At 39.6% G+C, this 102,807-nt stretch overlaps 2 protein-coding genes across 3 annotated transcripts; both read left to right on the top strand.

The window, feature by feature from the left end:
* The first annotated feature begins 13,358 nt into the window (after positions 1-13,358).
* LOC134216483 (probable serine/threonine-protein kinase DDB_G0268078) lies at positions 13,359-66,264 on the top strand. 2 transcript variants are annotated; one of them, XM_062695355.1, is made up of 9 exons: positions 13,359-13,465; positions 13,534-13,663; positions 41,333-41,915; positions 52,963-53,297; positions 53,697-53,868; positions 53,930-55,086; positions 55,148-55,396; positions 65,722-65,834; positions 65,901-66,264. In XM_062695355.1, the coding sequence occupies exons 3-9, from the start codon at positions 41,760-41,762 to the stop codon at positions 65,975-65,977; spliced, it is 2,259 nt and encodes a 752-aa protein (XP_062551339.1). In that variant the 5' UTR covers positions 13,359-13,465; positions 13,534-13,663; positions 41,333-41,759; the 3' UTR covers positions 65,978-66,264. The 2 variants fall into 2 exon arrangements, with proteins under 2 accessions (XP_062551339.1, XP_062551338.1); XM_062695354.1 differs by lacking the exons at positions 13,359-13,465; positions 13,534-13,663 and adding an exon at positions 25,181-25,747.
* A 610-nt stretch (positions 66,265-66,874) lies between these two features.
* Positions 66,875-67,654, top strand: LOC134212346 (cuticle protein 8-like). The gene is made up of 2 exons (XM_062690107.1): positions 66,875-66,917; positions 66,975-67,654. The coding sequence occupies exons 1-2, from the start codon at positions 66,906-66,908 to the stop codon at positions 67,560-67,562; spliced, it is 600 nt and encodes a 199-aa protein (XP_062546091.1). The 5' UTR covers positions 66,875-66,905; the 3' UTR covers positions 67,563-67,654.
* The last annotated feature ends 35,153 nt before the right edge of the window (positions 67,655-102,807 follow it).

Raw genomic sequence — 102,807 nt, 5'->3', positions numbered from 1 at the left:
CTAGAAGTTACGCATTGCTGAGGCAGACCTTTTTTCACTTCGCGTTCTCCCGGACTAGTTGCCAGCAGTAACACGATCGATTCCACAATAACATTGTGCAAATAGTCAAAAAATATCACAAAATATACATTTTCTTGTGGGCTGTATATATATTTCAACGATTCGCCGAATATATGTGTGTGGATCTTCAATCCTCTGAACTTTTATTCTTACTTTAGGTAAGATCAAATTGTTGTTTGAACCAAATGCTTATTTTGTTTTCCTTAGGGCCTTCTTTACTCTTAAGCGGTGCTTACCCATGCGCTTAAACCTGGTTTGAGAATCTACTTTCAATAAGAAAGAAGCGCTCTAAAAGACTTCACAAGGCCAAGGATTCTAGGACTCCATGCCACAGCTTTGTCTGTTTGACAAAGTTATACTGATCTGATTAATATCTAATTACATTTACACACTAAGTATGTCGCCTTAAACATTGAGTCAGATCACTTTTTGAAAAATAGATAGTGAAATAGTAGAAAGATCACTTTTCATTTCGTTAGACAACATGAAGACGTTTTATAGAAGAAAACTTATAAGTATTATTGACTCCAGAACGATTATGTAGTAGTGTTACTAGAAAAAAAATGCATAACATTAAATTTTGAAAACAGCTTATGATTTTGTTAGAGAGGGCACAAATTTTTTGATAATTTTCGTACATATACATGATATGGTTTCAAGTTAAATTTGTTTGAAATCTATGGCGAATTCGTTAAATTTCGTTAAAAGTTAGTTTTTTCAGCGAAATTTTGTAATTAACGAACGAAACGAAATCAAGAAATCAGATTTCGCCATGTTCAAATTCCCATGAATTTCGCAATTTCGTTTCGAACCACCTGAAAGAAATTCTTTCGAATAACTGTAGTGCCATTCATCACAATGAAATAGAGCAAATTTCTGTCCGTCCGCATGTATGTGTTATAAGTGAGTTTCTGAATCAAAGATCACTGCTCGCGCTCGTATTTAGAAGGCACCACCCTCCCTATTTTAGTGTACTAGAGTCTGGGACTCGTCGTGCGACAGAAAAATCCTCCAGGAAATACCCACTAAAGAAACACCTTGGCTTCAACAGGTCCTCTCGAAACCTTTTGGTATCACTTCGAAGTAGACTCTTCGCATTCAGCACCTTCCCAAGTTGGCGCCTCTTTAGTTCTGGCTAGTCTCGCAATGTTTGAGCTCTTTAGGTCCTGAGATTCACTTGAATTTTGGATCTTGTGGCCCAAAATGCGAGGAAATGGGATGACACAGTCTCGGATGCTCACGATTGACATGCTGAGAAGAATGTACATCACACGCTGCTGGTAAATTACTAAACCCACATTCTTCTTCTATCACAAAATAGCCAAAAAAAAATCTCTTGCATAGGACGCAATGACTATTTTTAAAGTTATTTGCGCAAGACGAAAATGAACATTGAACAGAGGCTTATGCAAATGTTTCTGGGGATAGTTTTCATCAGCGGTTTTGCTTTGCTAGAAAATTCCTTCATATCAGATATTTTTTATGTTAAATGGTGGCCCTAAAAACAATCGTATTTAATAACGCGTCTTTACATTTAAGCTTCCAGTCACCAAACAATGGTTCAACTCTTGCAAGGAATTTCACTTGCTGCCGACATGGTTCGTAGACACCTGACACCAATGACAACAACAAGAACTACTTGGAATGCAACATACATACAAGAAGTCACACAACTGAATTCTTCTAACTGTCTCCATTACGGATCCGTAGTCCTTGACTCTATGAGTTCGTAGACATCCTGGAGCTCACAACAAAAAGAACTACATGAAATACAAACATGTACCAAGAAAGCTCACAAAACTTGTTTATTCTCCAGTAACAGCCTCCATTACGGAGGTTGACCACGACCTTGAATCTATGGAGTTCAGACTACATGTATCATTACAACAAGAAGAACTACTTAGAAATACGAACGTATACCAAGAAGGGTCACACAACTTGTTTATTCTTCAATAACTGCTTCCATAACGGAGGTTGATCCGCAGCCCTTGACCCTATGGAGTTTGTAGACTACCTAACCAATGATACAACCAGAACTCTTGGAATAAACGTATACCAGGTCACACAACTTGTTTATTCTTCGATAACTGCTCCATTACGGAGATTGACCCACAGACCTTGACTCTATGGAGTTCGTAGAATACCTGAGCTCACGACAACAACAAAACCACTTGGAATATAAACATACCAAGAAGGGGTTATACATCTTACGGAGGTTGATTCACAGACCTTGACTCTATGGAATTCGTAGACTTCCTGGAGCCCGACAAAATCAAGAACTACTTAGGATGACACGGGAAGCACAAACAATCAAATCGTCATCATTTCACTTGAATGCTTAATTATTTTCTACAACAAATATGATTTTGAAAAAGTATCACGGCGCGTGCTTATTCGCAATCTACATGCTGATACACAGTTAAATCAAACAACTGAAACCGAAATACGCCGCTTCAAAATTACGAGGTGGCATGCTAGAAAAAGAAAGATAGGAAAAATAACACGGTGTGTAGTGTTCACCGAGTCACCTTAAATGCAAACATATAAGAAGTCGTCACACAACTTGTTTATTCTTCAATGACTGCATCCATAACGGGATTGATCCACAGACCTTGACTCTACGGAGTTCGTAGACTACCTGAGGCCACGACAACAACAAGAACAACGGAATACAAACATACCAAGAAGGGTCACGCACCTTGTTTATTCTTCAATGATTTCCGTAATATGGAGTTTGATCCACGATCTTGGCTCTATAGAGTTCTAGACTACTGAAAGCCACGACAACTATAAGAACTACTTGGAATACAAACATATAGCAAGAGGGTACACAACTTGTATTCTTCAATAACTGCTTTCACTAAGGATTGATCCACAGACCCATATGTGAGTTCGGACTACCTGGGACCAATGATCACGACCAGAACTATGAATGCAAACATGTTTTAAGAAGACGACAACTTGTTTATTCTTCAAAATCTGCCTCCATTACGAGATTGATCCGAAGACCTTTACTGTATGGAGTTCGTAGGCTACCTACAACCCATGACAACAGGTAATACCACTTCGCATGAGCATAAGTTCTGTTCTAGAACATCCAGCAGTCTTAGATCATCTAAAACAACTTTCGAAACTAATTCAAATTTGCCTCATACAAATGTTGAAACATTTTTACGCTGCTAGAGGCGAAAAGAGAAATTTTTGAATTTGGAGCGTAAAAGAGGAGCGTAAAACAGGATTTACAGTAATTGGATTCGATTGAAACTTGTCACATATTTTCGGTGTAGAGATAGCTAGGAATGGGCGATATCGATACGATATATCGGAATCGATATTTTCCTCCGATAATCAATATTGTATTGATTTTTTTATTGCGATATTTGACCGTATCGATTTTTGAAGCTGATGTCGGAGTTCGATGTTTTTAATTTACGAGACATAATCCGTAATACAAAAGGTGGAAAATACAGGCAAACATTAGATACATCGATGATCTGAAAAGCTATAGTTTAATTTTTTTGCTCGTGCTTAGTTTTCGGACGTATCGATATATCGAAATATCGATGTTTCAGCGCCGATATTTTTCGACAATCAAAACATCGATCCGGCAGTATCGATATTTTTCCGAAAACGCCCATTCCTGATAGACCATTTCCACTAATTTAAAAAAAATGACCCTCGAATCATTTATAAAAGGTCGAATGTGTTTTCGAGCAAATTAATTTAAAATACAACTCGGAAAACGAAAAACTGTCTGAGAATGAATTGTAGGTGTCTAAAAGGGTTTTACACAGATAAAATCGATAATTAATGTAAAAAATCAATATTTAAAAATCTCATATTTTAAATATTTCATTTCGTTAATTTTTCACCAGATTTTAAATTTTCCATTTTACCAGAGGAACTAAACTAAACAGTTCTCCGACAGTGATCATGTAACCAGGGCTATACTATAAGTTACGGACGTAAATGCAACCAGAGTCAAATTGCTGGAACGGCAACTGTTAGCGTCAACTCTAAGCCTAGCCATTGGACCGACGTACCGAGACCAACACCTTGCACATTCCGCACCGGTGTTATTGAGCCGAACGACGCCCATGATTGATGGTTCTTGCCAGTATCAGCATAAAGTATTCCCCACAGGTTCCATAATTAGTTAACAACAAAATTATTCGTATTTCTTCACTGAGCAGACAGGTCGATTGTTTAGTTTTTTAAAACGCATTCTCGAACGACCAAAAACATAAGTGGCGCAGTTGGATCCGGTAGTTTTCGGTTGTGATAAGTAAAGCGAAATCGCCCGCCAACTGAAGAACGTGGGAATAACGTCACCGAAAGGACATCTTTTTTTTTATCTTTCGTTTATTTGAAAGGCCTATTTGCCGTGAAGGTTACGGAGCCGAACTCAAGCTTAAATAATACATTTCTTTTGATTCTATATAGTGTTAGTTTTGGGGAACCGAAAGACGCGGTTTAGTCATAGGTTACAATACAGTAGGGAAAGGAAAGGATTTTAGGTGCTTAAGACACATGTTGGATGTTCTCAAAGTTGACATTCCACTCATTTTACATCTGTAATGGACAAACAAACTTTTTTGAGACAACGACGAGAGGAAGACATACGGAAGGATTAACGACAGACATGGAAATGTACAACAAGAGGAAGACTCGATATGGGGTACGACAGACAAGGGAATGGGCAGACAATGATTACAGTTTTACATCAGCAACTTTCAAAATTGTGGACCAGGACATGTACTCGAGATCAAGGCCCTGACAACACTTCCCAATAGGCTTTGGTTGTTTTCCTTGACCTGAGATGTTCAGTTAGCGCAGATTCAGCCACGATTCCTCGCACGCCCATAATGACATGATCGAGTCCGATAACTCGCCGCAAACACAGAGATTTCCTTCCGAGACCCCACCCTGAAAGATGTGCATTTAAAGGTAGTGGTTGACATTAGAACATGGTTCGTCAATGAAGCTCTCGTCCCATATTCAATTTTTTGAACTATGGACGTTTGACACCTGCGGCGAATTGAACACAGCCATCTACCAACTCCCATTTGTCCATTTCTTGCCAGCCGTTCAAGTTTCTGACGAACTAATGTGAAAAATTCATCGAAGGTGATTTTGATCGTAACATATCACTCTCCATAGCGCCCACCTTGCCAAAGAGTCCGCTTTTCATTTCCGGATCGAGCAATAGAAGGGACCCAAGCCATGTGATTGTGAGGACGTCTGTGATAAGGCACTCAAAGCTTTCTGTATCCCATTGTAGGATACGCTGAGTGCTTAACTGGTATTCATTGACCGAACAGCCTCCAAGGAACTGGACTGTCGGGTGAAGATGAAAAAGTGGTCAGAGGTAGGGATGCGATTTGCTGAGTGAAAGGTGTATGAGCTGCTAGCTCCAGCAGTATACACGGAACAAGGCTCTTTGAGCTTAAAGTAGGCGCTATGAAAACGTTGAAAACACCAGAAACCAGTGAGCTCACACCTTGACCCGTCTGTAAAAAGCTTCTCTCTTCACTGGCGTGCCCGTATTTGCTTGGTAAATATGGAGTATGACCTGCACAGAAAGTCTGGTATTCCATGAACCTCCTGCTCTATGGACAGATCAAAGTAATAGAGGAACTGTAAGAGTCCTAAGAAGTTAGCACGATTGGTATCTAAAAGGGAGGCATCTTCGACGGATTATTGAAGATTCAGACGATATCCAGCACTCCTCAGCGAAAGCCTGCGGATCAACTTAATCAACCTATCCCCTTGCGACGGTTCATCGCGGAAAACTAACTGTAAGTAAATCAATCTATCAACAACATTATCGATTAATAGTGATAATAAGTGAAACAGTGAAAGTGAATTAACAATAAATCCTTTAAATCGTTAGATAAAAATTTGTGAATATTAAGTGAATGATTACAAGGAGAATGTCTGAGGAAATTACACAACAAATTGAGGCTCTATTCAGCAAATTGAGCAACAGAGACTACAAATTAGCTCATCATCCTGTCCCCTGTTCAAATTATGAAAGTGAGTAGAGTCTAGAGTAAGATTGCTCCAATCTACTTCCTCATTTAACCCATCTAGAGTGCCAGATGCAATCACCAATTGTCCCTATAAAGGAGATAAAAAATCATTAGCCCTGGATCGTCGTGAAGAAAACTCGATCACGCAAAGCAATTATGTCCATCAGCAGAGATGTCACTATGGTGTTACCTCTTGGACAAGCATATTAGGGACAAGATAAGAGGAGGCTGAAGCTCTTGAAGGCGACAACCCTTGCGATTGAATATTATCAAAAAGTACTTATCGAGTACTTTGGTGATAAACGAGATCTTTCTAGCCTTGTAACCCAGATTTGCTATTTAAAACAAGGCAACAGAATATAACGACCTTTTTATAACGAAAGCCGTGAATTATTATCGGATATTGCTGCAAAGCTAGCCTTAGATCCTGACTTGAACAGAAATATTCAAACCCTTTCGCAAGAGAAGAGACATGATCCTCAATTCATTTATTGATGGCCTCGTCGAGCCATACCCACCTCGTTAGAACTACATGCCCTACTACTCTTCTGTTAGTTATCAACGTGCGCTTGATCAATTTAACGCTGCTCAGCGCAAGAGAGAAAATCCAAAACTTCAGTTTCTTCCGAATAACACTAACAGAGCCCGCCTCACAAAGTGGAAATTTCAATAGATACAAAATAATTTAGGGCTCAACCAAATTACAACCCGAATTATCGCCCATACTATCAAAATAATTTCAAACCTCAAAATCAGAACCAGCATAACGGTCAATTGCAGAACGTCTAAATTCGAACCCCAATCTTCCTCAAACTTCAGACAGAACAACCCACCCCAAGGCAACATGAGAATTAATTGTCACGAAGATCAACATGAGTCCGACAAACTTCTCCATATTGCACTAATTGATCAGTTACACAGATGAGCCATATGAAGATCCTGTTGAATATCATGACGACTCAAATTTTCAACCAGGCCAGATGTGGAAACCAAACGTAAATAATTTTTCTTCCCTACATCCGTGCAAGTAAAAGAAGCAGCTAAATTCCTTATTGCACAGGTGCCAACAGGAATTATATTGATCCAGCCAAAGTTTGCCAAATGAAATTTTTGAGTGTAAACCTACATGTGTGAACAATATTATGGTTCATAGAAATTAATCAAAAAGTAAGGTTGACCATTTTCCAAAATAAACCTGCATTAGATTTCCAATTATTCAAATTCCACTCCTTTTCGATGGCCTTATAGGATATAGTCCTTAAGAGTCTCGGAGTAGAAATATTGACTTCCACTAATACATTTATCCCGAATATTCCATTCAAATGTTACGAAAATATCCTGACTCTTTTCGATATCTCTCAATGCTCACGAAGAAGTCCCTGCTAGTTTTGAATACAAAAGTTAGTCATGTAGATTTTACATCGAATACCCTCTTCCCTAACACAAGATGTGATGATTGTACAGGTTCATAGGGCTGACCTAATAAACACATTTTATTGAAAAGTTGTAATTTCACCGTGAAATGCAACCAAACTGTTAATTCCTCTGAATTGAATAATTTTGAAGAACGTAAATTGAACACAACGTCTAAAATGAATCCGCTTGATTCCGCTCCAATTAACCGAATTGAGAAATCAACTCTGTATCGATCATCTTAATGAGAAGAAAGGATAAACTTCTAAAACTTATTTCTAAATATCAGACGTTTTCTTCATTAAAGGCAATGACTTGACCTTCACTAACGCAACTGCAAATTGAAACCAGGGATGAAATCCCTACCCATGCGAAGAGCTATCGGTACCCCTATTGCCAAAGCAAGAGGTACAAGATCAAATAAACCGAAATGTTAGCTCAAGGCATTATACGGCCTAGCACATCCCCTTGGTGCTCACCAACTTGTGTCCAAAAAGGCGGATGCCTCTGGCAAACAAAATATTGAAGTTGTCAGATTATCGTAAACTAAACGATAAGACAATAGACACAGATACCCGCTACCAAATATCACTGAGATTTTGGACAACGAGGTGTCAGTACTACGACGCTGGACCTCACCTCGGGTTTCCACAGAAGTTCATCCTGATGATGGTCAAAAACGGCGTACGTTGAACATGGATTATACGAATACCTTCGCATGCTGTTTAAAGAACGCGCCTAACATTTCAGCGCGTTATGATAATGTTTTACGAAATTTATTAGGCAAATGTTGTCTTGTGTACATGGACGACATAATTGTCTTTCAACTTCTCAAGAGCACATTGGAAACTTAAATAAAGTTTTCCTAGTCTCAAGAATGTTAACTTGAAAATTCAACTCGATAAGAGTGAATTCTAAAGAAAGAGAGTAGCATTTCGTCACATTGTCAAGACCAAGGTGTGAACCAAATCCTGATAAAATCAATGCCATTCTTAAATGGCCTATTCAAAATCAAACCGAATCTAAAGGGTTTTAGTGAATTTCACTTACAGGCGGTTTGTCCCATTTCGCCAAAATCACGAAACCATTAACCGCCCAACTACGCAAAGGAGAATCCGTAGAGCACACGCCTTTGTTTATGAAACCTTTGAAACCTGCAAAAGTCCTTGACCATAGTAACATTTTGCAGTATCCGACTTCGATAAGCCATTCGTTTTAACCTGGATGCGAGTAATTTCGCCCCAGGAGGGTGCTTGCGGACCTATGAGCGGAGAGACCATAGCTTACGCCTCGAGAACATTGACCAAGTCCAGAGAATTATTCGGCCATTGAAAAGGAATTGTTGACATTGTATGGGCAACTCGATACTTCCGCCTGTATCTCTTTGGAAGAAGTTCACACTCTATACTGACCACCAGCCTTTAACATATGCCCTAAACTAAAAACCCCAAACACAAAACTCGTAAAATGGAGACTTCAGTTATCCGAATACGATTTTGAAATAAAACACCGGCCAGGAGACAAAATGTCGTGGCAGATGCTTTGTCTAGAATACCTGAAATAAAACGAAGAACATCCGATTCAAGTTCAATTCATTCGGCAGATACTGATGTCAGAATTCATCGAATGCACCGAACGTTCCATTAACTTCTTTCGCAATCAGATTATTTTGAAAATCGACTGAAGATTCTGAAACCTATGAGAAATCTTTCGAGAGTTCATAGACGAATCATTACCAAACCAAATTTTGGAGTTCCATTAATGATCTGAATCTTCCAAATGTATGGACCATCAAACAAAATTGCATACTTGCCCTGAAAGCTTGATTCCAACTATCCAAATTGTCTATAAAAATTACTTTAGGAATAAAATCTTCAAGATCAAGATATCGCAGAAAATGTTAACAGATGTAACTAATATTCAAGAGGATCTGCTTCAGAACAAAACCTACAGAAACCTCACATCGAGGCATCAAAGAAAATTACGAAATGATTAGATTGATTATTTCCCCAACCTTAAGACTAAGATTAGAAATTATCTTATGCCAAATTTGCAAGGCCAAGTACGAGAGGAAACTCATAAGATAAAACATGGCGAAACTCCCATCCCTAAAAACCATTGATATCATCCATATCGATGTTTTCATTTCGCAACCCTACTTATTTTTGGTAGTCGACAAATTAACTAGATTGAAGCCTCATCCCATAAAATCTAGAGCTATTCCGGATATCAGAAAAGCTATACTGAAACATTTTGCCTTGTATGGAACTCCCAGCTAATAGTTTCAGATAACGAACCGGCTATAAAGTCCATTGAACTAAGAGGCATACTCGCAGATTTGAACGTCAAAAATTTTACCCGTTGATCGTAGTGAAACAATGGCATCAGAACGCTTCCCATTCTACAATAGCCGAAATATTTAAATGTAATAAACATAGTACCGAATGTCACTGTCAAAGAAATGTTTTATTTCGTACCTTTACAACAATAGCTACATTCAGCTACCAACATGAAACCAAGAGATATTCTACGGGATAAAAGAGAGAAGAAAGGCCATTGGATCGCAGAGAATGTTAGAAGCTCGGAATAAACTCCAGAAGCTACCAAACTCAAATCACAAATCCAACGTAACCAAAATGCCCAAAGAAACCAAATTCGGAAAAACCCCACCTCTGGATGTCAACTGGCGTTCACCAAACGACACGGAGTAAAAAACAAGAGACAGGATAACTTCACTCGTCACACGTTCGAGGACGGGAAAAGACGTTCCTGATGAAAACTCGAAGTTACATAAAGAAGCCTCTGTCGAATCAGAGAATAGAATACTTCAAGTGAAAGGCTAACTATATACAATACTGTAAGAATATTCCTTTACGCAGAACGTACTGCTTGACATATCCAGCACTTGCTCAACTTTTCCAAGCTAATTACAAATCGCAATAACTCCTAAACCAGATAGTCGACCTGCTGACTAATCCAATTAAACCCTATCACTATACAATTCCATTCTAAATAATCCATCTTTGCTTTAAGCTATCGTACTAAACCAGAATAAATTTAGTTATTTTCACTAATAAAAGTTTTTCTAATTTTAGGACAACAATATGAAGGCTACCACGCTCATCATTTTCGCCGTGATCATCTCTTCATCTACAGCAAGATCCTCCCTAGCATCCAAATAACCGATCTCCAACGAATCTGGTTTATTAACATCAGACATTGGGAAAACCTTTTAAAATTGAAGCATCTACCACACAATTGATAAACGATACGAACCAATTTTGCAAAGCTCGAAATTATCTTTCAAGGAATCAAAAGTTTTGAAAATTATACAGATATAACCAAAATGTTGAGTCAAAATTTAGCAATACTCAAACTTGTTTCACAACTAATGCCAAGACATAGAAACAGAGAGATTGTTCAATTTTCTCGGTTCTACTTAAAACAAATTTACAGGCAATCTGGACGATAATGATCTAATAAAATTTCGGAGAATATCAGAAAGTTAGAGTCCAATAACGAAATTTTGATAAACGAAAATAACGAACAAGTCCAAATCAATAGCCAACTTCAAGATAGGATGAATAGAATTATCAGACAGTTAGAAAGGACCATGATCAAATCAAACGAAGTCTAATAGATTCACGAACTAGTTCAGTGTAGAAAAATTTGATAATTCTACAAGAATTCTAAAACCAATATTTTAATTGATAATGTAAATGATCACTTTAGAACCATTTTTGAAATAGTACAGCTAGCCAAATTAAGAGTTATTTCAAAGATATTTTGACTCCTGATGAATTAAAATTATAATACAACAATTTGAACCCAAAAGCTTAACGAGAAACCGTAGATCAAATGTACGAATTCCTTGAAATAAGCAGCTCATAATGAAACTAAGATTATTTTGTAATTGAAATTCCTCGCTCGAAACTCTGCCTATAAACTCTCTTACTAGAACCTTTGATAATTAAAGATAGGACGCTGAAGGTACCGCAACCATAGCAACTATCAACGATTTCAATCTCTACTTCATCAACAAACCCTGCCAGGAAATAGGACGCAACCATCTGTAGCTTGGAAAACCTTCAAAACTCGACAAACGAGGCTGTTTCTCAATGCTTCTCAACGGAAAACCAGCAAACTGCTCATTTAAAGTAATAAGTATCGGTGGTAAACCATTAACCCCAAATCATTGGTCGTCACAAATCAAAAACCAAGAGATCATTACTCTTGTGGAGCGTACGACCAGATTATTCAGTTTTCTTTTCATGGTAGAGCTTGTGTGGCTTGTGTGGCAAGTACAATGGATACTAGGGCAGTTCACATTTCAAAAATGTTTATTTGGATTTGGATGTTTATTTGAATTCAACACAATTAGACAGTTGTAGAAAGACTTGAATAAATTTAAAGTTTTTCCCATACAAATTTCCATATAAACATAAATTGACTTCGCGCCACCCCTAAATGGCCACCGAATAGCCTGAAATTTTGCCAGGACTCCTATATTATCAAAATGATGCTAATAGACATATGGGAGTTGGAATTTTCAAACATTTTTGAAATTTGAACTGCCCTAATGCACAGCAAAAAAATATTTATATACGGTGACGTAACTTGCTGAAACGTACCTTAAAAATTGACGTACTAAGTGATTTTACGTAATTTTACGTCACATTGACTCTTTATTACATTTTTCACTGTATTACTGGATCGAGAAAAATATTTTTTCAGTTACATGTATTCAACATAAAATTACCTACCTAATAACGTATTTCAATACATCTTAAACGATGCACATAATGCTCTCCCAAAATAAAATTTAATGTTACACCCAAAATAGGTAAAAACAAGTAATCAGCGTAATATTACACCATAATTAGTGATATCACTTCATTAAACATGGAACAGCATGTCAACAAAGCAAGCTACCCGCTAACTGTCAGTCCAAGTTTTTCTCCTTTCCTCTCGCATCGAGAAATTGTTTTCGTGAAATATCATTTGTTTAATTCAGCAATTAAATTACTTTTTCGGTGTTTAATTTAATTTGAAAACAGTGTCCATCCCGAATTGAACAAATCTCGCGTAACACATGATTACGGCTTATAAACCAAAACCATGATTTTTGTTTTTCTGGCATGAACGATTGCTTTGTAAATTATTCTTCATGCTAGTTAAAACTCCGTACTTGATATCTCTTAAGAAATACATTGATTGCTATTTTGAGTGAACGTCTCATGAACCATTTGCACCGTTGTGGTTTTTAAGTCCTTTGTTGGCGCCCTTAACTACCATGCGGAATGTTTGCTTTGGTTTTTAGGCCGTTCACTTTATATTGTTTATTTAGAAAAACTTGCTTCAAGTTATTTCAAAATGTATATTCTTACTAGGGTTTCGATATATCGCATAGCAGAAGTGCTCTGGCTAATAAATCTAAACAAATCCGATGGTGTTAGTAGCTTTGAGCAAACGGCTTAAAAACCAGACGTGTTGCCGGTGATGCGAGTAAACGGCGCGATTTTTGTTTTAGCTGAAATTTTGTAGATTTCGAATGGTTTTTCAATTAATCTTGATCTGCTGTTATAATATAACCATTTACGTATAGTATTGACATGGTTTTGGCAATGAAATGAGTTTCTACTTCAATAAATGAATTAAATTAGTCATAGAAAATTTGAACCTCATTTTTCTCGGTTCAGCTTTGTTGGTTTTTCGGCCCTAATCATATGTTGCTCGAGAAATCTTTCACTGGGTGAGTTTTGCTTGACGTTTAATGCCTACTCTCGGTAAACATTTTCACAACATTTTTCAGCAGTCCTTTTTGAATGTGAACGGCAAACAAAGAATGCATAGTGAAGCGATGAAAAAGCACATAACGGAGAGGATGCGAAGATTCTGTAGATTCGTTCCTACCCATGGTGAATCCTACCCGGCCGGGATTTGAAAATGAAATTGGGCAGGTAAGTTGCTGATCAATAATGTTTCTGATCACCAGACGGATATTTGTACGGGATATTATTATTGGCAGAAACAAAATTGTGGGCTTTTCGCGGAAGTGGAAACTGTCGGGATCATGTCCCCTTTTCTCGAAAGCATGCTGGATGATCGAGGAAGATGCCGGTTGAGGTCCCATCCAAGATGAAGCTGATAGAACACAGGTGAGGCTTTCTAGCTCCAAGGGATGGAAAAAACTATCTCCGTCGATACTGACCAGTTTATGATAAATTAACAGAAGAATAAAGAGAATGAATAGTGCGGCAACTGCAGTGGTGGAGTGGGTGCCAAAAGGCTTGTAAAATAATACAGTGATAAAATTAGGAAAAATATTATAAATCAAAAATAAATATTCGAAATTTAATACAAGAAATTTTAAATCGAACGTTATAAATTAAACATGAAAACTAAAATTCAGAGCCAAAAAAACAAAAATTGAAGATTCTTTTTAAATTTATAGAATTTCAAGTTTAGTAGTTTGACAATTTAAAACAAATAATTGTCCAATTTAAACATTTGAGAATTAAATAAATTTAGAAAATTTCTTATTTCAATTCGAAAAAAATTTAAAGATTTAGAAATGTAGAAATTATTAATTTGAAAATTTAATAATAAATTTTAAATTTCAAAAGTTGAAAATTCAAAAATTTAAAGATTTAAAAAAAATATTTTATACTAATTGATATCAAAAAATGAAGATTTGAAAATTTAAAATTTAAAATTTGATAATTAAAAAATTTCAAAATTTCGAATTAAAATATTTAAAAATTTCAAAATTGAAATTATAAAAATTTAAAGATTCAACAATTTAAAAATTTAAAGATTCGAAAATTTAAAATTTATAGATTTATTTTTTAATTGAAAAAATAATTGAAAAAATAATTCAAGATTTAAAATTTTAAATTTAAAATTTAAAACCTAAAAGATTTAAATTTAAAAATTTTGAAATGCTAAAATTTTAAAGAAAATTGGATTTTTTCTAGAGAAAAGCAGGAGAAATTACTGGAAAAACTTTCAGATGAATTTCTGGATGAACTTTCGGAAAAATCTAAAAAATTCAAAAATTCAAAAATTTTAGGAAATTTTAATTTTAAAATTTAAAGATTTAAAAATTTAAAAACCCAAAGAATTATACTTATTTTAAATTTAAAAATTTTGATGGTTCCTCCAAGAATTTCTTCGGAAGTTTCTCCAGCAATTTCTGCGGAAGTTCCCGCGAAAGGTCCTTCAGGAATTGCTCCGGAAGTTTCTCCAGGTTTTTTTGAGGAAGTTCCTATATGAATTCCTCCGTATGTTCCTTCCAGAGTTCCTCCAGAAGTTCCTCCATGAATCCCTCTTGAGGTTTCTCCAAGAATCCTTCCGGAAGTTCCTCCAGCAAATTCCTCCTGAAGATCCTTCAGGGATTCCTGCGGAAGTTTCTCAAAGAAATCGTGTGAAAGTTCCTCATTGAATTCCTGCGGAAGCTCCTCCAGGAATTCCAGAAGAAGTTTCACCAGGAATTCCTGCGGAACTTGCTCCCAAAGTTACTAAAAGATTTAATCTCGAAGTTCCTCCAGGAAGTCCTCCGGAAGTTCTTTCAAGAAATGCTCCAGAAGTTCCTCCAGGAATTGCTCCGGAACTTCCTCTAGGAAATACTCCAGAAGTTCCTCCAGGAATTTCTCCGGAAGTTTCTCCAGGAATTCCTACGTTTAATCCTCCAAGAATTCCTTAGGAGGTTCCTCGAGGAATTTTGCGAAAGGTCCTCCAGGTATTCCTGCGGTAGTTCCATGAGGAATTCCTGTGAAAGTTCCTCCAGAGATTTCTGTGGTAGCTCCTCCAGGAATTCCTGCAGGAACTTCTTCCAGGAGTGGCTCCGGAAGTTCGCTCAGGAATTTTTCAGGAAGTTCTTCTAGGATTTTCCGTATGTTCCTCCAGGAGTTCCTTCGGAAGTTCCTCCAGAAATTCCCGTGAAAGATTCTCCAGGAGTTCCAGTGAAAGATCCTTATGGAATTGAAGTTCTTATGAAGTTCTTCCAGGAATTCTTAAGGTAGTTCCTACAGTAATTTCTGCGGAAGTTCATCCAGGAATTGCTCCCGAAGGTCCTTCTAGAATTCCTCAGGAACTTCCTCCAGTAATTTCTGCGTAAGTTTCTCCAGAAATTCTTGCAGAAGTTCATCCGGAAATTCCTGTTCTTCCAGGAATTCGTCCAGAAGCTCCTTCAGGAATTCCTACCGAAGTTCATTTTGGAATTTTTTGCGGAAGTTCCTCCCTCCAGGAATTCCTCCGGTAATTCCTCCAGTAATTCCACTGCAAATTCCTCCTAAAATTCTTCAGAAAGGTCCTGCAATAATTTTTGCGGAAGTTTCTCCAGGAATTGCTCCCGAAGGTCCTCCAGGAATTTCTCCTGAAGTTCCAACAAATTCTTCCAGGATTTCATCGCTCCCGAAGGTCCTCCAGGAATTTCTCCTGAAGTTCCAACAAATTCTTCCAGAATTTCATCCGTTTCTTTAGTCATCGGTATGTTCTTCCAAGATTTTTTCTGAAATTTCCTCGAAGGTCCAGAATTTTCTTTAGGTACTCTTAATAAATTACCTCGTGTACTCTATAGAAACACATTGGAAAGTTATATGGAATTCCTATAAATCCACCTCCCACTAAACTCAGGGAATTATTCCATAGATTCTTTAGATAATCGTTTAGGAATCCTTCAGGAATTCCTCTAAATATTCCTAAAGAAATTCCTCTAGAAATTTATTTGGTTATTCCTCTAGAAAGTTTGTATCCACGGATTTTTTTTAAATTCCACAAGACATTTTTCTAGGAATAAGTTTTATTTTTTTTTAATTTTTAAATTTTAAAATTTCAAAATTTCTAAACTTAAAAATTTTTAAATTTAAAATGTTTTAAGTTTAAATTTTAAAATTTTTGATTTTGAAATCTTAAAATTTTTAAATTTTTAAACAATTAAATTTTTAAATTTTCAAATCTTTAAATTTTAAAAGAATCTATAGAAGAATTTCCGGAGTTGTAAGGGAGGTGGATTTAAAGGAATTCCATATAACTTTCCAAAGTGTTTCTATAGAGTACACGAGGTAATTTATTAAGAGTACTTAAAGAAAATTGTGGACCCTAGAGGATTTTCTGAACTACAAATAAATTTCCGAGGAAATTCCAGAAAAAAATCCTGGAAGAATATCCCGATGAATTCCTGACAAAAGAAACGGATGAAATCCTGGAAGAACTTGTTGGAACTTCAGAAGGAATTCCTGGAGGAACTTCCGCAGAAATTCCTGGAGGAACTTCCGAATTCCTGGAGGAACTTCCGAAGGCATTCCTGGATGAACAACTGGAAAAATTGCTGGAGGTATTTCAGAAGGAATTCCTGGAGGAACATCTGGAGCAATTCCTAGTGGAACTTCCGAGGTAATTGCTGGTGGAACTGCCACAAAAAATCCAGAAGAAAGTTCCGCAAGTATTTCTGGAGGAATTTCCGAAGGAGGAACTATCGGAGGAATTTTCTGAAGGACTTCTGGAGGTATTCTTGGAGGAACTTCTGCAACAAATCCTAGAGGAAGTTCTACAGGAATTCCATGGAATTCCGCTGAAACTCCTGGAGGACCTTTCACAGGAATTCCTGGAGGAACTTCCGAAGGAACTCCTGGGGGAACATACAGATGAAATCCTAGGGAAACTTCCAGAAAAATTCCTGAGCTATCTTCCGGAGCAACTCCTGGAAGAAAATCCTGCAGGAGCTACCGCTGGAATTTTTGGAGGAACTTTCACAGGAATTCCTCAAGGAACTTCCGCAGGAATTCCTGAAGGACCTTTCGCAGAAATTACTCTAGGATCTTCCTAAGGAATTCTTGGAGGATTAACCGAAGGAATTCCAGGAGAAACTTCCGGAAAAACTCCTGGAGGAACTACCAGAGCAATTCTTGGAGAAACTCCTGAAGGAACTCCTGGAGCAATTCCTGGAGGAACTTCCGGAGGAAATCATTGAGAAACTTCGGGAGCAATTCTTGGAGGAAATTCCGCAGGAATTCCTGGAGGAACTTCTACAGAAATATCTGGGGGAACTTCCTCTGGAATTCCTGGAGGAGCTTTCGCAGGAATTCTTTGATGATCTCTCACACGATTTCTTTGAGGAACTTCCACAGGAATTGTTGAAGGATCTGCCGGAAAAATTTCCGGAGAAATTTTCTGGAGGAACTTCCGGAGGGATTCTTGGAGAAAACTCCGGAGGAATTCATGGATGAACATGCGGAGGAACTTTCGCAGAAACATACGGAGGAATTCCTAGGAATTTCTGGGGGAACTTCCTCTGGAATTCCTGGAGGAGCTTTCGCAGGAATTCTTTGAGGAATTTTCACACGATGTCTTCGAAGAACTTCCACAGGAATTGTTGAAGGATCTTCCGGAAAAATTTCCGGAGGAATTTTCTGGAGGAACTTCCGAAGGGATTCTTGGAAGAACATACGGAGGAATTCCTGTACGAACTTCTAAAAAAACCTGGAGCAACTTCCGGAGCAATTTCAGAAAGATTATCCGCAGGAATTCCTGGAGCAACTTTGAGAGGAAAGATTGGAGGAACTCTCGCGGTAATTTCTGGAAGAACTGCAGCATGAATTTTTCCGAAGGAATTTCTGGAAGACTTTCCGCAGGAATTTCAGCAGGAATTTCTGGAGGAATTCTTAAAGGAACTTCCAGAAGACTCCTGGAGAACTGAAAGAACTCTTTGAGAAATTTCTCTAGGATATATTGGAGGAATTTCTGTAGAAGTTTGATAGTTTTGTGGGCGTTTCCGGAGTAATTCTTTAAGGCATTTTCAGAGAAATTGGTAGAAGTATTTTTGTACAGTTTTGGAGTACAGTTATTGGAGTATTTTCCAGAGGAACTCCTGAAGGATTGCCGGGAGTATTTTTGGAAGAAATTCCTAAGGGTCTTTCCTTCAGTACTCTTGGAAGAATTTCGGAAAAAAACTCCTGGAGAACTTTTCAGAGTAACTCATGGATGAGTTTCAGGAGGAATTTTTGGTAGACTTTCCAAAGTGAAGGAATTACCGAAGATATTCTCAAAGAAATTTATGAAGGAACTCCTGGAGGAATTTACGAAGGATTTCCTGTAGAAATTTTCGAAGGAACTTCTGAAAGAATTTCCGGAAGAACTTTTGGAGAGATTTCCGGAGGAACTCTTGGAGGGATTCCAAGACTGCTCCTGGAGGTATATGAGAAGCAGTTTTGGTGTAATTTCCAGTGGAATTTCCAAAGGAACTCCTGGGGGAGTGTCCTCAAAGACTTGAGAAGTTTCCGGAAGATCTTTTGGAGAAATTTTGGGAACTCCTGAAAGCACTCCCGGAGAAATTCTTGGAAGAGGTTCCAAAGGAACTGCTGAAGGAATACTTGATGAAACTCTTGAAGGAATTTTCTGATGAACTCTTGGCGGATTTTTCGTAAGAACTCCTATAGACATTTCCAGGAAGAATTTCGGAAGGAAGCCCTGCTTAGAGGAATTATCGGATGAACTTCTGGATGACTTTCCGACTCGTGAACTCGTGAAAGAATTTTGGGAGACGAGACGAGCCAGCTTCGGGCTGAAGGTCTCACTAATAAAGAAAAAAGAAAACAATTTTAGGAGGAACTGCAGGAGAAATTTCCGGAGGAATTCCTGAAGAAATTTTTGCGGAATTTATGGTGTTTCAGGAGAAATTTGTGGAGACACTGCTCAAGAAATTTCCGAAGGAATTCTCAAGTGAAATAAATCAAACACTGACAAAAAATTGTATTAAATAAATCCACACCAACCCACGCCGTCACCGTCGGCTTTAAATATTCTATCACGCCGCTGCCGACAATATTTCTATCGGCGCACAGGTCTACTAAAAATCCAAAAATCTTAAAATACTATTGAAATCTTAAAATACTTTGATCATGAAAACTGAAAATCTAAGATTTTTTTTTAAACCTAAACCGAAAATATACCGGAAAGGCAATATTTATAGAGTACTTTTACTGCTTCCAAAAATTCTTTATTATATTGATACAAATTCAATTATTTATTTTGTTATATTGACGAGCAAAATTATAAAAAATAAAATAAAGTTTAACTTTTCAAAAAAGGATTTTGGAATCATGAAAGAAAACTCCCGAACATCCCTAATCCAGCCGCCGAATGCGAGGTTTCTGCTGGCTGGTTATTACGTCGTTTTCTCAATACGTCGAATATATTACGTCTTACATCGTTTCATTTTGGCTTCAAAATACCAATTACGTCATTTTTTGTTACACCAAATAGATGTAATAATGCACGCGATTTACGACGGCGATGATGTGCATCAAATCTGATGTAATATTACAAATTTTTTTTTGCTGTGTGGATACACTATGCCCAGGGTGTCGAGAAAGTTTCCAACTCGAAAACTTCCTAGACCGGACCGAGAATCGAACTCGCTATCTACGGATTGGCAACGCAAGACTATTGGAGACCCCACGGAAGGAATTTATATTGTCTGAATCACGAACATCTGTGTAGCGCCCATTGATGCAAGTGATTTTCAGATAGGGTCGTAGCTTTAACTGACCCCATTCAGATAGTCGCTGATGTGATGCATTTGGATGCATTTTATCTCCACTGTTACTTCTCAAAGTAATCGATAAGATCTTGGTGGGTGCAATTGACCATGTACCATACCTTGAGCTGTTTTGACAGTTTATTGCTTTGAAATACCTTGACGACTCTAATTTGGCAAATGATGACGAAACGCTATATTAGTACTGCGACGCGGAGTAGGCTCAACGAGCTTACCGTAACGTCTCACTATCAACGTAAGCATGAGTGAGGACAGCCCCTCAAACTTTGCAGTAGCCGGACGATCGAAGGATTTCAATATCTTGACAGTCTGATATCATCAGATTGCAAATTGGAATGTCAGTGGAAGCACTAGTCAGAAAGGCTGTGGCTACCATCACGAGTTTCCGAAATAAAAATTATATATATTTTTGAAGACCCAACTGGATTGGATTGATCCACGCACCAAACTTTGAATGTTCTACTCTGTCGTGAAACATGTTGTGTAAAGGTAAAGATAAAGCAAATGATGTCTAAAATTTATATATCGGATGATAGTAGTTGGATATCGTGTGCCGAGCAATAAATACCAAATATCGATAACAATAGATGTTCGAAATCGTGGATGGAAATAGGTCGGCCACATATTGCAATGGAGCTTAGAAGAAATCTGTAAGCAAGAGTTACCTTTATATTCATGACCTGATAGGATATAGAATATTTATGTTAATAGAGATATATGCTCAAATTTTCACTTCGAATACTCTTGAAGACAAATGTCTGGTCTGTAAATGATATACCTCGTGCCATGATAAAAACAGTCCAAAATGTTCAAAATTTAAAATTTAAATTTTATGCTTGTTCAGCACCCATCTAGACTTAACGAATCTGGCTGAAATTTTTTCAGTAGCTTCAGGGAGCAAAACACTTTATTTTTAGGGCGTCTCGAAATAATGATTAAGAATTTTTCATGTAATGGAGAAGTTAAAAATAAAAAAGTTTTATACCTAGTCATCCTCCATGAGTCAATGTTATATGACTCAATATCGACTCATGGAAGCAAATTATGAAACATTAAAAAATATTTTCTGGGTTTCTGAGATGGTCCCTACAGTTTTTTGCTATTTCTCATCTCGATATTACCATGAGTCGATGGTCCCTTCAATATCGACGCATGGAGATTTGACTGTAGAAGAAGCCGTTTTTGGCTCATTTTTAAACATAGACTATTTCCAAACAGCACTTGTATTTGACGTCGATTCTGGTACAATTTCGAACAAAAAGCTGGTATGTATTTGCTTCCTTAGTATTACTGTTTCCGCCTTCAAAACTTACTCGCAATTTTCCATCACCCAACACAGGGTTCCCGAACTAGTACATGGAATTGCCAAAATTTGTACATAAACATCAGGACAGTTGATCTTGAAAAAACAAACTTCAGATTCAAAACGTTTGGATCAGCTTAAATGAGTTATCCTTTTCTATGATTGTATATAGTATAGCCCTGGTTACATGATCACTGTCGGAGAACTGTTGTATATAGTTCTTTACCTCTGGTGAAAATTAGGCTTTAAAAATCTGGTGAAAAAATTAACGAAATGAAATATTTAAAATATGAGATTTTTAAATATTGATTTTTTTACATTAATTATCGATTTTTATCTGTGTAAAACCCTTTTAGACACCTACAATTCATTCTCAGACAGTTTTTTCGTTTTCCGAGTTGTATTTTAAAAAAATTAATTTGCTCGAAAACACATTCGACCTTTTTATAAATGATTCGAGGGTCATTTTTTTTTTAAATTAGTGGAAAATGGTCTATCTGAGGAATGTGCGTTTTTGCGGAAAAATATCGATACTGCCGGATCGATGTTTTTTGTCGAAAAATATCGGCGTTGAAACATCGATATTTCGATATATCGATACGTCCGAAAAGCTAAAGCACGAGCAAAAAAAATTAAACTATAGCTTTTTCAGATCATCGATGTATCTAATGTTTGCCTGTATTTTCCACCTTTTTTGTATTACGGATTATGTCTCGTAGATTAAAAACATCGAAATCCGATATCAGCTCCAAAAAATCGATACGGTCAAATATCGCACATAAAAAAATCAATACAAAATATTGATTAATCGGAGGGAAAATATCGATTCCCGATATATCGTATCGATATCGCCCATTCCTAGCTATCTCCTACACCGAAAATATGTGACAAGTTTCAATCGAATCAATTACTGTAAATCCTGTTTTTACGCTCCCTCTTTTTACGCTCCAAATTCGAAATAATGTTCCCTCTTTTTACGCCCTCTAGCAGCGTAAAAAAAGTTTCAAGCATTTGTATGAGGCAAATTTGGATTAGTTTCGGAGGTTGTTTTTAGATGATCTAAGTACTGCGGATGTTCTAGGAACAGAATTTATGCTTGCATGCGAAGTGGTATTACCTGTTGTCATGGGTTGTAGGTAGTCTACGAACTCCATACAGTCAAGGTCTTCGGATCAATCTCCGTAATGGAGGCAGTTATCGAAGAATAAACAAGTTGTGTGACCTCTTCTTAAAACATGTTTGCATTCCATGTAGTTCTGGTTGTAGTAATTGGTTCCAGGTAGTCTACGATCTACATATAGTCAAGGTCTGTGGATCAACCTCCGTCATGGAAGCAGTTATTGAAGAATAAACAAGTTATGTGACCCCTTCTTGGTATATGTTTGTATTCCAAGTAGTTCTTATAGTTGTGATGGCTTTCAAGTAGTCTAGGAACTCTATAGAGTCAAGATCTGTGGATCAAACTCCGTAATTACGGAAATCATTGAAGAATAAACAAGGTGCGTGACCCCTTCTTGGTATGTTTGTATTCCAAGTTGTTCTTGTTGTTGTCGTGGCCTCCAGGTAGTCTACGAACTCCGTAGAGTCAAGGTCTGTGGATCAATCCCCGTTATGGATGCAGTCATTGAAGAATAAACAAGTTGTGTGACGACTTCTTGGTATATGTTTGCATTTTAAGGTGACTCGGGTAGACACTACACACCGTGTTATTTTTCCTATCGTTTGTCTTTTTCTAGCATTGCCACCTCGTAATTTTGGAGCGGCGTATTTCGGTTTTCAGTTGTTTGATTTAACTGTAAATGTATCAGCATGTAGATTGCGAATAAGCACGCGCCGGTGATACTTTTTCAAAATCATATTTGTTGTAGAAAATAAATTAAGCATTCAATGATGAAATGATGACAATTTGATGATTGTTTGTGCTTCCCGTGTCACCTTAAGTAGTTCTTGATTTTGTCGTGGGCTCCAGGAAGTCTACGAATTCCATAGAGTCAAGGTCTGTGGATCAACCTCCGTAAGATGTATAACCCCTTCTTGGTATATGTTTATATTCCAAGTGGTTTTTGTTGTTGTCGTGAGCTCCAGGTATTCTACGAACTCCATAGAGTCAAGGTCTGTGGGTCAATCTCCGTAATGGAGGCAGTTATCGAAGAATAAACAAGTTGTGTGACTTCTTCTTGGTATACGTTTGTATTCCAAGTAGTTCTGGTTGTAGTCATTGGTTCCAGGTAGTCTACAAACTCCATAGGGCCAAGATCTGTGGATCAACCTCCGTTATGGAAGCAGTTATTGAAGAATAAACAAGTTGTGTGACCCCTTCTTGGTATACGTTCGTATTCTAAGTAGTTCTTCTTGTTGTAATGGGCTACATGTAGTCTACGAACTCCATAGATTCAAGGTCTGTGGGTCAACCTCCGTAATGGAGGCTGTTACTGGAGAATAAACAAGTTTTGTGAGCTTTTCTTGGTACATGTTTGTATTTCATGTAGTTCTTTTTGTTGTCGTGAGCTCCAGGATGTCTACGAACTCCATAGAGTCAAGGACTACGGATATACCTCCGTAATGGAGACAGTTATTGAAGAATTCACAAGTTGTGTGACTTCTTCTTGGTATATGTTTGCATTCCAAGTAGTTCTTGTTGTTGTCATTGGTGTCAGGTAGTCTACGAACCATGTCGGCAGCAAGTAAAATTTCCTCGCAAGAGTTGAACCATTGTTTGGTGACTGGAAGCTTAAATGTAAAGACGCTTTATTAAAATAAGATTGTTTTTAGGGCCACCATTTAACCTTAAAAAATTTCTAGGAATTTTCTAGTAAAGCAAAACCGCTGATGAAAACTATCCCCAGAAACATTTGCATAAGCCTCGGGCTGAAAATCTCTTTAATCGGTTTCTCGAATGGAACATGTTCAATGTTCATTTTCGTCTTGCGCAAATAACTTTAAAAATAGTCATTGCGTACTATGGAAGGGATTTTTTTTTGCTATATTGTGAAAGAAGTAGGAGAATGTGGGTTTTGAGTAAGTTACCATCACCGTGTGATTATACATTAACACCTCAGCATGTCAATCGGTGAACACACGCACCAACCGAGAGCTGCTGTCATCCCATTTCGCTCCGGCCATTTTGGGGCCACACAAGATCCACAAAGTTCAAGAAGTGGTCCTCGAGAGACCTAACGAGCTCAAACATAGCGACGCTAGCCAAAACTGAGGAGACGCCAACTTAGGAAGGGTGCTGAATGCACGAAGAGTCTACTTCCGAAGTGATACCAAAAAAGGTTTCGAGAGGACCTAGGTTGAAGCCCAAGGTGTTTCTTTGGTGGGTATTTCCTGGTAGGATTTTTACGTCACGACGAGTCCCACACTCTAGTACACAAAAATTAGGGAGGGGTGGTGCCCTTCTAAATACGAGCGCGTGGCATGTGCGTATTTGTGAAACGCACATTACACGGACAGAAATTTGCTCATTTCATTGTGATGAGTCGATAAGTATATGAAACTATAAGTCACTGAGCCTCTCTTTGAAAGCTCACTATTGGACTGAAATGATAGCCTTTCGGTACATCTTTGTTGTATAACGGTAAAGGTAAATTTTAGAACAAGTTTTGCGACCGGGATATTTTGCAACGGTCTGTTCAAACTTAGTGTTATTTTTTAACAATTCATTGTAGGTGATTTTATTAGAATGTCAATTTCTTCTCAACAGTGATCTGCACTCAAAAACAAATTGTACGCGCATGTCTGATATTTCTACTAATATTCAAAGTTCATTTGTGGTAATGTTACCGTTTGAAGAGGACGTACAATTTCCGCGTATCGAATAAAAATCAGATTGGAGATTTTGGTTTCAATAAATTTAATGTCTATTCAAAAAATATTTCAATTTCTAAAGCTATGCTCCTCGATCCTAGAAAGAAAGATATTTGAAACCAGTGGTGCAGAACGAGCAAGACAGTGTTAAAAATATCGGTTACCGAGGCAACCGGTAAACATAACATGCCCCAGGACACGAAAGAAGTGCGTTTCAAATTTTTCACCTTGTTTGCCCTGCTCGGTGGTGCGGAACAGTACCTATCTTCTCGTGATAGTACTGTAGTTCTGATAATTGCATATCACTAACAAATGAAATAAAATTAGTGAATTTAGTGAAATAAAATGTTTCGTAGTGCGATTTTGAGAACGATAATTATCGTTTATTGTGAGATGTGAAGTGTTCGTTTATGCAAGTTGGATACCACTTATGCCAGCATAACTATGTCGTTCTCCGTGGGTTGGCCTCAATTTGAATGGGCATAATTGACCCCTGAGTTGCGAATTGAACCGTCGAATGAGAAACGCAGTTAATGAACGCCGTGGAGAATCGATGGACTGTGTTGAAAAGTATGTACATGAAACAGTGTTAACCAATATTCGAATGGATATATCTTAATTTAGATCTACCTAGACACAGTACAGAGCCCGTAGCGCCCATGGCAAGTTTTCATCATTATATTGATTGCATGCGTGATTACGTTCAATGATGCACTAAATCGCTTTTCGTGATTTCCGTTCGCCAGCAAGGACGTTTTTAGCAATTTAAACGATTCCAGTACAAAGCAGCTCGCAGAAGAAAGTGTTTATTGCCGCTTCATTGTATGTTCCACGCACTAAGTTGAGTTGTATTTTATTCTAGGGTTTCTCAATGTTTAAGCAATCATGCTGCTTAGGGCTGGATAAAAAAATCCACGGTGATTTCAAAAAAATATTTCGAATCAAGCTGTAACTAACATATAAAAAAGCAACAAAGTTGGCTAGCAAATGTGAAATTGGCCTCACATGAAGAAGATAATATTGGGTTTATTTTTGTCTGCAACAAATATAGGTAGTGCTTCGTAATTAATTGACAACTTTTGTGATCGTTTCTCACAGAAGGGCATCATTTATCCATAGTCTTGTCCTTAGTACAAGAAGTACGTGTTATCAAAGCATTTACCTACACCAAGTAACGACCAAATTAAAAAAAAATATTATAGTAGTGGAAGCTTGTTTTCTCTTACGCTTCGTTAATTTTTGCTACCGCTGCAAGTATGACTTTCTCATGTTTGCTTGATTTTTGCATGGGACAGTCATGCTTTTATGGGCAATTTTACTTTTGATGTAATTTTCTCAAGTTGAGATTTTACGAATTATTTGATACTAAACAATGTTATCTGGAGATTGTTTTTTCATGAATATCTATTAACTACCAACCTATATAGATTTGGTGACAGTGAAAATCGAAAGCGTCACGATAATTAGTTTCTTCACTAAATAATACAAGATAAACGAGATTCGGGGTTTTGAATTCTCCAAGAAGCTTTCAATTTGTACATAATATAATACCGACAGCGCAATAATTCTGTCAAAAACTTCGAATGATCTCAGATTACCGTTGTAATGCCTTTCCACCCCTGTATATATGTATTAGAAACCCTGACTGTTAAATTACCTCCAAAAGAAGTACAATGCTAGCCCGAGCAAATCGAATCGTAAAAAACATAAGAGTCAACGGAAAATATATGCTGCACATCAGAGCGAGCATAAATTGTGTAGAATGAGGCAGCGAAAAGAAACAGTAGGAAAAACATGATTCCTTGCACAACGAGGTCATAGAACGTTTTGCGCGCGCTGGCGCTGCCGTGAAATAGAACCAAAGCATACGGGACGGGACATCCATGGCCGACACGCAAACTGGCAGCTAGACGACGACAACGATTTAACCGATTTCAGAAAAGGAAGTCATTCGCGCGAATGATGGTTTACAACCGAAGGGTGAACCACCACTAGGTGAAACATGTTGAGCTGAAAAGTGCTCCTCAATGCACAATGGGTGGCGAGCCCAAGTAGCATTTTTGGTTTTATAATGGTTTCAAAACCATAATTAACTTATCATGAAACCGGCATAAAACTAAAATTCTACTGGGGAAGATATGATTCGTGAGAAATAAACAACCAATGTAATTTAGAAACCAAACTGATTTAAACTTTGGATGAAATACCGGATATTGAGCAGAGTGCGGTTCACAAATATGAACCATATTCAACACGAATCCACACTACAATGAAGCTTAATTTGCTTTACGTGTTGCTACGTGGCAAATTAAAGGAAAAATCATGTATAGAGGGGGTGGTTTGTGGGTTGTAGATGTGACTTATGAAACAAAAAGATGACCTACTGAAGCATGATTTCTTCGTGAAAATTTGTTGCGTTGTTGACAAAAGACACATTTGACAACGAATAGGGAGATAATCAAACATTTATTACTTACTAACCGAATTACTTGGTTGGTATCTGTAACCTATAGATTCGGTCAGAACGAAATAACCCAAGCAGTTTCACTACTGAACATTTTCTTGCGTTGCAACTATTCGGAAAGAAACAATTTGCGTGTGCCATCAAATATAACTCTCTTGCAATTTAAAAAGCGCAAGAGGTGGAGCCTGCGGTAACATCCTTCGATTGCAATAAAATTGCAATAATGTTGCAAAATACTACAGCGGAAATAAAATAAAAATATAAAACAGGATTTGATTTACGGATCTTTTTATTGATTATTTATTGATTTATTGATAATAATTTTTAACAATAAACTTTCAAACTTCATTGTCGCGTCTACTCTGGCTTCCTCCATAGCTTTCTGGATGGATTCTTCAGTAATGTATCACAAGGGGTTTGGAATGACCTAGTGAGGGTGGTTAGTCTCTGTTCCAGTTTACGTCGGTGATGGTTGCAGCGGTACACTATCAGCCAGGGTTGTGCTGAATCATTCTCATACGATAATGATTGGAATTATCATTTGATAATTTCTCAGATGTGAAAAGTAGGCAAGTTTTCATCGGCGATAACTTTTCAAATCTTGCAGTCTATTGATAACACAAAATAATAATTTTAATGTAAACCTAACTAATACCAATTTAATTTACAATGTTATGAAAACTCATATGTGATTATGTACGTTATGTGGAAGATATTGATTTGGAAAATGTATTGGAGGTAACCACTTTCCCTTCGATGGGACTCGAACCCATAACCCTACAGTACGCTAGACTGGTGCTTTAACCAACTAAGCTACGAAGGACCTCCGTCTGCCTTCGCAACCCAGCGGCTACTGAACGAGCTCGAGATTCCCCAAATAGACTTATGCAGGGGTTCATTAAATTCACTCACCCGATGGATTTTGACATTTGAGCGGGTCGTCTTCTCGAACAAAAGTTCATTTTGCGTTCATTATGCGACCCGCTCAAACGTCATAATTTCTTGGGGGAGTTCATTTTGCGTTAGTCTATTGGACGCATAGTCAAATCACTCGCAATCCATTTCTCAAGCCAACACTTCCACATGTGTATAGTAGGGGAGATACGTATGAAATGCGCCGGTCGGGTAAAATGCGCCACCACGTTTTCTTGGTTATTAACCCAAATTTTGTCTCAAAATCGTGAGCGGCTGAAGCCAAAAAACATTTGTAAGCCGTTACGCAAAAAAACTTTGTCAAAAACTCTGCGTTTAAATTTTTAAAAATAAAATGTTTTTTTGGCTCTTTCCGATGCAATTTCGGTGTTTACGTCAACAATGCTTTTTCTTCAAATACAAAAAATATTTTCTTCTCTTTTTTATTAATCTAAAATATTGACTACCTTAAAGTATGAGACTGACACTTATCTTTTGCAAAATAGTGTGACTATTTCAGTGAAAAATATTGGAATATTTTGATTATCATTTTTGGGTGGCGCATATTGCCCAGCGTCGTCCATTTTAAATGAATATGCAGTATTTTGGAATAAAATCGTTTTCTTGTAATAATGTTGGTTTTTCTTGAAAATGGTTGGACCATATAATGACTGATATGCTAGATTATTGATGAACACTTCGAAATTACACTATTTCGGATGAAATCACCATTAAATTAAGAGATTAGCTTAGGGGGCGTATATTGACCGCATCTCCCCTACACTGTCACATCAGAGTGAGCGTGAGTATTTAGAATGTCTGGCGGCTATACACATTCTTCATCAGCAACTGTACTGATCAAGTGAGGTTGTGTAAGCTATTTACCAGTCGGTCGTCAAACTCAGACCCGACCGCATTGCGTAGGCAAGAGCACGCAACTCAGGTTCAGTTCAATCAAAGTTATTTGCCTATTTCCGGGGATTAAACCACCCGACTCGGACGTTAATTTACAATTTAATGTCAACAAAGAAGTTCAATCGGATGTTTGGTATTGTGTTTTGGTGTTATGTAGGAAAATAAGTTCAAAAGTAGCATTAACCAATGCTTCGAATCGAGATAAAGTTATCGAAAGATTCTTACTCTCTAGCGAGTCTTTATCAATTGATAATTTGGATATGTTATCGCTTGAGAGTGTTGTTCACCCTCGATTATTTGAAAAATTTATTTTCATCATCATTTTCAAATAATATACATCACTAAGGTTCGTAATGCTAACTCAATCTCAGGAGCACAGGATAAACAACGAAAACCGATTCACTTTGGGCTTGAAAAACGCTTGCTTTGGTCGCATCGAAAAGAAAAGTATAAAACAAAAACATGTATATTATATACAGCTACTTAATTCTACGTCACCTTTGCGTACAACCCGATTGGGCTGCACCTTAGAGTTTTTTAAGCAGAGGTGAACCTCCTTGCTGTATTACACGTCCCAAAACATTTTGGAGAAGTTGTTCCTTGTCATAAATATCAGTTGAATAATGCAGTCGTATGCATGTTAGGCCGGGAATGGGATAAGAAACCCTATATTTCCTAATACGAACCAAGTAAACTGGGGGTACAAAAGCCACAGAAAAGCGCTACTTTTAGGAAAATGAATATAGCAAAATTGACCTTCCCGTCAAAAATTGTATCTTGTTTTATTGTCTCAGTCGATTCTTTGACTTATTTAAAAAGAAATCACATTACCGTACAAAGCACTTGTTTCATGTTTTTTTTTTGTCAGAATACGTAGGGGAAGAGGTTCGGTTGTTGGCACCGTTCGGTTACGAACACTCCCACGTATCTTTTGATTGATAACAGGTGCTGTCACTCTGACAATCGCCATTCGTTTGTTTTTTGGGTGTTTTTTAAACCTTGAAATTAAGTTCAACACCGATAGTGACACGCTGTTTTGTGCTCAATATCAAACCAAATCGGCATCTCTACTTTAAACTAAGAATAAATAAAAAAGCATAAACAAGAAAAACAACAAGTTTTTTTTACCTTTTTAAAAGTTTCATAAATTAAAGTGATTTCCAATGCGTATTTATACATTAAATTTAATCTATTTTGAGCTTAAAAAACTATTGCCATCAACATTTTAGCCAGAAATTGTTTTTGTCACGTTCCAAAAAGGCTGCGAAATTCAGTGGTGGGCGTCCTCATATAGCGTTTTTATGCAGTTTTCAAAATCGTTTATTTTTTAATATTATTTAGATTGATAGAAAAGAAGAATTAAATTAATATTTTTGATTTTTAGGCATGTCTAGTAGGGTGGTTCAAAAAATCGATTTTGCTCCACAGCGCTCATCTGCCTCTTTAGCATGTTCTGAGTGTCCTCTGAAAATTTGAGTTCATTTCGATTATAACTGATTTAGCACAATCCGATTCAAGTTTTGCAAATTAGTATGGGGAAATTTCCCCAATCAAGCGCAGGTTAAAAGAAAACCTACATAGCTAAAAGGAATACTGGGTGAAGAGCTTTCACCCAACATAAATCGCATGTTGATTAATCGCCCCAATAATTAGTAATCGATTTTAATACAGGTTGCGAATCTTTAGTCATGATCGTTAAACTTCTTTGAGGGCATCACTGAAATGTGCAGTGCGTCATAGTAGCCTGAATTTGTGTGTGCTATCTTTAGCGCCACGAGCAGCAATGTTGCCTGTTGAGGAGTTATGCAATTAGCTCCAGAAAACCATGGTATAGATTTTATTCAATTACTAATTAATGGAACGATTAATTAAGATGCGGTTTTTGCTGAGTGAAAGCTCTTGAGTATTTCATTTAGCTATGTAGGTTTTCTTTTATCCTGCGCTTAATGGGGAAGTGTCATTAACAGTATATTGAAAAAATACACTAGATTCTGTTTTTACATTTTCTCAGTTTTCCACTCATCCTAAATGTTAAACGTATATTAAATTATCATGTGATTTTTCTTTGATTTATTCTGGATTTTTTGAAACATGTTGCGAAGAGTTTGGTTGCAAATTGAAGTCACACGATCAAAAATATGAGCGAAAAAAAAAATCGTGTAAAAACAAAATCCTGTGTAAATGTCCCCATACTAATTTGCATGCAAACTTGAAACGGCTTGTGCTAAATCAGTTTTATTCAGAATGAGCTCAAACTTCCAGAGGACACTCAGAACATGATCAAGAATCAGATGAGCACTGTGGAGCAAAATCAATTTTTTGAACCACCCTAGTCTAGTTATTGTACGCACACTTTTTGAACCGTTTGTTTGAGATACTGCATATGTAACATTTTTGGATAAAATGAGATATTTATATATTCTGAATCCTTATCCAAAAATACGTATTCTGGCAATAAAAACGAAAAACAGGAATGTATGATTTTTCTTCGTTTGTTTGAGAAACTACATATCTATGTGCATGCACTTTGAAGTGCAATTATGGAGCACTGCTTACAGTTTTCGCACTGGAAGTACCCCAGGGTGTTGAGTATTGCCAAAAACTATTGATCTGTATTAAAGAAATCGATAGTTTCGTTGCCAATTTGTTCAAAAACAGTTTTTTGTTGTTTTATTGAAATTGTGTAAAATGGAGATATGCAGTTTCTCAAACAAATGATTCTTTTGGATCTAAACGTTGACCGATTTACTTGTAATAAGTTGCATTCGACGGTCCCATTATTTTCAATTTAAAGTTGGTCACATCGGACTATGGGATCAGCATTTATGGCCAAAATATGATTTTTTCTGTATAGAACGAGAAAGAAGCACCATCATTGCTAGGGTGGGTAATCATGTTTTTTTACTGTGCTGCAAATAAATGAATGCAATGAAAAAAATGAAATCCATTTACCTAAAGTGCAATTTTAAATCCTATTTTTCTGCAATATCCTGCCAAATGTAAGAGAAAGACATCATCAAACGAGTCCTGTTTAGAATTCAATAGTGTTTGATTACATTTTTGTTAATGAAGTTCTGTGACCTTGAGCTTGATCATTACTGAAATCATATCAAGTGTTCGAACGAGATTGGATCTACTTGACGGACAATGGAAGTGTATTTCATGCGATTAATATTGCAACAATCTATATAGTGAACGAATACTCTTTTGTATTGATTGTTGTCATCGCTTAAATTATGGATCGAGGATGCGATTCGATGCTTATCTTGATTTATTTGTAACTAAAAAGCCTAGAAAAAAGACCTGTCATACCTAAATATTTGTTTTCTACTGCGTACTGCATATGCTCTCAATCAAATAATAATGTATAGGATGATTCAAGGGTGATTATCGGTATGACGAGCATACCGTTTGTTGTTCTCCAGTGCTACTGGTACACTGAATCAATAAGGAATCCTTATTTTGACTGTAACAACATTTGCTCGACTGGATAACACTCTCCATCCTTTCTTGTTTGTTTAATTGCCTCATCTGCTGAATCCATGTTCTTTCGGGTGGAATTCGGCTTTGAATTAGGAAATGTTTAGGATTTTCAGTCTCAAAGGTAATCCATTGGAAAATTGTAAGTAAAGTAAGTAAACGTTGATAAAAAGCATGGTTGTTGTGATTTTAGCAAGATTTTTTCGGAAAATTGTTTCTATTTTATTACTATTTCTAATCAAACAAAACAAAGGGGGGAGGGGGGTGGCTGAAATCGATAGGAAGATGGGAGAGCAAAGTCTTTTCGATGTTAGGATCAGTAAACAGGGAACACTGAAAAGTAGATAGTGGTATTTCCAACAGTACAAAAGATATATAAATGTAGGATCAATCATGTATTTTGGACATCTGAATATATTTTGGACTTTTGGCTATATTTTGCGTGTTTTTCTAGTTAGCTTTCTTTAAATAAATAGGAATCATGTGTCCGTTTTGTCTCGTTAATAATCACATTTCAAACCATATTTATGTAACAGAAAACACATAATATAGCCAAAAGTCCAAAATATATTCAGATGTCCAAAATACCATCGTTACCCTACTGCAAATACGTGGGCTTTGTGGCTGTGCTGTTAGCGACGTCAGTCGTTTAGACGCATGTACTGTGGAGTGTGGGTACGATTCCCTCCCTGGTAAGGTGAAAACTTTTCGCAAAGCGGACAGTTCTCCACTGGTCTACTGGGTGTTGTGTCTTGTCCATTGTATAATGCTATATGTTAAGTGTTCAATTGGTACGACCTTTGGTTGAACACGGTGATTCTGTCTTTTTATAATTTATCACCTTTGTGGGCCACATTCGAAATTATTCGTTTTGTTTTATTGTTTATTTGTTTATTTTTGTTTTTAAAATAATATCACATTATTATTACTAATAAAATTCTAAACAGTCGATTATCGAGTGCCCTCTATATGTTTACTATCATTTATCTTTCGACTGCACATCGTTTGAGATCATATGGCGAATCAGAAATCACTCGAAGCAAGAATGATGTTTTGGCTTAGTGTAGGCCAGCCATTTTTCGTTCATGTCTCCATGTCACCTCCCTATGTTTGATATAAAATATGCAATAGGTTTGTCGGAAAGTAATATCATTACTGATTCTACACGAACATGTCCTGTGTGGAGACATCTGTTTAATAAGTTGGGAATTCACGGTCGAATGGCTCGTGTATTGATGAATGGCTAGTGTAATTCTTTTCAAGAATCGATTCAATCTAGCCTGTGAATAACCATTGCGAGCATTCCGAATGATAACACGTTCGATCTCACACTATACACTAAATTATAGTTTCTAACAATGGAAACGCACAGAAAAAATACAATGCACTTGGGTCGCTTTTACGCGGATAAATTCAATCAATTTCTCGGTCTACGATAATTTTCACAACTTTTTAATTACCACCCTTTTTCTTGCATTTTTTGTGGGGTAAACTCAATGCTTCATAGAATTCGAAGGTGATAATCAACGAAAAAAAAACTGCATGAAAAGTGACCCCAGTGTAGTTTGAACGTCACACTCCATATCATTCTGGTGTAGGTCATCGAATACCAAGAACCTGTTTTCGTCTCAAATCATTCCAGTAGCTCCGGGAGAGCAACGCATTGAATCCTAGTTTCGTTTTACGGCCATCATCGGACATCCGGAATTCTACCCAACTATTGGTCTCCCAATCTTGATATTCGATGGACTACAGCTCCTCCTCGATGAACCTACGAAAAATGGAGTATTCTTTTCTTTAACAGGATTCAATCACCGCTTACTTAATCTTGCGAACTTGAATTGGTTTTTCTCGGTGAAAAATTCTTTTTCTCTGAACTCGATTCTGAACCAATTGCTTTCAGTAGAACTAAACGTTTAGTCTGTTTCCTCAGGTCCTCTTCACCTGCGAAAAGCCATCGTGTATGCGGCTTCCCACAAAGTCTACGGCCTTTCCGGGTTCTCTACTGAACATCTGGGAGCTGCGGATAGAGTCGAAACGAGTGTCAAAGAATCTCCAAAGAAAGCTGTCAAAAAGTATCCATCGGATCGAGAGAGGTTTTGTGCATTTTGAGCATAGGCGAGAGAGTGCACGTATAAATCAACTCATACTAAATATAGCTCATTTTCAACAAATTTCAATTTACTGGCGTCATTTTGAATATATCGACGGATTCAACATAACTGGAGGGTATGAATTAATTTAACATTCGACACGTTAATATATACGATGCGGTAAATTGACGAATAATCTTTGTAATTAATTTTATAAAGATAAACATAATGATAATTCAATGTGATAAAATCGTAACGTGTACAGTAAACACTGGGAGGAAATTGGCGAGTTTCAAGCAAAATATCTTGAAAATTTAATTCGATCGAGTCCGCAGCTCCCAGCTGAACATTATCGTTGCTTGATGGTCTTCCGGCATCAGGGTGGAACACAGAGCAAATTTTGTCTTCGTTCGAACACTTCTTCTTCTTCTTATTGGCATTACATCCCCACACTGGGACAGAGCCGCCTCGCAGCTTATTAACTGGTTTCTAAGGTTTCTAAGCCAAGTTACCATTTTTGCATTCGTATATCATGAGACTAACACGATGATACTTTTATGCCCAGGGAAGTCGAGACAATTTCCAATCCAAAAATTGCCTAGACCGGCACCGGGAATCGAACCCAGCCACCCTCAGCATGGTCTTGCTTTGTAGCCGCGCGTCTTACCGGGCCCCGTTCGGACACTACGGGACTTTAACTTGTTACAAAGTCCGTTATAAGCTTTATACGTACATGCAATACACCTTTCACCTTGCGGTTAACAGCATAATCGCACTCACAAGAGTTCCAAGGTATACAAATTCTTCTACAACTTAAAACTTTCCACTGTTCAGCACCACTTCACTACCATCACCACTAATGAACCTACGTTGATTGCCAGCAACCATGCACTTCGTTTTGCTGGTATTGATAGTAAGTTCAATCATCGCAGTATTCCTATTAAAAGGCATAAAAGCCTCTTCCACGGCACGGTGGTCAATCCCGATGATATCAATATCGTCCCCTTTTGTGATAATCAGCCATAACCATGATGGGGCCTTTTTTCGTCTTGCGGTAAGATGCGCGGCTACAAAGAAAGACCATGTTAAGGGGGCGTGGTGCGATTCCCGGTCCGGTCTAGGACACTTTCGGGTTGGAAATTTTATCCAGAGTATAAAAGTATCATCGTGCTAGTCTTATGATATACGAATGCAAAAATGGTAGTTTGGTTAAGAAACCTTGCTGTTAATAACTGTGGAATTGCTTAATGCTGCTGAAGTTGCGAGGCAACAATGTCCCAGTGGGGGATGTAATGCCAATAAGAACTAGAAGAAGAAGAAGATGTTCTAGCATAATTTACTGTAATTCATTTCGTTTCACTTAATTGACGGTTGTTTGAAATTACCAAACAAATAATAAGCTTTTAAGATGCATTAAGTTTCGTGTAGTTCTTTCGTTAGTACAAACATCAACCCTTTTAAAGTGTAAGTTGGATATTCCCGGAATATATCAAGCAAGGATTTGTCTCTGGGCCAACAAAGGTCTTTTCAAGTGGTCTCAATATGTTGAGTAGAAAACAGAACATAATTTTGAACGACGAATTAAATGGGGTTGTTCCTCGGTAATCGACGCATTCCAGTTTGTACTTTTTCAGAGAGGGCGTATGAGGCCGTCCTCGTAGGCAATTCTCGTTTTCCCATATTTTCATCGTTATATGGGGCAGGGCTTCAAAAAGCTGCTCATTGCCACGTTTGAGAAGTTCAGCCGGGGGCGGGTTCTTCCCCGCAGCCTTGTTGTTTTTCTAACTTAGTGCTCTTGGTTAATTACGACAAGTGAACATTTTTTCCTCTAAAAAAATCAGAAGGGTTGTGTACAAGACACGACCGCAAGGTAGACATTGGACAACGTAAGGAAATTATTTATGCGATCAGGCGCTTCCAATTCTTGCGAAATGAGTGGTCGTATGCCGGAAAAGCGCAAGGAGCTAGTAACAGTTTTGGAGAACAGCAAGCGGAAGCACTAGTGGAGGAAATCAAAGTACGTCTACCTATGCAGATCTTCTCAGGTCTTCTCACAGGGCAACAGCATTCGAGTTACATTAAGCTAGGTGCCGTTGAGAAAATGAAGCGGATTAACTGTCTAATAAACCAAAAGGCCCTTTTCAGGGCCACAATAATCACTGGAAGGGGGTAATTACCGATTTGAACTTCATTCATTGTTCGAATTTATTGCACCATTTCGTTAGCAGCATTCGGACTATCTGTTGCTTATTCCGCTGGCGTTAGTGGCAGCAAATCGGTGAAGTACATTTATGCATGTGAATACATTTTCGCAGTCTCTCCCTCTGACGCACGCTTGTGATTCTGCTACAGACGGAAATTTTCTGTCATCACAAATCGATCATGATCTGCACTTTGCAGACAAATTTTCTCGGCTCAACCTCCTCTTTTGTAAAATTGTAAAAAGAACCGAATTATTAACCAAAAAGCGCCTTTCCGAACACTAATAGCAACAGAACCAACAGAACCAACAGCAACAGAATCATTATCTTGAAATAAAATTTCACATTACTGATACTGATGTCATCCAGTATCGGATGGACGGAAACTTTCTGCGATTGCCAACCAATAAATTTTCACTTTGAACCAAATTCTTCCTTAACCTTCCATTTTAAAGAATGTTGGGTCCTGAGAAGAACCGAATAATATAAATAATGCGCCTTCCAATTCAGTAACAGCAACCACTCAATAGTCCGACGCACGCTTGTGATTCTGCTGCCGAAATCAATTTCCGCTGTCGCCAAGCGATGATGATTTGTCCTTGATGAAAACGTATTCTGCTCAAACTCTGCTTTTGGAAAATTGAGGTTCTGAAAAGAACCGATTGATGTAGAATAATGCGCCTTCCCAATAAACTGCAACAAATCCAAATCCAGATGCTGGGACCGCTTGCCGCTTTCCACGACATTTCGAACGAAATGGCTCGCGCGCGGGAAAGCAACTTTCTTGTAATCAAGTAAGACGGCGCATTAGTCCCGCCTCTTTGTTAATCGGTATGAGTGCGAACACTCACCAAAGGGGCGGGGCTAGAGGGTTTACGTTATTGACTACAAGAAAGCTGTTTCTACGCGCGCGCGAGCCATTTCGTTCGCGACTTGTTTGTTCAGCTGGAGTTTGTGAATATCGTGGAAGCAGCGCGGTGGAGTACATTTCTGCATGCGAATACATTTTTACAGTCTCTCCCTCTGACGCATGCTTGTGATTCTTTTACAGACGGAAATTTTGTGTCATCACAAATCGATCATGATATGCACTTTGAAGACAAATTTTCTACACTACAAATTGTAGTTCTGAAAAGAATCGAATTATTCTCCATAAAGCGCCTTTCTGAACACTAATATAGCAACAAAACCAAACCAGTATATTGAAATAAAATTTCACATTACTGATACTGATGTCATCCATGCGGCAGCATCTCCCTCCGACGCGTGCTACGGACGGAAACTTTCTGCGATTGACAAGCAATTAATTTTCACTTTGAACCAAATTCTTCATTAACCTTCCCTTTTATAGAATGTTTGGTCCTGAGAAGAGCCGAATAATATCAATAATGCGCCTTCCGCATCACTAACAGCAACCACTCAATAGTCCAACGCGCGTTTGTGATTCTGCTCTCGAAGTCAACTTCTGCTGTGGCCAAGCGATGATGATTTGTCTTTGATGAAAATGTTTTCTGCTCAATTTTTTCTTTTGGAAAATTGAGGTTCTGAAAAGAACCGATTAATTTCGAATAATGCGCCTTCCAAATTAACTGCAACAAATCCAGATCCCGAACCACACGAGAAATTTTCACTGGAGTGCCGATGACGCCGACGATAGTCTGTTTGCCGCTGAGCCGCTACAGATGCAGCAAACACCGCCTTCACTGCCATCGTTCTGTCCGCTCTCCGTGGATCCTCGAACCGAAATGACGCGCGGGCGCGAAACACGAGTCTATTTATACCCAGAGAAAATGAAACGGTGGGTCAAAAGGCCCGTGACTTATATCATTCTGATGTCTGTGTTGGGAATGCATGAACGGGATTGGTTGATTCTGATATTTTTACTGGGTAGGACAAGAATTGAAACTTCTAATAGCTTATCATCAATAATCAAAAGTTTCAATGAAATTGACAAATTGCTGGGAAGTTTCCGAGTCGATTGATATAAAAATATCAAAAATCCATCGAAAGATAAAGGCTGTATTATCGTTCAAAATCTTACATGATTTCGTGACGGTCTCCAATTTTAGATTCTGATTTGACACCCAGTACCTTCGGGTAAGACGTTGTCCAACGTCAAAATTTCGTCTCTTGAGGGGGGGGGGGTTAAGTCCAACCCCCACCCCCGCCCCCCGAGGCTACGCCACTGAGTTGCATAATAGTAAATAGTTTGTGCAACTTGTTGCAAAAAGATGATTTTTTCAGCACGAGTTGTACGTTATAAATACTACGAGTGCTGAAAAGTCGAGTTTTGCAACGAGTTGCACACGCTATTTTTTGCTATTACGAAAAATGAGCTTCAATATGGTAAATCTGTAGCAAAACGTTACAAACAGACTTACTTCACATGGTTATTTTTACCAATAAGTCATGTTGCTTCAGAGAACAATCAGATTCCATGTTATCGTGACACATTGCATTGCTCGACAAGTCTTGGAGTGATAGATGAATTTGCCTTTGAAAATTCTGATATCATTACCATCAAACTATTTCATTTATTACGCAGCGTAGAGAATACAGTATTTGAACACTCACCCAAGTGAGCTCAGCAGAATATAGTCATGTACCTATAGTTTTGATGTTGGTTTTTCATTACAGCACCCAAATGAGTACTATAATGAATATTATGCAACCCATTTGAGTTGCATAATGTTCATTAAGGTCACTCCTGACGGAATCCAAGTTTTAAAGTGCTCGCGTTTTGGGGGCACACCACTCGATACGGAGGCGGTGGACAACTGTCATTTTTGTTGATTCAGCTTTGCTGCGTCGCAGCATGCGTGAAAAAATAAAAATGACAGTTGTGCGTTGCTTCCGTATCGAGTGGTGTGCCCCCGAAAACGCGAGCACTTTGAAACTTGGATTCCGTCAGGAGTGACCTTAAAGCACCCATTTCGTTGGTATGGAAAAGTAGGCCGTTTTATGATTCAAAGACGAACTGTAAACCAGATATTATGATCAGGAATTGCAAAAAATCTATTATAGCACTCATTTGGGTGCTGTAATGAAAAACCAACATCAAAACTATAGTTACATGACCACATTTAGCTCAATTAGCTTGGGCGAGTGTTCAAATAGTGTATTCTCTACGTCGCGTAATAAATAAAATAGTTTGATGGTCATGATATCAGAATTTTCCAAAGGCAAGTTTATCTATTGCATTATGTACTGTCGAGCATACAATGTGGCACGATAACATGGAATATGTTCGTTTCCTGTAGCAGCATGATATTTCGCCAAGATTGATAATGTGAAGTAAATAAAATTGTACCATTTTGGTACAGATTTATCATATCAAAGCCCGTTTTTCGTCATTTCAAAAAATAGCGTGTGCAAATCGTACCGTTATAATATTTATGGTTTCCAGGCAAAAAAAATACTTAGGGAGAACGATTCACAATGATTTTTTTTGGCGCGAGTTAATTAATGCTTCACACCTACATGCGATACGCCATAATTAGGAACAGTAGATTAGATGAGTCATTGCGACTTCGAAATGTGGGTAACTAGCTCAGTCAGGTCAGGTCAGTATTCGTGATGAAGTATGTTGGTTTTGTATTACCTTTAACTCGTATACAACTTGATTTTATTAGCAGGGAACAAAATAGTATAATCATTATTATTTGGGGTTTGGTTCATTCCTTCTGAATCAGGTAATAACAATACAATTTCATCACACAGAAAGTATATTTTGGAAGCAAAGAAATTTAATATAATATCGGAAGGAATATGACAATGGAAAGTTATTGAAGCATATTGTATCCACCTGTTGGTGAAGAATTCGTTCTATTTATTCTCTAGAAACACATTCCTCTGTCACTTAATAATTATTCCCAATCAAATGCAACCATTTCTTTCCCAAGTCACAAGGTGGTTCCACGTAACCTAAGGCCACCAAGTCATAAGTCGTCGCAATAAGGAAGAACTCCTTCTTCGTCTAACCTCGTTTGAGGACACACGTCAGTCACCCGAATAATGTAAATTATAGAACGATTTTCTTTTTCCTTCGTCCACATTAAAAAGTTTTCCTATTTTCTTCCGTTGCTTTCAGTGTGATCGAAACCGGCGACTTCTAACCACCAGGAGACGAGAAACAGGCGATGAATATTAATGAGCCTCACAACAGTTGGGGCCTCAGTGATATTGAACCTATGGTAGAACTGGAGAAGACTACGACACCGAATAAAGTTACTGTCAGGGCGCGGTAAAATATTATTATCCTTACACATGGAAACAAACCGTAGCCGGGGGTTACGATCCGTGGCACAGGTGAACTCTAGGGTGAAGTGTTGAATTTATGCCTAATGTGATGCAAAACGGTGAAGGGGAAAAACTAGCAAGTTTGTGACATGGGACAAGGAAATGTGTTTGTTTGTTTAGTGCCCTATTGCGGCACGGGGAATGCAGTGCTCGAAGAAAGTCCTTAGCCAGTGAATTTAAGGAGACACGCCAGCTGCAGCGAAACCGCAACCACAACCATGAATCGATACCTGACGTTGAGCCAACTGGGGGACGGTACATACGGTACCGTCGTCCTTGGTCAACGCAAAGACACCGGCGAGAAGGTCGCCATCAAGCGCATGAAACGGAAGTACTACTCCTGGGAGGAAGCCATGAATCTTCGGGAGGTTAAGGTAAACTGATGATGATTATTGATATTTATTTGCGTTCAATTTGGATTGGCTTTGCATATGTACAGAGCATCAGAAATGTAAAACGTCTGTTTGGGATTAATTTAAAACAAAATCATTGAAATCATTGCTGCACTAATGTTATTTTTATTTCAATTTTTATTTATAAAAGGTGGTTTTTGATTTATAACTAGTTCGCCAAGTACAAATATTGTTTTCAACAAAGCGGCCACATGTTATGAACATCTAAATATACTTTTCTTTTCAGTTAGTATTTTCATGCTATTTTTAATACTACAAATTGGCAAGGTTGATTATAATCCTGGTTCCAAATATCAACTTCACGAAAAATTTAAAAAATCATTGCCCCAAAAATCATATTAATGCATTTTCTATGTTCTGAAAGAAAACTAAGAGTCCGCAACTCAAGTTCAGTTCAATCTATCTTTTTTCCGGGTATTGGACCGCCCGACTTGGATATTAATTACAATGTTCTGAAAACTGAGATGTGATTATGTACATTGTGTGGAAGATTATGATTTGAAAAATATATTGGGGACAACTACTTTCCTTCAATGGGACTCGAACCCACGACCCTCAGTACGCTAGATTGGTGCTTTTAACCAACTAAGCTACGAAGGACCTCCTTCGGCCTTCGCAATTTAGCGGCTACTGAATAAGCCGAAGCAATATTTCATATGACATAGTCAGTAGGCGCTGGAGTGAAATATCAAACTCGCAGGATTACGACGCTAGCGCCTCTAGTTGTGAAACGCGCAATCAATCAAATTCAAAATGATCGTTGAAGTCATGGTCGATGATATTTTCACTAGTGTTACGTCTGATTGTCTGTGCTGCTATCATATCCAGACAATAAACCACTGCAGACCGGACAAGGATCCGAGTTTGTGAAAGCACTAGTCTCGTAATTCTTGCCAGTATATCTAGTCTCACTCACAAGTTACCCCGGCTATGCTTCGACGAGACTGATTGGATGACAGTAATCAACATCAGCAAGAGCAAAAAATCGGTGAAGCTCGACTGTGACGGATGGTTTGGATGCCTTAATTAGGTTGTTTTGTGCACGTTCCACTGATGATGATCACGAACGATGGAGTTGATACCTCTTCCAACCACCAGGGCAATATTTATTGTTTGGAAAGCTGTTCATGACATGATACTAACCTACGCAAGCAAGCTGGAAATTCCCTCTCTAATACTGAATAAGCATAATAAGCATAAACACTAATAAGGATAAATGGAGTGATTTTGTGGTCAAAATAATTTATTGCTTCTAATGACGTTATTTGCTCTGATATCGGATTCAACAACGAATTAACCTGGGAGGGTGGGGTAAGATAGATACATTTTTTTTCCATATTTCGGACATCTCCATACTCGCGATATCATTATTGTTGACGTTCCCATGTGCCCACTGTCCATACATAATCTCATATTGAGGGGAACAGACCGAGTTTAAAGATACACTAGAAACTTGCAATCCATCAATGTCTTTCAATGGGTAAAACTTGTCTGATATTTAAGAACCTTTAAATTGTTGAGGAAATTAATGAGTTGAACCAGTTTTCAAAGCAACAAAATCTTCTTTAATATAAAGGTTCCCCCAAACACACCTGATGCGACGATCGCGACGTGATTCTGTCGCTTGGAGACTGCGATTCTGCCGCTGTTAGTATGAAAGCGTAAATGGAACATAGCCTGCAGCAAACCAACGATAGAATCGCGACGACTAGTTGTCCCCGTCGCGTTGAAGAAATCGCCTAGGTCTGGGGGAGCCTTAAACTGAACATTTTTTTTTATTAGAGAATCAATTTTTATTGGATGCGCATGCGAAACAAGCGACAAAAGAGAACCAAAGCTTTGTTTTTGTCGGAGAGAATAATGACAAAGATCCGAAAATTTTGATGAATGATTCTTATTTAATCATCGCCGACGTTTCGGTGTTTGGCTCACACCTTCTTCTCAAGAATCATTCAGTTCATCTAAAAGACTGCAAGCCGAAAATAAACCTTTCCAGTTAATTACAAATTAGTCGTTTACAACCATGAAGACAATTTTGTTGCTAACTTCATCCCGTTATTTTGCATTATCTGTACAGCAAATTTCGGTTTGTCCCCGGTTTGTGTGCTATCAATAGTTTTTGCTCTCCTTAGCTTAGCGGTAAGATGCCCGGCTATAAAGCAAGACCATGCTGAGGGTAGATGGGTTTGATTCCCGGTGTCGGTCTAGGCAATTTTCGGTTTGGAAATGGTCTCGACTTCCTTGGGCATAAAAATATCATCGTGATAGCCTCATGTTCGCTCAACACTCATCGTCACCGTCGTCGTTCCTGCTGTTTGTTGTGATAGAAGAAGGACCGCACAAGACAGAGCAGCGTGTGATTCGTTTTATTCCCTCCTCGCGCCAAGAGCACTGTCGCGTTATATAGGTACGTAAGAATTGGCGCGCAGGAATCTAATTAGACTTTAAATTTGAATGTTTGTGCGCACGTCCCCAATAATTTGTATTGTATCCGTAACTAAGAGTCGCCTATGAAAAGCGACTCTGAAATCATGTTCTGTACAGCAGGCACGCTGCCTCTCGGAGGCAATAAATCAACCGTCCAGTTCAATCAGTTGTTCTTTATTCGTCGCCCGGAGAATCACCAAAAAACACAACGTAGGGTCGTCCCACCATGGACGAAACACCTCATTATATACGAATGCAATAATGGTAAATTGGCTTAGGAGCCTCGCGATTATTAACTGTAGAAGTGCTGAATGAACACTAAGAAGCGAGGTGCCAATGTCCCAGTGGGGGATGTAATGCCAATAAGAAAAAAAAGAAGTTTTTGCTTTTATGGAAATATTCGAGGATCTAACTATGATTACAAAATTTGCATCGTATTCTCGAAAATATCAGAGCTTGCAAGGCAAATGATTCTTGTCATATTGTGTATGAGTTCCATTAATGGTTTGTACCTCACAACAAACTCTGTTGACAACAAAGGGCATATTTTTGGGCGTATCTCAAATATTAATTCCCTGTTTTTTATCCATAATTTTTGCCTGTGTGTCTGTATGTGTACAAATATTGTACACACTTTTTGAAACTTAGCCTCACCTGATTTATTTGCAACTAGAGGTGTGCGCCGCCACGACACGCCGCCGCCGCCGACAGTTTTTGGCATGCCGTCGCCGCCGACAATTTTGCATCGGCGCGCCGCCTTTTAAAATTGGTCACGCCGCTGAACTATGATTTTTCACGCCGATTGTAATTCGAAGAAGTCGGCAGAATTTTCCGATGGATATCTCCAACTCATTACTCATGAAACTTCGAGTGCAAATTCTAAAGGATTACTTTTTAAAACTTTTTTATCCTTGTTTTAGGATTACCGTTGAAATCCAAAGAATTTCTCGTTGAAATAGAACTTTTGCACGGTCGACATTTGGCCGAAAGCTAAATATTGTTTGGCCAAATATAGCATTTGGTCGAACAAACCATTTAACCGTATGTCATTTAGCCTAAAGTTGTTTCGCCGAAAATGTCATTTGGTAGAAAGGTACATACTGGCGAAAATGTCGTTCGGCCGAACAGTTCCTTTGGCTGAAAAAATCCGTTGGCCGAAATGGTCGTTTGATGGAAAGGGCCATTTGGCCGGAACGTACATCTTGCCTAAACTGTTGGAGTGTTTTGCAGAAAGGTCATTTCGACTAAATAATCTATTCGGCAAAACGACATTTTCGGCCGACCGATTATTTCGACCAAACGACAGTTTCAGTCTAAAGGGTTGCTAGGTTAAACAACTTTGTTGACCAAATTACATTTTCGGTCAAATCACTTCCGACCAACCGTTGGGTTAGGTTAGCCTACAGTGTTATTCGGTCAAGCGACATCCGAACAAATGGTTTTTCGATCGAACGACAGGCCATCTGGCCGAAAATGTCATTTAACGTAATGGATATACGATCGAAAAAGTCGTTTTGCCAAATAGGTCATCTGACCGAAAATACCGGTGGGTTTGGTCGAAAAGGTCATTTGGCCGGAATGGTCGTCTAGCTGAAAGGCCATTGAGTCGTGTCAAACGACCATTACGACCGAACGGCATTTTCGGCCTGTAGACTCATTCGGCCAAACGACAATTTCGGCCAACAACCTGTTAGAGACAACAATTTTTTTCGGCCGATTGTCGCTTTGGCCAAATGATATTTTTGGTCAAACCGTTAACCATGTATAATCGTTTCGCACGAAATGTATTTCCGTCGAATGATTTTCGGCCAAACGACCCTTTCCAATTTTTTAGTAATTTTCTGAAGAATGGAGATTAGTGTTTGACTGTGAAATTTTCAAAAGTATTCTATACATGCGGAGGAATCTTGTACGTTTGGAACTGCTTCGTTTATTGCATCAAACAACGATCATATTTTCGATTGGAACTGTTTCGTTTGTTGCATCAAACAACGATCATATTTTCGATAAAGTAGTTTGGCAGAAATTTCGAAAGTAAAAACAACCATGATTTTTGGGCAGAAGGAGAATCTTTTTTGGTAGTCTGTGGCGAGAAACATCTTTCACTCACATTTTTCGCTAGAGCAGGCTTGAAAAATAAACGAAAATGTGCCTACTTGATGAAATTCTTTTTCCATTTCATCATTCTTACGCCTCATTGATTTACCGCGAAAATTTTCAGTATGCGTTTTAAAAAAAAAATAAGACTGCAATGGGATTCGAACCTGGAACACCAACAAAAATAGCACTGGGTTGCGCACACTTTAGCCATTCCTCCACGTTGACTGCTTGTTGGGATAGGTATTTGTTCCATAAAGGCTACTCTTGTTTGCATTGGTGAAGGCACCGAAAAGAAAAAAGTCGTGAGAAAACAAGCAAATCAACTTTTCGCAGCTCAAACAGTAAGGGACAAATAGCTATCTCTCATCACGCCTTTTTTCTTTCCCGCAAAATGGTTTCTCGGTATAATTCTGCGTGAGTGAGCATCAGCTTTACTGCCGTGAATCGCATATTTGTCCCATATGAATAGGAAATCCAGCAAAGATGGGACAGATATGCGATTCACGGCAGTTTACGATCCCGAAGTATTTGACAGTGATAGCTGGAAAGCATGGTTTAAATCTATACGAGAGTTGAATCAAATAGACTGTGTTTAGTCTGTAAATGTAATTCAAGAAACAAATTAGTGAATTACATATCGCGTATGAACCGTATGGTTGATTCAACCCTATTTGTGAATGTTTCAACAATAAACATTGTTATTGTTGCAGAATCCGTATGGTTGATTCTAACAAATTTTTCTCCATGTAAAACTTAAAAAAAACACGCAAATTCCATTTAATTTCCTATAGAATTTTCGAACAGTTTTTCAGCGGAAACTCTGAAGAATTTTCCGTGAAATCTCTGCAGCATCTCGTAAAAATTCCAGAGATTTTTGCATAGAAATTATTAAACAGAAATTCCGAAAAACTTTCCGTGGATATTCTGAACATTCCCTGTAGAAATTTTGATTAATATCTCGTAGAATTTCTGAAGTTTTTTTTTAATAATTTTCCTTGCGAGTTCTAAAGAGCTTTCTTTCAAAAGTCTAAAGAATTCTCGAAACTTCAAAATAGTTTCCGTGAAAAATTCGAAAATAATTTCCGAATTAATATTTTGGAAAAACTTTGTAAATTTTGTGGGGAAGTACCTCAGACTTTTCCCGTGAAATTCGAAACATTCTTCCGTTAAAGTCTTGAAAAAAAGGAAAAAAAAATGAAAAAATATGAACGTTACAAAAAATTGCCACGCTGATTCACGCCGACGCCACCGCCTGCTTAAGGTCACTTCTGACAGAATCCAAGTTTCAAAGTGCTCGCGTTTTCGGGGCACACCACTCGATACGGAAGCAACGCACAACTGTCATTTTTATTTTTTCATGCATGCTGCAACGCAGCAAAGCTGAATCAACAAAAATGACAGTTGTCCGCCGCCTCCGTATCGAGTGGTGTGCCTCCGAAAACGCGAGCACTTTGAAACTTGGATTCTGTCAGGAGTAACCTTAAATGGCTTTCGGCGTGACGCCGAAAACTCCCCCGCCGCCAGCCATTTACTTGCAACAAGTTGCAATCGACATTATTTGCTATTGAAAACTGGCCTGATCGATTGCATTTTCCAATTATTAAAAAATCATTGGTTTTTTCAACGGTGTTCCATTGAAAAAAAAAATCAAAATAGAGTAAAAAACCCAGAATTAAAAATGTATTGAAAAACGCACATTAGAAAAGTACAAAAAAGCGCAGGCCCAATAAGCCGCCTTTAAAACAACCATTACGAACGACATAGAAGATAATCCAGCTTTTTACGCTAGCCATAAATCAACAAGGGGTGAATCGAATTTGACATGTGCTGTGAACTTGATTTAAAATAATATCTTGGTAGCCATGATTTAGAGTCAACTTACTGATCTGCCAAATTTGATAAAACATCAACATATGGTCTGAGAAACAAGTGCAAGGATTAATTCGTATTTCTTTTACTTTTTAGTGACGAAAAATAATAAAATGGTTTTTTCTAGGATTTTTGTTGAACGCCTAGAACTTAAATTTAAACACAACGGATTGGAAAATCCTTTGAGATACCTATGATTTCAGGAAAAGCGGAACAAAGCCTCATATGCATTCGATCGGCCCAGGGGAAATCTTAAACTGATCACATATTGTACGATCTGAATGACCACTTTTTCATAGGTTACCGGAAGGCTGTAAAACCTAATCTGTGTTATTGGCATGAGCCAGCTACAAGTTGGTCAGCGATTGCGCGATCGTTTTGCAATGTTTCCGCGCTTTGTAATACTATGAAAGCATGAAACTTTCCCTTTTCGATGTGAAAGTGGACTATGCGGAAATGGGATGTTTATATGTCGGAATCACGAATTCTTTTAATTTATATTGAATTGACCTTTCCCGTCAAAAATTGTATCGCGTTTCATTGTCTCAGTCGATTTTTTGGCATATTTCCCAAAGAACCCATATTTTTCAAGCCTCGTGGCTTATAGATGATCATTAAGAAGACTATTGGCTTGTATCCTTGTTTTTATGACATCACCCACATCACTCTGTAATCACGAGCCCATAAGGATTTTACATTAAAATTACTTTTGGAAAGAATTTACAAGAAAACCGTCTCACTCCCATGGTGTGGCTTGTTCATATACACTTATACAATCCTTTTGAGTGGAACTTGAGATAATCTCAGACTGCTCTACTTCCCCCTTCGCCCTTCGTAATCAATGGAGAATTAAAAAAAATCCTTGTCCGACATCAGTTCAACTGCCGACCACCTTTCTGAATAATTTTACCTATGCAGTAAGATATCATAGTGAAAACTGATGCCGGTGGATGGGCAATAACTAAAAACAGTGGAAAAAATATCGAGATCCGTGCCTCCAAGAGCATGCCGATGTTGTCTTTTATGAACACCTAAAATGAGTAAAAGAAATAAGAATGTTTTTAAAGAAACAATTGATTGGAATATGAAAACCATTTTTAGAAACTTTTTCAATTTCCAAAATATGACAGTTTAATGTTTTCATTGAAAATTTCAACTAGTCACAGATTGCTAAGATTCATTTTTTCAAATTATAGTGGAAAATTATAGTGGACACAGCAAGTGTCAAAAGGGGTGAATCAAAGCATTATGGCACTGTCGTGTAAAAAGCTGGATACGACTCGATATAATCGGAAAAGACCTAGGTGACGAATAAATGATTGAAGCTTGGAATATAGAACTGCAAGTCGCTAGGCTTCGCTTGTGACAGGTAATTTACGATGATTTACATCCCCGCAATTTCGACGTCGCAGCTCTGTAGGAAATCTGCTAGACAGTACAGAAAGCGTGGAAAATCGAGGATCGAGCGGCTACCTTCTACCAAAGCTATGGCACCACCAATGAGCTGGGAACCGGCTTCATAGTGTTGGGCAAGATGCGCTAACGCGTGATTGGGTGGCAGCTAATCAACGTCAGGATGTGCAAGCTGAGGATTAAATGCCGTTTCTTCAACTATAGCATCATCAACGTGCACTGCCCACACGAAGGGAGACCCGACGACGAGAATGAAGCGTTCTACGCACAGCTGGAGCAGCCATACGATGGATGCCCACTGCGGGACGTTAAAATCATCGGTGACATATGAAAGCTCAGATAGGAAGGAAGGAAATGTATAGACCGGTCATAGGACCGGATAGTCTGCATACCGTATCTAACGACAACGGCCAACGATGCATCAACTTTGCAGCCTCCCGCGAAATGGTAGTGCAAAGCAGTTTCTTCCCCCGCAAGAATATCCACAAGTCCACATGGAAACCACCTAATCCAGAAACGGAAAACCAAATCGACGGTGAATTCTTCTCCGTCATCACGTACGTACGCACTTACCGCAGTGCGAATATTGAATTCGACCACTACTACAAGACGATAGACTAGCCCAAGACTAAACGCAGCAGCTGGAAGTGGCAGTCCCAACGGAAAAGCAACTAGGCGCAGCGTCTTTTGAAGATGGTTGGAGAGATATTCGTCCCGCCATACTAGGTACGATGCCCCCGGATCAAAGAAACTACTGGTATGATGGCGAATGTGAGCAGTTAGTGGAAGAGAAGAATGCAGCAAAATCGCCAACAGGAAGATCGAGACCGTGAAGAGACGGAGCAATTGTACCGTGCTAATAACGTACGAAAGTACTTTAAGAAGTTCCCTTCACGTAACGGCCACATGCCACAGCTCGATATGTATAAGGACATAAACGGGAACCTTCTCACGAACGAGCGTGAAGTGATCCAAAGGTGGCGGCAGCACTACGAAGAGTACCAGAATGGCGATGTGGCAGACAACGGTGACGGTATGATAATGAACCTAGGAGCACGCGCGCAGGACATATCACTTCCAGTTCCGAATGTCCAGGAAATCCTGGAGGAGATCGGCCGGCTGAAAAACAACGAAGCCTCTGGAGTTGACCAACTACAAGGAGAGCTATTTAAACACGGTGGTGAGGCACTGGCTAGAGTGCTGCACTGGGTAATTACCAAGGTTTGGATGAGGTTCTGACGCAGGAGTGGATGGAAGGTGTCGTGTGTCCCATATACAAAAAGGAGGATAAGCTGGATTGTAGCAACTACCGCGCAATCACATTGCTGAACACCACCTACAAGGTACTCTCCCAAATTTTATGCCGCCGACTAACACAAATCGTAAAAGAATTCGTGGGGCAGTACCAGGCGAGATTTATGGGTGAACGCTACATCACGGACAAGGTGTTCGCCGTACGCCAGGTATTGCAGAAATGCCGCGAATACAACGTGCCTGGACATCATCTATTCATCGACTTCAAAGCCGCATATGATACAATCGATCGGAACCAGCTATGGCAACTAATGCACGAACACGGATTTCCCGATAAACTGCTACGGTTGGTCAAGGCAACGATGGATCGGGTGATGTGCGTAGTTCGACTTTCAGGGGCATACTCGAGTCCCTTCGAAACGCGCAGAGTGTTACGGCAAGGTGATGGCCTTTCATTGATATTATGGCACGTAACTTTGGGAAGATCGAGGAAATCTACATCAGACTGAAAAGCGAAGCTAAACGGGTTGGACTAGGATGAGCCTCAAGAGAGGACAAGCTTAGCCAACCCCCAAGAGTTTGTATTGGTGGTAATGAAATCGAGGTGGTTGAAGAATTCGTGTACTTAGGCTCACTGGCGACATCCGATAACGATACTATCAGAGAAATTCGGAGACGCATCATGGCAGGAAATCGTACATACTTTGGACTCCGAAAAACGCTCCGATCGAATAAAGTTCGCCGCCGTACCAAACTAAATATCTACAAAATGCTCATTAAACCGGTAGTTCTCTACGGTCACGAGCTCTGGATGATGCTCGTGGAGGACCAACGCGCACTGGGAGTTTTCGAAAGGAAAGTGCTGCTTACCATCTATGGTGGGGTACAGATGGCAGACGGTATGTGGAGGAGGCGGATAATAATTTTTGCTTGAGTAGCGCTAAGGCAGGCATTTTCGCCTTTTTGTCGTAGTCTCGAAAACCAATAAAAGAGACGTTTTTTGCCAAACTGATCTGTACCAAAACGTAAGCTCATGAGAAATGTTCTGCTATAGTGGAGATCTAGCCAATTACCGTTGTTTTCGTTGGTTTTAGCCCCTACGACGATGGACGGAAATACTTTCAAAAATAGTTAGTTAATCCAATGAATCGTTGAACATCCTCCCTCTTTCATTATGAGTTTAATTCGGTGTTTTACCTTTTTCATTTAATGTATATCCCAAATTATCTATTTCTTGAAATAAAAATTAGCATTTATCTAAATTAAGTTCCAAAAGCTTTTCACCCAAAATTTCAAACACTTCTTTTAATATTTCCAAAAGCTTTTCAAAGCTTTCACTTGAAATCGTAATATCATCGTCTCCTCAGATTTTCAAACAAATCATCAATAAGGTAATGGATAATTTCTCGTAAGGGAATTGGCCTGGTTGTGGGCACAGTTAGTTATTTTTGCCATAACTTCGTTGAATTCAATATTTATACACAGATATACACAGAGTCGATTGGTATATAAATTATGGGTCTCGACCCGTTTATCAAAAGTTTGGTTCTGGAGTGATTCTATAGCCTTTACGTATACTTAGTAGTATACTCAGGTTTACTTGCGTTTTTCAAACTTCGTTTCCGTAGTAGCATGTTCCAGGTCGGTTGCCGTAACTGATATTCGACGGAATTTGGTCACAATCAAGTTGCTGTAACCAGATTCGATAGAAATGTGCTACTTGGGTTTGGATCTGTGTGTCTCATCAAAACTATGATAGTACATGAAGAACTTGGTTTTGAATTATTGTAAAGGTTTATCTATAGTATCCAATTTATTTCAAAGCTACAACGACAACAACTTGACATTTAGTTATTTCCTTCATAATTCCAATAATAATATACCGCACTATTCTCATAAATTTCATTACCGTCCCACTAATCGCTTTCCCTAAAATATTCCACAGTCGCTGAAGAAACTTTCCCATGCCAACGTGGTCAAGCTGAAGGAGGTCATCCGCGAGAACGATGTGCTCTACTTTGTGTTCGAGTACATGCAGGAGAACCTCTACCAGCTAATCAAAGATCGCGAAACTCACTTCCCCGAGGCAACGATAAGACTGATCCTGCAGCAAATCCTCACCGGGCTGGCGTTCATGCATCGGCACGGCTTTTTCCACCGGGATCTCAAGCCGGAGAATGTGCTCTGCTGTGGGCCGGAGCTGGTAAAAATAGCCGACTTTGGTTTGGCGCGGGAAATCAGATCGCGTCCGCCGTACACCGATTATGTTTCGACGCGATGGTAAGTATACCTAGAAGCATTTATTGTTCGACATCTCCACAGTAGCAGTTTAATAGTTGGGAGTTTTGTTTTATATGCATAGCGTTACCGAACGGTATGATAAGAGAGGTGCTCTATCATCTTTGTTAAAAACACATTACGGAGCTAAAAGCTGTTTTCACATATTCAATACTTTTTCCATGCACTGTGTTATATTTTTTTGATTATAATCTTGTAATAGCGTCAAACTCGTATGATAATTGTGTTTTTTTCAATACAACGTAAAAATACAGTATGCAGACTAACGATAGAAAGAAACACCAATTAGTGTCACGAAGTTTAGTGTCTACCATTTAAAAGTGATTTCGTTTCCCATTTGCTTTAGGAGTCTAATTATTTTTTCCTCAATCATCTGCGTAGGTATCGTGCTCCAGAAGTTTTACTGCACTCAACACGCTATGGCAGCGCGATTGATCTGTGGGCGGTGGGGTGTATTATGGCGGAGCTGTACACATTCCGGCCGTTGTTTCCTGGTTCGAGTGAGGTGGATCAGCTGTTCAAAATATGTTCGGTTTTGGGAACTCCGGATAAGGTATTTTATTTATTACTTTGAATATTTAGAAATCAAATCGTTACTCTATGCGTTAACACAGAATGACTGGCCTGATGGACACAAGCTGGCCACCACAATCCAGTTCCGCTTTCCTGAGTGTCCAAAAATACCACTGGAATCCCTGGTGACACGAGCCAGCTCATCGGGGATTCAGTTGCTAGAAGACTTCCTCCAATGGGAACCGGAGAAGCGCCCGACTGCCCAGCAATCTCTCAAATATCCATACTATGCCGCAGTAAAGCAGAGAACTTCTGCGACCATTGTGAACAATGGCAACATACAGCTGCCGCAGATACAACAAAATGGAAACAGCATCCCCAGCGCAAGGATATCAATCGTAGATGCAACGCAACTGGATAATGGTGGTATTACGAGCCGGTTCAGTGTGAATCCTAATAATGCTTCTATCACTAACGGAAACATCAATGGAAGTATCTACAAATCAATCAGTAACAGTGATCTTAATGATATCAACTCTTTGCTGAGTCTCTCAAGAATATCCAAGAATCCGGCGGTGTTGGAAAAACGTCCATCGCTAGATAATGGGAAACTCAACGACAGCGCTAAAAGTAATAGCAAGTTCAAAAGTGGAATAAATTATAGTGTGCTCAACGAAATGCTAAACAACTACAATTTGGGGATGAATGGTACTCACAACCATGATAACCCCCACCAAGGTCGGCTTAATCGGAACAATAGCATTACGAAATCGATTACCGATCGAAGCGATAGTGGAGTGAACGATAATAGTAGCTCGGTAACGAGTTATTCAATCATTAAGCCAGCCGTAGTGAAAATCGATGAAAAGCCTACGGAAGTTTACGTGGGGGGTCGCATAGGCGGCGAAAAAGTGAACGATATTTACGTGACGAGAAACTCGGGGCAAGGAGGGAAAATTGTGGCAAACAGGGCGGCGGATAGTGATGATTCAAGTTACTTCAATAATGGATTCTACCTACACAAACGAAATAGCAATTCAAAAAATGACTTATTCAACGAAAGTTTTCTCAGCGATGCGAAGGTGTACAACGCATTTTCCAAGCAGCCTGTTCTACTGACAAGAAAAACTGACGAAGAGATAAAAGTGAAAAATACAAAGAATCCACCCCTGAATCGAGGGATTCAGAGCCATTTTAGTAGAAGTTGGGAGCCCGTGAAGAGCAGTAGTTTTGATGATGATTTGGAAGAAATTCTAGGGTGAGTTACAGATTTTTATAGCACGTCGATTATGAAAATTTCATGTGATTAATATTTACAGAAGTCGGATAAAGTCAACAAAGAAATCCGGCACCGAATTCAAGTTGGAAGATCTGTTCGGTACGGTTTCGTTCGGAAAAGATGCCAAGAACTCCAAATACCCGAACACGGTACCCTTTGCCAAAGGTACGATGAAGAATGGAGATGCGTTGACGGACATTTTTGACAATTCGAGCTCGAAACCGTCGCACTCTAGCGCGAATATAGTTCCTCGGCGAAAAAATCAACAGGTGTTCGTTTCAAACGGAAGGTATGAATAGATGTTTATATATTCTAAGTGCTATGAAAATGTATTTAAGAAAGTGTTATGGCTATACAAATGACTGTCAAAATATAGATACATAGATAGTTCCCAACGCTCAAAATCCATTGCATGTAAACCTGTCCAGTGTGCTATGTTTGTGTCCAACAATTTGGTTTTATTAACGTTGTTGCTGATAAGCCCTGCATGCAAATACCCACCCAGAGCGCTTATCTTATCGTGGGAAGTGATTTGATGGTGTTAAAATACTATAAAACGATCAATTTTAGTATTAGTGCTGAAGGAAGATTTTTTTATTGGTGGCGCTCAAGTTGAAAGAGATCTAGAAGAATAAGATGATAAAAAATAACACTATGCTGTGGAACGTTTTGCTTTTAGTATTTCAGTCATATCGTTATTTTTACTATTGATATCCTTATATTTTTATTACATTTTATTTGTGTTAAAAAAGTACTGCACACGTAGAGGATTGCGCCGATTTGGAAATCGAGGTTCTACTGAGGGTCATGGGTTCGAGTCCCATCAAAGGAAAGTGGTTACCTCCAATACATCAAAATAAATTCTTCCACATAATGTGCAATGTACATATTCACAACGGAGTTATTCAGAACATTGTAAATTAATGATCGGAGCGGAATACGACGGAGTAATTTTACTTTTTTTGCCTTTCTCATATACTAAGTATACGTAAAGGCTATATGATCGCTCCAGAAATAAACTTTTTATAGAAGGCCCGGAGACCAATTCCCCATCGTTTTTCACTACGTCTTCCTACAGAAACCTCATATGGACCGAAGAAGTCGAGACCTGTATGTGTGAACGGTGGAGAATACACTGCAAGCCGTGCTGGAGAAAGGTCAGCCATAATTGGTGGGCGAGGTTCGGCGTGATCATTTTTGCATCGTTGGCAGCTCTTCCTCACTTTATCGTAAATGGGCCGTAATGTGGAATATTGAACTTTTGTCGTAGTTCATTAACCACTGACTCGTGGTTTTGGTGATGGTAGTGCACGATATTGGCAAGCGGCATCTCTCGTTCGCATTCGCGTTAAGGTTCCCCCAAACACACGCGACGCGACAATCGAATCGCTTCTATCGCTTGGCAATTGCGAATCTGTCGCCGTTGATATGGAAGGGTAGATAGAACATTGCCTGCAGCGATATAATCGTGGCGACTAGTTGTCGCCGTCGCGGCGATGGAATCGCTTGGGTCTGGGGGAGCCTTTATTCCTCTGCTGTCTAACCACGGCGATAACTGAAACAGACTGCTTTGCTTCGGTATGGTTATCAAGCTATTGGATTTTTGTTGTGCTTTGGCCAGAACAGCTGTCTCGTCCGGATAACCATCGCGTTGGGCGGACCGTAAGAGATACGATTCAGCTAATATAAGTTCATCAGTTGTTGGCACTCCTGTTGTAATCGATTCTCTGCGTAGTCTCCTGCGGCAATTATCAGGGAAGCGAATCACGAAAGCAGTGGTATAGAGTAGACGCTTCCAAGAAGAGAATTTGCTGGTATCAATAATAGGCTCAAAGCAAACATGATGCCCAAGCAGATTGGAACGCAGCTCGTTTTCCGTTGAACTACTTTTCGAAGGTTGCTGTGGCCAATCTTCTTCCCGTAGCGATAAACAATCTGCTCCTATGAACCATCGACTTGTGGGTGTAAGATCGGGAATTGTGGTCCATTTGGTCCCATCGTCTGCAACATTCTTCTTCGAAGGAACCCAGCGCCACTCGTTAACTTCGCTAAGGTCCAAGATTTCGCTAACACGGAACGCGACAAACTGCGTGTACCGACGGTGGTCGGAGTTTAACCAACAAAGCACGTCACGAGAGTCTGTCCAGAAGAACTTCCTGGATATATTGTAGGACTAGCTAACCTAGCTCCGACTACGGCAGCCTGTAGTTCTAGACGTGAGATTGATACGAATTTAAGGGGTGACACTCTAATTTTGGCAGCGACGATTGAGCAATGGACGTTTACGTTTTTGATGACCCGCAGGAACGCGACAGCAGCCATTCCACCTTCGCTGGCATCGGTGAATATGTGTAGCTCTATTTCTTCTTCTGGTGCTTGGGAAACTATCCGGTAGCATCTAGGAACCTGAATTTGCTCGACGAGGGGTAAAAACTTTAATCACTGCTGCCATTTTCTGAATGGGCTGTCGGATATTTCTTCGTCCCACTGTACGCCGGAACGCCATTCATTTCATTTTTCAACGCCATACCTCCTGCAATAGCGCCTTCAGGAACATAAGGTAGTGAGAGATAAGCCCGAGAGGGTTAAATATCGACATCAATACGCGAAGAGCTTCTCGCTTGGTGGGACGTTGGTTCTATCCAACCTTGTCAGATGTGGTACACCAGCACATGCCCAAAACTTTCTCGGTGTTGAATTCTGGTGATAAATGAATCATTTGTTTGAGAAACTGCATAAGTCCATTTTACACAATTTCGAGAAAACAACAAAAAACTGTGTTTGGACAAATTGGCACCGAACCTTCCGATTTCTTCGATATAGATCAATAGTTTTTGGCAAAACTCAACACCCTGAGGCACTTCCAGTGCAAAAACTGTATACAGTACTCCATAATTGCTCTTCAAAGTGCGTGGACTTATGTAGTTTCTCAAACAAACGAAAAAAAAAATCATACATTCCCGAACAAAATTTTTTTTCGTATTTTTTGCCAGAATACGTATTTTTGGAAGAGGATTCAGAATATATAAAAATCTCATTTTGGCCAAAAATGTTACATATGCAGTTTCTCAAACAAACGGTTCAAATCTAGGTCTTTCTCATTCGCTCCTTGTTCATTGAGTACTCTCGTACTCTCAGGACTTCCTGTGAATTACAAACCCAATTACGGATGTACCTCTTTCGCTGTACGCACTGCTTCCTCTTCAGATTCCAGACTAACGAGCATATCATCCGCGTAGTGTTTTTTTTTTCGGATTACCACAGCGGCTTTTGAATACTCTCCTGCATGTCGCTCTGCATTTTTTTTTATGTACTGGGCGCAGCAAGGCGAGCAGCACGCACCAAAGGTCATGACTTGCAGTACGTAGTCCTGCTTCATCATTCTCCCACAGGAAGCGCTGGCATTGCTGGTCCACATCTCGAATTCGTACTTGGTGGAACATTTCGCGTATGTCTCCAGTAAGCCCCACTCGATGTTCACGGAACTGTAGTAGAATGGACAGCAATGAATTAAGCTGATCGGGGCCCTTGAGGAGGGCGGAGTTCAGCGAGGCACTAAACAAACAGGCGGCACAGTCCCAAACCATCTTCACCTTTCCCGGCTTATTCGGATTAACAACTGGAAACACTGGAAGGTAGCACACTTCTGGATAGGTTTGCTTGAGCTCTTTTTTGAGAGTCACCGGGCATATCCTTTACAAACATAGTCTGCTATCGTGCGGTTCAACGTTTCCGCTAGTCTCGGGTCTTTATCGAGACGTTTCTGTAGACATTGGTGTCTTCGGATGACCATGTCGTAGTTGTCTGGCAGGCAGACACTGTCGTAACGCCAGAGAAATCCCGTTGTGTATCCTTTTCCAGGAGGTGAGCTACTTAAAAAGATCATGTGCGCACTGATCAGCGACCAAAAGAAGAAGTGTTTCAGGTTTCATAATCTCAAGACTTTCTAAAGCAAAATGCTTTTTTACGGTCTGATGAAGCTCATCATCGATATTTCGCTCGCAAGAGCATACATGGAATATGTAGTGGACAAGATTGTTTCCGTTGTCTCTCTCTGCGTCGTCTCCACCACAAACTGTCCACTCTAAACGAGTTTTGACCGCAACAGGCTCCTCTACTTTTCCTTCTCTGCTTTTTAGTACGAGGCTGACTTGCACGTTCTTCATACCAATAAGGATCCGTGGGCGAGCATCATAATACGAGTCGATGGGAAGACCAAGATGAATACACAGCTAGGTGTTGCAATGTGCTTAGTTTGTGGAAGAGAGGAAGGCGGGGGTGAAAAATTCATTTTCAGTGCAAAACGACAACAAACCGGCTGGCTCTCCCATACTAAAATCCAAGATGGCTGAATCGTGAATTTGGCAGATTGGAACACCTAGTGGTATATTCATCTTGGGGAAGACCATTGAGATGCGGATATTGATTTTTGATATCCTCAGCCTTTAGAGTTTGATGTGGAAGCAGTAACACTTCGACGATTCGCACACCAGCCAATCGGAATTTCTTGGCTATTCTGCTCGTCCCTGAAATCTGCAAAGTAACGGATTGCGAATATTTTTCACACAGTTGCATACCTCCCTTCCAGCGGGGGCATAGTGGAATTGTTGAACCTTTAAGTTTCATCTGGTCTGCCAGTTCTTGGTCTGTTAGGCTCAAATGTGAACTTTCATCTAGGAACGCATATGTCTGAATGGAACCCTGGGGTCCACTAAGAACGACCGGAAGCTAGCGAAAAAGCACCGCACTTGATTTTGCTTGATGGGTGTTGCACTGTTGCAGTCATGTATTTGAGATCTTCCGGAAGAAGATGACGGTAATGGAACAGGAGCACATGATACCGATCCCTAGCAACACACATAGTCCACATAGGTTACTGCAACTCTTTAGTGACCAGATTTGGTCAAAATCAAGTTGCTGCTACCATTTTTGTCTGACTAGTGCTGCTCGGGATGTAGGTGCTGCCGTTTGATTAGAAGATTGCTGGGCTTTCTGATCATTATGCAGTAACTCATGGTTTTTATAGCTTCATTAATTTCTTCCGCATGGTTTGTCATCGCAACCTCTATTATGTCGCCGCAGACAGCTTCGACAGAGCCTGAACTCTCTCACGATGGCCCATCTCGACTCTCGAGAAAGCTCCAGGAACTGTTTGCATTTTGACGAAACTTTGCATCGAACCTTACATATTACGCAACCTTCAGCAACGTGCTCCGGATGTTTAGATACTGAAATACTATTACCTTCTTTGGAACGGGGAGTGTGATCAAAAGACTTCAGGTGATGGGCATTGGGCTCGGAAAACGTCTCAGAATGGGCGTTCAGATATACATTGGATTTCTTGTGTTCCCTCACTTCACTACGCGTTGGTTTCATTTCGTTGGATTCAATCGGGATCACAACAGTGCTAGCTGCTTCAGCTAACGAATACACCCAATTGCCAAAGGTCGCCAGGTTGACCCTCTGAAGTGTCTGCCGATGTCTAGCTTGAGCGATGACGGAAGCTTGTGTGCAGAAGGGAGACATTGTACATATAGTCGTCCAGCTCATACGCATCCACTGTTGCGCAGAAGTTTTGCACGTTGATTGCGAACTCCACCAACGTTTCCAGCCAGTGACGGGAAATGTCATATCGATGTCATGGGACTAATTTGTTAATAACTTTTTTCACAAGTAATTTACAATCGTATGTTTTATATGAATATAAAGCCTTCAAAGGATACTAAAACTTTTTCTAATAGGTCATTACTCTAAAACTTAAATTGGCGCCGTGAGAGCCGAATTAGTGTCAAATGACATTAATGTCATGACATTCCGTGACATTTTTTTAAATTCGTTATCGTGCCTCATACTGTGTATTTAGAACAATGACCTGTTTGGCAAACTTGTAGGATCCTTTGAGCATTACATGTTAATAAAAAAATCCGAATTGTACATAACTTTTGAAAAAAGTTATTAGCAAATTAGTAATAGCAACCCCATGACATTTTTTTTGACATTTCCCATCACTGTTTCCAGCTTGTCTTCTCGTATCGCCGGCAGGGCGTTGATCTTCTGGATTCGCGCCGTGTCATTCGCCTTTCCTTCCAATGATTTTAGAAGCCTGATAAGGTTTTCTTCGTTGGTGAAACCACACATGTTTGTGGTACTGTTGAATATGAACATGAAAACCGAACACTCTTCAAACTTGTCGAAGAATGGAACTGCTGCCGAGAAAAGGAACACGGTTCAAAATCATCTTCTTGTCGTTCTGAGCGAAAGCTTGGCTCTCTAAAGGATCTTCTTTGCTGCTGTTGTGTACTCGGTGCCAGAGCCACACCTCTTCTGGCTGAGTGAACGGAGTGCTCGTGTTATTTTACTGACTCCTCATTCCTCTGATGCGTTGGAAGAGAATATCTTGCCGGCGAAGCAGAACCGATTTGAACCTGTGCCGAATAGTTCTGCTTTGAATGTCTCTGTGGGTCAAACATTTCTGCCATCCGCGGGTCTATCGCTGCATCTGCACGGATCTCGTTTGCGCCTTGAACCCACTGCCTGACTCGGTTATGGGAACCGCTGTATTCCGATCCGGACCGATTGTGGAACTGCTGTAGTAGTTCATACTTTTGCTCCAAGTAGGCACGGTGCTTTGCAGCTTGCTGTTCGAGCGCGTGTTACCGCGAACAAATTGTCCAACTCCAAGTGATGCTTTAGAGATGAGGTGTTTTTCCACTTCAGGTAGCTCCTGTCGTGGTCCACGATAATTCGATCCAGAGGGCGGTAAATCCCCCGGACAAAAGGCGTTGGTTGCTGGACCCCGGTTGTAACTGCCCATTTGGGACAACTCCAGCTTTCGTTCGCAATTTCCTCAGTGACCCCGACGCACTCAAAGTGGAAGTCACATTTGTCACATTGGACCATCTGATCATTATCCAAATGCTGACAGAATGTGCAACTTTGCACCTGCTGATTTTCCTTCGGATTCTGCTCTTCCTCCGTGACCACAACTACCACACCATTATTGTCATCACTTCTTTCAACCACTTCTAACAGTCGGTCTTTCGACCGCGCACCTTTTGAGTCGCTCTTGCCATCTTCCCCACTTTTCCGATCGTTTGCGATAAACGAATTTTATAAATCTCGCTTAACTTTTCAAAAGGACCTAAGTAACATTTTTTCATGAATTAATTTGAGTAAGGTACACTGGGGGAAGTGGAAAAGGAAAAATCAATAGTGCATGTTTGAATTAGTGTAAAACCAGTTTAAATGATCTAAATGCGTTCAATCAAAATGGGCTATCAAAAACAGTCAATTTTGCACCAACTGTGCGGTAATTCATACCATTTTAGTCGCTTGAAATTTATGGAAATAGATTTTAAAATGAGGAGTTGTTTTTCCACTTACCCTAGTGGGATGGGGTAAGTGGAAAACCCATGTTACTTTGACCTTCAATAGTGATGAGTAGTTACATATAACTAAAATCAAAACGGTAATTGCTCTAAGCATCTTTGGTTGAATAATTTTATTACCTTAACGGAATATATCCTCAAGGAATTCTCGTAATAGCAAGGGGAGGGCTGGTTTTACCTTCTCGAACACTAAGTGTACGTAAAGTCTATATGTTCGCCCCAAAGATGAACTTTTTGAAGGAAAAATGGGACTTACAGGATTATAAACTAATGAACTAAGTTTAACGAATTGAGATGATGTCTGTATGTGCGTATTTGTATGTATGTGTGTGCGCAAAGCACGTACAAAATTATCAGCTATTCTTAAGCACTTGTCTTTAACCAATTTGTTCGCAAACAAAATTGCATTCAACGGCAAAACTTGTTATGAATAAAAATTAATGTGAATTATACAATATATTTACCTATCAGTGCTATTTTTAACTTTCTTATACATTTTTTCATATGTAAAACATGTGAAAGGCATCAATACCGATAGGTGGATTAATCAGTCATTTTCTCATTTATATGAGTCCAATCACCACTGAAATCACAATAATAACAAAGAAGGAACATATTAAGATTCACAGCTATCGAAATAAACCCTGGAGGGAAGAAAAAATTGCGTAATTAGAACATTATCCACTTCCCCCGCAGTGTTTTATACCTGGGGTAAGTGTAAAATCTTTGAATTATTTGCTTTCTTGGTACAAACCACTACCAATTGAATGGGATTAGTTTAATTGTATTATAATGGTCACCTGTGATATAAATTCACTTGAAAAAAGAACAATTGGTGCAAATAAGAATTGATTTTATGAATGCAAAAATCAACTTTTCGCGAAACCTAAAATTACAGTTCAAGCGTTAACCGTGTTAGTGTATGTATTATACAAATTTCAACATAGTATTAGTGTGAGCATCAAAGTATATTCTTGCATAATGTTACGATGTGGTAAAAACTGTAAAGTATGTACAATTCCAATTTTTCGAGTCGATTTTTACACTTACCCCCTTTTTCCACTTCCCCCAGTGTACCTTACTGCAATCAAAAGCTTTCATGTTTTTCTGTTGATTGCGCTATTCAAATTAATTTATGAAAAAAATGTTACTTAGGTCCTTTTGAAAAGTTAAGCGAGAAATAGTCGATTAACGCTTCGACTGGACTGACAGGGGATTCTCCCGTATAATTTTTTTCACACGGCTCTTTATTTGGGAGATTATAAAATTCCTGTGTAGAATAGGAGTTTGCGACAGCAATGGGGTATATATTTTAGATTTCATTGTAGTAATATAGATGATACACTGCCCGAGCAAAGCTTGAGAGCAAATCGATAACTGATTTTGTTGTTGTGACATCGCCTAATTATGATAACTCAGGTTGATATCCTTTTGGTCGTTTTAACGGTTAAATCTACAGCAGAAAAATCTTACTGTGACATCAAATCGAAAACTATTCCTGATATCGATGAGAGCAAATCGAAAACTAATTTTGATATTGGTTCTGATAACAAAATTAGTACACAGTTTGCTGTCATATCATACAATTTAGAAATCTACAGCAAAATGAGATCAAAATATGTAATCAATTATGATGATTCATATTTGAAAACAAATCATGATTTCAATTTGATGTCAAAATCAAAATATGTTTTCTATATGCTCTCATTATGTTTTCAGACTTTGCTCGGGTGACCCCACAATCATGGGTCACATATCAATATGGGTCATTTCCATTTGATCATCGTGCAAAATGGAGTGACTAATAATTGTTACAATGTGACCCATATATGTGGGGTCAGTGTAGTTATAGCATAACTAGCAATAGGTTCATAACATATTTTTGTAATTTAGGATTGTTTAGAATAAGGTAATTCGCACTTACGTTTACTTCCCCTAGTGTAATTCCCGAAGGGTTTTAGAAATTCCAACGTATATTGGTTGGCGTAAGCATTGCTTATTTAGTTTCGAAGCTAATTTTATAGTTCACACTATCTTACCGGTTCTGATTCAGTTTCAGAAGAAATCGGTTAGATGCACTCTTTAGCGTTAAGTTATATGGTAGTTTAGGCACTAATTGTAAGAAATTCAGTTAGTTTTAGGTACATATTTGTGACGAGTTCAAATTACCTGTTATAATTATAATTTTACTTTGAATATTAATTAGATTTCTAGGCTCAAATAGGAAAAAACGACTATCACTATAAGTAACGTTTGTGTAGGTACGCTTTAACTCTTTAACTCTACTCACGAATATGACAATGGGTAGCTATGTCACTCCATCACATTGCCGAAAAAGCAGCGAGCACGGCTGTTCTTCAGGAACATTCAAAAAGGGCGCGTGCTGCTCTATGGGGCAGCCAACAATTTCAATGATACATAATACATAATGATACATAATGAACTCCATCGTGCGGCGATGGATCGAGTGGGGACTCTAACCCGTCCGGGACGGATGGCTCATATACGCCCAGCATTTTTGATTGGCTTTGTAAAATCATAGAAAAAAGCTAGGTCCTCGATTTCTTCAGCAAAGTTGTTCATCAGGACGTTGTAAAACCATTTTTTTAAATACGAGATGTTCAAGGTACTCCAAAACATTCTTGAGTTCGGTCCACGATATCTAACTGGCCAACCAAAGCTTTTGCAATGTCTTTATCATCGGAATTTATCCAAACTGGCTCAATAAGCAAATGCGCATCATATGAACTCAATTTCTTCGAAATCGAGATGTTCGTGGTACTCCAGCTGAAGGTATCTACCAGATCAAACAGTTTTTTGAAATGTCCCCATCATCAAGTATACACCCAATCCGGTTCAATAATAATATCATTCAGCTTTATTTTAGATGTTTAAGGTCTTTTGAAATGATCTTGAGTTAAGATCAAGGTATCTACCAAATGCACAATGCCTAAGGAAGTGTTTGTGTCGAGCAATAGAACCACTGCGTTCAGAAGTTCAGAAAAGTTTCATTGAAAATTGTTGAAAGGACCATTAGAGTAACTTCTTCTTCTTCGCAGATTTTGCATTTTTGGAAACTCGGCGTAACGAAGTTCCTTTTGCACCATTCACAGACATCCTTGATGAATTGCTAGTTAATGGATCTTGCTCTTGATTAGGATTATATTTATGATTATATCTTCCCCGATTCATATGTACCTACAATGTTTCCAATTTTTCATTTCAGCTTCCCCGCCGGCAAGGATTTCAATGGCGGTAATGCTTCATTCAAGCTATTCCCCTGGGAAGATACTCCTCGCAATGCACCGGAACTAAAGCAGCAGTGGGTCCCCGACAGTGGTGAGTTATTCACAATTTTACAGCTCTTGGAGTAATGCTATTGTTTATGAATGCTTTTTTTTCTAGGGGTGCTAACCTACGTCGGTCCCAGTGGAGATGGGAAAGGACGACCCGATTGGGCAGCCAAATATCTTAGCAAATAGAAGTACATTTTATAAAAAAAAACAGAGTAATATGGCATTGTTGTTTTGGTTGCCGTTTAGATTCGCAATATGTTCACCAGAGATGTTAACTGTAATGTTAAACTAGAGAGAGAGAAAATCAAAACTACAAATCTGTGATAGATCAGTGCATCGCTTAGATTGGTTATATTTTAGCATGTATGGTTTAACGCCCTGAAAAATTAAAGATAGTTGAGCGAGGTGAATAGTTCTAGTGTACAGTTAATCGATGTAGTTGAAAATAAACTAATATGATGCGAAAGCAATGTCTCGAATCAATCTGTTTCTTTTTATTCGATGTAATTAAATCGAAGGTAACTGATCTTTGTTCAATACTTTTGTATTACCAAGGCCTAATTTGTAAACGTTATCAAGTATTTTATGCTAGTAGTAAATTAAATTTTCCAGTTCCGATAGGTAGAAGAGGGTAAACCCTTTTCGTGGTTGTTTGATACATTCTAATTATTGAGTAATTCACAAAAAAGTTCTGAAACTTGAACCCTTCCGAAACAAAAATGCTGAATTGATTTTGTTGTCTGTGATTTTGCGATGCAAAACACAGTCGACTACTACCTGCTCTATATTGTGTAACCGGTTTCAATCTTGTAGGCATACAAGTTGGTATGCCTCAAAAATGAAAAAAAATGTTCCGACCGGTGGTCACCGGTGCGGGCGGTCACAGTGGATGGAAATCCGAAAATAGTTTTCGCGGGTGTGTTTTGAAGGCTGGTATGGAGGCTCGCTTGTACAGAGAAAGTTGAACGCTGTCATCAAGGGCAGCTGGACACCATAATAATGGTGTGTAAAATTCGTTAAGAAAATTCTTGCTTTGGGTGGTATAAAAGTGGTGAAATCGTTATCCTTAGCATCATTCATCGAGAATAAGTTCTTCAGTAAAGGCAATTTCAAAATGGCATTCAAAGTAAGTCTCCGATAGATGTGTGACGTTTTTAAATATTTATAAAAGTTTTTTCTATAGTTTGTTCTGTTAGCCACCTTGGTCGCAGCTGCCAGCGCTGGATTGATTCCAGAGCATGGATACGCTTCTTCACATCAGTCAATCCAACATCACCATGCCGCTCCAGTTCATCACTTGGCTGCTATTCAAGCTGCTCCGGTGCATCATGTGGCTGCAATTCACGCCGCACCTGTCCACCACACCATCGTAAAAGAAGTTGAGCAACACGCCCCGGCTAATTACGAATTCTCCTACGCAGTCCATGATGAACACACCGGAGACATCAAGAGCCAACATGAGACACGCCACGGAGATGAGGTCCACGGACAGTACAGTCTGATTGATTCTGATGGACATCAGCGCATTGTTGACTACCACGCCGATCATCACTCCGGATTCAATGCTGTCGTTCGTCGGGAGCCAACGCACGTGAAGATCGCCCAGCCAGTGCACAAAGTCATTGCCCAGCCAGTGCATATTGCTTCTCATGCTGTCGCTCCAGTGCATCATGCCACCATCTCGCACCAGGCAGCACCAATTGCGCATATCTCCCACATTGCCGCCCCAATTTCGCATCATGGTCTCTCGCTCAATAGCCATCATTATTAAACAGGTACTTCTCTTAGCAAGACAACTTAGATAATGAAATAGGCGATTCGTTCCGTGTTGTATAATAGTACAAATATATTTGATGTATACATATTCAGAAAGTAAAATTGATTTATTATTATTCTTGTTTTTCACATTATAAGAGCAGATCTTCTACTTTTTTGTAGGACTGTCTGCCGCATCACAGCTTAGGGTTTATTAATAAGAACACGTTAAGCTAAAATTCATGTAAAGCTATGTCCATTTAGAATCCGGAATCATTTATTGTATTGCAGCGGCACGGAAAGTGACCGCTAAAAAAATTCTTTTACAGCGGTTTGTCTACCTAGGCGCCCACTTGCTGTGGTATAAATTTCACGAAGTTTCGTGCAGCGTGTCAAAAATTATTCCAGATGGAAGCCGAAAGGAGAGAAAAAAATCTGCACACTCACGTTGCTAATCCTGCTTATCGACGATGGAACCTACGTCAAAAATTCTACACGGTAACGGCACGAGGAGTAGTTCCTGCGAAGTTTAAGTTTGCTTTTTGGACAAACGAATGATTTTGGCAAGGGATATGCAACTGTGGGGCAAAGACCTAAGTGTTTGTGACGAATAAGACGATGAACTCGAAGCTGTACAAGGAGGAATGTCTCAAAAACCGCGGTCGAGCTTCCATAAAGCCCATAAAGGTCCCGTGAAGTTTTGGCCAGATTTGGCGAGTTGCCACTACAGCCGGGAAGTCATCCAGTGGTACCGCGATAATAACGAAGATTTCATCGATTAAAACATAAATCCACGCAACTGCCCACAGCTCCGGCCCATCTAGACATTTTGGACTGTAATGAAGCGGAAGCTTAAGAAAAGTGGAAAAACAGCCCGGGATGCGACTCAGATGACCAAAATGTGGAACAAATATGCCAAGGAAGTTGACTCCGGAGGTGTGCAACTTTTGATGAGAGGAAAAAAGAAGAAGGTGCGAATTTTCATTAGAAACAAGAAGAAATTATGTATTTGTATCAATAATTTTTCCTTAAAGTACAGTGAATTACCCTTGTACCTTATTTGTACGTCAATCCGTTATCGAGATACAGATGATTTTATTGTTCCGGATTCTAAATGGACATAGCTTTAGCCGAATGGACGTTTGGCCGAATCGGTTATTAAGCGCCTCTCCACATCTCGATATTGAAGGGACCATCGAGATAGGGAGATATCGAGGAATGGAAGGAAAATTGAGATGGGTACTAGATTCAAAATAGCTCGTTGCATCAAAACAAATGTCGTTCCCTGTTGTTGATGTGTTTGTTATTGTCCAAAGATGGTCTAGTAGCCTAAAAATTTGAACATATCGACATAAAGAGAGAAAATACTGAACAAAATATGATCAGAACCCATCGAGATAGAGAGATATCGAGATAGATAGGTTATCGAGATGTAGGAAGCCTAAATGTATGTAGATTGAAGGGACTGAGGAAACCATCGACATAGGGAGCGATATCGAAATATAGAACATCGAGATGTAGAGAGTCGACTGTATATATTTATTATACAACAGTCTACAATAAGGATAGAGGGAGTAATTGATGGATGCTCCTTAAAAATAAGAGAGGGGTACTGTAGTATCGGAATTTTCGGACCTGTACAGAGAACGCGTCTGCAACAGTTGCTGGTATGAGAAGAACTAACTGTATTTCGTCAAATGCAAGTAACGTATTCACCGACCATAAGCAGCCAGTGCTGCCAGTAATTATAAGTATTATCCCAAGGTGTGTATATGTGTATAATGAGTTCTACAATACTACATCCCTCCCTTAATTACAATTTTCAAGTTGATTGATCGAGTAATCACTCAGATAATTCGGACGTTTGAGTGTTCGGCGCGATCGTCCTTCAGCTATGGAATTCGGATGCACGGAAGCCTCGTGGTTGTCTTCGTATGGAGGATCGACGTTGTCCTTCTTTTGGTACTGCGATGTAATAGATGAATCTTCGTCTTCTGTAAATAATTGATTGTTTAGACCTGTCATTTATTAACGGTTCTTATGTTACTATAACTTAACCTGTACACAGTTTTTTCAAATGTGAGACGTTTCTGACGAGAACCCTTCCCGAGTCCAGTGACCTTAATGTTACCTTTGATCCCGCCTTACCAATCACCGTCAATTCTTCGGGATGAAAATTTGTGGACAGTTTATTATCCTTCTGAATACGTTTTGCTACAACGGTGTTCCCAACTTCTATCTTGCTTAAGTTTGCTGAACGCTTCGCATCCACGTATTCCGCCCCACTTATTTTTCTTTCCATATCGCGATCTTGGATCTCTTCAAGAATTTTGTTTCCTTTAACCACCATGCCGGGGATTTTATCTTTGATGACTCTCCCGAACATCAGAACTGAAGGTGCGACCCCAGTCGTTGAATGTGGGGTTGAATTCTGCATGAGGACAAACATTCTGAGGTCCCATTGCCAATCAGACCCCTCTGTCTCCTGGCTAATTTTCAATCGTTTCACAATTGTTCGATTCATGCGTTCGACTTCCCCGTTGGCTTGGGGCCAGTACGGTGTAGTTTTCCTATGCTCAATTGCGAATTGACTACAAAATCGATGCAACTCCGCACTGATAAACTGCGGTCCATTGTCGGTCCTCAACGATTCTGGAAACCCAAAACGGCAGAATGTCTCGTGTAATGCTCGAATTGTTAAGTTGGCTGTGATTTGTTTCATTACGATGATTTCGGTGAAACGACTGAAATAGTCTACAAGCACCAAGAGATTATGACCTGATGGAAGGGGACCTAAAAAATCTGCAGCTAAATCCGCCCATGCTCGATCGGGCATTTTAGTACGATGAACTGGCTCTGGTGGATCAAGTGCAGAAACTAGAGTGCAGGCTTTGCATTGTTTCACGTGTTTTTCAACGTCTTTGTCCAAGTGTGGCCACCAAACTTTCAACCGTAATCGTCTTTTCATGATCTCGATACCTGGGTGCGACTCATGAGCTAATTCCAATATTCTTTGTCTCAGACTACGGGGTATGACCAATCTATCACCCCTCATTAGTAGATTTCCTACCTTGCAAAGTTCCGTGTTAAACAGTTTGAAATATTTCGTACTCTCTGTCCAAATTCCGTTATCCAAACTTTGGAAAACTTCTTGAATTTCCTCATCCTTATTGGACTCGTTTTTGACCTCATCTATAGTTACTGCTTCTGGTATGTTTCCCATTGCTATTTGGTAGATGCATGCTTCAGTTGCTACGTCGAATTCTGCAGGTGGCGAAGTAGCTAGACGAGATATAGAGTCAGCTAGGTTCTCCGGTCCTGGTTTATACTCTACCTCGTACCGATAGCACTGGAGCCGTAGTACCCACCGTTCAATTCTTGCGCAAGGCTTAGCCCGTTCTTTGAACAAAAATAACAGGGGTTTGCAATCAGTAACGATTTTAAAACGAGTGCCCAATAAATACAAGCGAAATCGGTCAACCGCCCAGACCAGCCCTAACGCTTCTCTCTCTGTTTGGCAGTATTTTCTCTCCAGGTCTGTCAATGTCTTACTTGCGAATGCGATTATCCTGGTGCTGCCGTGGTCATCTTGTTGTAAGAGCACTGCTCCAAGACCAGATGGACTAGCGTCTGTAACTACAATACAGAGATCTTTCGGATTGTAATACCCAAGGAAACTTGCTTCATTAACTGCCTGTTTTATGTTTTCAAAACATCGCTGGTGAGTTTCCGTCCAAAGAAACTGTTGACCAGACCGCAGCAAACTTCTAATGGGATCTGTTTTATCCGCGAGATGAGGTATGAATCGGCCAACATACGTCACTAGACCCAGAAAACTGCGAAGCTCGGAAACATTTTGGGGCTCCCGGAAAGATTGTATTGTTGAAATACGGCTTTTCTTTGGTCTTATGCCTTCTGGTGAAAGCTCGTATCCCAAAAAATCTAAACGAGTTGCATTGAAAATGCACTTTTCATTATTGAGCATAATGTCGTACGAAGACAGTCGATCCAGCAATTGTTTCAGTCGTTCATCGTGCTCATCTTGATTGTTACCCGTTACCATAATGTCGTCCAAATATACGACTACTCCTGGTAATCCTGCTACAATTGTTTCCATCACTTTTTGGAAAAGTTCAGGAGCGCACGAAATTCCAAACATTAACCGTTTCACCTGTCGTAAGACGAGTTTGAACAGTCCCATTGAATTCCACCACTTAATTGTATCCTGACAGATACGTATTTCGACCTCAACAGTAAGGCCGTCTTCAGTGTCTTGTACTTGACTCGACTTGCTCAAAATAATTTTCTTATTAACCGTTTGTATCTGGTAGGAGGAGATTTAAAATTTTATACTATTGCAATTTCTTCCCGCATGATGTTTCAATAAGTGCAACTAAGGAAATGGACAGAATTGTGATTTATTAATCAAGTATGTGATTAAATTTGACATGGTTTCAGAAACAAAGTCAGAACGTATTGGAAATATCTCTTTTAGATTTGTGTACGCACATTACCTTGAAAAATCATGTTTAATTGATATATATTTTACTTGACGGTTTGTAATTATACCATCATACAAAACATTTACCGAAAGAGTCCCTGCTTCGTGATGAACGTTGTGATTTCCCGAGACCGTTCCGATATCTCTACTTGGTGGTATGCATCTTTGATGTCCAGCTTCGAAAATACATGTGCTCCCTTTATTCCTGCAAAAAGTTCTTCAACGATTGGCAATGGATGCGTTTCACGAAGAACCGCTTGGTTTGCTCTTCTCATGTCCACGCACAATCGGATCTCTCCGGTATCCTTCAAAATAGGGACTACAGGAGAAACCCAAGCAGATGGTTTTTGGACACGTTCGATTATGTCTTGTTCAAGAAGGTTACTCAGTTTTTGTGCAATCTTGTCCTCCAATGCGAACGGTACGCGACGATATGGTTGTTGTACCGGTGGAACATCGTTGTTGATTGGTATTTCAACTACAACTCCTTTCATTTTTGGGAAGACAGCTTCTTGCTCTCGAACAGCACCAATATTGAACCCAATTTTCAAAACATTTAGTTTTTTCGCCGTGTCGTCTCCCAGCAGACATTGTCCACCATCTTTAGCTATATAAAACATAGCTTCCGTTTTATTCCCTTCTGCCTCTATCTCAGCCGTGAACATCCCTGACATTTGTAGTATTCGCTCTGAACCATAAGCCTTGAATGTGCGGTTTGCCTTCGCCCGAAAATTTACGTTTGCCTTCGCTTGCTCAAGTTGTCTCCAAGTGGCCAGGTCTATTAAATTCGCAGCTGCTCCGGAGTCTATAGCCATTGGTATTTCAACACCCCCTACTTTGAACCGGAAAATGTTCTGGCCCATTACGTAACATATTTCGTCCAAGGTTTCCTCTGGCTTCTGGGGTTTCTCGCTTTCAAGAACCGCTTTAATCCTTTTAGGCGGCGGCATTGAGCGTTCCTCGTATGGTCTCTTTGTACACCATTTGGCAAAATGACCTATGCGCTTGCACTGTAGACATTCAGCATTTTTGGCCACACAATTCGGACTATCTTTCACATGTCCTCGACGACCACAAGCGAAACAAATTCTATTGTCGTTGTCGTTCTGTTGAATCGGATATGGTTGCCGAAACCGTACACTCGGCTGTGTGGGCCAGTTACCCTTAGGATTGAATTTCAGGTCTCGTCTGAATGCATTTTGTTGACCTCGGGCATACTGATGACTACGTTCTTTCGACGGTAGTAATGACCAAGCATGTTGTGTCACAAAAGAATTCCGTGGTCGAGGTCCATACTGATGAACGTTGTTAACCGCCATTGTGGGTTTCTCTCGCTCCCTGATCTGTGCCAACTCCTTGCATTGCAGTTCAACCTCTTCGATTGTTTTACCGATGGCCACAACCTCGCTGAGCGACCGATCTTTCTCTAAGATTTTCTTCCGTAAAGCTGATGAAGTACATTTCTCTGCGATTTGGTCGATTATCATGCTCTCCAACACCGACGACCCTTCCTGATCAAAGTCACATCGGTTGGCTTGAACTCGAAGCTTCATGACAAAGTCATTGAATCGTTCGCCTTGCTGTTGTGCAATTTGTCGAAAGACATGTCGTTCGTAGGTCCGGCGGCGAGATGGCTGGAAATGCGCGTCCAGTTGCTCAATCGCTACGTCATAGAATGGAGGGTCCGGTGAAACGTGAGGCACGTTGTTCACCTCCGGTAGGTTGTCGAATATATCCTGGAGATCCGGCCGCTGAGATGTAACCCCTTGCGCTTCCATACAATACTCCAGGCTACGCTTCCATCTTCTCCACTCTGAAGCGAGCTGAGACTGATCCACTCTTGCGTCGAACGGTTTTACTGGTCGAACCAGATCCATTCCTATAAGTTAATTTATTATTTCCTTTATTTTTTTGAATATTTTTTTCTCCGTCGATTTCTATGGTGTTTCACTGCCCAAAGCAATATAATATTTAAAAAAAAATCTACATTATTGTTGACTCAATTTATTGATTTCTTTTAATTCACTTGAAATTTCACTATTCACAACATATCACGGTAATACGCTAAAACGATTCAAGCCCGAAGTGTTTTCAAAAAATGTCTTAACTTGATTTCTATAAGTCACATTTCTTTGGAGCGAATCCGGCATGCAGCCCATTTCGTTTGCTTTATGGCTTTAGCTCTAATACTTCTGATGGTTATTTTGGAATGAATCCGGCGTGCAGCCCATTTCATTCCACCAATGACTGTATTTTTATTTATTTATTTGAAAACGAATCCGGTGTACAACCCATTTCATTTTCATTATCTAACATTTGAATCCAGCTTTCAGCTCTTTCACTATTATCCTTACGATTCCCCCAGTTCCTGCCCATATACGAATAAAATACTATGTGATGTAACCAAACTTTTATATGTAGACATTCCCAACATCAAAACTTATCCAGTCCTTTCGATGGATAAAATTGAACTATTACTTACTATTATTTGAACGAAGTTGCGTAAACCCGCTTCAATTTCATTACTGAGTAGATTTTGCAACCCATACTACTACGTATGAAGTTGTAAGTCATACACATCATCCACTTCTTCTTCTTCTTCTTCTTATTGGCATTACATCCCCACACTGGGACAGAGCCGCCTCGCAGCTTAGTGTTCATTAAGCACTTCCACAGTTATTAACTGCGAGGTTTCTAAGCCAGGTTACTATTTTTGCATTCGTATATCATGAGGCTAGCACGATGATACTTTTATGCCCAGGGAAGTCGAGACAATTTCCAATCCGAAAATTGCCTATACCGGCACCGGGAGTCGAACCCAGCCACCCTCAGCATGGTCTTGCTTTGTAGCCGCGCGTCTTACCGCACGGCTAAGGAGGGCCCCTGACACATCACCAACACAGATTGTTCTTCGCATTGTAATACCACGTCATGTTGATGAAAGTCATTGGCGTAAATAAGGGGGGGCCGGGGGGGGCCTGGCCCCCTCCAGACCTACTTGTGCAACCCCCCCAGAAAATTTTGAAAAGTAATTCCAACTTAGTCAGTTTTTATCTCATTTACATATTTCCTACACATTTCTTAATTTTGATTATGAATTCTATAAACATATTTTTTGTTGCGTTATCACATCTATGACCATTTGTTCAGCAAAGCATCGAAATATTTAAGTTGGACCCCCGGGAACATTTTCTCGATTTTTAAGCTAAAATCAATGCCGCTTCTAATTCGGTTGCTAGCTTAAAATAATAAATTTGTTCTGCATTTGTTTGACTAGTATCCTGGTCGCAGAAACCTAAAAACATAATTGTATTAATTGTATTAATAATAAATATTTCTGTTCTATTAAACTACCATGCGCTTCAAAAAAGACTGAAGCAACTACATCAAAATGAGCACATGTACACACATCCGGTCAAAGAAAAATCGAACGACCATTCTTTCGAAAATCTTCGAGTTAATCGCAAGGTATGCCGCAAAACAGTTGATCAAATTCCTATGGAGCTTTTTGCTCTCGCTATATAATTATGGCACAGAAAGATATAAAATTATAAAACTTAAGAATCTTTGTTACAATGACAGAAAAATCAACAACGCATTCCATTGAAAGTATTAGGACAAAACATAGGCAACCTTCGCACTCACAACAGAGATTGCATTAAAGAAATATTTTTATAATCCTCAAAAGATCTTGTTCCATTTTTTTTTTTGGCGATTTCATAAGGATCATCGGAAAACTCTTTTGTGCCTGCTTTAGTTAGAATTAGTTTTTTAGGATAAAAAAAAATTAGATTTAGAAACCAGTTCGTATCATAAACCATTTCTTTTGCAGCACAATCAGATCGATTTGGTTGCTTCTCAAGTCGCTTTGATTTTTGCAGAGAAAACTCTCACCTATTCAGAAAACCATAATAAAGCCTCTTCCTAACGTCAGTAACTACAAAAACCCTATGTTATTCTGGAATTTGATTTATGACTCATGGAATTTATGACTCATAAAAAACACTTTAGGATTCCAAATTTGTGTTCATCCGTACTTAACTATTTCAGCACATAGCATACATTTTGAAATTGCATGAATACTTATATTGATTATGACAAAATTTCGTGGAATTTATTCCACATCTAAAGAGTTTCAAAAATTTCAAGTTTCAAAAAATTCGAGATCTTTATGCATTAAGTAATCATGAAAATGCTTGAAAACTTTCAGAAATAAACTCATATCGAATTTCATTTATAGATAATTCGAAGAAGATTCTTGAATCTTAGATTACACACTTATCCACATTTAGTAACATGGAGAAGACAAGTTGACACAGACACAGCGTTTTGAAGCAATCACAGCATCATTGGAAATCAATTGTATTATTCGTGATTTTTTTCATGTTAGTTCTAGGACGAATGAGCGATAAACTTAGTCAAACAATTTCTATTGCAATCCATGCGCACAGTGCTTTAAATCGCCTTTGAAAATTACATCCCACCAGTTGGTGCCATGGCCCCCCCTAGACCGAGACTCTAGTTACGCCTATGATGAAAGTATAGAATTTTATTAAACTTTTTTTTCAGCAGAGGCCATGCCGGCCGCCATTTTGATCATCATTATTCTCGAATCTGCTTTACAGCGTCCATTTTTCACATTTTTGTTTCTGGCAAGTTAAAACCGTTATTTCCTTTTTAATTTCAAGCACCATTAAAATCACGAGTTTCAAAACCGAATCCAAAATAATTTCACATCAAGCCAACAATAATTTTTTTTATTTTCATATGTTTTCACCAGCGCCATTTTTTTTAAATTTCCTATTTTTCCCCGATCTACCACTATTTGAACACCATAGAAATGACCACCAATTTTTATTTTGTATTTCACTTTCCCATTTACTTACTTCCAAAACTTTTGTCTACTGGACCGAACAAACAACGAAAAATACTTTTTTAACTCGTCGCCAATGTAGTATCGGAATTTTCGGACCTGTACAGAGAACGCGTCTGCAACAGTTGCTGGTATGAGAAGAACTAACTGTATTTCGTCAAATGCAAGTAACGTATTCACCGACCATAAGCAGCCAGTGCTGCCAGTAATTATAAGTATTATCCCAAGGTGTGTATATGTGTATAATGAGTTCTACAATACTACAGGTACTAGAAATGATATTTTCTAGCTACTTTAACCAAATCCAGCTAAAACCATGTTAAAAATTACTTTAAAAGCCACATTTCATTTTTGTTTGCTCGCTTGTATGAGGATCCTCCATGGTGCGTATGGCTCATACGGCCGGAAATGTCGTTTGTTCGAACTGATCATACGACCGTAAATGTCGTTTGCTGCACAGGTCATATGGCCAAAAATGTCGTTTAGCCGAACTATCATGAATATTTAGAATTGTAATAAAAGTTATTTATATCAGGAGTAGTATTATCAAATCTCATGAACGATTTAAATCAAGCGTAAGTTGAATCCAATCCTAGATTCAACTCGCTGGTTTGCATTATTGAACTATTCTCACAGGTTCTTTTTTTTGTCTTTATTTGAGAGGTTTTCAGTCCTAGGCTGGCTCACCTCTATTCATGGGTTCTTTTTTTTGCTGAATGCATAGAACATGGCTGGTAGCGATGAATGCCATTCAAAAAAGTGACTTTAGTGACCAGAAATGACGAAAAAAGTGAACAAATAGTGACTTACAGTTGCAGAAAAAGTGACCAACTAGTGACTTTTGTACGAAGTTTATAGCCAGAATAGTTTATGGCCAGTAAGAAATTGCATTAGCATTGATACGGTGGAGTTCGTAGATTGGAAACTAGTAATACTCATGTTTTCTTTCGGTATCCTTACCTAGAATACTATTAGAAATCAAGAAAAACCATATTCAGACCGCATCGTGCTTTCGTGCTGTGCGGTTCTTTCTCTCTTTGCGGAAGGAAGTTTTTAATACTACCCGAAGCTATCTTAATTTCAACGGTGCTTTTTAGCGCTATTTGTACCCACTGATCCCGTTACGATCTTTGCAAGGACCCGTGCCTTCGTTTTACGTTGGACCCGTTTGCGGAAGTAAAATTCCGACAAGCGGTGGTAATCCTGCAGGGACACCGTTCTGGGAAAAAACCTCTTAGAAGGTCACGTCTCCACGCTCAGCAATGAGTATTAACAAAAACAAGAGGAAGGGGAGTCTCTGAATTCTCCACTTCCTTCAAAGAAACAAGGTTTCAAGACCGTCCTGCCCAAGCGCGGAAAAAATAGAAGGAAGCTGGAGAATTCAGATATTCCTTCTAACTCTAATATCGGAAATAATTCTTCTCCAATCGAACTGAGCAATCAGTTCGATTTGATTAATGATGAAATTGAGCAAATCGAATCTACCTCTAGCCCAGGTGATTCGATTCATGCGAAAAAAGCAAAGATTCCGCCAATTGTGGTATCTGTTGCCGAGTTTTCTGGCTTCGGAATGAGATTTTGAGTAACCTTCAGGGGATCAAGGTTTCATTTCAGATTGCTAGGAAGGGTGACTGCCGCGTTTTGCCGGGATCCTTTGACGATCGCAAACGTCTTCTTCACTATTTAACTGAGAAGCGCCATAAATTCTTCACATACGACGACAAAACTGAGCGATTGTTCAAAGTCGTCTTGAAAGGTCTCCCCAGTGATGACAAATCACTGGATGAGATTAAAATTGAAATTTCTCAATTACTTGGATTTTCACCAGTCCAAGTAATTAAGATAAAAAGAAATCCCATTCTGGTACTTCCCAGAGGGGCATTTCTCAAGAATTTTATTTAGTTCATTTTAACAAAAGTGAACTAAATAATATGAAAAGTTAAAAAAAGGTCTGTATTATGTCTCATGTCCGTGTTACATGGGAACATTTCCGCAGGCCTGGGGAAATTTCAAAACCCTACCCAGTGCCGTAAGTGCCAAAAGTGGGGTCATGGAACCAAACATTGTCACATGGATGCTAAATGCATGATTTGTGGTGGAACCTCTCACGCCAAAGACGCATGTCCTGTGAGAGAAGATTCCAATAAATTTAAGTGCGCAAACTGTGGGGTCAATCATAAATCTATTTTCTGGGAATGCCCTTCACGCAAAAAAGTTTGTTATTCCCGTGCAATATTGATGACGGGAAATTCCAATCGGATCCCAGATTCGACGGGTAGAAATTTTTCAAACGCTCAAATTTCGAAACCGGTTACCGGTCGAAGCAATTCATACCCACCACAATTCACAAACAAATTTTGCCGCTCGTCAACGGGTAGCAAGCACTTCAGTAAATTCCAATTTTTCCAATGTACCTACGTATGCAAACATCGCTGCTGGTAGACCAAATTTCTCTTCTCAAAATGAGGTTTATACCCATGTCCCAACGGAAAATAACGGTCATGTTGCCGATTCAGGTAGCATGACTGCTTCCGATTTTGATTTTTAACTGAACAATTGCATCACATGATTGATGCAATGTTCAAAGCAAATACCATTCCTGAAGCTGTTCAGGTTGGTATAAAGTACACACAAAAAATTGTTATCGGACTCCGTTTCAATGGATCCAAATAATTGTGTGAAAGTTCTAAATTGGAATGCCCGCTCTCTAAAGGGTAAGGAAGATGAATTATTCAACTTCCTTTCAGTTCATAATGTGCATATTGCCATTATAACTGAAACGTATTTAAAACCAGGACTCTCCATTAAAAGAGATCCAAACTATTTTATCTACAGAAATGATCGTCTTGACAGCGCCTGTGGTGGGGTCGCCATTGTCATTAATAGACGTATCAAACATAAATTATTTTCTTCGTTTGAAACCAAAGTTTTTGAAACCTTGGGAGTTTCTGTTGAAACAAATTTTGGACAATTTTCCTTCATTGCAGCCTACTTGCCTTTTCAATGCAATGGGCAGCAAAAAGAATTTGTTGAAAGCTGATCTTCAAATTCTGACTCGCAACAAATCAAAATTCTTCGTAATTGGTGACTTCAATGCCAAACACCGTTCATGGAATAATGCTCAAAGCAATTCCAACGGCAAAATTTTATTTGAAGATTGTTCTGCGGGATATTATACTATTCAATATCCCAATGGACCAACTTGTTTTTCTTCCAGTCGAAATCCTTCTACAATTGATTTAGTTTTAACGGATTCAAGTCAGCTGTGTGGCCAATTGGTAACTCATGCTGACTTTGACTCTGATCACCTTCCTGTGACATTTGAAATCTCACAAGAAGCCATTTATAATCCAATCAGCTCTACTTTTAATTATCATAGAGCTGATTGGGATTTCTCTCAAAACGTATATCGATAGGAATTTTGATGTTGATATTCCTCTCGATACCAAAAGTGATATTGATAATGCTCTCGTATCTTTGACAAATTTAATTGTCGAAGCCAGAGGCATTACAATTCCGAAATGTGAAGTTAAATTCAACTCCATTATTATTGACGACGATCTTCAGCTACTGATCCGTCTTAAAAATGTGAGAAGAAGGCAATACCAAAGAACTCGCGATCCCGCGTTGAAAGTTATTTGGCGAGATTTGCAAAATGAAATTAAAAAACGTTTCGCTATTCTGAGAAATACCAACTTTGAGAATAATGTCTCGAAGTTGGATCCCAGTTCGAAACCCTTTTGGAAATTAACAAAAATTCTTAAAAACCTCAAAAGCCAATTCCAGCGCTTAAAGAGGGAAATAAAATTTTATTAACAAATGGCGAAAAGGCTCAAAAACTTGCTCAGCAGTTCGAGAGTGCCCATAATTTTAGTCTAGGTCTCACTAGTCCAATTGAGGATCAGGTTACACGGAGCTTCGAAGACATTTTCAATCAAGAGAATGTTTTTGACCCTTCGTTGGGAACCAATTTGGACGAAGTGAGATCTATTACTAGAAAATTTAAAAATATGAAAGCCCCGGGTGATGATGGTATTTTCTACATACTTATCAAAAAACTTCCTGAGAGCTCTTTATCCTTTTTGGTTAATTTATTTAACAAATGTTTTCAATTGGCATACTTTCCAGATAAATGGAAAAACGCCAAAGTTGTTCCAATTTTGAAGCCGGACAAAAATCCAGCTGAGGCTTCTAGTTATCGCCCAATCAGTTTGCTTTCTTCAATAAGCAAACTGTTTGAAAAGATTATTTTAAATAGAATGATGGTTCATATTAATGACAATTCTATTTTTGCTGATGAGCAATTTGGTTTTCGCCATGGGCATTCAACCACTCATCAGTTATTAAGAGTTACGAATTTAATTCAGCTCAACAAATCTGAAGGATATTCGACTGGAGTTGCTCTTCTTGATATAGAGAAAGCATTTGACAGTGTTTGGCATGAAGGTTTGATTGTAAAATTGATGAATTTTAATTTTCCTCTGTACATTATTAAACTGATCCAAAATTATTTATCAGATCGCTCACTGCAGGTAAACTATCAGAATTCCAAATCTGATAGATTTCCTGTAAGGGCTAGTGTCCCCAAGGCAGCATACTGGGGCCCATATTGTATAACATTTTACTTCTGACTTACCTGATTTACCACCAGGGTGTCAAAAATCTTTGTTTGCAGATGACACGGGCCTTTCAGCCAAAGGGCGAAGCCTTCGTGTCATTGTAGTAGATTAAAAAAGTTTGGATATCTTCTCCACTTACTTGCAAAATGGAAAATTTCCCCGAATGCTTCCAAAACTCAGCTTATAATTTTCCCACATAAGCCGAGAGCTTCTTATTTGAAACCTTCTAGCAGACATATTGTCACTATGAATGGGGTTCCAATTAATTGGTCTAGCGAAGCTAAATATTTAGGACTTCTGCTAGATCAAAATTAACTTTAAAAATCACGTTGAAGGCCTTCAAGCCAAATGTAACAAATATATTAAGTGCCTATATCCACTTATAAACAGAAAATCAAAACTTTGTCTTAAGAACAAACTTTTGATTTACAAACAACTGTTTAGACCTGCCATGTTGTATGCTGTGCCAATATGGACTAGTTGCTGCAATACAAGAAAGAAGGCACTCCATAGGAATCAAAATAAAATTTTGAAAATGATTCTGAAGTTGCCTCCGTGGTGTAGTACCAATGAACTTCATAGAAATTAATAATATTGAGACATTGCAACAAATGTCCAACAAAATAATTTCCAATTTTAGACAAAAATCGTTGCAATCTTCTATTGCAACGATTAACTCCTTGTACCCTTAGTATAAAATAGGTTAAGTTTAGTTTAAGTTGAAAACATTGTAATTCCTACATGGTTCAATTCAACCAGAGGAAAAATTCTAACTGCCAGAGGCAATTGAAATGTATTAATAATAACTAAAAGCGTAACATAGCAAATAAGGATGATAGTGTTAAGAAAACACGGAACACCTAGTCTAAGAGATGAATGCATGTATTAGATAATTAGCAAATAAAATTAGTTAAAAAAAAAAAAAAAAAAAATAAAAAAAAAAAAAAAAAGAAAAACCATAAATAATAAAATCATGAGAATTACTTACTATTCCTGTCCATACCCACCCATCTTACCGTAACAAGATAGAGGATGGAATTTGATAGGAGGCTACCGACTTAGCGACACCCTCATAAGTATTACGAAGTTTGATATTTGGAAAGATACTTGTGAGGTTAGCCAGGAGCTAGCAATATGACCATGGTAAATCATATTTCGGTAAGACGCGCGGCTACAAAGCAAGACCATGCTGAGGGTGGCTGGGTTCGATTCCCGGTGCCGGTCTAGTCAATTTTCGAATTGGAAATTGTCTCGACTTCCCTGGGCATAAAAGTATCATCGTGCTAGCCTCATGATTTACGAATGCAAAAATGGTAACCTGGCTTAGAAACCTCGCAATTAATAAATGTGGAAGTGCTTAATGAACACTAAGCTGCGAGGCGGCTCTGTCCCAGTTTGGGGATGTAATGCCAATAAGAAGAAGAAGAAGAAATCATATTTCCTAACACACTACGTAAAAATCAGACGTCAGTGAAACAGGTAGTGAATTACATGTTGATACACAAAATTATAATTACAATTCAAACAACGATTTTGAAGCAAGTTCTATTATATAATATGGTTACTAATCATAATGTCTAATATGAACTCGAAGCTTTCGGCAACTGCAGCTTGTATAAAAATGGCAGTACATATAGTCTAATTAATTCCTAGACAGAGAATTTGTTGGACTCACAAAGCATATAAATCTTTAATAGGCCTTAAACTTTAGAAAATCAAAATTATAAAGAAGTTTTTAAAATAAGATTGTTCCGCTCACACAGGCGATGGATTGAATATGGGAGACAACTAACTTGACTTAAAAACTTTTCTTTTAGATATTTCAAATGCTACCAATTCTTTCACCTACACATTGAATATTTTAGGTATCTTTTTTTTTTTTTGTTTTAAATATATTAACAGAATCTTTGTATAAAATGTTATATTTCTAAATTAAAGTTTTGAATTACACTAGGGTCCGTATTTACGCAATTTTATTCGTAATTAATATCATATGCGTATGTTTTCTGCCATCTCGCCAGAGTCATTCCACGTCGAGCATCCGAGCGAGACGGTTGTAAGTCCGCGCACGGTCTGCTTCTCTTTTGGTTTTTTTCCTGAAGTACAGGTAGAGGTTTTTTTCCGAAAGTGTTTTGAAGCAAGTGCTTGAGTGGAAGTGGTGCTTAGCTGAAGCAGTTGAGTAGCCATTTCGTTGCTTTTGCAAGACATCGCAAAGTTTTGCAGTTTCTTCGGCGTCCATCGCAGGCGCAGGCATCATCGCCCCACGCCGACAGTCATCATCCATCGTGCGTCTCCACCAACACAGACGCTGCCGTCCTGCCACCATCCATCCACCCAGTTGCAGTGTTGTCTGCGGCAAGAACACCAACAACAGCGTGGTTCGCTTCGACCGCACCACCGCCCCGGCGATTGTCCATCCAGTCAGTGTGTGCTGCCAGAACCGTTAGCCGGCGACACAGCAGTGTGAACGCAAGTATTTACTTGAGCTCCCTCTCGTTGTTCCCTCTCTTCTCCATCTTATTTGAATAGTTTTTTCCTTTTTCTTTAACTCGTCTTCCCCTCTCATTAATTTGTGTGTATGTATGTTTTTTCTGTTCTTGTGATAAGTGTTTAGTTTTAAAATAGATTGTGCCTCGCTGCAGCGGCGCATTTCGTGTCCGCAATGCGCGAAGGCGAAGTTGGCGGGGTACTTCGTATTCCATGTCAGATGTTTCGTTGCATTCAGGTGTTCCAAACCAAAATGAAATGGACACCAGCAACGCTAAAATTTCCTCTACGAGCCCCCGTCCCAAGGTCTACCCTCACGACTCTAGTGGGCCGTATGTTGTTTTCTTTCGACCCAAAGGCAAACGTTTGAATATCAGCCAGATTAGCAAAGATCTGGAAAAGCGATTTTCGTCTGTCACGACCATTGACATGGTTGGGTCCAGTAAACTCCGTGTCACGGTCAGTGATCGCAAACAGGCCAACGAGATTGTCACCTGTGAGCTTTTCACTCTCGAATATAGGGTGTATTTACCGTCAGCAGTGTGTGAGATCGCGGGGGTGGTGACGGAGGGAAGTATGACATGCGACGATTTGAAACAAGGTTTCGGTCGTTTCAAGAACGTTTCTTTGCCTCCTGTTGCGATACTGGATTGCAAACAAATGTATTCGGTGTCGCAGAAGGGGAGAAGCGGAGTTATTCCCCGTCTGACTCTTTCTGCGTCACTTTTTCCGGGTCCGCACTGCCTGACTACGTAGTGATTGGCAAACTTCGTCTACCTGTTCGGCTGTATGTACCGAAGGTGATGAATTGTGTTAATTGCAAGCAGCTGGGCCACACCGCTCAGTACTGTTGCAATAAACCTCGCTGTGCATCATGCGGAGAAGCATGTGGAGGGCGCGTGCAAGACGGCACCGAAATGTGTCTATTGTAACGAAAGCCCTCCACATGCTCTTGAAGCTTGCCCAACGTACATACAGCAGCGAATCCACCAGAAGCGGTCTCTTCAGCAACGTTCTCGGCGAAGTTACGCCGAAATGTTGAGGAAGGCCGCTCCTCCACTCGTTTCTGACACCATCTACTCGTCTCTTCCTTTGGACGATCAAGGTAGCTCTGACTCCGAGGTTGGAAATGGGGTTCCCTTTGTTTTCAATGGCTCAACGAGGAAGAGAATAAAACAGAGCCAGCGACCCTCGAAAAGCCTAGAAAACAGCCTCAAAGTGAGCCCCAATCCAACATGGTCAAATTCAAAGCGGGAGGAAATACTCAAAAACGATCAACTTTTGTGGTTTCACATCGGGATGATCGAGAGTTTCCACATAAGCACGCTTCCGGGAACATCTAAAATCCCAGATACCCCATTTTTGCGATTTCTCAGCCAGAAAGAGAGCATACAGAGCGAGCAGAAGAACTCCCGAGCGCTCCAATGTTCACACTTTCTGGCATCGTGGAGCTCATCCTCAACTTCTTTGATGCTTCCGACCCCGTGAAGAACATGGTCAAAACTGTTCTTCCTATTCTGACTCCTCTCCTGAAGCAGCTGGCTTCGAAAATGCCCCTCCTCGAGTCATTTGTATCCTTCGATGGCTAACTTAGTCAATAAGGGTAACATGATTTCGATTCTACAGTGGAACTGTCGAAGTATTCTTCCAAAATTAGATATTTTTAAATTTTTAGTTAACAAATTACAATGCGATGCTTTTGCTTTATGTGAAACATGGCTAACACCAGATGTGAACCTTCATTTTCCTGATTTCAACATAATCCGCCGCGATCGGGCAAATCGATATGGAGGAGTGCTTTTAGGGATCAAAAAACAGCACTCCTTCTATAGAGTCGATCTTGCGCCGATGTCTGGCATCGAAGCTGTCGCATGTCAGGTGACTATTCGAGGAAAAGACCTCAGTATCGCCTCGATATATCTTCCTCCAAACACCGCGATATCTCGAAGAGATCTCTCGCACATCTGCTCGGTTATGCCCGAGCCACGGTTGCTCCTGGGAGATTTTAACTCCCACGGAACAGGCTGGGGGGAACTGTACGACGACAACCGTTCATCAATGATATACGACCTCTGCGACGACTTCAATATGTCAATTTTGAATACAGGAGAAGTTACACGAGTGGCTCCTCCAGCAAGAGATAGCCGTCTAGATCTTTCCATTTGTTCGAGCTCATTATCGTTGGACTGTACTTGGAAGGTGGTCCAAGATCCCCATGGTAGTGATCATTTGCCGATCGAAGTTTCGATTTCCAATGGACATAAGCAATCTGTTTCCATCGATCTTTCATATATGATTTAACGAAGCACATCGATTGGGGCAAATATTCGGACGCCATCAGCGATGGCATACAGTCGATAGAGGCACTTCCCCGCGGGAAGAGTACAAGTTTCTATCGCAGTTGATTCTTGAAAGCGCTCTTCAGGCACAACGTCGGCCGGTGCCAGGAGCTTCGGTTCGTAAACCCTACAGTCCGTGGTGGGACATCGAGTGTACGCAACTTTATCGCGAGAAATCCGCCGCGTTCAAAGAATTTCGGAAACACGGGGCGATCGTTCTTCACAAACGATACACCGCGCTCGAAATCCAGTTCAAGAAACTGGTCAAAGTGAAGAAGCGCGGATATTGGCGCACTTTTGTTGAAGGTTTATCGCGCGAGACTTCAATGAAAACTCTGTGAACCGTTGGGAGAAGAATGCGCAACGCGTCGTCCGTAAACGAAGATCGTGAAAGCTCGTCGCGGTGGATACTTGACTTCGCAAAGAAAGTTTGTCCGGATTCGGTACCGGTGAGGCAAGAGCTACGTGATGCTTTTGCAGACAGGGATGATATGGATCGTCCCTTTTCGATGATTGAATTCTCACTTGCTCTCCTTTCATGTAACAATTCCGCTCCAGGGATGGATAGAATCAGGTTCAATTTGCTCAAAAACCTCCCAGACGTCGCGAAGAGGCGCTTATTGAACTTGTTCAATCAGTTACTGGAGTGCAACATTGTTCCGGATGATTGGAGGGAAGTGAGGGTGATAGCCATCCAGAAGCCCGGAAAACCCGCGTCGGATTGTAACTCGTATCGCCCCATCGCGATGCTGTCATGTCTTCGGAAGCTGTTGGAGAAGATGATTCTCTTACGGCTAGACAAATGGGTTGAATCGAATAGTTTGTTGTCAGATACACAATTTGGTTTCCGCAGGGCAAGGGAACGAACGACTGTCTTGCGTTGCTTTCTTCAGAAATTCAGCTTACTTTCGCTAAAAAGAGCAAATGGGCTCAGTGTTTTTGGACATTAAGGGGCTTTTGATTCAGTTTGCGTCGATGTCTTATCTGACAAACTCCACGAGTGTGGACTTTCACCAATTTTGAACAACTATTTGTACAATTTGTTGTCAGAGAAGCGTATGAGTTTTTCTCATGGTGACTCAGCAACTTCACGAATTAGCTACATGGGTCTCCCCAGGGCTCATGTTTGAGCCCCTTCTTTACAATTTTTACGTCAGAGACATTGATGAATGTCTCATGCCAAATTGCTCGTTGAGACAGCTTGCAGATGATTGTGTTGTATCCGTTTCAGGGCCAACATCGGTTGATCTGCAAGGACCATTACAAGATACTTTGGACAATTTGTCTACTTGGGCTACGAAGCTGGGTATCGAATTCTCTCCGGAGAAAACTGAGATGGTTGTCTTTTCAAAAACATAAGCCGGCAAAGTTCCCGCTCCAACTGATGGGTAAGACAATCACTCATAGCATGTCTTCTAAATACCTCGGGGTCTGGTTCGACTCGAAATGTATCTTCAGGAAGCACATTGTGTATCTGACACAAAATGCCAGAAACGGATCAACTTCATGCGATCAATAACCGGAACATGGTGGGGAGCGCATCCCGAAGATCTTATGACGTTGTATAGAACAACCATTTTGTCGGTCCTCGAATACGGTAGTTTCTGCTTCCAGTCCGCGGCTAAAACACACATGCTGAAGCTTCAAAGTATCAGTACCGCTGTCTCCGTATCGCGTTAGGATGTATGAATTCGACACATACAATGAGCTTGGAAGTACTTGCGGGAGTACTGCCACTAACAGATCGTTTCGCGGAATTATCGCTCCGGTTCCTCATCCGCTGTGAGGTTCTCAATCCATTGGTCATTGATAACTTCGAGAAGCTGCTCGAACAAAGCCCTCAATCTCGATTCATGAGTATTTACCACTGGTACATAACGCTGGAGGTAAGCCCTTCTTCGGTAGATACCAATCGTGCTAACTTCTTAGACTCTTACAGTTCCTCTGTTACTTTTGATCTGTCCATGAAGCAGGAGGTTCATGGAATACCAGACTTTCTGTGTGCGGAGGTCATACCTCCATTATTTACCAAGCAAATACGGGCACGCCAGTGAGGAGAGAAGCTTTTTCACAGACGGGTCAAAAATTGATGACTCCACTGGTTTCGGTGTTTTTAACGTTTTTCATAGCGCCTATTTTAAGCTCAAAGAGCCTTGTTCCGTGTATACTGCTGAGCTAGCAGCTATACACTATTCACTCGAGCAAATCGCATCCCTACCTCCTGACCACTTTTTCATCTTCACCGACAGTCTAAGTTCCTTGGAGGCTGTTCGGTCAATGAAACCGGTTAAGCACTCAGCGTATCTACTGAATGGGATACGGAAAGCTTTGAGTGCCTTATCACAACAGTCTTACACAATCACCATGGCTTGGGTCCCTTCTCATTGCTCGATCCCGGGAAATGAGAAAGCGGACTCTTTGGCTAAGGTGGGCGCTATGGAAGGTGATATTTACGATCGGAAAATCACCTTCGATGAATTTTCACATTAGTTCGTCAGGAAACCTTGAACAGCTGGCAACAGAAATGGACAAATGGGGAGTTGGGTAGATGGCTGTATTCAATTCGCCCGCAGGTGTCGAAGCGTCCATGGTTCAAAAAATTGAATATGGGACGAGACTTCATTCGAACCATGTGTCGTCTAATGTCCAATCACTACACTCTAAATGCACATCTTTTCAGAGTGGGACTCTCGGAAGGAAATCTCTGTGTTTGCGGCGAGGATTATCAGGACATCGATCATGTCGTGTGGGCGTGCGAGGAGCATCGTGGCCCCAGATCTGCGCTAACTGAACATCTCCGGGTCCGAGGAAAACAACCAAAGCCTATTAGGGAAGTGTTGTCGGGCCTTGATCTAGAGTACATGTCCCTGGTCCACCAATTTTGAAAGTTGCTGATGTAAAACTGTAATCATTGTCTGCCCATTCCCTTGTCTGTCGTACCCCATATCGATTGTCTTCCTCTTGTTGTACATTTCCATGTCTGTCGTTAATCCCTTCCGTATGTCCTCCTCTTGTCGTTGTCTCCCAAAAAAAGTTTGTTTGTCCCGTTACAGATGTAAAAATGCGAGGAATGTCAACTTTGTGAACATCAGCATCGTAATTACTTAAGCACCCTTAAATCCTTTCCTTTCCTACTGTATTATTGTATTCCCTAACCTCGACTAAACCGCGAGTCTTTCGGTTCCCCAAAACTAACACTATGTATAAGAATCAAGAAATGTATTGTTAAACTTGATTTCGGCTCCGTAACGCTTCACGGCAAATGAGCCTTCCAAATAAACGAAAGATTAAAAAAAAATCTCTCCAGAGTAGTTTTTTCACGCAAGCTAGGCCGTTACAAATATTTAACCTTCTTCGGATATTAGAAAAAACTTACGAATAAGATGTTGGGGTCATATTGACCCAGAAATGTAAATGCTTATAAAACAGTCAAATTTTAACCGAATTGCAAAGTTTATATACCGTTCGAAAGATAAACTCATCAATTTTGTGGCTATGTGGTGATATGCTGGTTCTGGAGACAATGGCCACCAGGAAACGACTTCCACAGGGACCTTATCGGTCTTATAAGGGAACATAAAAATCGCTCCATATATGCCATTCGATCGCTAATTCTTCATAGATTCTCTTAAAACGGTAATGTATGCTCCATGAGAGAGCTTCCGATGAAAGTGGCCACTCCTGGTACATGCAAGGTTCCCCAGGAACCCGCAGGAAGGACATTTCCGTTTTAGCACCAAAATATACCGTGTGGCGGCTCTGTCGTCATGATTGTCCACAAAATATATGATAATGCGCTGGAAATCGCTAAGTGACCTCATTGGCCACTCTTGGAGCCTATGAGGTGCCCCGTGGAACCCGTAAAGGGGATATTACCGTTTTAACACCAAAATATGTCGTGCGATAGCTCTTTCGTCATGATTTTCCACAAAATAGATGATAATGCGCTTGAAATCGCTAAGTGACCACATTGGCCACTCTTGGAACCTTTGAGGTGCCCTCGGGAAACCCGTAGAAACGAATATTTCCGTTTAAACTCCAAAATATGCCATGCGGTGACTCATTCGTCATGATTTTCCACAAAATAGATGATTATGCGCTAGAAATCGATAATTGACCACATTGGCCACTCTTGCAGCCTATGAGGTGCCCTCAGGAAACCCATAAAGGGACATTTCCGTTTTAACACCAAAATATGTCGTGTGGCGGCTCTTTTATCATGATTTTCCACCAAACAGATGGTCATGTGCTTGAAATCGATAAATGATCACATTGGCCACTCCTGGTACATGCAAAGTGCCCCAGGAACCCGCAGGAGAGGACATTTCCGTTCTGGCACCAAAATGTGCGGTACTGCGGCTCTTTCGTCATGATTTTCCACAAAATTGATGATTATGCCCTTGAAATCGATAAGTGACCACATTGGCCACTCATGGTACATGTAAAGTGCCCTCTGGGAACCCGTGAAAGAGGACATTTCCGTTTTATCACCAAAATATGCCGTGCGGCAGCTCTTTCGGTGTGTTTTCCCACCAAAGAGATGGTTATTCGCTTGAAATCGATAAGTGACCACATTGGCCACGCTTGGAACCAATGAGATGCCCACGGGAACCCGTAGATGTTGACATTTCCGGTCTTATACTGAACTGAATAAGTGACCACATTTTCCATTTTGGAACCTATGAAGTACCGCCGTGGAGCTCATAGGAGAGGACATTTCCGTTCTTACTCTCACTCTTACTTAGGGCCGATGCCCACGTAGCGTGTTTTCAAGCTGCGTGCACGCCGCGTATCCGGCATCAAATGTAGTCGTGCACACGTTTACGTGTGCATTACTCCATTTGATGCTGGGTACCTTGCGTGAACGCGGCGTGCAAGCAGCGTGAAAAAACTTTACGTGGACATCGGCCCTTAAAGACATGCCGTGCAGCGGCTCTTTCACTATAATTTTCCATCAAATAGTTGGTAATGCTCTTGAAATCTAATATCAACCCGGGGCCAATTTCGGTAATTGTGGAGTGCCTTGAAGAATTCATTGAAAGTGTCTGTGCACTCAAAATCTAACTCACTTTTGAGGAACTTTTCCTCAACCGAATTGCTCGCAGTAAATAGCATTCGACGAAAATCCTGCCCTATTGTTTCCTATTGAAAATTGGCCAGATCGGACCATGGGCTCCGATGTTATGGTCAAAAAACTAATTTCAGCAGCTACATGGGAAAATCACTTTTCTGGCACTTATGCTCATCCGATTGGCTTGCAATAAGTTGCGTTCAGCAGAAAGTTTTAGAATGCAAATAAACAAATATGAAAAATAAGAGCTATATACCTATTAGTGTTATATTAGACTTTTCTTATACATTTCTCAACCCTTTTGAACGAACGATAAAGGCACCATCACCACTAGGTAGATTAATCTTGTTTTTTTTTCTATCAAATAGGTCATTCATTCTGAACTTAATATCTACAACCTACAGGGTACCCGCAGGAGTCTCACAGAAAGATTTTATATCAAATTGTTGCGTTTTCATATCATTGTCCACGGCGATCGGTGAAAACCTCAAACTTCTATGAGTCGATATTGAAGGGACCATCGACTAATGGTAATATCGAGATGCGGAATAGAAAATCCTTGGAGAGCTGTTCGAAGGAATCATCACAGTAGCCCAGAAACTATTTTTTAATTTGACTCAGTATACTCAATTTCAAATGAAGAACAATTTCAAGCGCATAACCAACTTTTTGAAGACTTGTGGCCAGGGTAGACAATGATAGACGAACATAGAGCTGCCGCAAGCGGCACAGTACATTTGATATAACCATGAAAATGTCCTCTCCTACGGGTTCGCAGGGCATCTCAAAGGTTCCAAGAGTAGACAATATCACTAATCAACTCCAAGCACATGACCATCTGTTTGGTAGAAAATAACAAAGAAAGAGCCACCGCACGTCATATTTTGGTGATAAAATGGAAATGTACTCTACTACGGGCTCCCGGGGGCACCTCATAGGTTCTAAGGGTGGACAATATGTCAATAATCGATTTCGAGGGCACCTATTTGGAGGAAAATCACGACGAAAGAGCCGCCGCATGACATATGTTGGTGTAAAAATGGAAATGCCATCTTCTACGTGTTCTCCGAGGGAGCCTCATAGGTTTCAAATGTAGCCAATGTGGTCACTTATCGATTTCGAGCGCACGTCCATCTGTTCGATGGGAAATCACCAAAAGAGCCGCCGCACGGCTTATATTGGTGAAAAATGGAAATGTCCCCTTCCAGGAGGGCCCCCTCATAGGTTCCAGGCGTTGCCAATGTGGTCACTTATCGATTTCAAGCGCATAATCATCTATTTTGTGGAAAATCATGACAAAAGAGCCGCCGCACGGCATATTTTGGTGCTAAAACGGAAATGTCCCCTCCTGCGGGTTCCCCGGGGCGCCTTGCATGTACCAGGAGTGGCCAATGTGGTTACTTATCGATTTCAAACGCATAACCATCTTATTGGTGGAAAATCATGACAAAAGAGCCGCCGCACGTCATATTTTGGTGCTAAAACGGAAATGTCCCCTCCTGCGGGTTCCCCGGGGCGCCTTGCATGCACTAGGAGTGGCCAATGTGGCCATTTATCGATTTCAAGCGCATAACCATCTGTTTGGTGGAAAATCATGACAAAAGACCCGCCGCACGGCATATTTTGGTGCTAAAACGGAAATGTCCCCTCCTGCGGTTTCCCCGGGGGCACCTTGCATGTACCAGGAGTGGCCAATGTGGTCTTTCATCGATTTCAAGCGCATTATCATCTATTTTGTGGAAAATCATGACGACAGAGCCGCCGCACGTGGAAGTCGTTTCCCGGTGGCCATTGACTCCAGAACCAGCATATTACCACATAGCCACAAAATTGATGAGTTTATCTTTCGAACGGTATATAAAATTTGGAAATCGGTCATAATTTGACTGTTTTATAAGCATTTACAGTTCTGGGTTTTTTGTGGGGTCGTTCCTGTTGCACCTTAAAATACTTTTTTCATGTCAGATGCTTCATTTCCACAAAATATTAAAAGTCAAGAAATTTCAGAACGATCGGATTATCAGGTAAAAAGTTATTCTACTTTGAAGTTTCGTTTTGGGTCATATTGACCCCAACATCTTACTAAGGTTAATAAAAAAATGTCATAGTGGTCTCCGAGAGGGCAAATGGGGGACATTTAAAAAAAAATTAAGATAAAAAACACCACGAATTCGTTAAACGACGTTTTGAAAGAGAACCCGAGGGGAAGGAAACACAATTTCAAAATACAAAGTAATTTTTATCCAAATCAGCTGATTTTCTGAGGACACTCTGACTGTCCTGTCCTGTTCATGAATGAAAAAAAAACCAAATCATGTGTGTCCCATATCGAAAGTGACTGCATAACAGTCCCATCAAGAATTTTCGTGACCTGATTGCACAAAACTAAATAATGTTTCAATTAAACTAAATCGAATCACGGTAATCTATCGAATGATGAACCTCGCACCAAATTTCAAGAAGATCTGATGATGTTTCAATTTATTATTTTTTTAGGTTTTATATGGTAGATGCGATTTAGAACTTCAGTGGCTATTTTCTTAATATGCGAAAAAACGGTATGATACTGATATGCGAGTGAAGGCAATTAAGCAGAGGTGAAAAACTACAGTCAAAATGAACTAAGTGAATAGGGGAACTGTACCGGTTTTGGCCATGTTCCTAATTTGGCCAATTTTGCGAATAACTCCAAAAATAAAGCAATTCACGAGGGTTTTATTAGTTCCAACAAGAGATATATCTCTCACGCTTCTACGCTGCTTTTAACTGATCGATTATTTTGGATAAATGTGTATTTTTCAGGGTTGGCCAAATTAGGCACTAAGGTGGCCAAAACCGGTGCACTTCCCCTACCCTCGTTAGTAAAAATGAGTGGCATTCTTATTTTTTTGTAAAGAAGCCTGCAATCACGAAATTTTTTTCTTCTCTACACCCCTCAACTTGGTTAGAAAATCACTTTTGTCATCTAGCCTGGCCTGTGTCTACATGACTTCTGATACATTTTGCTTCTCAATTCTTTTTTCGAGACTATTTAATTGGAAGGATCACAAAGGATCACGAAGGATCACAAGATGGATTTTACAATTATAAACGATTTCATTATATTCCATCATCGACTTATTCTCCCTGATGTAGAGAAACCTCGCTCTATATCGGCATTGTTGCGTGAAGTTGCTAAAGCAGTTTTAAATATCTTAGTCACCGAATGATATTTAGGTCTAGCTACAACCGTTCTTTTAATTAATAAAATTGATTTCAATACTCCTCAATTGAGTATTGTGTATCCGGGTCGTTACTTAGGATTTTAAAGCCCCAAACACAATGTCAGCGGAACGGCAACGGAAACGGTAAATTTGACAGTTAGCCCATATATTTTCTGTCAAATTTGCCATTTCCGTTGACATTGTGTTTGGGTCTTAACAAATCTCATTTGTGAAAAAGAAGTTCATAGTTAACCTGGAGATTTTTACAATACATATGGACCTTTTTGCTATCTTCTTTTTCTTCTTCTTATTGGCATTACATCCCCCTCTGAGACAGTGCCGCCTCGCTGCTTAGTGCTTCCACAGTTATTAGTTATTAACCGCGAGGTTTTTAAGCCAAGTTACCATTTTTTGCAATCGTATATCATGAGGCTAACAGGATGATACTTTTATGCCCAGGGAAGACAAGACAATTTCCAAAACAAAAATTGCTTAGACTGGCACCGGGAATCGAATCCAGCCACCTTCAGCATGATCTTCATTTATAGCCGCGCATCTTACCGCTAGGCTAAAGAAGGCCCCGATATTTGGTATACTTACCAAAAAACCTTTTTTGGTTTTAAAAATTTCATATATTACTACCAGATTTACATTTGATTTGGTTGACAATAATAGTAAGTACAAATGATTTTTCTTTTGAATTTGTTTACAATCGTCGGTGCGAAAATAGTGACTTTAGTGACCATTTTTCGAAAAATAGTGACTTTAGTGACTTTTGGATGCAAATAGTGACTTTTTAGTGACCACACTCAAAATAGTGACCAAGTCACTAAATAGTGACTCGCTACCAGCCCTGATAGAATTAACATTATTTTCCGCTTCCCCCACCATCACCAAGGACTTATGACTGAGCTATGATGCCGCCGACGGGGAGTAATCCGAGGTTACTTTGATCACCGGGTAATTAATCAGTTTCACATCAGTTTTCAAGAAATGAATAATATTATTTTGTGTTATCACAATTACTTTTAGTGAGTAAGGTATCTTAATCTTGATAAAATTTGCTGCTGATTTATATAGTTTTCGGATGAATTTGTATTTATTTTTCGTCAAAATATGAAAAATAAAATTAACATTAATTTGAAAAATCACAGCAAGCTGCCAAAAAAGCATTCAAAATAGATATAATAATAAAAACCCAGATTAATCAACCTAGCGGAGATGATGCCTTTCTTGTATTAAAGTATGTATTAAAAAATTTAGAAAGGTCAAAAAAGCACCTAGAGGAATAGTTCGCATGTATTCCATCATTTTGCATGTACAGTGTTGACCCGATTTTGTCACTCCCCGATTTTGTCTACCCCCGATTTTATCGCGTTTTCGACCCGATTTTATCACGTCCCGATTTTGTCACGTTTTCGACCCGATTTTGTCACCCCAAAAAAATTTGTCATTCTTTTTATTTTCGTAAATAATACCACAAACAACATTGATTTTCATGAAATAACTTTCACCGCCTGTAGTTTATTACGAACGACTTCTGAGTACCTGGGAAATATTCTGTAAGCAATTTCGACAAGAAAAACCGGGTACCGTTCACGCATTTCGCCTTTCCAAGGCATAAAATGATTGATATTTGTGAAATGAATAAAAAAAAAATGAAAATATTTTTTTTCCAATTTTGTCACATACCCTGTTTTATCACCCCAAAATTCACTAGGGGGGTGATAAAATCGGGATACTACTGTATTTGTATTAATTCATACACATTGCCACCATTCTGGAAAAACTTTTTATTTTAATTTTTTTTGGGAAAAATCAATGATTTTTCAATAATTTCAAAATGCAATGTCGGAAATCGGGTAAATCGGGTAATGCTAAGTTCCAAAAAGTGTGTCTACAAAATTTGTGCACATACACACACACATACATACACACAAACAGACATAACCTCAGTCTGTCGAGCTGAGTCGATGGTTATGTAACACTATGGGTCTCAGGGCTTTCTACCAAAAATTGTTTTGCCTTTCTCGTATACCAAGGTGTAACTAATAGGCTATATATTCACTACCAAGACGATTTTGTAATATAAGGTCCGGAGACCCATGGTGTTATATACCAATCGACTCAGCTGGACTAATTGAGATGATGTCTGTCTTTGTGTATCTGTGTGCGTGTGTGTATGTTTTTTTTTTCTTTTTTTTTTCTTCCTAAACAATGGAGGGGGAATCTGCTCAACAGACATCCTGGGTTGACCAGGAAGTGCTGGGTTAGGGGCCACCTCCAATGAGGGAGGCAGGACTGCATCCCCGACCAGCTAAACCGTTTCCATTGCCGCCAAGCCCATCGTCCCTTCGGTACAACCAGAAAGTAATTTTTTGTTAAATATCTTGGCTGTGCATATGCACAGCATATGTTTCGAAATGGACAAATTGATATGAAATTTGCGAAAAAGAATCCACGTGTCTTGGAGGAGGTTGAGGGTCTCAGTCCCTCCAAGACACGTGGATTCTTTTTCGCAAATTTCATATCAATTTGTCCATTTCGAAACATATGCTGTGCATATGCACAGCCAAGATATTTAACAAAAAAATGGTTTTCGTACGGCCGAGTTGCCGAATAATATGCAATTAATTGCAGAAAGTAATGCTTCAAAGGAGGGCCAGTGCACGACGCACCCTCGAGGTTAGCTGCGTGTTCTTGCAGCATCGAACATCGTGACTCGCTTTTTTAAAAGAACACCATGGTGTCGTGCCAGCGCATTGTCGGCTTTCCAGGTGGCCTTACCACGCCCTATGTCCTCGGAAGGTGGGCAGGGTCGACTTCGCGCCTGCTTCCCTCTGCACGACTGGTATCAAGAATGATGATGCCGCGGGCACCCCAAATTGACCTTTCTGCGATAGGGCCTATTCGCCAGCACACAGAGGGCCTTGCCGACGCGGTGCCTACGCCTGCCCCAGCGTTGACGAGGGGCCTTGTCCGTCGTCGGGCTGGGAACCCGCCAGGTTGACCGACGCCGCAAAAGTGACGATACCATGGTGTTCTTCACGCGGCCACTTGTTCGATAAAAGGATCGAGTTCGACCACAGGGCACCGGTATGACCCATGAAGCCGACTCCGAACCCTTGGACCACCTCTTATTTGCGCCTGAACTAGCCATTCCTCGAGTCCACGCGCCACCTTCTGTGTAGCTCCGAGACGATTTGGACGATAGCCGATAAAACGGCGTTCCAGCCAACTTCATCTTTATACATCCTCCGGACTAGGTTGTCCGAGGTAGTGTCCAGACCACATGTGGCAAGCATGTGGTCACGCATTGTGCGAAAACGCGGGCACACGAACAACACGTGTTCCGCCGTTTCCTCTAAACCTGCGCACACCGGACACTCGGGCGAGGCCGAGTGTCCGAACCGGTGTAGGTACTGTCTGAAGCAACCATGGCCTGTAAGGACCTGGGTCAGGTGGAAAGTGATTTCCCCATGGCGCCTCTTGACCCACGTACCTATCTCCGGTATCAACCTATGTGTCCATCTACCCTTAGTGGAACTGTCCCACGCACGCTGCGTGTGTGTATGTGCACAACATAAAACTCACTCATCTTTTAGGCACTTATCTTGATCCGATTTGTTTGCAATAAGTTGCATACGACGAGGAATCTTGTCCAAATGTTTCCAGATCGGACTATGGGATCAAAAGTTAAGGCCAAAATACAATTTATATACACAAAACACGCTAAGAAATTCTCACTTAATTTGTTGTACGAGAAAGGCAAAAATAAAGCTCGTACCTATAGTTGCATGATAAGTGATCTTATTTTTGTTTCAAAATTTTAATTTTTATTGTCGAAAACCTAGCGGTGATGATGCCTTTCTCGAAACAATCGATGCACATCAATACATCGTCTCAGTGTAAGGGAATCCAACTATAATTGCCTACCTTAAGGCGTTTACAGAAGCTTGCTTCATAGACGTTAGAAAGTGAAAATTTCTCCATTTTCCTCATGACTTTTAAAATAAATCACGGGTAGTTATAAAATTCAATGCAACTTATTACGAGAATATCACAAACACACACAGTTACAGTTCTTTAACATGGGGCTGATAGAACCCTCTGAAGTTGGAAGAACAGGTTGCAAAATGGTAGTACGATTCATCAGAACCATAATACCGGTAGTCAAGGTGATGAAATTGCTCTACATAGCTATGATGCGTCAACTTGACAAAGCTATATCAAGTGGGGCATATAATATAGTATTACTAGACCAACATTTGAATAGGGCGTAACAGCCAAAATTTATTCCTCCTGATTCTTCTTCCACGTATATAGCTATATATGTAAACGCCTTTTTCAAATGTTGGCATAGGTTAGATCTAACAAATGGTCACAGGGAGTAAAATACCCAAGAAGTAGGAAAAAAGTTGAAGTTTCGTCCATGAATTTAATAATTACTACGTATCCATACATTTTCTTGTTTCCCCATATTTCGGCTGCAACTTCCCCGTCGTAGGCGCAAAATTCCTCCTTTCCATTTCATTATCGATGGTTTTGCCGTTACGGTCTAGGTGATTACCAAAATGATCGTGGGGTATGACTACATCCGACAATCTCAGCTGAGGGGCCATTCGTCGTTCAACATGATTATGGGTACGCGCCACGCAGAGTGACCGGGAGCCTTGGGGAACATATATAAACTATCCAGATCAAATCGTTTGAAATGATCAATGTCATGAGCAATAACTTTTGGATATCGGGGATTCTCATCTGGACCTCCATCAACCGAGAGTATCAAGACTGGATTAACAACTCCGTTTACTGTAAAAATAGTGTCATCTGTTAGTTAACTAATTGAAATACATTATTCTAGTACACCTTTGTGAACCTCGTCAAACTCTTCAAGATCTAACAGGTGATGCAGGTCAAAGGTGTGAGTTGAAGCATTAGATGACGAATACTTTCCACTACGAATTGCCACGAAAGTTGGTCCCGAGTAAGAGCTGGATTTGTGAACACAATTGATCATTTGTTCGTCATTTACATATACATATTCCAGCATACTCGCTTGGAATCAACTACGACCAGTTTATTTACTTCTATAATGCCAATAGGAACACGAGCTTTGTCGTTCTGAGATACAAACGCAATCAGACGTGATTCAAGAATTGAATCACGGTTTCAACGAATCTATTCAAATCCACCTAGCGGTGATGGAGCCTTTCTCGTGTGTTATAAAAATAGTGTTTTGGCCATAACTTTTGAGCCCATAGATCGACATGGTCAATTTTCAATAGGAAACAATGGGAAAGGATTCCCGGTCGAATTTTATTGGCGGATTTTGCTTACTTAGAAAGGCAAAAAATGAACTATTCCAAATTGAGATGAATCCGACTCATTTTCAATTAAAACGGGGCAAATATAAATTTGAATATAAGATACTACTTTAATAAAATTATGATTGCACTTGAGCCTGTTTCAAACTACTCAGAGACTGAGTAAAATTTTATTGCCGTTTCTTTTTTGACGTAGAATATGTCTTTCGGGAAAACTTAGAGGGGTCATTCTACAGAATCAAATTTGAGACCGTCACGAAAAGTGGTCAGGAAGTATGGGCTAACAACTCAGCCATCTTCCTACCGATTTTGATGATTTTTATATCAATCGATCGACAAACTCCTTAAGATTTTGCTCTATTAAAAACTATTAGAAACAATTGAGTCTAGGCGCTAAACTATTTAAAATTGAATTTCAGCAGGTATTGTTGAAAACTTGTTATACGCAGTTAATTGCCTACATTTTTGCTATTAGTCATCTGGCGCGTGACTTGATAAATTTTAAAAATCAAATTCGAAAAATTATTAAAGTCAAGAAACCTATAATTATTGTTCTGAGTCGCAGCACTCTAATACGTAATTCTACTTTGATTTTGCGGTCGTGTCTCTGATACAACCTTCTACTTTTTCTCACGGAAATCTGACTAATTTTTCGAAAAAAAAGTGGAATATGTTTGCCGTAAAATGCATTCAGATAGATAGATAAACTTGCTCCCCATCTGTCGTATCAAAAAATGATGGAAGGCTCGGAGATTTTACGGAACTATATTTCACCGTTCCATTCCTCATTTGAAACAATTCCAGTTTGAAGAATAGATCGCACCGTCGAGTACTGGCTAGTATTACACGGAGAACCTTGTTGAAAAAGACGCAAACAGGAGGTGGCGAAGGTTTGCTATTGATTATTTCGTAAAACAATTGTTAATCATTCATAAGGATTCTGAACAAACTTTCATTAACTAGCAATTGCTTTCATTGAAATGAAGAATAAACTTGAAATAAGGACTATTGCGGGGTACTGGCTCATTCGGGAAGTGTCTCATTCAATGTAATGCTATTCCGGGTAGTGACTCTTTCGGGGTAATGGCATTATGGGTAATGGAATAATGCAGTTTGGTCTCATCAGTACCCACTGATCTGTGGAGGACGACGGAGGTCTTTCACATGTTGCTCATATGCACACATTGAATCTCAGACAGTAAAGTTACCGCTCTGGGTGACTTAAATCCGGAATATAGGCAATAATCTTAAATGTACTGAATCTCACTAAGAATCTACTGAAACTCATCGCCTAAATGTATGCAATTTCAAACATATTTGTAAACAGCTGCCACTGCCTCTGCATAACATCGCCAACAAATAGGGACACGGCAGGTATTTCCGTCCTTCGTCGTAGGGACCAAAACCAACGAAAGCAACGTACATTTGCTAGAACTCCACTATAGTAGAACGTTTCTCCTGAGCTTACGATTTGGTACGTATGAGTTTTACAAAAAAGCGTCTTTTTATTGGTTTTGAGACTATGACGAACAGACGAAAATACCTGCCGTGTCCCTAGTTGGAAGCGACTTAGAATTAGATACGCAGGTTCTTCCAGATTAGCCATCACTTGCTCAAATGGCTCAAATACGGCGTGCAGCGCTTCTTCCGATGAATGTATATAAAAGCTGTATTCTATAAAGGATTTTTTTCTTCGCATACGTTTCGAGAGTCATGTTTGCATCTGTCTTGTGAACTTTTTTCATTCCAACGGAAGTTTCCACAGGCATTTGGTTTTCCAAATGCCTTATTACAACCGCCGCAGCTGTTCATTACGGTCACAATCGCTTGTCTCCTCCGAAATTTTTGCAATAGTTTTGCCTTGCAGGGATTGAGCGATATTGCGTAGAACTACATTATGCAATGACAGGACCATGTCGTTTTGAATACGGTTGCTCGTGTACTGGCAATTTTTTGGTCCTTCGCACAAATGTTTTTGCGGTACTGGATCAAACTTTGCAATTAGCTGCACAACCTTAAGAACTAAGCTTCGCTTCACACTTTCAGAATTATCACGATGGCCGCATGCTCTCATTATGCAGGTCACTCCGTTCGTGCTTGGAAAGAGACTCGGTTGCCTTTTTCCAATTGTTGAAACCCTTTTCTGTGGATCCAAATGACCCATTTTAGTCGCATTTTGTCTTTCAAATAATCCGCATCGGAAATAGAAGCATTGCTCACATTGTTTACATTGTACAGCTATAGCTATTTAAATTTTTTGAGCCATTCAGCCCGAAAAGATCGTTTGGTTTTCGCTGATAAAGGATACGACGGTTGCAGGAGTTGATAGCGACCCTTTTCAACCAGCATCCTAAACTCATATCGTACTTCTGAAAACGATTTGACGAATCTGATAGCACTCCCATGCAAACCAACACTATCTATAGGTGTGTGAAGGTTTCGGCTACCTGTTGATGCTACCTGTCGTTGGTTTGCGTCAAAGTGCTACCAGATTCGTTAAATCGACGTTTGAATAGTTGTTTACAAAAGCAGATAGGTCGTTTTGAAAATTTTGTCTTGAAATATATTTCAATACACTTACACCCACACACACGTACGCACATATATAAAGGAAGGTGGCCGGTTGTCGGCACTCTTTTGTTTTTATTTAATAACTTTCCTACATTTGCACAATGTGGTGATATTTTCTTACCAATGGAAGCCTATAGGCATAAGTTAATAACTGGTAAAGAGTTTTGATTTATTCCATCTGTTGGAAAAATTTTATTAACAATTTTTTTAAGCGTTGTTTTTATGCCATTCTGAAGAAGGTGGTCGGTTGTCGGCACCCCCAAACCCGCT

This window comes from Armigeres subalbatus, chromosome 2 (assembly GCF_024139115.2).
Source record: "Armigeres subalbatus isolate Guangzhou_Male chromosome 2, GZ_Asu_2, whole genome shotgun sequence".
In the NCBI taxonomy this organism is placed as follows: Eukaryota; Metazoa; Arthropoda; class Insecta; order Diptera; family Culicidae; genus Armigeres; species Armigeres subalbatus.
Note: the sequence above shows the minus strand (reverse complement) of the source record. Positions and strands in the feature narration are given on the sequence as shown.

Excerpts from the sequence above, each read along its gene's own strand:
- LOC134216483 (XM_062695355.1), top strand. The coding sequence starts at position 41,760 with ATGAATCGATACCTGACGTTGAGCCAACTGGGGGACGGTACATACGGT. Across the intron at positions 41,916-52,962 it reads TGAATCTTCGGGAGGTTAAG|TCGCTGAAGAAACTTTCCCA; the intron begins GTAAACTGATGA and ends AATATTCCACAG. Across the intron at positions 53,298-53,696 it reads GATTATGTTTCGACGCGATG|GTATCGTGCTCCAGAAGTTT; the intron begins GTAAGTATACCT and ends TCATCTGCGTAG.